Consider the following 144,179-nt stretch of genomic DNA (forward strand, 5'->3'; position numbering starts at 1 on the left):
AAATTATATATAGTTGGGTGCATTCACACAGAATCTTTTATGGCAATAAATGTAATTTCCATTCATCTTTAGCATAGAAATTTTGTAGACTTCTCTTAGAGATAGCTAATCTTGTTATGTTGTTAGTGGCTATAAAGTAAATTGTATTGGAGAAACCTCAGATAGCCTTGTGGATTTTCCCCAAGTGACCTAGTGAGCCACAGGCCTGGATCCCAAATCTTTTCCCTCTAGCTTGGTTTGCTTGTTTGTTAAGTCCTTTACATGACTCCCAAGATTGTATATAATCCAGACACCTTGAGTTTTTCCCCAAAGTCTGTAACAAAAACATGAAATGTCAGTTCTAGTCAGTCTCCCTTGAACATCTCCACGGCCCTGGGTGGTTTATTTCAGGAATGTTCAAAGTATATTATTTATTAAAAAACAAAAATAAACTGGAAAAGCTTTTATAAGGAGGTATTCTAGGTATTCGACTCAATGTTTCATAATTTTTGAGTTTGTGTGGGCAGCTCTTTCATGTCCATATTCAGAGGGCCCCGGGTGTGGGCTGAACTGTGCTCTGGCGACTGAAGGAGAGCAGGGAGGACTGAGTGCCCCACTCTCACCCCACCCGCCCCACGCGACCCCAGAGGAGCCCGTCGCCTTGTGTGTCTAAAGGGCCGGGATGCATGAATGGCCATTGGTTGCCATTGTTGGGGTGATTAATAATAGTAATACAAATAATTATAATTCTTGCTTTGCAAACCTTTCTTTTGAGAGGAATGGCACTTGCATGAAAGTCTTGGTAAATCAGGTAAATCAGTCGTTGTCAGGCTCTGGGTTTTGTGGGATTGAAGGGCTGCCGCCGCCGAAGCATCTGCTCTGCTGACCTTCTCTTTTGAGTTGGGCTTATCTAATTCCTGGGGTCAACTTGCTTTTCTCCTTTCACATTTTCTGATTCTCTCTTTTCCATATTTCTTTTGCCTTCCTTCCTTTCAACATTTTACTTTGTTTCTCGGTGTCCTGTTTGTTCTGTGACCTTTCTTACCTCTGACTCTTTCACCTTCCCATTCCCACTCCATTTATTCCAGAATATCTGAACTCTCCATTCATTTTGGTTTTCTCTTTCATCCTCTTGATCAAAAATCTATTATTTTCTATCCAGGGAAGTAAAAGCGAAGCACATTGAGAACTGATGTGTCCAGTTTTTGCTATCAGAAGGGAGAGTGACATTTACTGAGTGCCACTCTGCTTGCTCCAGGGGACAGAGGGCTCAGCAGGGAAGCTGAGCGTCAATTTCATGCCAGGGCCCATGCTTTCCCACCATACTACCCACACTGCCTCGATGACGAGGACATTTTCTGACCAGAGTCCATGGCCAAATGGGGTAAGAATGACTTTGTGACAGTCTGCTGGTGATGTGGCCATGGCCCCTCAGCACAGAGGTCTGGCTGTGGCACTGCCTCTGAGAAGCTCCTTGCAGTGTTCACAGTTGGGATGTAGATGGCAGGAGACCACCAGGTCCTTTTGCATTGTTACATCCCCTGTGGGAGAGCTTAGTGGTCAGAGGAGTCCCTGCTGGGGTGGTTACTAAAGTACCCATTCTGACTCTGCCTGCTGTGCAACCTCAGACAACTTATGAAACCTCTCTGAGGCTTCACAGCAGGATCAGGTGGTCATCACCTCCTGCTTGTCACTGGGATACTGTGTGACTCAGGGAAACTCTGTATTGTGGTGTGTTTTCAGATCATCTGAGGAAATCTCCATACAAATCACAGTTATTATAGTTACTATGAGGTTCAGTGTGATTAACTGTGAAGCATTTTTTTCATTGGAATGAGGCTTCTTAAAATACACTTCGGCCAATAATTGCAGAAATTTAAGACTTTCCACAAACACATTCATAATTATGAGTGACCTGGGGTATAAGATGGACTCCCAGACCCATGATGCATTTTTGCTCAGCTCAGTCAAGCTTTCATTGGAAAATGGAAAAAACCACAACAAACCTGAGAAAACTCTTGTTCTTTGTGTCTTGTAACAAGATAAATCCAGTGACTAAAGAATAGTTACATTTAACTGACTTTCCTTATATATTAAGACCTATTCCTGAAACTACGGTTGTTAAGGATTTTAAGTAAGACTCAAATTTTACTATGGGGTATGATTTTCTTTTTCATGGTTCAAACATATTGATGTAATTGTAGATCTCAGAGTAATTTTTATTTACACATATGTAATGTATAAATTTTTGACTCTTGAAAATTTTTAAAAGTATAGGTAAAATCTAAGACATCCCACTTTTCTCTCTTCACAGCGGTAACAACCATGATCAGTTGGGTGTTTTTCTTTCAGATCTTTTCTCTGCCTCTTCATTTTTATGGGTCTTTATATATTTCCCCTCTGGCTTAGCCTTGTCTCCTGAACTTGAATGTACACTTCTTGATCTGACTCCACTGCTCTCCACGCTGCTCCCAAGCCTGGAGAGGGGGAATGGCGAGGAACAGGTAACTAAAAACCTGTGGTTTGAGAGAACCAATTGTACAGCATGTTATTCAAGCAGAGTTAGTAACAAGGCTGGGAAGTGTTTTAGATCTGAGATTGAAAACCACCTCATCTTACCCAGTGGAAACCAGAATATTCTCTAATGGATTTTGGCAATACTTGGAACTCTAAGCTTCAAACAAGGAGATAAACATTTATTCAGATTCTCTTCAAAGAATTGAAACATTGCTGAGGAAGGACTCTTTCTGGTGTCTCTGCATCTGTCTCATGCCTCTCTGTCCATGCCTCTAGGATGTTCTCGTGAACTGCTTTCCCAGAAGCAGATGTGAGAGAAGATTCCCATCCTTCAGTTTCATGGACACCCCTTCAGTTGTGTCTAGTCAGCCACCCTCAGCATCGGCTCTGAAGTGTTCCTCACTGTCTCCTTCAGTGGCTTACAGAGGGCAGGGAAAATGTTTGCGATGCTTCCCTGGAGGTTTCCAGAACAGACTTAAAGTTCTCATGGCCCTAATAGCTCCTTCAGGCAGCATGTGCCCCCAGACACATATGGAAGCATTCTATCATTTCATCAAAGCATTCTATTTTCTTTCTGCCTTTTTACCTCTTTCCTCAAAATGGTGCCTGGGGTGGGGCCCATAGTGGGTCTCCACGGCAGGGACAGTGTTTGGGTTGCTACCCTATCCAAGTGCTTTCTGAAAAGCCCTGAGAAATAAGTTTTATTTATAGTTATTTATTTATTTATTTATTTATTTTCAGAGAGGGAAGGGAGGGAGAAAGAGAGAGAGAGAGAAACATCAATGTGGTTTGCTGGGAGCCGTGGCCTGCAACCCAGGCATGGGCCCTGACTGGGAATCGAACCTGTGATGCTTGTATTCGCAGCCTGTGCTCAATCCACTGAACTATGCCAGCCAGGGCTAGAAATAAGGTTTATTTATGGCTGTTTTTTTTGTCTGTTTGATTTTTTGTTTTGAGGCCCTACCACAGGCCCAGCCTCACCATTTAAGCTTCTCTCATGTTTGCCCCCATCTGGAGTCTGATTGACTTTACACCCTAGGCTGTCAGGGCACTGTGCCTTTCCTGGGCTCTTCCCTGCATCCAAGCCTTTGTTCACGGTGTTCCCTTTATCTCGAGAGGAACCAGTTGAATTTCCTCCTAGCTGAGCTTCATTTTCTTGAAGAGGCCTTCCCTGGTGGTTTGACTGAGTTTGCACTGTCTCTGGCCTCATCTTTTATCGTGCCTCTTTGCTGCTGTGCCTCTTCTGCTGTGTCATTGCTTGTTCCCACCACACTGCCCTCCTTTTTGCTCCTTGAACAGCCTAGACACGCCTGTCTCAGGGCCTTGGCTTGTGCTGCACCATCTGCTGGAATGATCTTCCTGTAGTAACCATCGCATGGCTCCCTTCTCCCTCCAGCAGCTCTCTGCTCACGTCATCTGACTGCCCATTCTTTTTCTTCCTCTCTCTCTTTTTTCATTGTTGTTCAAGTACAGTTGTCTCCCTTTTCCCTCCACCATTCCCTACCTCCCTAGCCATCCCCACCTCCCACCCTCAATCCTCCCTGCTTTGGCTTTCTTGCACTCGATCTTATCTGACCACCCTTTCTTAAATGGGAACACTCTTACTTCTCCTGACCCCCCCATTCTGCTTTTTACTCTCCCAAACATTGATTCCTATCTGACATAGTATATAATTGCTTATTTGTTTATTTTCTGTTTTCTCTACTAGAACTAGGCTCCATGGGCAGGGACTGCTCTTTTTCCAGGACCCAGAAAATGCCTACCAGGTGATAGGCACACAGCAAACATTTGTTAATGAATAAATCGGTGACTTCCCATAATCTTGCCCTACTTATTTACTTATTTATTGTTAATTTTTAAAGTTTATTTTTAGAGAGAGGGGATGGGAGGGAGAAGGACAGGGAGAAAAATCATCAATTGGCTATCTGAACCTGCAACCCACGTATGTACCCTGACCAGGAACTGAACCATTGACCTTTTGCCCCAAGGATGATGCCCAACCAGTTGAGCCACACCAGTCAGGGCCACAATCTTGCCCCTCTTGAAGGTTCTATACCTATTGTCTGTGCCACACCCAGCGAGGTCTGTACTGAGGCATGAGGCAAAGGTTCAGTGATAATGTCTTCATCACTTAATTGCATATTCTCCAATATTTTATTTTTTTTAAGTTTTTAAAAATGTATTTTATGGATTATGCTATTACCATTGTCCCATTTTTTTCCTCTTATTTATTCCCCTGTGCCCTGCACACCCCCTCCTACCAGCACTCCCCACTTTACTTCATGTCCATGGGTCGCACGTATAAGCTCTTTGGCTTTTCCATTTCCTACACTATTTTTAACCACTCCCTATCTATTTTGTACCTACCATTTATGCTTCTTATTTCCTCTACCTTTTTCCTCATTCTCTCCTGTCCCCTTCCCTACTGGTAACCCTCCATGTGATCTCTATTTCTGTGATTCTGTTCCTCTTCTAGTCGTTCACTTTGTTTTTGTTTTTGTTTTTAGGTTTGGTTGTTGATAGCTGTGAGTTTGTTGTCATTTTGCTGTTCATATTTTTGATCTTCCTTTTCTTAGATAAGTCCCTTTGACATTTCACATAATAAGGGTTTGGTGATGATGAACTCCTTTAACTTGACCTTATCTGAGAAGCACTCTATCTGTCATTTCATTCTAAATGATAGATTTGCTGGATAGAGTAATCTTGGATGTAGGCCCTTGTCTTTCATGACTTCAAATACTTTCTAGCCCCTTCTTACCTGCAAGGTTTCTTTTGAGAAATCAGCAGATAGTGTAATGGGAACTCTTTTGTAGGTAACTCTCCTTTTCTCGCTGCTTTTAAGATTCTCTCCTTTTCTTTAATCTAGGGTAATATAATTATGATGTGTCTTGGTGTGTGTCTCCTTAGGTCCAACTTCTTTGGGACTCTCTGAGCTTCCTGGACTTCTTGGAAGTCTATTTCTTTTGCCAGATTGGGGAGTTCTCCATTGTTTTTTCAAATAAATTTTCCATTTCTTGCTCTTCCTCTTCTGGCAACCCTATAATTTGGATGTTGGAACATTTAAAATTGTCTCGGAGGTTTCTAAGCCTGTCTTCATTTTTTAAAATTCTTGTTTCTTCATTCTGTTCTTGTTGAATGTTTATTTCTTCCTTTTGCTCCAAATTTTGAGTCCTAGTTTTCTTCCCTTCACTGTTGGTTCCTTGTATGTTTTCCTTTATTTCACTTTTCCTGGCCTTTACTTTTTCCTCTATTTTGCAACCATCCTCAACCATTTCTGTGAGTATCCTGATTACCAGTGTTTTGAACTCTGTACCTTATAGATTGGCTATCTCTTTATTGCTTAGTTCTATTTTTGGAGCTTTGATCAGTTCTTTCATTTGAGCCATATTTTTGTCTTAACACACCTGTCACACATGTTGTAAGGGGTGGAGCCTTAGGTATTTGCCGTGGTAGGGCAATCTGCTTTGCTGTGTTGTGGCACTGTTTGTGGGGGAGGGGTCTGAAAGGGAACAATTTGTCTTGCTCTGCTCTCACTGGTTTTTAGTCACTTCCCTCTCTGCCCACAAGTGAATTGGGCCCTTCTGGTACTGATTCCAAGGTGGGTGGGTTTTTGTACATTCTAGGACCCTGTGGGTCTCTCCAATGAACTCTCCTATGAAACTAGGAGTTTCTCCTGCTGCTGCACCCCCCAGAGATTTCTACTGTCAGAGGTTTTCAAGGCTTTATTTTCTCATGCTGGAACCCTGGGTTGTGTGGTCTGTTTTACTCCCCAGTTGTTCCTCCTGGTTTATCTGCATGCAAATATGTGACTGCCCAGTCCTTCAGCTGCTGCCTTGTGTCCTCTCTGCCCTAGCTGTCCATCTCTGCCTCTCCTACCAGTATGGATGAATGTTTCTTATTTAACTCCTTGGTTGTCAGAGTTCCATATAGTTCTATTTCCTGGCAGTTCTGGTTATTTTTTTGCTTTTAAATTTGTTATTGTCCTTCTTTTGGCTGTGCAAAGAGGCAAAGTATATCTACCTATACCTATGTCTTGGCTGGAATCTCCAATTGTTTCATGAGGATGCCTTGTCTCCTCAATTATATTGTGAGCTGCTTGGGTGCAGAGATCAAATTCTATTTTCCTTAAAACCTAACACTTGAAATGGTGCTGGGTTCCATTAGTCATTATTTATTTGTTTGTTTATCCATGCCCTATCACGTTGCCTAAAAGAATTAAAGGTTGCAAATGGTGTGGTCAGTAAATGCTTATTGGCTGGCTCATCAATGATGGCAGCTCCTGGCAGAGTCAAATTGACTCTAAGGACAGAATGGACTTGGCTGTTGGAAGCTCCATTTGGGTCATTTATGTGAAACTCAGGATCATGCTTGTAGGAGTGTGGCATCTCTGATGTCTCAACATCCATGGATCTCTAGATTATTCTAATCTAGACTCTGATAAACATATTCCCTCTTAATATGTTCTGATAAACATATAAGGAGTAAAACTAGAGCCCTGGCTGGTGTGGCTCAGTTGGTTGGAATGTCATTCCATACACTGAATGGTTGTGGGTTCGATATACCTTAGGTTGCAAGTTTAGTCCCTGGTTGGAGAGCATAGGTTGGGGTGCATGCAGAATGGAACTGATGTTTCTCTCTCTCCCCCTTCCTCTTTCTCTAAAAGTCAATTAAAAGAAGTTAAAGAGTAAAACTGGAAACACATATTACTGTATATAAACCAAAGTATGTCTTTTTTCACTGTTTATAATCTTTGAGAGGGATTGAAGACTTAGTTTCCCCCCTTTAATGTATTTAGTTATAGCCTTTTCACACAGATTTGAAGCTATTTACAGTAAAACACATGGATAATAAACTAGTAAAAAACATGAAATTAGAACTAGGAAAAAGGAAAATTCAAATACACCAACCATAAGGATCAACACACCTGCTATGATTACACCTCAAGCTTTCTGGCCACAGTCTCTCATGAAAGGAAAATAGGATGTCATTTTATTTTAAATGAGGAAAGAAAGCATTTCTTATAATTAAATTCTAAAACAAATGTCTTACATGGGACTTGATAAGTGTGGGCACCTCATAATGAAATGCACAAAATCCTGAACAGCATTTTGACAGCCAAACCAGTGGTGAATATCTCATGTCTGTTTTATGTAGTTTAGACAAAAATTGAGGGTGTGAATGGGGAGTTGTTATTTAATGGGTGTAAAAAACCTGGGTAAGTGACTTTAAAATGTTACTCAGTGAAGGTGGTTCTGAAGCGGAGATGAATGTGGTTCCTTTATGTGGCTTTCTCATGATTTTGCGTGGGCCAAGGATAGAATTTTGGCTACTGGAAGAGTAAGGGTTCATGCCTCGTATACAATATCTGTGAACACTGCTCCCCAAGCAGGAATGTGAGTTGGCCTCCTTGATGAGCACTGCATGCTGGTGCCCCCTCAGCTCTGTGGAGGAAGGTAGAACTTCAGACTCTACAAACCAGAAAAGTGGGTGTCAGGCAGGGTGACATTATGAAAACCAAGACATTGAAGCAATCTTTTCACCTGGATAGAAGATCACACATCTCTACATGGAGATTGGCCACAGTGGTGATCTTTCTCTTAATCAGGTTCCTAACCTACTGCATTCTGTGTAATGTGTCAGGAATGACTGAAGGCAGCCTGCACTTTCATGTGGATCACAGGTATTAGATTTAAGTACCAGGTGATTCTGATCGGCTTTGGGAAACTGGCCTCTACCTGCCCTTTTTGGAGGCTTTGATGGGGGCCACTACTCAGTGCATCGGCATCTTCAGTAGGTGTGTCATAGTCCTGACAGCACCCAGGGGCAGCCACTGACTCAGCATCATGTCTCTAGGGGTGAGGAAGCTAGGCTGGAAGGAAAGGTGAACTTTGTATAGCTTTTTTCTTTAGATTACTCCATCTTTTGGTTTGTATTCCATTTAGACTTATGGACCCAGAACCTGAATGTTCTCCTGGGAATCTAACAATGAAGTAAGCTGTTGTATCCTGTGCCTAGGGAGCCAACATTAGAGATCTAGAAAGAGCCAAGGTTGGGACCTCAAGGAGGCCAGTGGTCTAGCCCTGGCTCTGGCAGATGACATAAGGCCATTGGCCTGCGCGTACCCCTCTTGTGCCACAAAATGGATGACCCTGTCCCTGCCCCACTTGGGACAGAATAGCAGTGGACCAGGTACCATATGATGTTTATGCTTAAGCAGAATAGTGGAGTCCACACTGAGTCTGAATCAGAAAAAGATATTCCCACACAAGGTGCTAAGCCTGGCACAGGCTGTGTGGGCTCTTTAACTCTTAGTAAGAAAGTATTTCTAGGCCTAAGGTCCATTCCATGTAGCCGAGTATACTCACTTGTATGTCATAGACTGTGTACATGAGGTTGCCTTTCCCAACAAGGGCTAAATGACCTTGGGCAAGTCACATCCCCTTTCTGGGTCTCATGCATTCTTTCTGCAGACTATGAGTTGACCTTTTCTTCTGAAGTGGTTCCTGACCCAAGTCCAGGACTAGTCGATGAACTTCTGAGATTTTTATGCAACATTTTTAGCAGATACATAAACTGAAACACAGAGAGGTTAAGTAACTTGCCCAAGAATGCACTGTAAGTGAGTGGCAGAATCAGGGGTGTCCAACCTGTGGCCCATGGACCACATGCAGCCCAGGATGAATGAATGCAGCCCAAGGCAAAATCATAAATTTACTTAAAATATGAGACTTTTTTGTGATATCATGTCGCAATGTATTTAATGTGTAGCCTGAGACAATTCTTCTTCTGTTGTGGTGCAGAGATGCCAAAAGTTTGGGCACCCCTATAAACCTGGGCAAAGTCTGACTCCCAGGCCCATATTCTTAACTACTAATCTGTTATGTCTTTATTCGTCATTTCCTCACTTTTTAAAAAATCCTTATCCAAGGATATGTTCATTGATTTGAGAGAGAGAGAGAGAGAGGGAGAAACATCAATGTGAGATAGAAACATTGATCAGTTTCCTCTTGTACACGCCCTGACAGGGGATCAAGCCTGCAACCTTTTGGTGTATGAGTAGACATTCCAACCAACTGAGCCACCCAGGCAGGGCTCATTTCCTCACTTCTTAAATACTTCTCTCTTGGAATTTTGAGAACCAAATGTGAATTTTTATTCACCCTTGCCATGATAACTATTATGAGTAATACTCCCAGAATGACAGATACACATTCAAGTGTGTTGTAGGGCATTGATCTCCAAGGACTGACCCTCCCAGCTTTGCTGTCCTATTCATGAATTGATCATGACAACATGCCACTTTCTCAGGTTTCAATGACTCCTTAATTTAAATTAGGTCTCTCTGTTGTTTTTTTTTCTCATGGTATTTATCACAGTATGTAACTTTGCATTGTTTTAGTGTTAATTTTTTGAATGACTGTCTTCTTGCATCAGAATATATACTCTTTGAAATAAAAATTATGTCATTTTTGGTCATCACTATATATCCTGTATATGTAGTTATATTCAGTAGCTGACTGATTGTTGAATTAAAAGATAAATTGCCTCCTATGGATTTGGTAAGTAGTAAACACATATGTATAGAGCACTTATTATGCCAGGCAGTTTGCTGGGCACTTTCATGGATATTACTCTATTTATTCCTTTTAAACAAATTTTCTTATCGAGGTATAATCTCCAGATCATAAGTGTACAATCTGATGAATGATCACAAAATAGACACTCCCAATAAAAGCACCACCTGAATCAGGAAATAGGATACTAATCAGCGTCCAAGAAGTCCCTTTCTTGCCAATACTTTTCCTCTTCTCTACTTGTACCATTAGCCTGACTTCTAATAGCATAGATTTGGGTTTTTTTCTGTTTGAATTTTATGTAAGTGCAATCATTCCATATGAGTTCCATTGTGTGTAGCTTTATTTTGCTCAACATTATGCATATAAAGTTCTTCGACATTGCGGTGTACAGCTGTAGTTCTCATTGCTATAGTATAGTTCATCATGTGACTATAATATAAATTATTTGTTCATTTTTGGTTGATGGGCCTGTGAGCTATTTACCTTCAAAAGTTTCTATCAATATTTTTGACAATGCCTTTTGGTGCATTTCTATTGGGTTATATACCTGGAGTGGAACTACTTGGTCATAGGGTTTGTATATGATCAGCTTTCATAAATATTGACCTACAGTTATCCAAAATGATTACTATAGCAATTTATGCTCCTGCAATCAGTGTGAGAGTTCTACTTGCTCTCCTTCTGTGCACACTTGGTATTATCATTTTTAAATTTCAGACATTTAGTAGTTTCTCACTGTGGTTTAATTTGCATTTACCTAATATTTAATGAGATTGAGTACCTTTTCATTGGGTTTTTTGATATCCTCTTTTCTGAAGTGACTGTTCATGTCTTTTACTTTAAAATTTATTTTAGAAATAAAATTTATTTAGAAATGGATTTTTTTCCTCATTGACTTACAGGCATTCTTTGTATATTCTGTATACTAGTTCTATTTTTTATTCTTTATGATAGCCCTGTGGGTTATTATAATGACATTTCACACAGGCAGATGCTGAGGTCAGAGAGCTTAAGTTGGGGAAATAACACTCAAAGAACAATTAGTAGGTAGCACCAGCCAGCAAGAATTAGTATTAATCTGGGTGGTGCAGGCTATGGATGATATAGTAGTTAGAAGATCACTGAGCTTCTGGGAAGAGGTTATACTTAGTCTAGATTATAATTAGTCCAGGACTTTATGGACAGGGATGATTGAGAAAGTAGAGGAAGGAAACACATTTCAGGGAAGGTTAATCTCAAGTGCAGAGGCATGGAGGTGGAAGCAATAATATGATGAACACCTTGCCTTTGAATAGTTCTTTGCAGCACTCTACAGTTGTCTTATTCAGGACTGTAACTTTCATGGGGGCAGGGACCTGCCTATTTTATTCACTAGGGCCTGTTCAGTGTCCACCAGTGCCTGACACATAGCAAGTGCTTAATAAATATATTTAAATGAAATGATTGAATGAAATTGATCCCAACAATGTTCCTGTCAACTTAGTGAGACAAGATTTCAATGACCAAGGTGAGTGTTAAAAGACAATTAGATGACCAACCCAGTGCTCTTAGTAAGAGTTCTACATTTCTAAATCGCAATTAAAGGTCTATTATAGAGAGTTTGATCAGTTTACATTCAAAGTGGCAGGTAGGAAACTAGAGGTGTCACTGAGAGGTCTTATGCAGAGAAACAAAAACAACAATTTTCAAAATTCATGAGTGATTAAATGAGGAATGGACTGGAAGCAGGGGGACAGCTAAGAGGCTGTTCCAATGATATTGGTATTTGTTTACTTATTCAACAAACATTTATTGAACTCATAGTACACATCTGCTGCTAAGATCTATGCTAATGCAGACTAGCAAGATGTGCAAGTAGCAAGCCTTGTCATCAAGGAGCTTATAGTCTGAGAGGAGAGCTAAGACAAGCACGCGAATAACTGTAAGGGTGAACATTTAAAAAAAAAGATATATAAGTAAAAACTATGGAGTTAAGGGAGGACAACATTTGTTTTGCTGGAGGCAGCAGGAAAGGTTCAAGTAATATTCTATAGCAGCAAGTCTGCCTGCCTCTGCCTTCCTGCTCCCCTGGCCCTCACTACCATACTGGAATTGTCTTGTTTATTTATTGTAATTTTTTGTTGTTTGTCTCTCTTCTCCCTCATTAGAAAACAAACTCCAAGGCAAAGAGTACTTAATTTTCTTTGTTACTGTTCTATTTCTGGTGCTTCACCCAATATTTGGAACTAACATATTTTTAAATAAAATCTTGGAAGGAAGGAAGGAAGGAAGGAAGGAAGGAAGGAAGGAAGGAAGGAAGGAAGGAAGGGACATTGGAGTTGGATCCCATAGGATTAGGAGGATTTGGACATAAATCTATAGAGAGGAAAGAGAAACAGCATTTTAGGTGGAAGGAACCTGAAGTCATATAGGTAATGGAGAATGAAGGACGGATCTGTAAAATGAGTTTATGAAAGACCCTGTTGAGATCCTATAGTGAATTAGATAGGGAGAATAAGGGAGACAAAGCAAATGATGAGTTCAAAGTCTGTGCATTTGAAATTGGTTCGAATGGAGAAAGAAAGAATGACAGAATGAGGGAAACTGAGAAAAGCCAGGTTACTGGGGAGTGGTGGGCAATCTCAGGGGTGTTATCTTGTGAGCATTTGTGTAGGTTGGATTGAAGTGTACAGTCAAGTCTGAACAAGGTGAACTGAGACTCACTGGTGTAGAAGAGATAATAGTAACTTGAGCCAAAAAAAGGTTCTCAGAGGGCGAAAGTCTAGGAAAAGAAAAGCCCTTGGAAAGAGCCCACAGTCTTGGGGACTGGATGAGAAGGATCCATAGAGAGGTGGGGAAGAACCAGTGAAATGAGTGTTTTAGGAGGGGGCAGTCGCCAGTATCAGCTGCCACAAGAGGCAAAAACAAAACAAAACAAAACAAAACAAAACAAAACAAAACACAGAGGATAAATGTCTTTAGACTTGTCAGTAGGAGGGCAATGTGTTCTTCAAAGGAAGAATTTTTGTAGAATGGTGGGGAAAAATTGCCCTGTGTTAGGGATAGAATGGAGGCCAGAAAGAGGGGGAGAAAAATTGAATGTTAGAATGTGAAGAGAACATTGATAAGTTGTCATTATTTTTATTTATTTATTTTACTTTTTAAATTAGGAAATAAATAAACAACACCCAGTACAGAAAAATTTGAAAATATAGAAATTTAGAAAGAAGGAAAAAAATCACAATGTTCTATTACCAAGAGATGAAAATCGCAGATGGTTAGGTATATTTCCTCTCATATATATTTATAGTTGACCCTTGAACAAAGCAGAGGTTATGGGGGAGGTGACCACACTCACAGTCAAAAATGCATGTATAACTTTTGACTCCTCCAGAACTTAACTGTTGATTATAAACTTTACCAATAGCATGCTATAAACAGTTGATTAACACATATTTTGTATGTATGTTATATATTGCATATACTTACAATAAAGTAAGCTAGAGAAAATAAAATGTAATTAAGAAAATACATTTAAGGTACTGTATGTACTTATTGAAAAAATTCCATGTATAAGTGGACCTGTGTAATTCAAACCCATCATGCAAGAGTATATAAGTAATTTAAAAAATATTGTTGATAGTGTACTGTAAGCACAGAATGGTATCATGTATTTCCACATAAAGAGTTTTCCATGAGTGCTGATGCTTCATAACTGCACATTCTAGAGACTGTATAATAACCATCAAGGGCATATTGGGTAATTTTCATAACCTATTCCTCTATTAGAAATTTGATTTTCTGTACTTTTTATTACTATAAATGATGGTGTTGTGAACATTTTTGTGAAGATTTTTTTCTATTTTAGATTATTTCTTGAGGCTAGAGTTAAAAGTTATCAATTAGTTTCTAAAATAGCATTTATTTTTCTGATTGCAAATGTTATATTTTTATTATAAGAAATTGGAAAATGAAGAAAATCTCAAAATAGGACGTAAATATCATTTATAGTTGCCCTAGTTAAAGGTAACTATTGTTAAGGTTTTGGTCTCATATTCTGCCTACTTATGCATCTATTAATTTTTAAGTGAAATCATACTCTATATTATATTATTCAAAGCTTAGTATCTAGTGAATCCTTCCTCATTTAATTAAATATCTTCCCTCATAGTTTCTAATGGTTTTGGCATGCCTCAGTACCTAGTAACCATAGCTTAGTTAAAAATTCCTGTAATGATGTACAGTTAGGTTATTTTTGGGTTTTGCTATCTTTAATAGGCAATGACTAATATCTCTGTAGATGAATCTTTATACAAATTCCTGATTATTTCTTTATATTTAATATATTTTTATGCATATTATTATTGCCTTCTGGGAAGGTTGTACTCATATACATACCTATCAGCTGTATTTCACTTTCTGTTTGGTTATCAACCTTAGTATATAGTTATTAAAAACAAATTAATAAGCTTTACTAATTGATAAGTGAAAAAATATTTTAAATTCATATTTTCTTGAAGTCTAGTGAGGATTTCATATATTTATTATCAGTATAGCTTCTTTTTAAAAAAGATTTTATTTATTTACTTTTAGAGGGAGGAGAAGGGGAGGAGAAAGAGAGGGAGAGAAACAATGTGCTCCAGATAACATCAATCAGTTGCCTCTTGCACGCCCCCAAGCGGAATCCTGGCCCACAACCCAAGCATGTGCCCTGACCCTAACCAGATCAGTGACCCTTAACCTCGCAGGCTGGTGCTCAATCCACTGAGTTGATCCAACCAGAGCTGTATAGCTTCTTCTGTGAATTTATTATTTATGACCTTTGTCATTTTGCAGTCCTTAATATATATTGCTAAGTTACTTGCCAAAAGAGATGTTTAGTTTATGTTCTGGTATATATATATATATATATATATATATGAATTGTCTCATGTCTCTTGCTCATTTAAGAGAATTCTTTATTTAGATAGGAATATTCATTCATGTTTACAGGTAGAATGAGAAGATCTGAAAATGTGGAAGGGGAGGAAATAGAGAAGAATTTTAGATTCTGGAAAAGGTGTGAAATGAAGTGGAAGAAATTTGAGCCTCAAAGGAAGAATACCCAGGAGAGGGGGTATTCTGGCTTCAGGAAAAATTATGTGACAACTGTTTTATTCTTTTTCTATGTCATCTATAAGTTTTGAGAGCATCACCCTTTAATTGCGGTTCTTTTAAAACAGAAATCCCAGAGATTGTTTTTGTCTCTGATCGATGTCTTAAAGTCTAGATGGGAAATAAAAGGAAAAAAGTATACCAACAAAAAGTATTGATGATCAGGCTATTTAATTACTAATTTTAATACAATGACCTTAGCAAACCATATGGGTAGACCATATTTGTCTATGGTCTACAAACCATATTTGTAGACTTAGTTGATGGTTGGTTATAAGAACTTCTTAAGAAATCATGCATATTTTAGATTTGTATTCTGACTGCTTATTTGATCCAGAAACTATGAAAGGGCTGGGTAAGGAGTAGGATTTAACAAAGGTTTGTTAAATGAATAAATGAAAGAATGAATATATGGCATATATTGAGTTGCAACTGGACATGAATAAAGAGTAATGAATCTAGTTCAATTGGATGCTAGATGTCATAATTATTTTAGTTATAATGCTATCTGAGATTATTCTGAGAGATAAAATTTTGGGATAAACATGAAATCTGTATAGAAAATATTATGAAACATAATCATCTATGACTATGAATTAATGATATTTTATGATTATAAGGTAGTATTGTAGAGTCTCATAGTTCCTACTGCCACATCATAAAAAGTTAATGAATCAGTTGAAGAAATTGGCAACTATTAAAGACATGAAAGGGATTTTTCCATTTTTAGTGACAGTTAAGTTGTGATAAATTGTCCCTTGAGAAAGTCCATTTTAGCACTTGGTAGTAGCATCACATGGTAAGATGTTTGTTTGGTGTGACATTTCTTCGGAGGTAGTTCCCACTGCTGAATACTTTATTATTTGCTCTTGTAAAAATTTAGGAAGGGAATTGAAGGGATTATCATTCTGTATCTGAATGTGTACATGTGAGTACATACATGTGTACATGTTGAGGGTGGTCAAGAGGAAATAAGTTTGGGACATGTTGAGCTGTACTGAAGTTCTCCAGGGATAGCGATAAGGATTCATTGCTTTGTGGTGCTCCCCTTCCTTTGTGGTCTGGTTCCTGTGTTTGAGGGTGGCCTTGCTTATCTTCCAAAGCCTCGGAAGCTGATGTTTGCTGTGCATCAGCAGAATCCTTACCAGGCAGAAGTTCCTTGGTGTACTGTTGTAAAGCTTAGCTGTCATTGAAAAAGACAAGACAATCTGAGATCTCATTGCTGAACTGGTCATTGCAGAGCGCTGGACCTGACCTGATACCCTGGATGTCTGAGCTTGATTTTGATGCTCATTTTTGGTTGTGTGTGTTTGCTGCAGTATCTTCTCTTGCAGGTACTTGTAAAGTGGATTGGACTACACTGTACCTCTCTCTGCAGAACAGGGCTCTTTGCTCCTCTGATTCCTCTCTTCAAGGCCTGACTGGAAGATTGAAGAAGAATCATGTTCCTTCTTGGCTGGATTTTGTTGGTCATCAACTTCTCCCGCCAGCTTTTGAGGGCTTTTATCTTCTTCCTCCCATGTGACAAGTTTCTCTGTTTCAAGGTGTGTCTGTGCCTCTGGGTGTCCACTGTGCTCCACAGCTGGGCCTGGGCCTTTCGTTGCTGAGCCCTGAATCCTGTGCTCTTCTCCTTCAGGCTGTTCCTGTTCCTTGCTGAGCTGCTCATCCTCTCCTCCAGCTGCCTCCTGAGTTCTGTTTTTCTTACCCAATGCTACCTGTTTCTGAGTGTTTGGGTTATTATGGCAACTTCCTTGTGCAGACTCTCTGAGTGAGTCTACTTGACTCTGGGAATCCTCTTGCAGAAGAAGATCACTTGTCCCTGAGCTGCTGTCACCATCTTCTGGAGTCAGGCTGTTAGGGGTTTCAGAAGACCTTTTATCATTCTCTGTGACTGTTGGCTCAGGATCCTCCCCCTGGTTACCATCATCCTCCTTGACTGGCTTGTCATGAGTCTTGGTGACCCTCTTATTTTCCCCTCCAGACTGGTTCTCAAGCGATGACAACTGCCATATTCTTTCTCTTGCTCCTGGTGCCCTTTCTGCTGCAGGGGCATTTTTGTTGCTCACAAGTGTTTCTGCTGTCCCTTCATCTGCATGTCTTGCCTCTTTTCCTGAGGTGACCGCTCCTTCAATTTCAGGATGATTCTGATCTTCTGAGTGTAACTCTTCTGTCTTAGAACCTTCTTCAGCATCCCTTTCTTTTGATGATTCCTGGAGTTCCTGATACTTTCCATCCTGTGCTTCACCTTTCAGGGCTGGTAGCTGTGTCTTTCTCTCACTTTCTCCCTGCACTACTGTTCCATGGGCCTCCATGTCATCTGGCTTCTCTTCTGGGCTAGACACTTGTCTTGGTTCTGGATGCAGTAATGATTGTATGTCAAGATAATGGAGGTTCAACAAGTTGAAGATTGTAAGAACAAATTCGTTAAAACTGATGGTGCCATCATTGTTAAGAGCCAGAAGGTTCAAGTTTCTCTCCACATCGTGAATGACATGTGGCTGCATGAAAACACAGTGAGAAGTCAGCCTGTTTACAAGGGGACAAGTATCTTGACTGTCCCCCAAGAACACTCATTTTTTAACCCTATTCCTCAGGCATTGGTGAAATTTCCCCCAACAGTAGGATTTTTCCCTGGATGCCATTTTTCATGAGAAAGCAATGGGTAAGAAGGGGCATTTATATCACCTATGAGTTGCATTTAGATGCATACTGGCTCATGACTCCTCTCAAAAGCCTACTTTGCCGAAGTAATAGTCCCAGTAAGGAAAACTTCACTTTTCTCCATAAGGCTGGCTAAGCAATTGCACAGAGTAGGGAGCTGAGACTGAAAAAAAAATTGCTTAAAAGGCAGTGAGTGCCGAGAGCTGGGAGCCAGGTGCAAGACAGACAGGGATCGCAGACACCTGCCCTGCTTGGATTATGGAGAAAGGACAAGTGGAGAAGGATGTGCACAGCTCTGTGAGCACCTCACCTGAAGAATGTTCCCAAACTCGTTCTGGATGAGCCGTTTCAGCTCTCTGCAGGTCAGGGTCACTTCATCACCATCCTCCCTGGCATACTTGTGGAATGTCTCAATTACACAGAGGACATTTCTCAGGAGTCGAGGCATCTTGACAAACTCAGGAGACTGTGAGGAAGAACAAACAAAGCTCATTTCCCAGAATGGGTTCTTCAAGAAGGAGATAACAAGATGGTCCCTCTTTCTGATTTTCTCCCAGTTTTATTGCATCGTCTGCTCTATTCTGTATTTTAAATATTGTATTTGAACTTTAGGGGTGATTTAGTTCTGCACCAGATACTGTGGCAATATCAGATCTAGCAAAGGTAAGTATTAGAAGAGACACTTTGCATTATCCTTCGGAAAACGGGGACATCTGTATGTTCAGACAAAGCTTTATTGCAAAAAGAGGGTGGAAAATGAACTCAAATATAAATACTGAAATGCGCACATAAAGCCCACAGATTGGGACCAATCCTTTCAGCCTCATCTAACAATGCCCACCTGTTTTCCTCCCACCTGGGCTCAGTTTAACTCCTCTGCTTGGGAAAGTGTAACTTGAAGTTAGGAAAGTTTGTAGAGGGAAGAAAAGGCCAAGAAAATCACCTGCTATGCATGCAGGCTGAAGCAACTTTTTTTTTCCTCTAGGAAGACATGGCTCAGTGAACTTACTGGTAAAATAAATAGAGTTCTGACCCTTCAGTCAATACCCATCATTTAAATAATTCTGTATTTTTATACAGGTCTGAGCTATGTGTCTTGTTAAATAGTATTCATTCCTATGTCTTACAAACAGTTTATATTAAAAAAATGATTCACATTGCTTGGTAAAACAATAATCAAAGAAGTTCTGGAAGCAAGGGATGGTACATTTGGGTGGCTGGAGCTCCCAGTTTAGTATCTCAGTTAAAGGACAAAAAAGCCCCTTTCAGGACTTCTTAACCAGTGCCAGCTATCTCTCTTTCCTTCAGCCTGTCAGGCATAATTAACTGTCATCTTGGAACTGGAAAGATTGCTAAACGCATCCCCCATGCAGGTGTTTCAAAATTTATACAAACAGGACATACTGGAGCACACAGACCCTGAACCCAGAAATAACAACAAAACAAACTGAAGCCTGCATTATCAGCCGGAAACCTCCTGATTTACAACTGATTTGCCATGACTACTCAGCTACAACACCCTTGCCCTTTTTGATGCAAGAAAACCTCACAGTCCCTGCTCTTCAGGTCTGGTGCATTTCTCCGCACCTAGCCCTTACCCTGTCTTGGGAAAGTAAAAATAAAACTTGGCTCTCTGCATTTTCTTCTCTTTGTGAATTCTGTCACAGCCTGCATCACTGGCCACCCTAACAATTGGAAGTGGTTTACTTAAAGCGTTTCTTCTGAAAATCTTATGGAATTTCACAAGGAAGCAAAGCAGCCCCCACACCCTAAGTATGCTCAAGCAGATACTCATTGAGACTTACCTTGTTCACGAGTGAGAGCAAGTGTGAAGCAGGCAAGGCATTGTGAGCTGATGGCAGGTGCCAAAACCTTTTATTGGGTCTTTAATTGCACAGTTTGGAAGGAGACACCCTCTGGGTCTAAAGCCCTGATTCATCACCACCAAACCCAGCCTCCCCTCCTTCTCTACTGCCAGCTTGTCTTACTTTCATTTCCTTCTTTAGGCAGCTTCAGTTAAGTTGGCTTCAGACTCATCCAAAGGAAGGTGAAGAGGTATTTTTGTTCATTTACTGACTTTTGCACATTATAGTTTTGAGAGATCTTTGGGGTGGTGTTGTTTTTTTTCAAACCTAAGCACACAATTATATTTCTGTTTGACAAATCATAGGGCTGGCAGGAATCTCAGAAGTCATCTGATTCCTCTCTCTGTTCACAGGATGGACTGTATTTGACCCAGCCCAGACAGATGGGTGTCAGTCATGTGTTTAAAAATAGAGGCCCTATTTAGCCATGTGACTAAAGTGGAGATACCAGTTGATTTGGGTGTTTCAGTGCTCTGTTCTTCTTGCCTAGAGGCAGAGTTTGAAAAAGAAATCTCTTGCTGGGTGTGCAGAACTTTGCTTACCTAAGATGTGCTATTTTAAAAATGTGATTGACTTCTGCTCTTTAAAGGCACTTTGATAATCCAAGGAGCTTAGAAATGAGCATTTATATGATTGTTCTTTCTGTGAAGGGGAAAGGGAGACAGAAACCAACAAGCTGAGGACAGGCAGGAGTGAGCCTGAGATGCTAACTGGCAAATGTTACTTCCTCCTAGATCTGAGTCCCTCAGATCTAGAGAATATTTAGTTAACAGGAGAATTAGAATCACTTTTTTTAGATATTTATAAAGAGAATAGACTATGTTTTAAGACATTCTTGCCAGCTTGTAAAGGATGTAAGAAATAGATCCATGAAAACAAGTGTAAAAGACAAAGACCAAGATAATGGAAGGGTGGGGATGGGAGTAATTACATGAGAAGACTGAGACTGAAAAAGCGTTGATATTGACCAGAACCTTGTTCGATCTTGCTGATAATCAAGGGAAGTCCAAGGAAACTGAATGCTGAGCAGAGGAGTGGGTGGAATCCACATTGATAGTTTCTGCCCATAAAAAAGTTTCTCAGCATTCCTCTAAAAGGAAGACTTCTCCTGAGAATTGAAATTGGCATGTGAAGGTCATTTTAATTCTCATCAGTCAACATCCCCTGACTACCAACTGTTTCTTGACACTGTGTCAGGCCCTGGGGTATTTAAAGTTGAATAAGCTATGTCTCTCTGCCTGGCACTCACAGGCCAGTCTCTTGAGAAGTAATTAAAGAAAACTGAGCATGTTCAAGGCTGACTTGAAAGACTTAGGGAAGATGTAATGGCTGTTTTGAAATATTTGAAGGGTTTTCAGGAGGAAGAGAAATGGAATAGGAATAGAAAGGAACAAATGTTCACTCAGCACTTATGGCATACCAGAAACTTACAAGGGCTTTCTTATTTAATCCCTGAAGTCCCTTTTAGGTAGTTATCCTTTTTTAATGGATGAGGAAGACTCATGTATCCAGTAAATGGCAAAGTCAGGACTCAGAGTTGAAATGTCTCAAGAATGTTTCTGAGCCTGTGGTCCCTCCATTATCTCGTGTTCCTTATTCTGTGAAGTGTCAGAGGACAGAGCTAGAATTAATGGTTGCAGCTTTCTAAAAGCAAACTTTAGTTAGACAATGGTATAGTTTGCTCTTATAATAATGAGTTTCCTGTCACTAGCACTATTCAAAAAAGAGGCTGACTCACAATCTATTGGCTAGGTTATAACAGAAGTCCTGACACAGGAACGGATATGGCTGAAGGGGCTTACAGTAAAGGGCACAGAACTCTTCCAACTCTAAATGTCTATGGTCCTAGGTTATAGTTTCTATTTAGAGAGTCAGGGTTGAATCTTGCCTTGTCTTTGAACAACGTGTTGATGGGAGAGACCTGGTTCTTCTTGCTGATGCATGTAAACAATTATAGATCAGCAAATCTGTTAGTGTGCAATAAATTTATTAGTGATCCATTTCCATGGAAGAGAACAGGCCTAGCTAGAGTGTGGGGGTAGGGGTTGTGAAAAGCTAAGGTTCAGGACAAAGCAAGGTGGCAAAAGTAAGAGAGGCTGAAGACCAGGGCGGCCAGACCCCAGGTGGCCTGAGGCTAGGTGGCCAGAGAGCCAAGAGCGCCAAGCGCTCCCTGAGCACCTAGATACCCCTCTAAGCCCTTTGTTCTGAGGACTTACATAGTTGGTGGGATAGGAGTAAAAAAGTTACATATTGATAAATGGGTAAATGAGGTGCCAGCTTTCTTGGGGGGATGTGACTACCCAAATGTAGGTATGTGTGGGGGTCTGTCAGCCCAAATTCTTATCTTGCTCCAGACCCTATTTGTTCATCTTGTTGTAAAACATACATGATAGGAAGCAGTTAACTAAAGTTGGGGCAGTTACCCAAAGTTATTTATGGGCTCTTTCTGTAGACATTAGGGACTGCTTGTAAAACAGTGACCAGAGGCAGACAATTAAACAAGGCTGTTTTCTTGGCTGCTTCTTTGGGCACAGTGGGCCCTCTCCCACATTCCAGGCCATGGGATGAAAGCACAGTTTTAAGGCTTTTTTCTCTGGTAGTGGAAACACTACATAGAATTTCAAGGACTTCACTCCTCCCATGCTAACATAGTGTTTCTTGTGATGTTGGAGCACCTGGCAATATTATTGGACCAGGTCATGACTACTGAGTTAGTGGGTGAGACATGTCTCCCTCCTCCTCCCTGCATTGGTTTACTGTTCATTTGACCCAAGTGATAAGAGGCATTTCCTGGCAATCAGGATGCTAGATGCTGGTTAGTAACAGCAGTGCAGTCTCAGAGTTCTTCCTATGCTGTCTCCTGTTTCAAATGTAAGGCTGGTTTCTTGCCCTTTTATAGGCATTCCTATTTTCTTTCAGTGATTACTCAAGACTGTTTAATACCCACACTTCTTTTTTTTTAAAGATTTTATTTATTTATTTTTAGAGAGGGGAAGGGAGGGAGAGAAACATCAATGTGTGGTTGCCTCTTGTGTATCCCTCACTGGGGACCTGGCCTGCAACCCAGGCATGTGCCCTGACTGGGAATCGAACTGGAAACCCTTTGCTTCACAGTCCAGTGCTCAATCTGTTACAGAACAAAACAAGGGGGGGCCTGGGACAATATACTATTACTGAAAGAAGCCCCCAGGTCCATTATGTCCACCGCCAGAGGAAAGACGTCTCTGAATGCCAGAGATTCATGAAAAGGAAAGGAAATGTTTATTTAATGCTTTACAAACTTAAAGTAGTGACCTAATGTCTATATCGAAAAATCCTAAAATCTCTTAAAACACCCACAAACAGACACAGTCCTTCCTTTCCCCCTTTGCCCAGTCCAGAGTACCATATCTCAGGAAAGGAAATAGAAGTCCATGGCTCAGGCAGTCCTCTGGTTATTCCCAGTCAGTACTCTGTCTTGACTGGGAGACTGTTATAGGGTGCAGCCAAGAGGGGGGACCCCAAATAGGCATTTGAATTGGGGTCCAGAACTCAAGGTCCAGGAGATTTTAAGATGTCTTCACCCCTTCCCCCACAGGTGTGAGTTGGGGGAAGGGGCACACAGACCAAGAACATGCAGGGCAGCTTTGCAGCTAATCCGTGGCATGGTCATTTAACATACCTATAGCCTTTGGCTGGTCACTTAGATATGCTAAATAGCTATGGCCATGCTCTAGGCCAGGGGGATGGAAAGGGACCTCCCCCAAGATGTGACTGGGGGGCAGGTCCCCCAAGTTACAGCACCTGTGTGGGAGCTCAGAGAAGATTGGCTCCATGACATGGGGTCACACCTGCCCAGACCCACGATGGCGACCAGAAAAGCTGGAGAAGACAGCAGATTGAGGGCAAGTGTGCCCAAGTGTAGGAGCAGTCAGAAATGGGGGTGTAGAGGAAGATTGGCGTGGGGATTTAAACCCAGACATGGCAGCCAATGAAGGGAAAAGCACGCGGTTTTGGCTGAGTGGGGACTCCCATGGCCCTGGGAGAGAGGACCATGTGCCTTTGCCAGAGTGGGGACACCCGCAGCTTTAGAAGGGGGAACCACCACCTGGTTTTAACAGAGATCCTGGTGACTCAGCTAAGGGTGCCGGGAACCCAGGGAGGTCTCCCAGTCAAGACAGTACTAACAGGGAATAACTAGAGGAATGCCTGAGCCATGGACTTCTATTTCCTTTCCTGATATACGGTACTCTGGACTGGGCAAAGGGGGAAGGAAGGAAGGACTGTGTCTGTTTGTGGGTGTTTTAAGGGACTTTAGGATTTTTTGATAAAGATATTAGGTCACTACTTTAAGTTTGTAAAGCATTAAATAAACATTTGCTTTCCTTTTCATGAATCTCTGGCATCGAGAGATGTCTTTCCTCTGGTGGTGGACATAACGGACCTGGGGGCTTCTTTCAGTAATAGTATATTGTCCCAGGCCCCCCTTGTTTGTTCTGTAACAAGACCTCCCTGGGTTCCTGGCACCCTCAGCTGAGTCACTGGGATCTCTGCTAAAACCAGGTGGTGGTTCCCCTTTCTAAAGCTGTGGGGTTCCCCACTCTGGCAAAGGCACATGGTCCTCTCTCCCAGGGCCATGGGAGTCCCCACTCAGCCAAAACCGCGTGCTTCTCCCCAGTTGCTGTGGAGCGGTGGGGTTGGGGGGAGGGTGGTCGCCACTCTGCCAAAGCTGAGTGGCTGTTCTCATCTAAAGCCTCATGGTGATTCTCTCTTGCAGGGCTGCCGGAGTTCCCACTCTGCTAAAGACACGTGTTCTCTCTCTCAATGGCTGCCGCCTCTGGGTTTAAATCCCTGTGCCAATCTTTCTCTGCAGCCCCATTTCTGACTCCTCCCACACTCGGCTTCACATGCCAGAACTCATATCCTTACAGCTTTACTGGGCTGCCATCATGAATCTGGGCAGGTGTGACCCCATGTCATGGAGCCAATCTTCTCCAAGCTCCCACGCAGGTGCTGTAACATAGGGGGGACCTGCCCCCCAGTTACATCTTGGTGGGGTAGTTACTTCCATTCCCCTGGCTCAGGGCATGGCCACAGCTATTTAACATATCTAAGTGACCAGCCAAAGGCTATAGATATGTTAAATGACCACGCCAGAGGTTAGCTACAAGGCTGTTGCTATGCGAAACAGCTCCCAATGGCCCTGCTCAATTTGTTCCCTCCCCCAACCCACACCCTGGGGGTGGGATGGGGAGGACATCCTAAAATCTCCTGGACACCTTGAGTTCTGGACCCTATTCCAAATGCCCATTTGGGGTCCTTCCTCTTGGCTGCACCCTGTAACAAATCCACTGAGCCACACCAGCCAGGGCTAATACCCATACTTCTTAGTGGGCAGTGACTCAAGGAGATAGCAGAAGGAGGAATGGGATGGCTCTCTATCTAGTGTTTAAAAAATTATTTAGGCTGCTGTACAATAAATTCTACCATTAAAAATTCTACCAATTATTTAGGCTGCTGCCAATAACTCTACCATTAGAAAGAAAAGACCCTGATTGTCCTTTCTTCTTCCAAAAATACCTCCTTAGTGGTCCCTTCATGATGTTCTCTTCCTCCAATTTCATATAGGGATAGTGAAGACAAAGAGTAGTAAAGAGAAGTTGACTTATATGGAACTATGTTTAAGAGCCTCTTTTTCTTCAAGGTCAACTGAAGTCTTGAATGAAGGCTCCAGATAAAATCCATATGGTGGTTACTTTGGAAAAGGTGACTAATAAAATAATTAGCCATGTTTTCTATAATAATGGAAAATTTTCTATAATAATGGAAAATTTGATATGCAAAAAGTCTTTATTATCATGATTTCATTGCCTTTTTTACTTATCACAAAAGTAGTAGGAGTTTATTCAAGATGACTGATGGACTGAGCAACTCTATATTCTTAATGTCCCTCCTGAAATCCTCTAAATTAAAAATATACAAAAAGAAAAAAATACATTAGAATTATGAGAAGGCCTGGAGGAGAATCACAACTGAGTTTCAATAAATTTATCAAAGTTGATACCCAAGCAGTCTATAAATTCAACACAATTCCTATTGAAAAACTAATGGCACATTTCACAGATCTAGAACAAATATTTCAAAAGTTAATATGAAACCAATAAAGACCCCAAATAGCCTCAGCAATCTTGAGAGAGAAGAACAAAGTTAGAGGGATAACAATACCTGATATCAAACTACAAGGTTGCTGTAATCAAAACAGACTGGTACTGGTATAAAAACAGACATACCCATCAATGGAACAGAACAGAGAGCCCAGAATTAAACCCAGATGTTTATGGTCAATTACTATTTGACAAAGGAGGCAATAGCATGCAATGGAGTAAAGACAGTCTCTTCAACAAATGGTGATGGGAAAACTGGACAGGTACATGCAAAAAATGAAACTAGACCACAAACTTATACCATAAACCAGAAAAAAACTCAAAATGGGTAAAAGATTTAAACATTAGCTGTGATACAATAAAAATGCTAGAGGAAAACATAGGCAGTAAAATGTCAGATATTCCACGCAGCAATATTTTCACCAGTATATCCCCTAAGGCAAGGGATATAAAAGAAAGAATAAACAAAGGGGACTAAAACAAATTAAAAAGCTTCTGCACAGCTAAAGAAACCATCAAAATAAAAATGGAACCCATTGTATGGGAGATCAAATTTGCCAATTACACATCAGGTAAGGATTTAATTTTCAAAATATATAAAGAATTTAAACAATTCAACACCAGGAAGAAAAATAATCCCATTAAAAAATGGGCAAAGGACCTAAACAGACACTTCTCCAAGAAGGACATACAGAGGGCCCACAGACAAATTAAAAAATGCTCAATGTCACTCAATGTCATCAGAGAAATGCAAAATAAAACTACATGAGATGTCACCTCATACCTGCCAAAACAGCTATCGTTAATAAATCAACAAACAAGTGCTGGCGAGGATGTGGAGGAAATGGAACCCTAGTGCACTGTTGGTAGGAATGTAGGCTAGTGCAGCCGCTATGGAAAACAGTATGGAGTTTCCTCAAAAAACTAAAAATCTTGACCCAGTGATTCCACTTCTGGGAATATATCCTAAGAATCCAAAAACACTAATTCAAAAGAACATATGCACCCCTGTGTCCATAGCAGTGTTACTTAACAATAATCAAGATCTGGAAACAGCCTAAGTGCCCATCAGTAGATGTGTGGATAAAAAAACTATGGTACACTTGCACAATGGAATATTATGCAGCAGTAAAAAACCCTCTTATCTTTTGTGACAGCATGGATAGACCTGGAGACTATTATGCTAAGTGAAATAAACCTGTCAATGAAAGACAAATACCATATGATCTCACTTATATGTGGAATCTAATGAACAAAATAAACTAATGTGTAAAGTAGAATCAAAGGCATAGAAACAGGGTGCAGACTAACAGCTATAATGGGGGAGGTGGGAAGTTGAGACTGGTTGAAAAAAGATGAGGGGATTAGTCAAAGAACATATATGAATGACCCATGGGCAAGGACAACTGTGTGGGAATTGACTATGGTAGTGGGGGAGCTGGGTGGAGGGGGAGCAAAGAGGGAAAAATTGGGACAACTGTAATAACATAAACAATAAAAAGTAAAATATTTACAGAAGTTGAAAAGGAATGGTAGAATGTTTATGATAGAAACTAGAGGAGAAAGACCCAGCCCAGAATGTGTTATGAGGGAGTGGCAGAGGTTCCCATCTGGCCATCAGAATCTGGAGAAGCTCTGGACTCAGATTTTGCAGGTATGATGGAGGTGGGAGTGAGAAGTGGGGCATTAAACAAGGAGGCCAGTTGAAAGTTTATGTAAGGAACTTCTGTCTCAGTGGTCATTTCCGTCTCCCTCTTCCACTTTAGAGCACAGAGCATAGGTATCTGTGTATATATTGCCCAATCTTCCTAGTAAAATTCCAATATCTTTTCCCTGAAGGATATGAACTTTAAAAAAATATTTGTTTACTTTTAGAGAGAGGGGAAGGGAAGGAGAAAAACATCAGTGTGAGATAAAGACATATTGGTTGCCTCTTTCACGTGCCCCAAGGGGGGACCGAATCTGCAATCCAGGCATATGCTCTAAACAGGAATTGAATCAGCGGCCTTTCACTTTTGCAGGATGATGCCCAACCAACTGAGCCACACTGGTTAGGGCTGAACAAACTTTCTATAAATGCTAAATTAAACTTATTGAGGGCAGGACTCTGTATCTTATTTCTACTTTATCCTCAAAAGCTGCAAGAGTATCTGGATTATAATAGGTGCTCTGTCAGTATTATTTGACTAATGAGGCATCTGGTACAGATATTAATACTCCAGGAAAACCCTCTTCATATGGGGGGTTGTTTGGGGAGATAGCAGGTCTGCAGCCTGACAGCCATTCCCTTGCTAATTGATAGGCTTCTCAATCCTGCCACAAATTCCCACTCAGGGAAGAGAGCTGGTGTGAAAGCAGACCTGCTTATGCAGATCAGAAAAAAAAACCCCTCATCTTTTTAACTGATGTAAAGGAGACAACTAAGAATATTTAGGCATATGAGTAAATCAGCAGCATGAAAGACAAAGAACAAGATAAACAGACAAACTGACCCCAGAAGAAATAAATATAATCCAGGAAGCAGAAGAAAAGTTAAAAAACTCTAACTGGCATACTCCAAAACAAGGCCAGAGTTCTCTAAAGAGCTATCAGAAAACAAGAATCAGAGAATAAAAAAGTATTTTTAGATTAAAAAAACCCCTGAAATAAAAAAAAGAATTAAAAGTCAAACAAACAAACAAAACCAAGTTGACAAAATATACAAAGCCAATAAGTGGTAAACTCAGTTTTCACTCTCAGGCAATCTTGCTTCCAGGTCTGTGTGCTCAATATAACAATATAGACATTCACTGGTTTCCAAGTGTTAGAATCCATCTATGTAAAAAGCGTGGTTTATCTGGTTGTGATTGGAAATGTAAAAGTGCAACTGACACTGTCAAAAGTTGATGGAAAACAAAAACTAAGTATATTAGGTTAATTATACTTATTTAATATACTTAATATAAATATACTTCAGAGTAAATTTAAAGACATAACTGGGTTTATTAAACAATTTGTAAACTGGGCTGCATCTCATTCAAGAAGCAGAAAGATACTCTGAGTAGTTATACAAAATGGGAGGCTGTTTAAAATAAAGGTGGAGGCAAGGAAGTCATTAGCAAAAGAAAAATGAAAATTCATTGGGGGAAAGTAAGAGTTCAAAGTGACAACAGCTTTCAATTGGCTGAGCTGTGGTGTTTTCCATTGGCTGGGCTTGTTGCTGGACAAGAAGAAAATTTTCCTTCTTTCTGATGGGGTGGTACAGTAAGATACACATTCCAGCTGGAGATACAAGGTAGCCTCTTCCTGTTTGACAATAAGTGGTAGGGTATGAGAGCTCTTTCTACATGCTTTTCTAACTTCAATTTTAGCTGAGGTTTTCTTTATTAATTTTAGAATTAGAAAGGTAACAGATTAGAATAATGGAAATATTAAACATAACATTGAGAATGGAAAAAGAAGAAACATGATTTAAACCCTGTCTTGTCAGAGTGGAGTATCACTTAAAATTGATAAATTTTACTACCAAAGGTTACTAGCAAAAGAAAAAATATTTTTAAAGAGAGTTTTTTTCTCTGAGAAATGAGACTAGGGTTAAAAATATGTGAGGCAGAACACTTGATTATTTTAAAATTAAATTTATTTTGGGTAACTGGATAATAACATTACATATATTTCAAGTATATAATTCTATAATACTTCGTCTGTAATTGCATTGTGTTCTCACCACTGTAATCACATTGTGTGCTCATCACACAATGCAATTCATAGTCTAGCTCCCTCCATCACCATATATTTGACCACCTTTGCCTCCTTCATCCTTCCTGCATTCCTCTTCCCTTTGGTAATCTTCATCCTGTTGTCTTTGTCTATAAATTCATTTTGTTTATTCATTTGTTGCTTTCTGTTTTATATCCCACACATGAGTAAAGTCATATGGCTCTTGTCCTTTTCCATCTGACTTATTTTGTTTAGTATGATATTCTCAACATCCATCCATGGTGTCACAAATGTTAATATTTCATTCTCTCTTATGGCTGAGTAGTATTCCACTACATATATGTACCTCTCTTTATCCAGTCAATTTTCAAAGGAGAATTAGGTTGTTTCCATGTCTTGGCTACAATGAATAATGCTGCAATGAACATGGGGGTACATATATCTTTAAGAATACATGTCTTCAATTTTTTTGGTAGATACCCAGACATATGGAGTGTTTAAGGTTTTCTATATACAATGTCATGTCATCTGTGAACAATGACAGTTTTACTTCCTCCTTTCCAATTTTGATGCCTTTTATTTCTTCTTCTTGTCTCATTGCTGTGGCTAGGACTTCCAGTACTATGTTGAATAGGAAAGGTGAGAGTGGGCATCCTTGTCTTATTCTTGATCTTAGTGGAAAAGCTTTCAGTGTCTCACCACTGAGTATAATATTAGCTGAGGGTTTGTCATATATTGACTTTATATACTGAGGCGCTTTTCTTCTATACCCATTTTATTGAGTGTTTTAATCATAAATGGATGTTGTATCTTGTCAAATGCTTTTTCTTCATCTATTGGTGTGATCATATGGTTTTATTCTTAATTTTATTAATGTGGTATATCACATTGGTTGATTTGCATAGGTTGAGCCATCCTTGCAACACTGGAATGTAGCCTGCTTGATTGTAGCATATTATCTTTTCAATGTATTATTGTATTTGATTTGCTAGTATTAGGTTTAGGATTTTTGAATCTATATTTATAAGAAGTATTAGTCTTTAATATTCTTTATTTGTGTTGGCCTTTGCCGGGTTTTAGTATCTGGGTAATGTTGGCCTCATAAAATGAGTTAGGAAGTATTGCATTTTCTTCATTTTTTTTTGAAGCATTTGAGAAAGATAGGTATTAAGTCTTTGAATCTTTGGTAGCATTCACTAGTGAAGCCATCTGATCCTAAATTTTTGTTCTGGGGGAAGGTTTCACTTTCCTACTGTTAATTGATCTATTTATATTTGCCAGTTCTCCCTGATTTTGTCTAGGAAGGTTATATATTTCTAAAAACATATCCAGACATGTTGCCTTTCATAGTTATATTTTCTATAGTCATTTTTGTGGTGTTCATTGAAAGTTTTCTTTCATTTCTGATTTTGTTTGAGTCTTTTCTCTTCTTGCTTAGTGAATCTGGCCAGAGGTTTGCCACTTTTATGTATTTTTTTCAGAGAACCAGCTCTTGTTGCATTAATTTTTAAATTGCTTTTGTTTTCCATTTCATTTACTTCTGCTCTAATTTTTTATTATTTCTTCTTTTTCTACTGATTTGGGGCTTTATTTCTTCTTTTCCCAGTTCTTTAAGGTATATTTTAGATATTTTTTTGAGGTGGGCCTATCATGCCATAAACTTCCCTCTTATTACTGCTTTTGCTACATCCCCCAAACTTTTATTCTGTGTGTGTTCTCATTATCATTTGTCTCTAGGGATATTTTGGTCTCTTCTTTTATTCCTTCTTTGACCCAGTGGTGTTCAGTACCATGTTGTTTAATCTCCACATATCTGTGGTTTCCATCTTTCTTTTTGCAGCTGATTTCTAGTTTCAAAGTGTTGTGGTTGGAAAATATGTTTGGTATGATTTCAGTCTTCTTAAATTTGTCAAGGCTAGGGTTTTTTTGCCTTAATATATGATCTATCTGTGAGAATATTCTAGTGCATGTGCATGCCCTAGAGAGGACTGTATCTTTTGGTTCTGGAGTACAAAGCTTTGTAATGTTGATTATGTCCATTTGAATTAGTGTCATTTAAGGTTGGTATTTCCTTATTGATTTTCTGTTTGGATGATCTACCCATTGCTGTTGAAGGGGTGTTTAAATCCCTTACTATTATTGTCAAGAAAGAAAGAATTTTCAAGGAAGCCAGGGAAAAGAAGATGGTAACTTATAAAGGAAATGCCATTATATTATCTTCAGATTTTTCAGCAGAAATCCTGAAAGATAGGAGAGAGTAGAAGCAAATGTTTAAAACATTAAAAGAGCAAAATAACAGCCAGGAGTAATATATCCAGAAAAGTTATCTTTTAGATATGAAGGAGAAATAAAGGCTTTTCCAGACAAACACAAGCTGAGAATTTACTACTGCAAGACCTGCATTACAAGAAATGCTTTAAAATGCTCTTCTATCTGAAAGAAAAACAGATACAAAACTGTGAATAAGATGACTAACAGGCAGACAGAATAGGAAACTGTAATGCTTGTTCAGAATAAGATATTAAACACTGAAACATAACATAAGGGTTAAAGGAGGGAAAAGCCTAGACAATAGCTACTGCAATTTGGAAATAAGTGCACAGCATGAAATTGGATAATTGTATAAAAAGGGAGGGAGGAAAGGACTGAAATTGCACAGATGAGTGGAGTGGAGATAAGGTGCAATCAAAAGAAAAAGGACTATTGTATATATGAAACTTTCTTGCACAAACCTAATGGCAACCACAAAACAAAAATCCAGAACTGAGACACAAAGCATTAAAAAAAGAGAAAATGAAGGAAAAAATTATAGAACACCACTAAACTAAAACAATGGATAGAAACACAAGGGAAAAGAAACAATGGAGGCACAGAAGCTACCAGAAAACCATATATAAAATGATTATTTAATAATTTATCATAAGCTAGTCTTATACTGAACTTCTGACAAAGATGGAGCTGTAGGTAGATATGCTTCACTTCCTCACACAACCAAAGGAGGATAACAGCCAAATTAAAAACAAAAAACAACCAGAACTGCCAGAAAATTGAACTGTATGGAAGCCCAACAACCAAGGAGTTAAAGAAGAAATATTCATCCAGACTAGTAGTAGGGGTGGAGATGACCAGCTGAGGTGGAGAGGATGCAGGGCAAGGTGGCAGCTGGTGGACTGGGTGGGTGAGGCAGAAACAACTGGGGAGCAAGACAGATGACAAAACCCAGGGTTCCAGAACCAGGATAAAGCCTCAAAACTTCTGGCTGTAAAAACCTGTGGGGGTTGTGGCAGCTGAGAAGCTGCCAATCTCACAGGAGAGTCCATTGGAGGGGCCCATGGGGTCCTAGAACATACACAAGCCCACCCATTCAGGAATCAACACTAGAGCAACGCCTACAAGGGTGCAATTCACTTGTGACAAGTGGGGAAACTGACTGAAAGTGGGGTGAGAGTCAAGCAAGTGGTATTGTTCCCTCTCTAACCCCTCCCCCACATACAGTGCCACAATGCAGTGAAATGGGTTGCTCTGCCCTGGTGAATACCTAAGGCTCTGCCTGTTACAACATAACAGGTGCACCGAGACAAAGAAATATGGCCCAAATGAAAGAACAGATCAAAACTCCAGAAAAAGAACTAAACAATGAGGAGCTAGCCAACCTATCAGCTGCAGAGTTCAAAACACTGGTAATCAATATGCTCAAAGACATGATTGAGTATGGCCACAAAATAAAGGAAGAAATGAAAGCTATACAAAGTGAAATAAAGCAAAACATAGAAGGAACCAATAGTGAAGGGAAGGAAACCAGAACACAAATCAATGGTTTGGACCAGGAGGAAGAATAAACATTCAACCAGAACAGAATGAAGAAACAACAATTCAAAAAAATGAGGAGAGGCTTAGGAACCTCCAGGACAACTTTGTTCCAACATCCAGATCATAGGGGTGCCAGAAAGAGAAGAACAAGAGCAAGAAGTTGAAAACTTATCTGAACAAATAATGAAGGAGAACTTCCCCAATCTGGTGAAGGAAATAGACATACAACTCCAAAAAGCTCAGAGAATCCCAAACAACTTGGACACAAAGAGGAACGCAACAAGGCACATCATAATTAAATTGCCAGAGATCAAAGATAAGGAGAGAATCTTAAAAGCAGCCAGAGAAAGGGAGACAGTTACCTATAAAGGAGTTCCCATAAGACTGTCAGATGATTTCTCAGAAGAAACCTTACAGGCAAGAAGGGGCTGGGAAGACATATTTCAAGTCATGAAGGGCAAGGACCTACATTCAAGATGACTCTGTCCAGCAAAGTTATCATTTAGAATGGAAGGGCAGATAAAGTTTTTCCCAGTTAAGGTCAAGTTAAAGGAGTTCATCATCACCAAGCCCTTATTATATGAAATGTTGAAGGGACTTATCTAAGAAAAAGAAGATGATCAAAAATATGAACAGTAAAATGACAACAAACTCATAACTATCAACAGGTGAATCTGAAAAAAAGCAAAAACAAACTAAACAAGTAACTAGAACAGGAACAGAATCAGAGAAATGGAGATCACATGGAGGCTTATTAGCAGGGAAGGGGAAGGAGGAGAATGGGAGAAAGGGTACAGGGAATAAGAAGCATAATTGGTAGGTACAAAATAGACAGGGGTAGGTTAAAAATGGTATAGAAAATGGAGGAGCTGAAGAACTTATATCTATGAGCCATGGACATGAACTAAGGGGGTGGGAATGTTGGAGGGAATGGGGGTTTGGGTGGAGGGGGATAAAGGGAAGCAAAAGTGGGACAATTGTAAAAACATAATCAATACAATGTACTTAAAAATAATAAAAATTTATCATAAACTTTTCTATACTATTTGATTATGTTATCATTTATGTTTTGAAATTACTTTAATAAATAATTTTTAATGTTAGACATTTTAATTATAGAATATTTATAGGAGATATTAGCAATGTCAACTGTTCTTACTTAGTAACCTTTTTATGTGTATAAAACTTATCTTCCCAAGTACATTTTAATTACCTAAAGTGAGAGACTATGAATTATATATTCTTTTTTGTATCTCTTATAAAAGGAATATAGTAGAAAAAAATAACCACTTAAGTTATAATTAGACAAGCTGGGTTCAAAACCCACTAGTGTTTAACACATTTTCATCTATACATATTTTTTCTAGTTTTCTTTTAAATTGTTTTTACAAAACTGAAATTATTCAGTCCATGCCATTTGAAATTTGTTTTCTATTTTATAATGAACAGCTTTCCAGTTCAGTAAAGATTTTTCTATACCATATATTGATATGTGCATAGCATTCCATTGTATGAATGTACCACAGTATATTTAATCATTCCTTTCTTGGATATTTTAATTGTGTACAGTTTTTTTATTATTATATCCCATGGTGTGTGTGGTGTGATGAATATCTTGTGGCTAAATGGTCGTACTTTTAGAGTCATATGCCCCTTCATATGATCCCTTTGAGCCCTCATGACTGGCAGAATTTGATAAATGAAATGATTTCTCATTTGTTATAGGTAGTGCATCATTTGTGTTTAAGTAGAAAAATGTTTTTTTTTTAAGATTTTATTTATTTATTTTTAGAGATGGAAGGGAGGGAGAAAGAGAGAGAGAGAGAAACATCAATGTGCGGTTGCTGGGGCCCATGGCCTGCAACCCAGGCATGTGCCCTGACTGGGAATCGAAACTGTGATGCTTTGGTTCACAGCCCGCACTCAATCCACTGAGCTATGCCAGCCAGGGCTAGAAAAATGTTTTTATGTGTTATGCATGCATTTTATAGTGTATTGAGGCCCTTTTATAATCAACATGTACAGTATATTTATGCTCATGTTACATTATTTTCTTACACTGTGAGCAGATAACCAAGAAATAACTGTTAAATAAACAAGTGAGAAAGGCCATGAGTTCAGTTCTGAACTTCAGTAGTGATTAGGCCTTAGGCACATTAGAAACTATTCTGTTTCATTTCCTTATTTGGAGATGGGAAAAGAGGAGCAATATTGTCTAGAAATTACAGAATTGCTGTTAATTAAATCAAGTGAAAAGTAAAAACAGCAAAAACATTTGGCTTATAGTGCACTCTGCTCTGAGAAGGCCAGGACCATGTGTGACTTAATCATTTATGTAGCCAACCCAGCACAGTACTTGGAACACAGTAGGTACTCAATAAATATTTTTTCAGTGAACAAAATTGAAAGAAGTGTTCTCAGATGAAAGAGTCCTGACCTGGAATTAAAAGAACTGGACTGATTCCAGTCCTATCTCTGGCTCTGTAACTTTGGATCTTTTATCCCTATAGATTGACTACCCTCATGAAAACTGAAAGGTATGCACTAGAAAATAATAATATTCATTTATTGAGTCCTCAGCTTATATTTTGCACACATTATTTCTACTTTTCACAACAATCCTGCAAGGTAGGAACTATTATCCTAATTTCAGTCAAAGAAATATAATCTTGAAGAGATTATGTACCTTTTTACGTTAGACAGCTAAGTCTTAGGCAAGTTCCTAAACCATGGAAACCTAGGTTTTCATGAGAACTCCAAAATCTGAGTTCTTTATGTACATTAGGCTGCCTCCCTGCTAATATTCAGAATACTCTTCAAGCTTTAATAACTCATGAATCTGTTCTATTCTACACTGGCCACAAATATATTTGGTGGTCCAATCAGTATTTTTAACTTCTAGAACAATGGTAGGAAAAAATAGGTCTAACTATTTTATAGAGATGTATTATTTTCTTATATATTACCTTGGAACTTATTATCACTTGGAACCACCCTGCCCCTGGAATAATAAATTCAGTCTTCACAGTCTCTGTCCCTGGCCACCTCTCCTTATATCTCTCCCATTCATTGATTCCCAAGATATTGGATTTTCTTTCTCATTTGAACCCCAAGTTCACATACCTATGTCTCTTAGTCCCTGCTTGTACTCACTAGTTTTCCTCTCCTCCTCAGATTCTGCAACAGTTAATTTTATGTGCCAACTTGACAGAGCTATGGTGGCCAGATACGTGGTCAAACATTATTCTGGATGCTTTCATGAGGGTGTTTTTGGACGAGATTTTCATATAAACTGGCGATCTTTGAGTAAAGCAGATTATCCTCCTTAATGTGGTTGGGCCTCACTCATGCAGTCAGTTGAAAAAGTTCTTAATAGAACAAAGAATGACCTTCCCTGAACAAGAGGAAATTTGCCAGCAGATTTTCAAGACCTTCAGACTTGAATTGCAACATTGGCTCTTCCTTGAGCCTCTAGATTGCTGGCCCACCCTGCAGATTTTGGACTTGCCAGCCTCCATTATCATGTGAGCTGATTCCTTAAAATCTCTCTTTCTCTGTCTCTCCCATTTTATCAAATCCTCTTCTCCTCAACTTCATAGTTAGTATTCTTTTTTTTTTTTTTTTCTTTTTTTTAAAGCCTACAGCACCCGGTATTCCCAGGCGGTCTCCCATCCAAGTACTAACCAGGCCCGACCCTGCTTAGCTTCCGAGATCAGACGAGATCAGGCGCGTTCAGGATGGTATGGCCGTAGACCATAGTTAGTATTCTTGAAAGCCTTATCTTATATTTCTGCTTTCCTTGAATTCTTAAGTCAAATCCATTGAGACATATGAGATCATTACTGACCACCATATCACCAAATCACCAGGCATTTTTGGTAATTAATTTGCTTGGCTTTTCTGAAATATTTGATAACTGCTTCCTTTTTCTTGCAGCATGTTCTTGCCTACTTTTTGTGATACCACATATTCCTGGTTTTCTTCCTATCACTCTGACTGCTTTTTAAAATTCTCCTTTTTAGTATTTTTCTTTTGCATTTCCTTTAAATGTTGCTGTTTCTCAGTGTTCTGTCTTAGCCCAGTTTTTCTTCTTCCTCTCTCGATGTCCTGAATAATCTTATCTACTCTTATTGCTTCTATTATTACTGATAGACTGATACTCCCCTTTGTATATCAAATCCAAACTTCTCACCTGAGCTCTAGACTCACATGACCAGCTGCCAACTAGGTAATGTTTTCTGGAAACCTCAAATACATCTCCAATTCAATGTAAGTAGACTGAACTTGTCATTTCCCCCTCACTACAAACCTGAGGTTCCCTTATGCTTCTGTCTCAATAATGATACCACTATACACCCAGTTTCTCCAGCTAGAAATCTAATATTATCTTTATTTCCTTCTCTTCATCATCTTTTCAATATAGCACCAGATCCTACCAATTCTAATTCTCAAGATATTTTGTATGTGTCCATTTTCTTTATCCCTGCCCATTATCTTAGTTCAGGCTATCATTTTCTTTCCCGGGGATCATTGTAATATCTTCCTAATGTTCTCTCTGCTTCCATGTTGACCGTCTCCAACCCATCCTTCCCATTACAGCCAGAGTGATCCCTGTGAACTATCAATCTAGTTAATTACCCCCCTCTTTAAAATAACAATAACTCCTTGTCGTGTTGACTGGAGTTTACAAGAGGAATTGCCTTCAGAATGTGGAGAGCCTTAAATTCCAAACTGAAGACCTTGGACTTTTTCTTGCAGAAAATACAACACAATTTTCTTTTTACAAAGGCAGAATAATAACAAAAAGAAATCAGATTTTAAAATGTTTTTTAATTTGAATGCCTGTCATGGATGTCCTGAGGGTTCAGAAAATAATCACCTATTCAGAAATCTATTTTTGGTATATTTCAGATTATTGCATGTGACTGTCAGCTCTTTACTAACAAGAGAAACATGTGTTTATTACATATTATATAAATTATAATCATCAGAAGATTACAGTTCCAGTATACTTGCTAAACAAATGTAATTACTATAACTGAATGAAAATATTAACAATGTGTAATTAGTGCAGAAGATGGATTCATGCTTAACAAGTGGCCATGGACTTTCAGTTTGAGTGGAACCAACTCCAGGAATTTGTTTTCTTCTCAGAAAAGAATGGGAGTAATTAAATGCATATGTGAAGTTTATACATTGGGTCAATGATCTTCTATAGTATTAGGGTCACAGAAAATGAGGTTGGTAGGGGTCTTTTCCTCCAGTGAATACATCTGGGATGATAGAAAGACACTCTGGAGAGGCATTTGGGAGACAGATGGAGGGAAAGTCAGGTATGATTGGATAGAAAAGGAAGATCTTTGAAGCTGGAACAAGGCTCTGATGACTACCTTCATCGGTTAATTTTCTCCCCTATTTTCTGTTAGCTAAAGGTAGAATTGGGATGAGGGATTATTTGAGCTGCTTTGAGAACTTTATTTGAACAAACTGAATGTTAGAATTAAAGTAATTATTTTTCAGTCCTGTGAATAATCTTGGGTGATAGCTATTCTAGTCTCATAGTTTGAAATACAAAACAATGGAAGCCCAGAAAGCGTAAGTGGCTTGCACAAGGACACAGATAGTAAAGTGAAAGAACAGGCTAGAATGACTACTTCACCAGTGTATGCATATTGCCCCAAGCTTCTTATTCATTGTAGCATTCTTTCCACTGCACCATAGAAACTATGACAGATTTAATTTAAAAAGAGGGTCTTTGAGCAACCAGGACAGGCTTATATAATGTCAAAGGATAAAGATCATTACAATACAGATAGATTTCCCTAGCAACATAACCACACCTTACATGGTATATTAGTTTGCTAGTGCTATCATAATAGCCCCAGACTGAGTAGCTTAACCAATAGAAATTTATTTTCTCAGAATTCTGGAGGCCAGAAGTCTAAGATCAAGGTGTTGGTAGGGTTGTTTTTTTTTCTGAAGGTTATGAGGGCAGGATCTGTTCCAGGCCTCTGTCCTTGCTTATAGATGGCCATCTTCTTCCTGTGTCTTTACATCATCTTTCCTTCATCATGTGAGCCCAAACTTTCTCTACTTATAAGGACACTATTCATTTTGAATTAGTCCCCATCTAATGATCTCACTTAAGTACAATTACTTATTTAAATACAATATCTTCTATATTCTACTATATTCTAAGGTGCTGGGAGTTAAAACTTCCACATATGAACTTTTAGGGAGGACATAATCCAGCCCATAATACATAGATACCAGCTTTACCATCACAGAGCATTTTAAATCTTCAACCTCATTCTTTAGCGGCAACTAAGGTAATGTTAATAGAGCTCCCTCCCAGTTTATACTTAGGCAGTCAATTGCCTAACAGCCTCAAGCTTCTGCCCATGAATGTACACTGTCTAGGTGGAGCACAACTGTTAGCCTGCCAGCATATTCTCCTGTCAGCATGCTAAAAGAGGACCCATAGGGCATGGACTGGCTGACACACTTTTATTTAACAACATATTATAACTGTCATGAAACAATACTTTCTTCTTTGGAAATGGCTCTTTATTTTGTAAAGTGCTATAAGTCTGAGGGCTTTGATTGTTTTTGCAGTATTTTTTATTGTTGAACTGTAACTTAGATGATGAATATATATTTCAGGAGCATCCTGGGGCTGACATTTTTAAAGAGGTTCTGAAATGAGTTCCTATTGAAATGATCCTGGAGAAAGTCAGTGGGGCTCTTCCATGGTTTCTGTAAAAATCCTTAAGTAAGGAAAAGCATAACTTATCTTAAGAGAAAAATAGTTTTGTAGCTAGAAATTATTTGAAAGAGGTGATGTCCACGGTAGTGTGTCAGGGGATTCCCAGGTTTTGTCTTTTGTGGGTGTCTGCTATTTATGTTAAAGCAAGGGAGAGGCTGGTGATTCTTGCAGAAAAATGCTGTATTGCTCTATCAGAATGATACTCAGGAGTTTAGTTTTCCTGCCTCCACAACTCACCAAAATGTTAGTGTCTATAACTTAGGATGTCTTCTCATCCATGATGCTCACAATTTAGAAATGATACTATTCTGCATCAGGGCCTTCTTGGACTTATTCCTAGTACCAAGGTGTGAATACCAAATATAGACTCCAGCAGGTGGCATGGGGTGTTTGGATCATTAGATAATACATGTTATTTTTGGCATTACTATTAAACTCCTTCTGACTGGGTCACCTGATGGACTGTGTTGCTTAAACCAACAGTTCATCTATAATTCTTATAATGCTGAGCTGAACTTTCAGACTATTTTCTACTCTTGGTTCACTAGACATTAGAAACAAAGAAGCTGCTATATATTCTTGGAAGGAAATATTAGCAGACACTGGGAACATCATTATTTGTCATGACCTGTGAGTCATAGCAAAAAAGGACACAGAAAGCTGTGAAGTCAAGAATATAAACACAGATAAAGAATTCTAGCTTGGGGATGGATATACAAATAATATAGGGTTCACCCTAACAGGGAAAAATGGTTGAGGAAAAACAGAGGTGTTTGGTTTCTTTCCTTTTTCATAGTTAGAACATGGATAATTGTAACCAAATACCCTTAAGCAATGAGAACTTTTTTTCCAGTTCCTAGACCAGTAGATACTGAGTTATGATTTGATGCATAATTAAAACAGACAAAAATAATTATTTGCCAAAAATTTATTATTAATTTTTTATACAGTGCAATTATTTCAACAAGAATGCCTTCAACATAGTATCAATAGGCCTCAAAGGATTATAGGCTGATGGGTCTTCTGTTTATAAATTTTTCCCTTTCCCTCCCGCAAATGCTCTCTGTGATCTCTTATTGGTCCTAGAGCAAGACAGACGTTTACAGAATCCTGAACAGGTTCCCTCTCAGCTAAAATTAACTAAGGCAGCAATATTCTGAAATTCACCAAAGACTGGAGGAAGAGAACTGAGCACTATAGACTATGGCAGACAGTTTTAAAATTTGAGCTCTGGAGTTGTTTGAGAAACACCTTACTTTTGCTCTATGAGATTTTAAATGTTTATGAAGTTGAGTGTAAAAAATTCCAATTCAAATTCTAAATCTTAAAGCTAAACCTTATTCTTAACAGATATTCCTTCCAGTTATGGGCTGATTTCACAGGGAGTTTTTCTGTAGAAGTCAGTTTCCTTACACTATTCAAAAGTTGTAAATATTCAGTCCCCTTGCAGAATCTGTGCTAATTATGCCACAAAAGATGAGAAACTATTTGGAGATAAATATTAACGTAATCTAGGCCCAAGAAGATATGTCAACTTTAACACTAAAATTAACTAAATTCTCTACAAGATATATCAACCACTAAAAAAAAACCAAAAAAAACAACGGACCCAAGTCTTTTGAATGTCACATTATTATATTATTCTTTTTACTTTTGAAAGCAATAAATTAACATGTCCCCAAACAAAACTCCTTAAACAAATTAAATGATTTGTTTTTTAAAATGGTCACCACATCTGCACCAAAGATATCCTGCAGTAAAGAACTACTTGAGGGAGAATAAAAGGTAGAAGTACAAAGTACATGGAATGAGTATAGTTTAAGATTTTGGATTAAAGACATATTCTAACATCTGAGTTTTCCCACAACCAAAATCATTTCAGTCATTTGGTACCCAGTGCTTCCCATTTCCCTTTGCTGAAGCTTTGGCCAAGTGTTGGAATAGGGCATTTCTTAAGGGCGGTGTTGGGATCTCTGCTCTTGGATGTACTCATAGAGAGGGCTGGAGCGCACAGGGGCACTGGCAAACTGACCCTTGCCAGATTCCAGAATCTGCTGACGGCCCTTTTCTTTTTCCTCCCGGACTTGGCCACGCCTCTGCACCTCCTCAAGCTGGCGGCGGAGCTTCTCTTCCCGGAGTTTCCTTTCCGGCTCTTGGCGGCGTCTCTGCTCTTCTTGCCGCAGTTTCTGTTCCTGAAGACGTCTCTTCTCCCGAGCAAATGGCTCCTCTTCTCGGTACTGCTGTTTTAGCACCTGCCGGCGCCCCAGTTCTCGTTCCTCCCGCTGCTGCTGCTGCTCTTCTCGGCGACGCAGCTGCTGTTCTTCTCGTTCCTGGACCAGCTGTTGCTCGCGTTCCTGGCGGCGCAGCTGTTGTTCCTCCTCAGGTAGATACCTGTCGCGCTCTTGGCGACGCCGCTGCTGTTCTTCCCTTTCCTGGAGGAACTGTTCACCCTCACGAAATTTCCTGTCGCGTTCCTGGCGGCGCAACTGTTCTCTTTCTTGGAGAAACTGTTCCTCCTTCTGAAATTCTCTTTCTTGCTGTTGCTCCCGTTCCTGGCGGCGCAGTTGCTGTACCTCCTCTCGGAGCTTTCTGTCGCTCTCTTGGCGACGCAGCTGCTGGTCTTCTCGTTCCCGGAGAAGCTGTTCCCCCTCACGGAATTTTCTTTCACGTTCCTGGCGGCGCAGTTGTTCTTCCCTTTTTTGGAGAAGCTGTTCCTCCTCACCGGATTCTCTGTCCTGCTCCTGGCGAAGCTGTTGCTCTCGTTCCTGGCGGCGCAGTTGCTGTCCCTTCTCGCGTAGATATCTGTCGCGCTCTTGGCTACGCAGCTGCTGTTCTCCCCTTTCCTGAAGGAGCTGTTCCTCCTCCCGTAGATACCTGTCACGCTCTTGGCGATGCAGCTGTTCTCCCCTTTCCTGAAGGAGCTGTTCCTCCTCACGGAATTTTCTGTCGCGTTCCTGGCGTCGCAGCTGTTGTTCTCCCCTTTCCTGAAGGAGCTGTTCCTCCTCACGGAATTTTCTGTCGCTCTCTTGGCGACGCAGTTGCTGTTCTCCCCTTTCCTGAAGGAGCTGTTCCTCCTCCCGTAGATACCTGTCACGCTCTTGGCGACGCAGCTGTTCTCCCCTTTCCTGAAGGAGCTGTTCCTCCTCACGGATTTTTCTGTCGCGTTCCTGGCGACGCAGCTGCTGTTCTCCCCTTTCCTGAAGGAGCTGTTCCTCCTCACGGACTTTTCTGTCGCGTTCCTGGCGTCGCAGCTGTTCTCCCCTTTCCTGAAGGAGCTGTTCCTCCTCACGGAATTTTCTGTCGCGTTCCTGGCGACGCAGCTGCTGTTCTCCCCTTTCCTGAAGGAGCTGTTCCTCCTCACGGAATTTTCTGTCGCGTTCCTGGCGACGCAGTTGTTCTCCCCTTTCCTCTAGAAGCTGTTCTTCCTCACGGAATTTTCTGTCACGTTCCTGGCGACGCAGCTGTTCTTCCCTTTCCTGAAGGAGCTGTTGCTCCTCGCGTAGATTTCTGTCGCGCTCTTGACGACGCAGTTGTCCTCCCCTTTCCTGAAGGAGCTGTTCCTCCTCACGGACTTTTCTGTCGCGTTCCCGGCGACTCAGCTGTTCTCCACTTTCCTGAAGGAGCTGTTCCTCCTCACGGAATTTTCTGTCGTGCTCTTGGCGACGCAGCTGCTGTTCTCCTCTTTCCTGAAGGAGCTGTTCCTCCTCCCGTAGATATCTGTCGCGTTCCTGGCGACGCAGCTGTTCTCCCCTTTCCTGAAGGAGCTGTTCCTCCTCACGGAATTTTCTGTCGCGTTCCTGGCGACGCAGCTGTTCTCCCCTTTCCTGAAGGAGCTGTTCCTCCTCACGGAATTTTCTGTCGCGTTCCTGGCGACGCAGCTCTTCTCCCCTTTCCTGAAGGAGCTGTTCCTCCTCACGGAATTTTCTGTCGCGCTCTTGGCGAAGCAGCTGTTCTTCCCTCTCCCGGAGAAACTGTTTCTCCTCACGATATTTTCTGTCGCGCTGCTGACGAAGCTGTTGCTCGCGTTCCTGGCGGCGGAGTTGCTGCACCTCCTGGTGGAGCTTTCTGTCGCTCTCTTGGAGAAGCAGCTGCCTTTCTTCCCGTTCCTGCAGGAGCTGTTCCTCCTCACGGAATTTTCCGTCGCGTTCCTGGTGGCGCAGCTGTTCTTCCCTTTCTCGGAGAAGCTGTTCCTCCTCACGGAACTTTCTGTCTTCTTCCTGAAGGCGTTGCTCCTCTCTTTCCTCCTTTAGCAGCTGCTCTTCCTCCCGATACTGTCTCTCCCGTTCCTGAAACCTCTTCTCCCGTTGCTGCCGCTCTTCCTCCCCCTGCAGCTGTTCGCGTTCAGCTGGCTTGGTGTATTGAGTGAGGCGGCGTCTCTGGCTGTCCTCTTCTAGTGGCCACCTCGATTTTTGGTCGCGGCGTAGCTGCTGGCCCCGCTCCCTCTCCTGATCCTCTTGGAGGTACTCCTCCTGGAGCTGCTCCTCCTCGCGGAACTGCAGCTCCTGCTCCCTCTTGAGTCGTTGTCTGCGCAGCTCCTCCTCTTGGAGCAGTTGTCCAGGCTCCTGGCGTTGCTCCGCCTTCAGCTGCCGGTCCCGCTGCTCCCGCTCTTGCAATGGGGGCCTGGCCGACAGCCTCTGGCTGCGCCTCTCACTTTCTTGCTCAGCCTGCCACTGCCACTTGAGGTTCCGGAGCTGCTCTTCTTCCTCCTGGCGCAGCTGCCTCTCGCGCTCCTCTCGGGGGGTACGCCTTGGCCACTGGGCATCCTCTTCCCGCTCTTGCAGTCCCAGCTCGCGCTCCTGGAGCCGCCTCTCCTCTTCCTCTTGCTCCTGGTGGCGCCTCTGCGGCTCCTGCCTGCGGGGCCTCGAGTAGACTTTGCTCTGTCGGGCGTCGGCCTCACTTTCCAGCTGCCGCTGCCACCTCAAAGTGTGGCTCTCGTCCTGCTCACTGGCCTCTTCCTGTTGTACCTCTTCCTCAGCCAGCTGCTGCTCACGCCTCATTTGCTCCAAGAGCGGCTCCTGCTCGCGCCTCAGCTCTTGCTTGCGCCTCAGCTCCTGCTGATGCCTCTCCTCCTGCTCGCGCTTCAGCTGCTCCAAGACCGGCTCCTGTTCACGCCTTTCTTCCTGTTCCCGCCTCAGCTCCTGCTGGCGCCTCAGCTTCTGTTCCAAGCGTGGTTCCTGCTCACGCCTGAGCTCTTGCTCTCGCCTGAGCTGCTGCTGGCGCCTCTCCTGCTCCAAACGCTCCCGGCGCTCACGCCTCTGCCTTTGAAGCTGCTCTTCTTTCTCCAGGTGCTCCCTCCTCAGCTCCTGCCCTTCCCGCCGGGGTAGTTGCTCCTCTTCCTGGCGCTCTCGCTGCTCCTGCCTTTCTCGCCTCCTCTCTTGGACAGGAAACTCCTCAGGCACCAGTCTCTTGCACCTGTGCAGCGGCTCTTCCTCCTCAAGGCGCGCTTCCCATTCTTGCCTTTGCAGCCCTTGCTCATGTCTCTCTTCCTTCTCCCTCTGCTCCGCTTCTTCGGTGAACTCCCTCTCTTGTTGTTGCCTCTTCTGCCTGCGTTCTTCTTCCAACTGTCTCTCCCGGGGCTCAAACCTCCTTTGGCCTTCTTGCCTGCGATCTTGTAATGGGTTCCCCTTTCCCTCACACTTGTCTCCCTTCTCCACTAGCCCTGAGGCCTCCGCGAGGGCATAATAACAAGCTTGAGCCACCTTGAAAATGAACAGGAGGAACTCATTGAAATCTATAAGCCCGTTACAGTCGCGATCCAGAAGTTCTAGGACCAGATCTACCGTTTCAGGATCATGTGGTCTCTGAAAAAAGATGAAAACAAAATTTTTTATAATAGACCATTTACTAGTAGTAAACTTTCACACACAATGTATATTTTATGATATGCTGACACTTCAAAAGACATTAAGAGCAATTAGAAAAGTTGCAGTGTGTGTGGTAGAGTTTTATTGTCCCTATGTAAAATGTAAATACCTCATTTTATAACATATTTGTTGAAAATTTTTGCATCTTGTAATTTAATGCTGACTAGAAGATCACAAGTTCTCTTTAGCTGGGTGAATAATGAACTCATCCTCAAGAGAAAACTACAATAGAAATTTATGAAGATTTGCAGCAGCCATTTCTGTGTGAAATAGCTAGTTCTTCTGATTTGATTTTTATTCCACGTTTGAAACAGAACAAAACATTTATGGTAACACAATTTTACTAGTGAACAGTATGAGTTTGATTATTGAAATTTGGAAATAATTTTAAGTTCCTTCCAAGTGTAGTTTGATCTGACATCTTTGCTAATAACTTCCCATGACAACCAGTTAATTCACATCGACATTGCCATCAAGTACAGAAATAATTGTTTGTAACTTCTTTAGTATCCAGACTGCAATGACAGTTAAGTACCTTCTGGCTCAGAAATGAATGAGGGATGTAGTATAGAGCTGACATGGGGTAAATGAATATAAAGTCACCATTCTTTGCTTTGGTCACTCCTGAGAAAAAATTTCATAGCCTCAAATCAATAGAGAAATTTCCTTTTCTTCTTATTTCTTACCTGAAGGACAGCTCCAAATTCTCTTTCAAGGAGATTCTTCAGGTCTTTCTTGCATAGTGCTGCTCCATCACAATTATGTGAGGCATATTGATTGAAAACTTCAGTGATATCAAAGATGCTTCTCAGAAGTGGAGACATTTTTCCCCCTAAATTCAAGTAAACCTAAAACAATAAAATAGGATTAAGAATCAAAACTGTGTTTCTGATCTTGGGGAGGTTTTAGCCATACTGTTTTGGACAGATGCCTAAATAATTTGACTTAACAGCAGTAGTTATTTTTAACCCAGGCTTTCAAAGCATTTTATCTTTGAATATTGTACTTAGAAAATGGAAGAGAGATCTTTAGAAACTTAGAGCCAGGGAGTTATCTTTAGGCTGTCCTGCCAGCAGCTTTTAGATTGTTTACCCAATCTGGATTATCCATCTCATTCTCTTCTCTCTCTTTCTGCTCCCTAACATATTTCAGATCAGATAATGTAGAGAATAATATAGGAATTTAAATTTGATATGTTGCTTCTCATTGCATCTTCCTCTACAATTGAACAGAGAATAGGTGAAAGCCAAAAAGGTGAAGGAAGATCTGAAAGTATCTTAAAGTGGATAGAAACCACATACACATAATTGTGGCAGCAAAACATTTGATGGTAACTAGTACATTAAAAGGGGAATGTGGATTATTTCCCAACATTATAACCCATAAGAGATCTAAGGACCTAATTCATAGTTTACCTGTTCTCAGATTAAGCATTACTTCTTCCTAGTCAAAGGTGGCATTGTACAATAATGTTCAGATATACCACTGAGGAAAACGGAGAGTGCATGTTATCTGCCTTAACTAAGATATGTTACAGATATTCAGTTATTGAAAGCTTCTAAGAGGTACTTCCAGAGTTAATGGGTCAAACTGAACCTGGACGACACTGAGTAATATTGGTCTTATGGTTCACTTTCGTTAAACTCAAACCATTTGAATCTTGGCATTATTTAAAAAAAGGGGAGGGACTTAGCCAAAAGGAAATCAATATTAAAATAATACATGGAAAGTTTCACTGGCTGGGCTTCATTAATTACTTCTCAACTCCAACACCACAGATGCCATAACTACATGAAGATGGCCCATATTGGGTAAAACCAATATAAAAAGAGAACTGAGGGGCCCTGGTCGGGTTGCTCAGTTGGTTGGGGCATCATTCTGTACACTAAAAGGTTTCCAGTTCAATCCCTGGTTGGGGCATGTACTGCAGGCAACCATCAATGTTTTTCTCTCTCTCTCTCTTACCCTTTCTTTCTCTCTCAAATCAATAAACATATCCTCAGGTGAGGATTTAAAAAAAAGAGAGAACCAAGTGTTGGAAAACCTTTGAGATGGCAGTTTTTAGAATGATGAACCCCATCAGAGTCACACATAACCAACTTCCAACCCCTGACAGGTAAACACACTTATAGAGTTCAGAGGCTTGGGAGAAGGGCCATGTCTCTATTTGGGCAATAGCTCCAATAATAAGAAAATGGCATGGAGTTAGACATCCCTGTAAGATACTGATATCTTCTGGCACAGTAGGTCCCTGGTGCCCCCTCTCACCAACATCTACAACAACTAGAAAATGGATACTCATACAGAATAACATGATCCCACTGAATAGAACTTACCCACTTCACCAGAGGGAGAAGTCAAGTGCTCGCTGACACCACTGGCAACTGTACTGGGAAGTTAGTAGCTGGGCCTTTTATAGTGGTTTTAATTGTGCCCTGAAGACCTACTTGGGAAGGAGACACCCACTCTGTGAGATGGTCTGATTCATCCCTAACCAAGCCCAGCTCCACCTCTGTCTCCACAAATGGTTATCTCTCTGTTTGCGCACATACCATTTGGCATGAGGTTTACAGACCTTGCCTACTGACAGGGTACTGGCCCCACCTAACATGAAAGGATAGAATATTTGGCAGAATCTCTAATTTTTAATTGTTAAAATTAAATAAAACAACAAAACAAAGAATTTAATGTTCAGAATCTTAATTAATTATGGGTTTATTATGAACTTAATTATGGTTTTATTACTCTGAGCCACTTACTTTATAAAATATGTAATTTCTAGGTTGGGGTCAAACAGAAACTTTGACATAAACTAATGAGAACTAATTCTTTTTTTTCCCTGGAATGTGACAATCCATGGGGAGTTGCTTAATAGCCCTGCTTGAAGCAGTTCTAGGACAATGAGAGGGGTATAAAGAATTGCTTTTAGTTTCTTCTCTAAAAATGCTGGTGGGGAAAATAATTGCATTTGTATTCTTGGGTCTTAAGATGATTTTCCTATAGATAAGGGATTGCCTCCTTAGTAAACAATTTTGGGTGGTACTTTAAAAATATGTTTCATTAAATTGTTTATAAGAGAACTTGAAATCTTTCAAATATTATTTTTAGGGGTGTTACATCTAAATGAAGTTTACTCTTTCTTTTCTCATTAACATATTGATGCCCCTAGAGAAAAAGAGCTGGTGTAATCTGTTTTTGTAGATATAATCATCCTGCTCAGCCCAAGTCACTAATGATTATGACACTGAAACACTTGACTCTGCTTCTCCTGGAAGTGCATTTAGGTAATTGGTCATTCTAGCCCATTATGTCTGTCAGGGTTTTCTCAACCCTGGTGATCACTTGCAAATCTCTGTGCTGTTATATTGTAAAAAACTGAATTTTATACCTGATTGTCAGTGACTCTCAACCCTGGCAATAGTTTGCAAATCTCTGTGCTGTTTTATTATAAGGAACTGGATTTTATCCTTGCTTGACAGCGATTTCCATCCTTACATTTCAGACTAGATGAAACTTTGGCTCACAGTAGGTTTCTGGAGACTATTAAATGATTCAGTGGCTTTTGGCATTTTGGTCTCCTCCTTTGTCCAATAGAAGCAAGTATTGGTTTTCTGAATTTTGAGGAGATTCTGTAGGATCCTTCAGTGAAATATAATTTGGAACCTAAATCTTGATGGCTATTCATTCCTTTATGTGCAGGTCTAAATAATGGTGGAGTAGAATTCTATTTGACTCCTCATTTGCTGCCATCTTAGAGGTGGGGTGAGAGGAAAGGAGAAATGATAGGTAATGGGAAAGCAACTGTAAGCCTGGTTCACTTCTGTGATCTGGGATTTCTCCTAAAACTCACTCTTTCTTGGGATCAATTAGCAAACTTGATGGGGCAGCTTCTTAGTAAAGAGTGAAGATTTATCTTTTCCCCCTTCTATTTAGGCTTTTATACAGTTATTTTAATCTTTGAATTTTAAGATAAAACCGTCATGAGCACTGTAACCACAAACTTCATGGAACCTCTATCTTTCACAGGAGATACTAGCATTTTTAATGAGTGTTCTTCAAGGAATTCTCTGGACAAACCCTCCCTTATGTCTGATTCTGTTTTTGCCCATCTGTGTGTGGTCTGTGGGGAACCTCAACCCAGGTGGTGGGATGCATTTGTGTGATTCCATCAACTCTCTATAGTCAGTGCACTCAAAGGGGGACTACATATTTATTAGCTTCTTTGAGAATAAAGGAAAAAATTAGTCATTTAAAAATTATGTTTGATCAAGCAAAACAAATATAGAGGCAAGCCCAAAAAGGAAAATGCTTCTAAACAGCCTTGGGAAAATGGTTGAAACTGCACTCATGGTAACAGAAAAACTTCTTTCTCAGTCTGAATGAAATTAGATCTTAAATTCAGTGATGGCTGTCTTACTCAATCTTGGTGAAAGTCAGTATACCATAAGGAAAAGTATTTAAAAGCCTGAACAAACCTAAAAGAATTAGCCTCTCTTAGTCCATCATTAGAAAGATTGTAAGTAGATTCAAATGCTAAATTCTAAAATCAGGTTTGATATTCTGAAATGAAGAGGCTCTCATTTCTATATAAGTTCTTTTATTTAACAGTATCATTATTTAAATATATCATTTTAAAAGCTCCTGACACATGTTTGGACAGGGAAATAATTTTCATTGCTTTTTAGTTCCTTAAAAGGTTGGTAAATGCCAGAGAATATAGAAAATCAAGTACTGACACATTGGTTCAGTCTATTTCTTTTTAAGGCCAACTGAAAATCCATGAAATGTGGCAGTGTTCACTGATTGTGGTTCATCAAAAGAGAATAGTAGTTTTTATAATCTGAGGATCTATCTTCTTTAAAGACAAAAAGTCTCATTATCTTTCTTTTATAGGACCAGAGACTGAGACACTGAAAGGTCAGAGAATGTTTCTGACTGGCTCAGGAATAATGACCCAAGTACCCCTGCTCTATTCTATAAGAATATCCTTCTTTATCAAGGATTAATGCTAGTGGGTTCAGAATATAACTGCAGTATTATACTGTTGCTTGGCTTTGAGAAGTGAGCTCTTTATTACAGAGGAATTAAAAAGAGAAAATAAAACATTATTCACAAGCTCTAATATTATGTCAATCATGAAGCCTCATCTATGCTGAAATCTTTGGGAGTGGAGCTCTGCTGGGTTAAAAAACAGAGAACTAACAAAGTACTAGTTTTCCTGGTCTTTATCTCATTCGAAATGTTCTTTTCCCATTTTCTGTCAGAATCCAGACAAAGTGATAACAAATTTGACATTCTGTGGTATTTCACCAGGACCAAGCCCTGTCATGGCCCAGTTGTGAAAATTTAGATAAAGCAGAGAAGGTACCAGCATAATTCTCAGCCTAATGGGCTTCTCCAAAACCCACTATGAGCCACGATGTGTAACTGTAGGAAAATGTCCAAGTAGGATGCTTTAAGATGGCTTTTTAAAAAGTAAGATTCTTTGGTAATCTCTTTAAACACCTCTCTAATGAAGATCTTTTCTTTAAAATTATGTGTTAAACCTTTTAAGTTATTCTATTGTTTCTTCGTATTTGTCCATCTATGCCCGGGATACCACCTCTGCCAGTCCAAAACCTAATATATTTTCTTTGAGGCCCCGCACAAGTTCCATTTGTTCTCCAAAACCTTCCTTGACCTTTACATATAACAATCTGACAATTAAAAAATTTCTTTCCACAGCATGCATAGTATCATAAAATCTAGCACTAGTTAATGTGTAATTTCCATGTTTTCCTCTAATTTAATAGGTGCTTGTTTTGTCTTCTTGATTAGGTTTTAAGTACCTTGGAAGCCATGCTATATCTTTTATTTCTACCAGGTGTTTAGTAAAATCCTCACTGATATGATGTAATTTTATTGCATGCACTGCAGCAGTTTAAATAACCAAGTGTGAATGAGATGAGTTGTCTGATCTGGGATGGAGTTCTGTGGTTTTGGGTGATGGCCTGGGGATGAGTGCACATACCATCATGGGAGTCAGCTCTTCTGGGGCCTCTTTCTAGTTTTGCTACTTAAAGGACAGATGACAGAAGAAGCATTACTCCACCCCTGTATGTCTCCCCATGCCCATCACTTCACCCCTCTGTTAAGTGAGGAGCTGTAAGATATGAATCCCTTCCTCAGAGGGGAGCTGTGATAATTACAGCTTGTAAAGCATTTTGTGACTCTTAGATATAAAAGGGCTAATTACTATGATCATTAATAATTCTTAATTTTTATCTTCTTCAAGGTAAATCATCCTTACTTTAATTATACCCCCACCCTAGTGGTAATTATACCTTTGAGAGTCAGCAGATGCTTTTTCATCTTACATCATGTCATACAGGATGACTGGGCACAGGTGAACACAGGAGAGCACTTCCACCTTCTGCCCACCCTGCTGTCACTCAGATTAGCAGGGAGCTCCTGGCTTACTTTGCCATTAAAGTGGTCATACTTTCAAGTGATTTATTTTTTCCATTCTATAACTGTATCTTTATCCCAACCAATAGCTCCTCAGTTTCACAGAGCTTTGGGATTTGTCAAAAGACACACTGAATGGGAAAAATGGATTTAATTTTTGCATTTTGGTGAAGTCTCTGAATGAAGGAAGCAGGCATTTTTGACTGGGCTGTGGAGATTTTGTGGTATCTCTGATAAAAATGTTCACAGTAGCCATATGGGAGAAGGGCCATAGCTCCTGAAAGGTAGAGGTGTTGTGTGATATTTTCAGTTCTTCTTCGATTTAGATCTGTTTCTAGTTGAATGGTTAAGTCACTCTTTGGGATAAGATTTGGGGATTTGTATCTAAAGAACCAAAAATCCATTTCTGAGAGAAGTTTTGCTTTTGATAATAAGACATAACATAAAGGAGGTTGGAAACTAAGGCTTCACACTCAATAGATGCTTTAGGTTGTGCAGGTAAAAGCATGGCCTCCCAAACGTGGAAAGAGCACTTTTAGCACAAGCAGGCATGTGCCAGTCTGGCTTGGGATGTTCTCATCAGGCCCAGATGTTCAATAATCACCTGTGTCATGGAACAATTTCTGAGTCCTAATCTTGAGTGTTTCAGCACCCTGAATTCCACTCTGTGCTGGAAGTAAGTATGGAAGTGAAACAGATTATGTTTGTCAATGTCCAGAATTTTCCGTGGCTTTCATTCTGACCCTTCCCTTTCAGATAAGCACATGTTTCTCTGGAGTCTGCACCCCTGCCCTTCTACACAGCATCTTTCAGTTGCCTCCCTGTCTTCATTTCTTCTTCTTTTATACGTAAGAAAATCCCCTTTTCTCATCCCATCCTCAAAACCACTTGAAATAGGATAGGGGTTGAAGGGACTTTGGGGGGCCAGTCAAAATTTTGGTCCCTTTGCCTCAAGAAGGATCTGACCAAGTTCATAGTATCAGTGGAGAAGCACAAGACAGGCTGTGCATTTCTCCTTTCTTCCCACAGTAGTCTCTTTGGGTTCACAAGCATTTACTGAGATCTGCATTCTACACCAGACATGATTCAAAGCATGGGACCTCTTACCTGAAGACATTCCAACCCTACCCTCCTGATGATTTGGAGGGGAAGATATTGTGATAAGAAAGATTTAATTTAAAAAATAAGGCTGTGCTAAGGTATTTTTCTAATAACACACAGAAAAAAAACCTAACAGTGGTTACCATTAGGGAGAGGGATGGGAAAGCACCTTTTTACCATATACTTTCTTATACTTTTTGGTATTTGAACCATGTGAATGTGTTAACTATTCAAAAATTAAATACATTAAATTCTAAAAAGAAAAGTTTAATTCTTAGAGAAATAAGGTAAAATAAAAAGAAGGTAAATATTAGCATATCATCAGGAATTAAAAATTTCATTCTAAGATGTAAAAGAGCAAAAAAAAAAAAGGAGAATTTCTAGGAGTCAATGCTTCTAGAAGACAAGAATGCATTTTACTTTATGTTGCACCTGGCAGGGTAATTTTTAAGTGTGATGAAGTTAAATAGCCCTTAAAACTTTTAAACCTTAAAACTCACTAAACATGTTGCACAATAAACATTTGCTTTAGCTTTTTTGCTATTCTGTCAAATGTCAAATTAGAAATATATATGTGTATATATATATATAATCTTGAGGCTTTTCCTTATCTGCAGATGAAGAGTGCTGTGAATGTAGCTTCTCTGGGTGTCTGACCTAGCTCTGGGCTCTTAGCTGGCTTTCTGTCAGATGTGGGCAGAAGGCGCACCATTAAAGGCTCATCTAGAACCACATCATTTGAAAGCATTTCCCAAATTACATGAACAAGTACTTTCAGCAGCACAAACTGGGGCTTTGAAGTAAACCACATCTCCATAGGTGTTACAGATGGAGAATGATTACAAATTCTTATAGGGCAAAAAGTCAGTTTTTCTGACATTAATGTAATCCCTTCATTCAGCAACAATGTGCAGAGTGAAGCAAAAGTAGATTTATAATTGTTCCTATGTAAAACAAGATAATAATTAGTAAATAATAATACAAGAATAAACTCTGTGTTTCACATACATCTGTAAACCCACATATTTTTTCATGTATAGTGTGCACCCATGTTTTTCATCCAAACTTTCAGGAAAAAAATCTTTTATTTTAATTAAATTTTTATTTATTTATATTTAGAAACAAAACCAATGATCATATTCCAGGGTATTATTCTGCCTATGGATATTGTTATTGCTTTCTAGAGTTATACTTTTAATGCATAAGCATAAATAAAAGAATTAAAAACATTTATACAGATGTGGAATTAGTGCCACTCATGTATAATGCATATCCTTATTTTTCCCTCAAAAATTTGGGCAAAAGATGCACATTATACATGGCATAATAAGGTACTTTGCCCCACTCTGTATTTTAAGATCAGATTTTGGGGGTTCCTTTTGTTACACTATTCAAAGTGCAAAACTCTTTGAAAGTCTCTGAATACAAGCCTTAGAATAGTGATTTACATACTGTTCTTGTCCTGTGAACACCTAGAGTGCTTTGCTACTCAGCTAATGAAAATTTTTCACTATTAAAACCTATTAAATGGAAAGTACTGCACTAGGTGAAAGGGACTAGAACGCTGTTGAAAGACACCACTTCAGGAATTCAGAGAGTATGATATAATTGTGAAGTCTGATTGTAATTCCCAAGTACTTTACAGGTTCATGAGGGAAGACACCATTGTTGGCTAAAGTAGTTTGGGAGCACTTCAGGGAGGAGATGGGGCTTGTTCTGGGTAGGATGAGTGGATTTCAGGTAGGCCAAGTGGACTAGGGAGGCATTGCAGGTAATGACAAGAAAGCTGGGGAGTAGGAATGGACAAAGTATACTTTGAGAAAAGATACTTGACTAGTCAGACTATAGTGGAGATTTTATCACTCTTTGCTAAAGGGTTGTATCTCCTTTTAAGAGTTGACTGTACAGAAGAGATGTTGGTTTCAACCATCCATCTATTCATTTAGGAAGGAATTGAGTGCAGTAAGATATAGGTTCCATGAAAGCAGGTTCCATATCTGTTTTGTTTGCTGCTGAATTCCCAGTGCCTGCCATAGAACAGGCAGTCAGGAAACATTTGTAAGTTGAAAAAATGAATGAATTGCATTTATGTGTCATATATATAAGACCATATATAGGTGCTTGACCAGAAAGTAGCCCTGTAAGAGTTCAGAAAAGTTGCTTTCTGGTGGGAGATTAGGAGGGAGAGAAGAGATAGAAGAGAAACACGTGACAGAAGTCACAATGAAACATAAGTTAGGAGAGAGGGCACAATTTTATTTTTTTTAAATCTTACTGGGAGTATGAAATGGGTGATAGATTCTGTGGCTGGAATGGTGATTAGGATGCAGGAGATGGGAGTGAGGATGAGAAGGGCAAGAGTAATGATATTAAAACTAATATCCTAGTTCTCTCTACACTGGCCTGGTAAGTGCTTTCTTTTGGAGATTAAAAACAAATTTTTGGGAAAAGAAATTATTTTCTCTAAAAGGCTGGTTTCATATTTGTATCTTAAAAACAATTCTAAGAGTATCACCTGAACCAGCCCGAGCTGCCTCTGCTCTTATTATTCAAATAAAGACTTGAATAAACAGAATTTGTGTCAGTGAGGGAAACTACTTGGGGCAACAGCCTAGATGAGGCTAAGTGGACTGGTTTTGCTCACTTTTAAACAATGGTTTATGAAGGAGGCTTCATCTTTCCCATCCTAGCATCTGCCATATTTCAGCCTAATCCTCTGCACTCAGCATCGTATAATCTACTTAGTGTAATCAAATTTACTGAGCACTGGCCCAGGTACTGAGAATGCAAGCATGGACAAAATAGACCTCTGTCCAGTTTAGTGGAGAGAGTTTTGCCTATATGACATGGTGATGGGAAGTCTATTTTTGTTTTTGTGATCAGCATTATCATCACCATCATCAGCACTATAAGCCAAAAATGGCAGTAAACTGTTACCCCATTTAATTCTTAATCAATTTTGTAGAGTAAGCATGATTATTCCCATTTTCTAGATAGGAAAACTGAGAATTGGAGATATTAAGTGACTTACCTAAGGTCAAAGAAGTTGGCAAGTGGCAGAGCTTGGATCTGAATCCAGATTTATCTGACTTTAAAACCCAAACTTTTGACCATCATTCAATACTACTCTAAATCTGTTGCCTGTGTGGGCATCACAATAGTTTGATATGAAAAGTACCCATTAAAAGACCTTTCTTTACCCTCCATCATAGTTCAGGTAATGCTTTTGCCCCCTCTGATGTGGTTAGAACAAACACATGCTGTACGGTGGGTGGCAATCTGCAGCAAGTGTCAGTTTCATGAAGGTGTCCCCTTATCCAGCCACAGGTATACAGCAGTTCCTGATCTTTGTTAGGAATTCTGGGAGGATCTTGTCTCCAATAAGGAATGGTGATGATTAGATTAAGATGACTTGACTTCAGCAATGTTTTTCCCGAAACTTTGCGTGAAGGAACCAGACTTGGTCAAGACCAGTTTGTGCAGCTTATGGAAACACTGGGGCTGAGAGCATCCTGTTATCAGATACCAGTGTGGTGACTGGTGAATGTCATGTGCAGACCTTGCAGACTTCTAGTCACAGCTTGATTATAATCATTAAGCTTTTATAGGACAATGAATGTATTGCAAAGGATTTTACGATCTTCTTTTCCCCATCCTGGCTAGTCTGATGAAAGGGCTGCCGCCTCTGCTTTCCAAATATGGAAACAGGTCCACTGTGAGCTTACTGTCAGAGGTCACCCAGTAGTTGAGCTGGGATTCTGACTTGCTGGATTGGCCAGAGGTGTTCTTTTCATTTTAGGCCAATCATTTATGTGGGACCCATGGAAACTTGAAGCTAATGAAATAACATGTTGAGATCTGAAAGGTAGTAGGACATGTTGTTTGAAATTTGTGTTTTGCCTTCCAGTGAGAATTTTTTTTGATTTATTAGAATTTGATGAATCAAATGTAGAAGAACAGAGTCATACTGTTCCCCTTCTATAGTCCTCTCCTTTTCTTTTAAATTAACATTAAATAATATTAAAGTATAGTTGACATACAATATCATATAAATTTCAGGTGTACAGCATAGTTATTTATATATTTTGTATATTAACTCCTATGGATATATCATTTGTGAGTATCTTCTCCCACTCAGTTAGTTGCTTTTCCATTTGGTTGATGGTTTCCTTTGATGTGGAAAAACTTTTTAGTTTTATGTAATCACATTATTTTTGCTTTTGTTTTCCTTGCCTGGGAATACATAGACCCCCCTCCCCCCAACAAATCTGAGATAGATATCTAACAGTTTCCAACCCATGTTTTCTCCTAGGAGTTTTATGGTTCTGTTCTCATATTTAAATCTATAATCCATTTTGAGTTTATTTTTTGTGTATGCTATAAGGAATTGGTTCACATTCTTTTTTCTTTTGTATGTGTTTATTCTGTTTTCTCAACACCATTTATTGAAGAGACTATCTTTTTTCCCCTTGTATATTCTTGCCTCCTTTGTTGTAGATTAATTGATTATATAAGCATGGGTTTATTTCTGGGGTCTGTATTCTGTTCCATTGATTTATGTGTCTGTTTTTGTACCTGTCCTATACTGTTTTGATTACTATTGTTTCATAATATAGTTTGAAATCAAGAAGTGTGATACCTCAAATGTTGTTCTTTTTTTGGTTCTCCCTTTTTTATGAGCCATCTTTTTCTCTACTCTCTAGAAGAAGCTGGTCTTGAATGAGTGATTCCAAGTTCCAGTCATTTAAAGAAGCACCAAGTGGTGGGTGGTTTTCACCAAGCTGATTGAAGACAACATGTGAAGCTTAAGATAGCTCTCTTTTGTTTAGAGATGGCATTATGATATCCTCTTATTCTCCCTATAGGGTTTCTAGTTAAAACACTACTTTCATGGAGTCTTCCTAGGTATTCAGTTACTTCAGGCTCTAATGTTAAATCAATTTGAGAACTCGGGATTAAGCAAATTTAAATGTTATTTATTTATTTATTTATTATTATTCTTGTATACTAGGACTTCTCAAAGCTTCATGTGTGTTGTGAGTTTCTAAGGGGGGCACTCTGGTGTAAACCATATCTGAAACTTGTGGACCACAAACTCTATTTTTCTCCTTGTGCTATCTTCTGACAGTGACATTCCATATAATTATCTAGAGGAAATTTGATCTGAGAGATTCTCAAGCATGTCTCATTCAGACAGGCAGCACACAGTCCCCTTGCTTCTTTCTGTGGCTCCTCATGGGCTTCATTTGTCCCGTGGAGTCATGGGAATGGAGAATATGCTTCCTCAAAATCCCCATGGGAAGCAAGTTTCGGGTGAAATATCTTTATTGAACAAACATGCTAGATGTGAGCTTGTACCCAAGGCTAGGAAATGAGCCAGATATCTTCTAAACTGAGTTTTGTTTGCCCTGTCCAAATGATCCCAACTATAATATATTAAGTACATTTTTACAATATATTTTATTGATTATGCTATTACAGTAGTCCCAGTTTTTCCCTCTTTGCCCCCCTCCATCTGGTAACCCCCTTCCCACCAGCAATACCCCCTCCCCCCTGCTTAGTTCATGTCCATGTGTTGTACATACAAATTCTTTGGCTTCTCCATTTCTTATACTGTTCTTAACATCCCCCCATTTTGTAGCTACCCCATTATGCTTCTAAATCCCTAAATTCCTTCCTTCTTCCTCTTCCCCCTCCCAGCTGATGACCTTCCAAATGATCTCCATATCTATGATTCTGTCCCTGTTCGAGTTCTTTGCTTAGTTTTTTTTTTTTTAGATTCAGTTGATAGTTGTGAGTTTGTTGTCATTTTAATGTTCATAGTTTTGACCTCTTCTTTTTCTTAAATAAGATCCTTTAACATTTCATATAATGAGGACTTGGTCATGATGAAGTCCTTTAGCTTTACCTTATCTGGGAAGCACTTTATCTGCCCTTCCATTCTCAATGACAGCTTTGTTGGATAGAGTCATCTTGGATGTAAGTCCTTGTCTTTTATGACTTACTTCTTTCAAGGTTTCTTTTGAGAAATCAGCTGATAGTCTTATGGGAACTCCTTTGGGGGTAACTGTTTCTTTTTCTCTTGATGCTTTTAAGATTCTCTCTTTATCTTTAATATTGGCTAATGTAATGATGTGCCTTTGTGTGTGCTTCCTTGGGTCCAACTTCTTTGGGACTCTGAGCTTCCTGGATTTTCTGGAAGCCTATTTCCTTTACTAGATTGGGGAAGTTCTCCTTCACTACTTTTTCAAATAAGTTTTCCATTTCTTGCTCTTTTTCTTCTCCTTCTGGCACTCCTATTATTCAGACGTTGAAATGTTTAAAGTGTTCTGGAGGTTCCTAAGCCTCTCCTCATTTTTTTGAATTGTTGTTTCTTCATTCTGTTCTGGTTGATTGTTTATTTCTTCCTCCTGGTCCAAATCATTGATTTGAATTCTGGTTTCCTTCCCTTCACTATTGGTTCCTTGTGCATTTTCCTTTATTTTACTTGTCATAGGCTTCACTTTTTCATCTATTTTGTGACCATACTCAAGCAATCCTGTGAGCATCTTGATTACCAATGTTTAGAATTGTGCATCTGGTAGGTTGGCTATCTCTTCATCACTTAGTTATATTTTTTTCTGGAGTTTTGATCTGTTCTTTCATTTGGGTCATTTTTTTTTGTCTCAGCCAGCGTGTTACATAGTAAGGGGCAGAACCTTAGGTATTTTCTAGGGCAGGGAAACCCACTTGGCTGCATTGTGGTGCTGTGTGTGAAGGAGGGGTCCAAGACAGAACAATGCTGCTTATTCAGCTCTCTGCTGGCTTTCAGTCACTTCCTCCACTACTCACAAGCAAATTGGGCCTTTCTGGTGCTATTTCCAGGTGGGTGGTTGTGTGTATGTTCCAGGAACCTGTGGGTCTCTCCAAGGAACTCTCCTGTGAATCTGGAAGTTTCTCCCACTGCCTCAACCCCCACAAGTTTTTTCAGTCAGAGGTTTTGAGGCTTTATTTTCCCTCACTGGAAGGCTGGGTGCACAGTCTGTCTCGTTCCCCAGTTGTTCCTCCTGACTTATTTGTACACAAATGTGGGACCACCAGCTCCATCAGCCACTGCCTTGCCTACCCCACTCCTCTAGCCACTGCCTGGTTGCACGTCTTCTCCACTCAGCTGCCCATCTCTGCCCCTCCTACCAGTCTGGATGAATGCTTTCATTTCTTGGTTGTCAGACTTCCATACAGTTCAATTTTCTGTCAGTTCTGGTTGTTTTTGTTTTTAAATTTGTTGTTGTCCTTCTTTTGGTTGTGTGAGGAGGCATGGTGTATCTACCTACACCTCCATAGTGGCCAGAAGTCCCTATCCCAGAGTCTTTTTAGACTCTCTTTGTTTTTTTTTTTTAATTCTTGTTTCTTTATTTTGTTCTGGTTGAATATTTATTTCTTCCTTATGTTCCAAATCATTGATTTGAATCCTGGCTTCCTTCCCTTCCCTGTTGGTTTCCTGTGGCTTTTTCTTTATTTTACTTAGTATAGCCTTATTTCTTCCCTTATACTTTTGCCATATTCAGTGAGATCTCTGAACATTCTGATCACCAATATTTTTGAACTCTGCATCTGATAGGTTGGCTATCTCTGCAGCACTTAGTTTCTTTTTATCTAGGGTTCTGTTCTGTTCCTTCATTTGGGCCAGATTTCCTTGTCTCCTCAATTTGGAAGCCTCCCTGTGTCTGTGCACTAGGTAGAGCCACTTTGATTACCTGTCTTAGTGCACCTGTTAGGTTGTGTGGGGCAGGGCCTTGGATATTTGCCAGGGCAGGCAGCCTGCTCCACCCCTTGTGACTGCTTGTGGGTGAGGGACGGGTTGAAGAGGGAACAATGCCACTGCTGGCTAACTTCTAGGGGCTTGCTTGGCATTCACCCCATTTCCAGTCACTTCACCCACTTTCTGTATATCACTGGCACCCCTCCAGCTGCTGCCCTGTTTATGGTTCTCACAGTAGGTGGGTTTGCTTACATTCTGGGCTCTCCTGAGAAACTGGCAGTTTCTTTCATCCCCACAATCTCCACAGATTTTTACAGCCAGAACTTATAAGGCTTTATTTTCCTAGTGTTGGAACCCTGGCCTGCAAGATCTGGCGCAGAGCTGAGATTGCTTACTCACAAGGTGTTTCCCTGGTTTTAATCCACCACACATGAATGTAGGACTGCCCGTTCAGCTGGCTGTTGCTGCTGCCATACCACATCCTCTCCTGGCTCCCTATCTCTGCCCCTTCTGGATGTAGTCCTGGATCTCTATCCATCTGGATGAATATAGCTTCTTTAAATCCTTGGTTGTTGGGCTCCCATACAATTCAATTTTCTGGCAGTTCTGGGTTCTTCATTTTGAAATTAGTTGTGATCCTTCTTACAGTTGTACAAGGAGGCAAAGCATGTCTACCTATGCCTCCATCTTGACTGGAAGATCTAATAAGTAAGTTTTAATTATAGAATATGTATTGGGGTATAAGTTACTATAGAGGTCTAAGTAGTATAGATCCAGTAAGTTATATTATAAATAACATCTTGAAATCATTTGTACCAATAATTTTTCAACATAATTATAATGACCATTTGCTGGCCCCACCAAACTTCTTCTCAGAACTGGGCACTTGGATTTTTTTATACACAGTAGTATCAGGGGTAAGAGTGTGTCTTCTTTAGGAATTATTAATTTTTAAATAGATTTCTGGCTGGTCATGTGGTAAAGTGGGAGCTGGGGCAGGGGGTGGTGGGGTCCCAGCTGTGGGCTCAGCTTAGATACTGGTATTCTCTATGACTTTAGGTGAGTCACTTAAACTCTCTGGACCTGGTGTCTATCTATGAAATTAGGATAATGACTGCTGCTTCCTCCTTCCCTCGTGAGGGTGGGGGGTGGGGGAAATGAGATAATAAAATGTAAAGTGCTTTCAGCTTGTAGGGAAAAAAGCAAGAAGAAAAAATTTAAGGTTCCCTATACTGTTTTCCTTCTCTTGACGTCTAAATGCAGAATTCTGGAGACAATACTTGAAGAGTGAAGCAAGGTCTGGACAAGATTTCTGTGTGTGGAACTGCCCAGTGGCCTTTGTAAGAATCCAGCTTTCACAAAGTGTGGAATATGACCCTCCTTGAAAGTATGTGAATTTTGTGAGATTTGTGCTCTATGTCCTTTATCTGTCAGTCAATAATCAGTTTCTGTTATCGTGGGATGTTCAGTCTGATTATTTTATAGTTCTGCTTTAAATCTTATTCTTACTATATGTCAGAATTCAGGCAAAATCTCTTCATTAAACCTGGCCAAACAACCACTTGCTGAAATTCAGACATGTTTGCCAGATACTTGTCCTTCCACTGGCCTTTTCTTACTTTGTGCACAGGAAATCTAGGACTGTTGATGTAAGCTAGTCTTTATCTCAGATTATCAGGATCTGTCATTTTAGTAACTTTTTGCTCTCAAGAGGCCAAATATTTCAGGTTTTTTTGCTATGCTTATATTATCATGATGTTCATTTTCTTAAGGATGAGATGGAGGCAGAGGTTGGGAAGACTTGCCTGCAGCCACAGAGTGACTCACAAACACAAGGGGAGAGGGGTATGAGAGAGGGAATTCTTCCCTGACCTCACTCTCAGACTACGCCTTCCAGCCCATTTCCTCCACTGGACTTGCCTGCTTAGAAATCATGTTCTAGAGCTGTTTTGTTGCCTCCTCCCATCCATAGTTAATCTTTGATGTAATTCATTTATCTAAGACATCATTTAGCCCATTATCTCCTTGTGGTTCTCACTTGGTTGCAGAGTTTCCCACCTCTTGTTTTATTAGTTCAAGTCTCTGTAAGTGCACCTCTACCCTTACATTCCTTTTCTCTGGACTCTAGTCCTTGTCAGAGGCTTGGGATAATATCTCACAGGGAGAAGTGCAGAGTGGTTGCCCAGGAAAGAAGGAAAACTATAATTTATTGAAGGCCTTCCATTTGCCATGCTTTATAGTAGATACAAAAATAAGACAATAAACCTACAACTGTAGTATTCATATTTTGCGGATGGAGAAAAGGAGGCATAGAGAGGCCAAGCAACCTGACCGAGGTTACATGACAGTGAAGGGGTGAAGCTGACATTCAACCCACACTCTTTTCAACTATGACTTACTGCTTTGGGTTTTACCAAACACTTTTTTGTAGCCACAGTTTTTGTTATTTATGTAATTATACTTTCTAACATTTGTGTATTTGTAACCAGAAAAGACATCCGTGTTTGGGCTACCTGTCACCACCAAATCCAATAAGCAATGACAGGGATTGAATCTTTATGGGCACTTTATTCAGGTGGCTGGCAATCTGAGAAGATGGTGGGTTCATACCCTAACAAACCATCTTCCCTTCTCTTTCCTGACCAGAATTTTTATAAGGTGGGGGTGAGTGGATAAACAAGGAGAGGGAAGGGCTTTGAAATTCAGGTAGGATTAGTTGAGCAAAGCTTCAGCATTCCTCTTTTGGGCAGTTAGCTGTTTCCAGGGGAGGGTGGTCATCTGCTCTTCCTAGAACACAAAAGGTCCGGTGTCCCCAGGTGGTAATCTTCTATCAGTGCCCCAGGGGGCTGGCTGTTTTCCCAGGAGCCAGGATGGGCCTTATCTGTAGTTTCTGAAACAAAATCTTTAACATACACATTACTTGTTAGACTTGTAAATTTTTACCTTAAGCTAAAAATTTTCCAAGTCTTGAGTCCCCTATCATAGTGATTTATGGCTTCATAAAGTTTTCACAAATTTGATTTTATTTTATGCCTGCAACAACCTTATTAAATAGGCACCATGTGTAAAAATGTTCCTTTTTTTGATGAAAAAGCTGATGTTTTTGAAGTTTAGTAATTTGCCCAATGTCCCACTAACTGGTGACCAATCTATACCGTAATCTATTATCAAAAATTCTTTCTCCTAAAATAAAAAAAAATAAAATAAAAAAAATAAAAAATAAAAAAAATAAAATTCTTTCTCAAGTACTATTTTCATTATGACATTCTTCTGATTAAGTGACAACCTATTCCTAAATATACAATTGTTGATTGGTTGCTCAATTCTCTTTACCTGCTGACCTTTTCCATTCATTCATTCAACAAACTTTAATTAAACACTTGTGATGTATGAAGAACTGGGGATACAAAGAGGAATGATACATGGTCCCAGCCCTTGAGGAGATTATAGTGTGGTCAGAGAGTCATGCAAGTAAACTAATTATTTTAATCCAGGATAACAAAGGCTATGATAGAGGGAGTCATGGGAGCACTTTGAAGGGGTGCCTCACCTAGGCAGTGGGCTCAAGGAGGGCAGCTTAGCAAAAGTGGTACTTGTACTGAATTGTGTGGGATAAGTTGAGTGTAGGGTGTGAGACAGGGAGGGATAGGGGTGAGGTTGGGAAAACTAAACAAGGGAGATCATGGAGGAGTTTGTGGGCAAAAGGAATTTAGAGTTTATCCCATATACTATAGAGAGTCATTATAGGATTTAGGCAGGAGTTGACATGATGACACTATTAGAGAGAACACTATGGCAGAGCATTGAGAATAGATGGGAGGATGAAGGCCAGATAGGAGATAGCAGTCACTTAGGTATTCATTGCAGTAAAACATGTGGGAAATGGAGGCCTGAACTAAGATATTTAAAGTTGGGCTGGAGAAAACCATTTGAATGAGAAAGATTTTAAGTAGAAATCCATTAGGTTTGCTGACATGTTGGATATTGAAGGTGGGTAAGAAGGAATCAGGAGGAGATCTGGGCTTCTGGCTTGAGCAGCTAGACAGACAGTGAAGTTATTTATAGAGAAAGGGACACAAAAGGAGGAGTTTCAGTGTGAAAATGTTCAGTGTCAGGTGCCTGTGAGATACAGGTCTGGAACTCGGGGGAGATGTCTGGGCTAGAGATAAAGATTTGGAAGCCATCGGCAGGAGTAAAGTGAGTGCACGTCAAGAGGCGATGAGACAGAGCAGGAAGGTGTAGTACACTGTGGTTCTCGCCCTTAGCTGTGCATTAGAGCCACTCAGGGGAACTTCTTTTTAAAAAAGATTTTATTTATTTATTTTTAGAGAGGGGAAGGGAGGAAGAAAGAGAGGGAGAGAAACATCAATGTGTGGTTGCTTCTCATATGCCCCACACTGGGATGCAACCCAGGCATATGCCCTGAGTGGGAATTAACCTGGCGACCCTTTGGTTCTTAGGCAGGCACTCAATCCACTGAGCCACAGGAGCCAGTGCCTAGGGAAACTTTTAAGAAGCCAGGTAGCTTGGGTCACACCACAGACCTATAAAATTAGAATTTTTGGGAATAGGATCCAGGCATCAGTGTTTTTTAGAACTCTCCAAAAGTGGCAGCCAAGGTAGATAGCCTTTGGTAGACAGAAAGAAGAGTAGGAAAAGCCTCATAAAAAGTGATAAATAGGGAGGAGAAGCTTAGGAAGGAGCCCAAGAAGAAGCTTCCTGAGGATAAGAGAACCTGGAGAGGAAGGGGATTATGGATGCTCTGGGTGTGAGAAGTCAAGAAGAAAGGAGTGAAGCCACCCTCTATATACGTAATCTTCAGTCACTTCCTAAAATGACCCCTTTCCTTCAGGTGCCTAATCTGTTTGATATTTCCTGCATTTAATTTGGTAGACACTCATCTGCGTCTCTACTGAAGTTACTCCCATGCCCAGGATCCCTGCCCTTTTTCAGGATGCCAGTCCACATCCATTTCATATTTAAGACTTGGCTCAAAGCTCCTCCTCCCAAGACTAGATGGTTAATTTTACCAGATTCTGATTACTCCTTATGCATTCACTGTATTTTGCCATATATAATGTGTACTTTTTGCTCTGTATAAGCTAATTAGCTGGACCCTGTTGGGGAAGTCATTAAAGCAGATAATTTTCTGTAAGGCATTTGTAGCTGTAACTACTTTGAAGTGTTGATATAAGATTTGCATGTGACAATATGAAAAAGTATGTGTGCGGTATAGTATAGAGTGGTGTTATTAAATTTTATATTTGCCCATAGGTTGCTTCGCAATCACTCCAAAGTGTGTGTGTGTTTAACTGAATTATAAACTTCTTGAAGACAGAAACTGTTTTGTTTGTTTTCTGACCACCCTTTTGCTTTGTGGGCTGCGGTGACGCTTAGGCAGCTGCACATTTGCGGGCTCGCAGGGTTAACCAAATGTAGCATCCTTAAGGATATTGCTCCCAAGTGACAGGAATTCTGGAGCTTTGAGCAGAACTGAGAGTCAGATGACAGCCTGCACACCCAAGTCATTTGAGTCAGTATCATCTAGTCCAGATCTGTAGGCTGCATACACATAGGGGAAAATCCTAGGTGTGTGCAGGAAATGGAAAAGGATTGAGGCAAAACCATCTGATGGCTCTTCAGACTGCTCTGAGGAAAATCCAAAATCCTCAACCCTACTAGGCCCTGCAGAATTGTGGATCTGCAAAGTGAACCCTCTGATCTCATCTCCTGTGACTCACCCCCTTGCTCATTTGTATCCACTTGTCTGTTATGATTTCCTGAATGTACCTGACACACCACTGCCTTAGAGCCCTTGTAGCTGCTGTTCCCTCTTCCTAGAATGCTCTTCCTCAGATATTCATTGAATTCTTTCCCTTACTCAGGAGACTTGCCCTGACAGCCCTATTTCACTTTTGTGACACTCAACGTTTATCTTCCTTCATTGCTTTTTTTCCCTGCAGCATGTGTCATTGTCTGATATGCATTTTACTTATTTAGCCCCTCATGTCTTCCTATTGGATGTTAAACTCTACAAGGTCCATGTTTTTTGTCTATATTTTTTAAAGCTGCTCTATCCCTGGTGCCTAGATAGTTCTTGAAACATAGTCCATTCTCAATATTTGTTAATAAATGGAAAAATGTGTAAATGAATAAATGAATAAAATTTATTTATCAATGGCCAAGGTATTTTGAACTGGTAGAGACCCAGTAAGTTAAGGAATCTGACTCCTTTTCTTATTCTAGTTTTTTATTTAATCAAATTGGGGTGAAAATTTGTATTAATTTCTGTGAGGCAATAATTCTTTAGCTTCTTGGCTTTTTTGGTTTTCTCTCAGAGGGGAAAAATCTTAAATAGGAGAGGGCTCTTAAAGTTTAAGGAATCTTACTTTAATCTCTCTCCTGTTATATCTTCTGAAAATTCCTACCTTTCTTTGGAGAGAATTTTCTAAAAATGGGGAATTCTTCTTTGAACTTTAAAAACAAATGGAGAGAAAAAGTAGGACATTTTGGTTTGTAAATATGAGGCCTGTCCAGAACATATCCAGCCAGGTAATATGAAAAATAGAGACATCTATTGAAGAAGATATAAGATACAAAAAACATTGTACATAGGACAATGATACCTCAGTCCCTTTCAAAGTAGGCACCTTGGGACCTCACACAGTTCTCCCAGTTGCCATCAGCTGCCCCATTGTATTTTCATGAATCTCATAAACAGTCTGAAATCCCTTCCCTTTCAAAGGTGATTTTAGTTTTGGGAAAAGCCAGAAGTTGCTGGGCACCACATCTGGGCTGTAGGGGGGCTGAGTCACCTGGGTGGTTTGATGTTTCACCAAAAAACTCTGCACGGGACATTATGTGTGAGCAGGCACAGTGTCATGATGAATCTGCCAGTCACCAGTTGCCCATAGCTGTGGCCTTGTGAATCATCTGAATAGTTTCCATGGAGGAATGTTCAAGCTTAACGCTAAATTTGATGCAGACTTGTTGCTCTACTTGCTCATTTTGAATGTGATGGCCACACAGTACACATCCTCACTCAAGGGCATCTACTGCCCCACTGGCTAGTACAGTGAAGTCATCATTGTTCATGCATGCACGTTCCAGTCCACTTTCCTCAGCTGCCAGGTTACATGGATGCTGTGCAAACTGTTCTCGTTATGTTAATAGTGGCTGGACTTTTTCTGGACAGACCTGGTAATATGGGATTAACTCTCTGATGAGATCGGTAGTGCTGGAAGTGCAGGTGTTTTCCAAAAGCCTTTGGATGTTTTGCAGAAGCTAAACTGCAATGGGCTGCTTGTGGGGCATCCCTAATGTGTGTGGACACCCTAATGCATGTGGACACTACTCTTATCCTCTGCTTTTTTCAGATGGAGATACAAACAATAGCTACATGGACCATTGGTTCTACCCAGGAGAGCAGTTGTGGTGTGATTCACAAGCTCCTCAGGTTTCTGCTCAGACACATGGAGAAATTAAATATGAAATATGGCTTCTTTTATTTTTCATCTGACTGACCACAACTCATCACAATATACTGTAGGTGAGAATAAAGCAAATGAATGAAAACATCCCAGGGCTTTACTGTTTTAAAATGAGGTTCTGACAGAAGCTGGGAAACTATTTGGCAAGGATGCCAAGGCAGAGCTTTCTGGGTTGTGTGAGTGGTTGCACTAGATTATCCCTTTACACCATAGAATCATAGAGTTGGATCATCTAGGTCAATTTAGAAATCATGTAACTCAAGTTCTGTCAACTGTCAAAGCCCCTCTGCAGTAATCCTAACTGTGGGCACACAGTCTCTCTTTAGGTGGGGTTAGTGATGTGAAGATCACTACTTCCAAAAACCATGGACTCTGGGGAATGTTGTAAATATAAGAAAATTTCTCCTTACATTGGGTAAAATCACCTTACTTTTAACTTGTACCTATTGGCTCTAGTTCTATTCTGTCAAACAAGGTAGACTTGCTCCTTATTCTATGTGACAATCTTTACATATTGGCAGATGCCTCTAACATCGTTAAATCTTCTTGAGGAGAGAAGTTCTCATCACGCTCCTTTGCAATGCCTCTCCTGATGTCTGGACTGAGCAGTGCAGGGAAGAAAGCTCTTTTTTCTTCTCATCTGTACACTACTTCTATTCACTTAACCTAAGGTTGCTATTGGCTTTTATTTTTTCACTAAAATTAAAAAAAATTAAATTGTGTGAAATACACATAAGAAAAAATTTCCATCTTAATAATTTTAAGTATTCATTAGTGCTAAGTACATTCACATTGCAGTCAGCCAATCTTCAATACTCTTCATATCTTTAAAATGAAACTCTGTACCCATTAAACAGTAATTCTCCTCGCCCCCTCCCCCTGGCAACCACCACTCTCCTTTTTGTATCTATGAATTAATTTCACTACTCTAGGTACTTCATATGATCGCAGTCAAGTAGAATTTGTCTTTCTATTGACTGGCCTATTTCACTTAGCATAATTTCTTCAAGGTACATCCACGTTATAGCATGTATCAGAATTTTCTTTTCTAAGGCTGAATAATATTCCACTTTATCTATTTTGTTTATTCATTCATCCATCAATGGACACTTGGATTATTTTCATGTTTTGGATATTCTAAATGAGCATACAATGATCTCATCAAGACTCTACTTTCAATTTTTTTTTGGTTATATAACCAGAGGTGCAATTGCTGGATCATATAGTAATTCTATTTTTAATTCTTTGAGGACCTGCCTTACTGTTTTCCATAATGGCTGCATACTTTTGCTTACCCACAAGGGTTCCAATTTCTCCACATTCTTGCCAGTATTTATTATTTTCTGTTTTGTTAATTAGAATTAAAATTTTATTTTTTATAGTAGCCATTCTAATAGGTGTGAGGTGGTATCTCATTGTGCTTTTGATTTGCATTTCCCTAATGATTAGTGATGTTGAACATCTTTTCATGTGCTTTTGGCTATTTGTATACCTTCTTTGGAGAAATGACTCTTTAAGTCCTTTGACACTTTTTAATTGGGATTGTTAGGGTTTCTTCTGTTGTTGAGTTTTAGGAGTTATTTATATATATTCTGGGTAGAAATCTTTTTTCAGATATACAATTTTCAAATATTTTCTCCCATTCTGTGTATTGTCTTTTTACTCTGTTGACTGTACTTTGATGACAGAACTTTGTCTTTTAAATCTTCACCTGAGAATATGTTTATTGATTTGGAGGGAGAGAATGGGGGGGTGGAGAGAGAGAAACAATGATGTGAGAGAGAAACAGGGATTGAACCCACAACCAAGTACGTGTCCTGACTGGGGACCAAACCAGTAACTCTTTGGTGTATGGGATGGTGCTCCAACCAACTGAGCCACCCGGTCAGGGCTACTGACAGAAGCTTTTATTTTCATGTGGTCCAGTTTGTCTATTTTTACTTTTGTTGCCTCTGCTTTTGGTGTCATGCTTTAGGCTGTTTTTATTTTTATCTTAAAGTAATCACAGATTGCTGTGCTCCTATTACAATCAATTAAAAGCCCTACTCAAATCTGCCATGCTTAATGCTGTTAAGCCTAGTGACCTTCATTCTATCTCCTTATCCATATTTACTTCTCTCGAGCCTACTTATCCTTAAAGGCCCAGACCAGATGCTTCTTGTAATAAGAATTCCACTAGCATTTCCCAATTAGACATAATTTTTTCTTCCCCTCGTCCTTGTGCTTGATTATAGGCCTTCATAGTATTTTTTGAATTAAATGTATTGATTTATGTGTACCATATTACTCAGTAGACTGTGAGGTCCTTGAGGGCAGGGGCATGTTGATTCATGTTTGTTTCCTCCACAGTACCTAGCATGTGTCTTGTGTGTATCTGTTCTAGTAAAGGCAGGCTGCCTTGGCAGTTACATACCAGATTCTGCGCCACAAATTATAGTCTCTATTGGATAGACACTTTTCATTGGCTGGGGAGGCCAATGAAGTGATTTAAAAACATCGACCCTAGTAGTACCTGGATTTGAATTCTATTCTTGCCACTTTCAAGATATGTAACTTTGAGTGAGTTATTTAATTTCTTGATACCTCAGCCTTCTCAGCTGTAAAATGGAGATGACAAAAAAAAACCCACCTAACTTCCGAGGATTCATGAGAGGATTCTGTAGAGTAAGTGGTGTGAGCACTCAGCATTATGCCTGGCACACACTAAGTGCTCAAGGAAAGTTAGTAATGGCTATTTTTTACTTGTATGTGCAAACAGTTGTTCTTTTGTACTCATCACATGGAATTGTGGTTGTTTTCTGCCCAATAGATTGTAATTTCTTCATGGCAAACACCTGGCCTATGTACACCCTCCAATGCTCAGCAGAACATCCAAGAAATTGTAGTCATCAGTGTTTGCTGGATGAATGAATCAATGAATCTGAGACTTTTGAACTACAGCCCCAATATTATACATATATCAGATGCTTCTGTTATTAATAGGCATTGTACTGTAGGGCTTTATAAATAAATAAGATCAGTGATTAACCTGGCTTTAGAGAAAGGTAGATGTGTAAATTGGGGACTTTAACATAAGCAGGATAAATTAGACTGCCATACTATAGAATTGGGAATAGTAGGACAGACATAGAGTAAAAAAATGGATGACAAAAGTAGGGGTAGGAGATGGCTTTATGGAGGTGAAATGTGAAGTAAGGCTTTAAATGTGTACAATGTTAATTGAAGAAATTCACCTGCCTACTTAAAACCTAATTGTTCATTAAAGTCTGGGAGAGATACTTTCTTTACTATGAAGACATTCATCTTGCCTCACCTGCGTATAATCTGTTCCTTCTTTGAGCCTCCACATTGCTTTCTTTATCATCTTACCACTTTGTTACAGACTTTGGTGTGAATGAGATAATCAACAAATGTTGTGTATAGAATCACAATTACTCACATGCATAGCTTAGCACTTGCCTCTACTCCTGACTTATTGTAAGCTCTTTGAGGGCATGAACAGTGTCTTTACAGTTCTCTGGTGCCTAGAATGTGCCAGCTACCTCACCAGGCACTCCACAGATTCTTACAGCTACCCTATGAAGATGTTGTTATCTAAATTTTAAAATGAGGAAACTGAGGCTCAAGTTACATAGAAAGTGGGTGAGCCAAGATTGAAACTCACTTATATTGGACTCCCAAACTGCTGTTCCTAATTCCATGGCACACTACACAATGCATGTACACCACACAGTTAGGGACAACAGCTGCTGTAGTAGAAACTGGTGACTAGTCCATGTGACAAAATCTCACTTGTTCACTGGGCAAAGAGCACCATACTGTGACTTTTCCCTTCTCAACAGCCTTATCATTTTCTAGAATCTAAAGACATGGTGAATCCAGTGATCAGTAGGTGGTGCTAGAACTCCATGATATTTTTCTCCAGTTGCCTTCTTAGTGCTTTTCAGTCTCTGGAATATTTACTTTTCGGCTTGGCTGATCCATCTAGGCATTTAGTTATGAAACCATAGCATTATGACTTGAAGGAGACATTAGATTGTATTGTGCCACTCCATGTTTTAAGAATGAGAAAACTGGAGCACAGCAATGGTACAAAAATTACCCCAAATCACAAGTGGCATTAGTAGCAGTGCCAGGACTAGAAGTCAAGTTTTCTGACCCCCAGTTCAACGCTCTGTCTCTTAAGACTGTTGCTATCTGTTTAATGGTGTTCTTAGAACCCTTTCTTCTCAAGAATGCAAGTTGCTTGTAGGCAAAATGCAATAAGAGGTTGTATTTGACAGTAAATATTAAGTCAATAAATATTCATTTCAAATTAGTCTCCAATTGCTTGAGTAAGTCTCCTGGTAAATTAGCCAACAACGATGGCTGCAAGTCCATTTGTGCTAGGTTCTCAAAGGAATGAGACTCATCAGCCTTCTATTTTTTATTTTTATTGTTTTAAAGTTAAACATTTTTTATTGTTTATGCTATTACAATTGTCCCAATTTCCCCCTTTGTCCCCCCTCCCCCCAGCCTGCTCCCCATTCCCACAGTCAATCCCCATATCATTATTCATGTCCATGGGTCATGCATATGTGTTATTTGCTTATCAGATTCTTTTTTTAAAAATATATATTTTATTGATTATGCTATTACAGTTGTCCCATTTTCCCACCTTTATTCCCTTCTACCCTGCACACCCCCTCCCACCTGCGTTCCCCCCCTTTAGTTCATGTCCATGGATCATACATATAAGTTCTTTGGCTTCTACATTCCCTATACTATTCTTAACCTCTTCCTGTCTATTTTCTATCTACCATCTATGCTACTTATTCTCTGTACCTTTCCCCCCTCCCACTCCCCTGCTGATAACCCTCCATGTGATCTCCATTTCCGTGATTCTCTTCCTGTTCTAGTTGTTTGCCTAATTCATGTTTTGTTTTTGTTTTAGGTTTGTTTGTTAATAACTGAGTTTGTTGTCATTTTACTGTTCATATTTTTTATCTTCTTTTTCCTGAATAAGTCCCTTTAACATTTCATATAATAAGGGCTTGATGATGATGAACTCCTTTAACTTGACCTTATCTTGGAAGCACTTTATCTGTCCTTCCATTCTAAATGATAGGTTTGCTGGATAGAATAATTTTGGATGTAGGTCCTTGCCTCTCATGACTTCAAATATTTCTTTCTAGCCCCTTCTTGCCTGCAAAGTTTCTTCTGAGAAATCAGCTGACAGTCTTATGGGCATACCTATATAGGTAACTGTCTCCTTTCCTTTTGCTGCTTTTAATATTCTCTCCTTATCTTTAATCTTGGGTAACTTAATGATGATGTGCTTTGGTGTGTGCTTCCTTGGGTCCAACTTCTTTGTGACTCTGTGAGATTCCTGGACTTCCTGGAAGTCTACTTCCTTTGCCAGATTAGGGAAGTTCTCCTTCATTTTGTTTTCAAATAAGTTTTCAATTTCTTGCTCTTCCTCTTCTCTTCTGGTACCCATATGATTTGGATGTTGGAACATTTAAAGATATCATGGAGGTTCCTCAGGCTCATTTTTTTTTTGAATTCTTGTCTCTTCATTTTGTTCTGGTTGAATGTTTCTTTCTTCCTTCTGGTCCAAACTGTTGATTTGAGTCCCAGTTTCATTCCCATCACTGTTGTTTCCTTGTACATTTTCCTTTATTTCACTTAGCATAGACTTCATTTTTTCCCCTCTAATTTGCGACCATATTCAACCAATTCTGTGAGCATCCTGATTACCAGTGTTTTGAACTGTGTATCTGAAAGTTTGGCTATCTCTTCATCACTTAGTTGTATGTTTTCTGGAGTTTTGATCTGTATTTTCATTTGGGCCATTTTTTTTTGTTTTGGTGCACCTGTTACTAGTAAGGGGCAGAGCCCTAGGTGTTCACCAAGGTGGGGCAACCCATGTCACTGTGTTGTGATGCTGTATGTGGGGGAGGGGTCCAAGAGAGAACAGTGCTGCCTGCTCTGCTGTATACCAGTTTTCAGTCACTTCCCTTACTACCCACAATCAAATTGGGCCCTTCTGGTACTGATTCCCAGGTGGGTGGGTTTGTGTGTGTTCTGGGGCCCTGTGCATCTCTCCAATGAACTCTCCTGTGAGGCTGGGAGTTTCTCTTCCTGCCTCCTCAACCCCCTCAGGTATTTTCAGCCAGAGGCTTTGAGGCTTTCAGTCAGAGGTTTTGAGGCTTTATTTCCCCACACCGGAACCCTGGATTGCTTTGTCTGTCTTGCTTCCCAGTTGTTCCCCCAGTTTATCTGCACATGAATGTGGGACCACCCAGCCTGCAATTTGCCACCTTGCTGGTCTGCCAGCTGCCGCCTTGCCTTGAGTCCTTTCCACCCAGCTGCGCATCTCTGCCTCTCCCACTGGTCTGGATGAATGCTTCTTCTTTAACTCCTGGTTGTCAGACTTTGATACAGTTCAATTTTCTGTCAGTTCTGGTTGTTTTTTTGTTTTTAAATTTGTTGTCCTTCTTTTGGTTGTGCAAGGAGGTACAGTGTGTCTACCTACACCTCCATCTTGGTCAGAAGTCCAGATATCTTACTTATCAGGTTCTTAATGACCTTATAGCTTCTGTGAAAAGGATCAATGGTAAGAAGCAGCAGGAGAACATTTGTATATGCCACTATCAGAAGGCTGAATGCACACAGGGAAACCTGAGTATATGGAAATCAACAAAGCACTGAGGGAGGATTAAAGGATGTAAGTTTGGAACCAGCCTTTCAAGGAGTTGAGGGATAGGAATTGTTGGGTTTGAATTCAGAGAGGAAGGTGAAGCAAGAAGTAATAATGTAAAATGGCTACAATCAGGGCCTGCAAATCATGAAAAGTGCTGGTGGAGTTCTATTTGAATAGGGTCTTGTTGGGGAGGGGCACAGGAAGTCAGCGAGAGAAAGGTTGGGTCCTGGGTTGTGGGAGAGGCAGGCATGAAAGCCATGTAATAGTGGAACAGGACCGTGGCCACAGAATGGTGGTGCCAGGCTTGGAGGAGAGAGTCGTGATGTAATGAAGAGAGTTTGTTCAGTTGAATTTGACTCAACAAGCACCTGCCAAATACTTATTCTGAGAGATAACAATGATGTGGAGATTAAGGTGTGGACCTTTATCTGAAGGACACTGTAATGCAGTCAGGGAGTGAGGAACATTCTCTGCTACCTATAGTAATGCAGACTGGGATGATGGTTGCAGAAGTTTTCAAAGACATTGTTTGCAGACAAATGAGTGGTTACTGTTGTCTGGGAAGAAGAGGGATCAAGGAAGGCTTCTTGGAGGAGCTGGCATGTAAACTGGGATTTTCAATATTATGTTGAGCATTTATTAATCTTCTATTGAAATCATACCAAAGGGGAAACGACAATAAACACCAACCAAATAAACAAGAAGATATCAGATTATTAATTACTTTGTATATGCTATCTCAATTTATTTTGAAGTAACTATTGGAATTTTAAACTTCACTTTACAGATAAAGAAACTAAGATTTAAAGAGATAAAATATTTTATGATCAGAACATTAGCAAGTGGTAGAGCTATGTCTCAAATACAGGTCTTCTTTATTTTAAATCCCAGTCTCTTTCTTTATAATTGGCCAGTCATTATGCTTGGTGCTGAAGAGAAGATTGTGACTAAGATGTAGTTTCTGTCTTCTAGGACCTCACAGCATGGTGTGGGAAACAGATGGGTTTAAAATGGACTTCAGTGCAATGTGGTAAGCTCTGTACTGTTGATAGGTCCAGAAGCTGTTGCTGATTAGTAGAATGGATGACATTTTGAGGCATGAAGATTAGGAAAGTGTTTAAGTGGAAGAAATGGTTTAAGCAGAAATATGGAGGTTGAAGAGATGTGTGGTTAAGTTGGAGTTTAGACTTTTGACTCCTTTTTATCTGTTTCCTATTGATTTTTTTTTCATTGATCAGGAGCTCAAAGAACAAAGAGATCTTGGAAGGCGAGAAATGAGGTATTGTTCTTGGAAAATGGCCCACAGGTGAAGATAGCACAGCTCCACAGTGAAGAAAGGAAAGAGTCATCGAGGTCATTGCTCACCAATCATTTATTGGGTATTTTAATACAATTCCATAGATTTTCTTGTGAAGAGTTTTCAGGCCCCAGGAGCTATGCAGCAACAGTTTTGGCTCCCTAGTATCTGAAAACAGATGACATATATTTTCTCTCCATTTAATATGATCAGAAACTGGAAAGACATTGAACTAAAACCAGTCTAGTCAGCTGTAGTGATAGTTGCTCAGTGGACAGTCCCTATCTGGTGAAGGGTAGGAGCCTGGGTGCTGGAGGTGTTGTGGATCCGAGATGCCCTCTGTGTTCTCTGGCTCTCCTAGAAGCCTCTCACTGTGTTTCATTTTAGTGCAGACTATGAGGCTTGCAATTCCTGATGTTTCATCCACGGGAGTCAGGAAACCAAAGCCCACCAAAGTTCACCGAAGCCCAGATGTCCTCATCTTAGTTTGTAACATGTATCTTCAGAATACCTTTCCTGTTTCCGAACTTTCAGGAGAAGTTTTTACCTTTCAGTGATACAATCATGTCCTGTCTACATAGATGGAAAACCAGGAAATGATTTAAATCTCCAAACTAATCAAAATTGAGATCTGATTATTTCACCCAATTTACTAAGATTTCACCCAACCAGAACACCCTAGAGTTGCTGCTCAAAGAACTGAAATGCCCTAGAAGTGAATGTTAATCCTCAACAGCATCCTTGTAAATAGGTAAAAGTAGAGGAAAGAAGGAACACATACATTTTCAATCTTTTAAACAGAAGTAAATATGACCTTGGCATGTAGATTTCTTCCTCAGCTGTAGCTCTGGTGTGCCCAAGGCCTAGTGCTTATGAGCTTTCTGCTCTTGTAGATAGTCATAGAGGGGGTTGGGAGCAAGAGCTGCCTTGGTATGGTGACTTTCACCCTCTTCTCTTTTTGGGGGCCTCCCACCACTCTGGGTTGGATAGAAGGCTTTGTCCTTGTGCCTTCCCTGGGAGCCTTGGCTCTGGACATCCTCATTTATGAGGAATTTTTCTCTGTTAGCACAGCCTTGCTGGGTTCCATGAGAATGCTGATTCTGGGACCCTTGATATCTTTCTTTCTTCTTATGGGTTTGCTTATTCTGTTGTTGCTGGCCATTTTGATCCTCTTCATGGGTTTGCCTGTTTTGTCTTTGATGGTTTTGCTTATCTTCATGGGTTTGCCTGTCCTCTTCCTCACATGGAGTTTCCTGACTCTTACAACCATGTCTACCCTGGATTTGGTGGCCCTGCTCTTCCTCTGCCTGGTGGCTCTGCCCCTCACCACAACTCTCCCTGGTCTGGGCCTGGCTGTGGCCCTGCTCACTACTGCACAATTGCCCACTACTCTCTTTGTGACAATGTGGCTTTTCTTGCCAGATTTGTGCTACAAGTTTGTGTTGGTGGTGTTGTCTATCTTCTTCAGGCTCTGATGCCTCATGGCTGTTCTTCTGCCCTTCCCTAGATTGAAATCTCTGTCCTTGATCTCGGCTCACATTCTGTCCTTGAGTCTGTTGAGTTGGTCTCCCTGACCTTCCTGATTGCTCAACATATGAACCTCTGCTTACTCTCTCACGTCTATGGGAGCACCTATTCTGTCCGGTCTCCCCAGTCTCTGACTGACTATATTGAGAGCTCTGACCTTGTCTGTCTGTCTGACCATACTGATAACTCTGGCCTTGTCTGTCTGAATGACCATAATGATAAGTCTGGTCTTGTTTGCCTGTCTGGTCATACTGAGAGCTCAGACCTTGACTGTCTGTTTGACTATCATGAAAACTCTGGCCTTGTCTGTCTGTCTGACCATGGTGGGAACCCTGGCCTTGTCTGTCTGTCTGACCATAGTGGGAACCCTGGCCTTGTCTGTCTGTCTGACCATAGTGGGAACCCTGGTCTTGTCTGTCTGTCTGACCATAGTGGGAACCCTGGCCTTGTCTGTCTGTCTGACCATGGTGGGAACCCTGGCCTTGTCTGTCTGTCTGACCATGGTGGGAACTTTGGTCTTGTCTGTCTGTCTGACCATAGTGGGAACCCTGGCCTTGTCTGTCTGTCTGACCATAGTGGGAACTATGGCCTTGTCTGTCTGTCTGACCATGGTGGGAACCCTGGCCTTGTCTGTCTGTCTGACCATAGTGGGAACCCTGGCCTTGTCTGTCTGTCTGACCATAGTGGGAACCCTGGCCTTGTCTGTCTGTCTGACCATGGTGGGAACTCTGGCCTTGTCTGTCTGTCTGACCATAGTGGGAACTCTGGCCTTGTCTGTCTGTCTGACCATAGTGGGAACCCTGGCCTTGTCTGTCTGTCTGACCATAGTGGGAACCCTGGCCTTGTCTGTCTGTCTGACCATAGTGGGAACCCTGGCCTTGTCTGTCTGTCTGACCATAGTGGGAACTCTGGCCTTGTCTGTCTGTCTGACCATGGTGGGAACTCTGGCCTTGTCTGTCTGTCTGACCATAGTGGGAACCCTGGCCTTGTCTGTCTGTCTGACCATAGTGGGAACCCTGGCCTTGTCTGTCTGTCTGACCATGGTGGGAACTTTGGTCTTGTCTGTCTGTCTGACCATAGTGGGAACTCTGGCCTTGTCTGTCTGTCTGACCATGGTGGGAACTTTGGTCTTGTCTGTCTGTCTGACCATAGTGGGAACCCTGGCCTTGTCTGTCTGTCTGACCATGGTGGGAACTCTGGCCTTGTCTGTCTGTCTGACCATAGTGGGAACCCTGGCCTTGTCTGTCTGTCTGACCATGGTGGGAACTCTGGCCTTGTCTGTCTGTCTGACCATGGTGGGAACTCTGGCCTTGTCTGTCTGTCTGACCATGGTGGGAACTTTGGTCTTGTCTGTCTGTCTGACCATAGTGGGAACCCTGGCCTTGTCTGTCTGTCTGACCATAGTGGGAACTATGGCCTTGTCTGTCTGTCTGACCATGGTGGGAACTCTGGCCTTGTCTGTCTGTCTGACCATGGTGGGAACTCTGGCCTTGTCTGTCTGTCTGACCATGGTGGGAACTCTGGCCTTGTCTGTGTATCTGGCCATATTGAGAATCCAGTTCTTGCCTGTCTCCCTGACGACAGCCTGATTCTTGACCCAGCCTCACAGAATATCCATAATAAGAGCCTGATTCCTGCTGGTTGGTTTGGCTAGAACAAGAGTCCTCTCCAAGTCTTCCAGGCTGGTGATAGCTTGCTTGTTGTCTAAGCCTTTCGGACTGAACTTGTCTCTCACACGGATTTAGGGCAAAGATATATCCTTGTCTTCCAGGATGGCCGCTGCTAGATTTATGACTCAGTCTTTGATCAGAGCTGGAGTCCTGACCTTGCCTCTCAGAATGATCATAGGAGTTCCTATCTGTTGTTTCAGACTGACCATGGTGGGAGTCCTGATCCTGTTTCTCAGACTGACCGTAGTGGGAATCTCTATCTTGTCTCTCAGTTTGATCCTGGCGGATGTCCTGGTTTTGTCCATCAGATTGACTGTGGTGAAAGTCCTGCCTTTCTCCCTCATGCCTCTGCCTGTGTTGTCTGCCTGCAGTTCCTGGAAACTTATGGTCTTGTGTTCCCTCCTGCTCTCCTTCTTGCTGGGAAGTTTTATTTCCATGTGACTCATTTTCCAGCTTATGATAGCAAGCTTGGGCCAACTGGAACACCAACAAGAGATATTCTTGAAAATCAACATGTCCATTTCTGTCTTTATCCAAGTGGCTCAAGATGGTTTCCACAGTCTCTGGGTCATTTGGTCTCTGTGAGAAGAAAAACAAAGAGAAAAATCAATTTTCTTCCTGTGGATACTTAGATGTGTGCCCATGTCCAAACTCCAGTCCATTTAGTTTGTATGAGTCTTCCTTGGTTGAGAAACCATTAATCTGAAGTGGCTTAGGCTTGGTTCTAGTCTTTGATCAGCTGGTTCTCAGAGCTCATCCCTTGCTGACCAATGGGAAGCAGCCGGATTATAGGGAGTAGATACACTTATTTAAAATCACCTCCATCAATAATTAATTTGAGTCATAATTAATTTGAGTCATTTGAGGAAGCTGTCCCACCCCATCACATGCTATATTGTAATTATCTGTTTACCAACTTCTTTCCAACCATGCTGTGAGATACTGGAGGGAGGGGAAGCTGGCTTTATCTATATTTCTATCCTCAGTGGCTAGTATGATACTGTTATGGAGTAGGTGCTTAATAATGCTTCATTGAATGAATGAATGAATGAATGAGAAGATGGGTAGACAACACTAAAATATAAAAATTAAGATATGAATTTAGATAGCTTTTGAGAAGTGATTTCTAGTTCAAAGTTGTACTTCCTCCTGTTCCAACTCAGATACAAAAAGGTGTATGTGTGTGTGTGCATGTGTGTGTAAGCATGCCTATACACACATGTCTGTGTGCTGGGAGTTAACTATTAATGAGCTGCCTAAACTCTTTTAGTTATAGGGTAGAGCATGACCAAATGAAATAAAAATCAAGCCCTGGCTGCAGGTGTCAGAGTCACTCACACTTGACTCCATGGGGCCCAGAGTCTATGCATCTTACCCGGAGGATGTTTCCAAACTCAGCCAAGAGCAGTTGCTTCAACTCCTTCTTGCACAGTAAGGCACAGTCCCCATCCTCTTTAGCATATTTCTGGAATATCTTGATCACGGTGAATATACTGTTCAGGAGTTGAGCCATTTTGGCAAAGACAAGTGAACCTAAAAGATGAAACAAGATTTTGTTTAGAAGGAAGCCCAGAAGACAGCATTTTCAGAAGAAAAGTGGTCCCTCTTGGTCAGAGCAGAAGCATAAGAAATGACATAGTCCCTTCCTTAGCCATACCCCTCACCCCTTTGACCCACACAATCTGGCTCTAAGTGTCACATACTACAGTGGGAGGTGAGTGAAGAATATGGGTCCCCTGCTAGAAAAAAATGGCTATTTCCTAAAAGCCAAAAAATATATGGTAGGTGCTCCATCCTCTACCCCAGGTGGGACTTGCTTGATTGAAACTCTCACATTAGAACAAAAAAGAAAATAGTCAGGAAGCCCACAGAGACAGCACCAAGGCCAGCGTAGTGCAGTGTAACTTTCTATCAATGACTAGTACAATGAACAGGGCACTACACAGAGCCCACTGAATAGGCCACAGTCTTCTAATGAACCTTGCTCAAGTGGGGAAGAAGGCTACAGGTCTCTTGCCATGAACCAAGGAAACTTTCTGGGAGACTAAATTCCAGCAAGTTCTTCTGACCTGGATGGTCACTTTGGGGTATGATTATTAAATAGAATCAGTGAATACAAAACTGTTACAGAAAAAAAAATAGCAAGCCAAATTAACTGCATAGATGATAGGAAGTAGGATATAATAAGCTAAGTTTACACTGGCCATGCTAGGAGGCTAGGGTCTTCGGGAATCTGGATCTCCATGATATTTCTTCTTGTGGTATGAAAGCCCAGTTACTAGGTTTAGAGGCCTCCAAACTGAAACCCTAACTGTAATTCACATTGGATTTCCAAAAGCATGCAGTGATGCCTGTACAGATAAGTTGCAAATAATGAATTTTATGGACTAACTGAGGTGTTAGTGGCAAGTCATTGTAATGAGACTTGACTATTACATGGTTCCATGGTCCAGGGCCTTGCCCCTAGGGAGCTCTAAACTCTTGAGTCTTGCCTTTCACAAAAGGCAAACGCTCCACTATGGGAGACTAAGCTTTCCACCAATAGTTCTAGCCCTTGATTTTGTAATGCCTAGATACACTGAAACAAAAGCATGTATATTTTATAGCCTCAAAAATAAGCAACCTCAGCTATAATCATATTCTCAGATAAAGCCAAGAAAAGGAAGCAGGAGGGAACCTGAGGCTGTCACCCTCAGGGAGTAGTCTCCAGACATCTCCAGCCCAGCATATCACAGCCACCATGCTGAGCCTTGTGGATAATGCCATTGCTCCCCAACACATATCTTACCTGTGTAAGGAGGAATGAGCAGAAGATTGAGAAGTTGAAGAGGATACTGGAGCCCTGAAAACCCATCCTATTTATATGGGTTTTAATTGTCTTATTAGGCCATCCCAGGAGACACTCATACTGTGGCAGGGCCTGAATCACCCTGGACCCAGCCCAGCTTGGCCCAGCTTGTCTTCTCTCTCTACAAACCTTTTGGTTTATTTACTTCCCCCATTTGTTCACAAACCTGTTTGTCATTAGATTAGGTGACACTGTTCAGTCCCAACCCCATTTAATTAGGATAATGTGTGTGTGCATGAATGTTGTGGGGGTCCCAAAAGACAGAGGTATTCTTCCTTAATACATGTCACTTACCAGCACTAATGGAGGACCACATCATATCATACCAAAGTAGATGATCAATATGATCATTTTACAAAAATCTGTCAAAGTAGGGACTAACAATTTTAGGTGTATGGCCAGGATGTAGTTCCTGGAAGAGATTTGTCTTAGGCTAATGTCTTGCTTATGTGTATTTTATGTGTATTTTAATCTATTGACCTATTTTGAATTTTTTTAGAATTCAGGAACATTTAACAGCTCTGCTGGCTGGAGGGGGGTGTAGATACATGACTAATTGGTGGGAGGAGGTATGATGATGGTGTTGTTATCACCATGTGAGCCTTTTAAAGTCTTACTAAAAGTAAGTTTAGAGTTTAGGAACGACGTGAGAGCTTATGCTCTTTGTGAGTAGAAATGCTGTCAGAGACCTGTGTCTCCATTTATGTTCCATCACTGCACCTATGACATGCCACCAGTGTCTTAAGCATAGGAGAGTCACAGTAAATCTTGGTGGAGTAATTAAATTATTGATTATGAAAGCATTTGGAAATTCTATGTAAAATGCAAAAATTTCTAGATTTCCTTTACTTTCTATTTTTACCTTTGGTTGTATTTTTTTTCTATGTATCTATCCATCAATCAATTATTGGTAGTGCTTGGGATTCTGCAAGGGAATCACAAAAGTGCAGAGAGATTTTAGTCTGGTTGGAATAAAGAAGTTTCACATAGAAAAAAAGATCTTGAATACCAGGAACAGAACATACAAAGTGCTGAGTGTTAGAAAACCTGTGTATGTATGGAGTCTTCAGGGACTGAGCCCAGAAGGTGAGAGTTGTGTTGTCCCCTAAAGGAGTCAGGTGGGCTGATGAGAAGAGAAATTCTGATGAGGAGAAGGGAAAGACCAAAGATAGAGGTAAGGATTTACACAGTTTGGATTAGGGTGAGTTGGTAAGTCTGGCTGGAGCAGAGACTATATAGGAGAATAGAATTAGAAAATTTTGGAGCTGGAAAGGAAATCTAGTCTTAGTCTCCTAATTTTACAGATGTGGAAACTGAGACCCAGCTAGATTGAGTGACATGCCAAGGGTCCCACAGGGCTATGGCTAACGCCATGCCTAGAACCCGTGTCCCTGTACCCCAGCCCGGCAACACACTTTCTTACACATTCTTTGAGGCAGATTTGTGGTCTGCTTTAGGGTTTATTTTAATGAGAGATGAGAAACAGGGAACATTTTGGTCAGGAAAGTTACATGACAAAAACATTATTTGGGGGAAGATTTTGATATGACTGTAGTGAGGTGACTGTCTCCGCTGGGACTGAGGAGCTTCCCCAGAGATGAGACTTTCAGTGATAACACTGGCAGAGTTCTGGGCAACTTGGGGCAAGTAGGTCTCCCTGGGCTGTGGAGCATAGGATAAACTGGAAAGAGCAGTGTCTGCATAGGCAGGCCTGCTAGGAGTCTCTTGTACAGCTGTGTGACAAGTGACCTGGATGCAGCAGTTCATAACTATAGAAAGGTGGCTGGGTGATAGAGGGAAAGAAAGGATGGGGTTTGGAGATGGATTAAATGAGGAGAAGGGAGGGGGAGAAGTCAGGAGAGACTACACGGCTTCAGGTCTAGAAAAGTAGGAGAGCTTTGGTATACTGAAGAAATATGACTTTTGAGGGGATTCCTTGGGATCTAAGAGTCAGTACCCCTAACCAGCATACCACAGGTTTTCTGCCTTTGGGATCTTGTCACCTTTCTGCCAGCTCCCACCCTCTGCTGTTTGGGGTCTCCCAGCACTGGTCAGGACTTGCTTAGATGTGTTTATAAATCTTAAGAGCTGGGTCATGCTGAGGTTCTCTTTCTGCTTTTCTATGTTGACTTTACAAGAGCTATTTAGTTATATCTCTTTTTACCCATTGGAACCAAAAACCAAGAGAAGGTTTGTTAATTTCAGTGGCAAATAAGGGGAGTGGGGGTGAGCTGAGTAGGGGTGAAGACAACATCCATTGTGATAGAGTGCAGTAAAGCTGGGGACCCCATCCTGTGGGCATCTTTCAGGGCTCCCTAGCAACTCTTTCTTTGGGTTAGTCAGGCAGGCAGTTCTCTGCCTGATGCTGCAGTGGAGAGAGAAGGATCATGTTCTTAGTAGGAGGGTCTGTTGTGTACACATTCATTAAACATTTAGTAAGTTCCTGTCGGGGGAACAGAACTTTGTATTGCTCCCTTAGTGGGGATTCATGAGTGCAAGGAATGCCATTTTGTAGGCACTGACATAAAAGACACTGTCCTTGTGCTTAGGGGCTTCATCCTCATGGAAGGAGGGATACTCAGGATCCTTCTCTATAGTTCAAATTACTGCTGACATTGCTAGGATATTGAGAGGGATTGATTAGAGGGAAGAAGGGAAGGGTCCAGGGGGCTAGAAATAACACATTTAAGGAAAGCATGGAACATACTGGGTAATTTTGAGCAGATCACTTAGCCTCTTGGCTTTGAGTTTCTTCATCTATAAAAGGAGAGGGTTGGACTGATCTCTAAGCTTTTTATTTTTTTTAAATTTTTATTTTCATGTTTTGGCATTAACATGCTAAGATGCTGGGGTTCCAATCTGAGGATTAGCAGGGGCTTTAGTGGTTACATTGTAATTGCTCTATTCATGAATTTGATGAAGGCCTCAGAATTTAGTGCTCCTCAGTCTTCCTCTGTGGAAACAAGGAGGACAATAATGGGTGTCTTGTTACTTAGCATTTGTAAACTGCATGAGGCGCTAGGCTGCTTTTGTTCACTCTTTTTCAATGTGTTTTGCTGCTTTTATTTGCATTCATGTTGGAATGTGGCTTCTGGTCTTAGAGGCCAGATGTTTTTATAATGTATTGATCTTACTATGTGGGGTAGGCTCTATGTTAAGCGTCTTACATATGTTACCTTATTTAATTCCCACAACAACTTCATGAGGCAGGCAATATTATTGCCAGTTTTCGAACAAGGAATCTGAGGTTCGGAGAAAGAGAAATAACTTGCTCAAAGTCATGCAGCTTGGACTGGCTGGGCTGGGGTTTGAACATACAACTTCCTGATTCCAAAGCCCTAATTTGCAACGCATATGTTACACTGTCCCTTCTGAAAGAGGACTGGGGATTGCCTACTCCCCAATGAGAGAAATAGCTTTCCACAAAAGCTGACATGAGTAAGGAGGAAATAACTTCCCAATGACAGGCTATGAAGGAATCCGGCCATGAAATGAGAACCTCCTGGTATATAACCCCTCAAATATTTATTATCTTCCTGTGCTTCTCTAGTATCTGAATGGATCCAGCATGGAAGGAGCTTGTAATCTCTTTGGAGAGACAAGGCAGATGCTTGTACTTATATATTAAAACAAACAAACAAGAATCAACCTACATGGAAAAAGCACCCTCTGTCTTTACAATGGACAGAATGCGATCAAAGTTCTCTTGTTGCCTATTTTCTTTGGTTCTTGATGCTTGCAAGCCTTTCCAATTCATTTCCCATGGGTGCAGATATGCCTATTGGTTATGGCAGCTATTATTTTGAACTAATGGAGTTTTCAGGGAGTCTCCTTGTCAAATTGTGACCAAATCATGAAGGATAATGATGATGGAGCTCTTAGATTTCCTTTTCCGCTCAGTAGAGATGTTGGGTGGCTGGCTATTCAGTGAGGTGAAACCCACAGGACCCAGAGGATGGCTGAGTGTTTGTGTTACAAGGGAGGTTCTGTGTAACCCTGGGCGGGCTCTTCACTCCTGCTTGGCCCCCTGGCATGAAACAGGTAGATAAGCTACAGATGTAGCAAATGAACACCTTTCCTTGGAGAGGAGTGGGACTAATTAATAGACATAAAACTCTTTGAGATTTTTTGATATTGAAAGGTCATTTATTATCCTCTACATAAGTGAGTTCTCATTTAAAAATCTGTCCTTACAGATAACTTACCCTCCTGTTAATTAGAGGCCATTTTTCTGTAATAACACCTGTGCGAGTCAGTGGATTTTTGAAGGTAACACTGGCCCCAGTGATATTTTAACCTTGCCAGAAGATGTGTTCTCAGTCCAAGAAGGGAGATCCAGGGTTCTTGGGGTCTAGTGCACAGGTTTTTGTCCTGAGCTGGGCTCCTCATAGCCCACTTGTAGCCCAGCCATTTCTTCTATTAAAGGCTTTTCTTTTTGGCTGTAAGACCCCATCATCCTTCCCCTTCCAATATCTCAGGCCATAGTCTCCTTTTCTCCCCTAATTAAATGAATTAGATAGTGTCAAAAGTCAATGCTGAGCATAGACCATGGAATTTTAGGTAATTCCTAGAATATGGTTAATAATGACCAAAATGGACGTCTTCAAAGTTGGACAGATCTGGCAGAATTTGGATCATTCAGGTCAGGTTTCTGAGGTTTCTTTTTCTTTTTGTTGAAAAGCTTCATTGAAATGTAATTCACATACCACACAATTTACTCATTTAAAGTGTACAATTCAATGTTTTTTACTATTGCACAACCACCAATAAAATCTAGATTAAGAACATACCTCCCTTCCCCCAAGAAACCCTGTGCCCTTCTCCATTCCACAGCAATCATTAATCTACTTTCTGTCTCTACAGATTTACTTGCCTATTCTGGAAATTTCATACAAATGGAATAATATATTTATTGATTGGCTTCTTTAGTATAGTGTTTTCAAGGTTCACCCATGTTATAAAATGTATCAGCATTTCATTTTTTAAGGCTAAATTATATTCCATTGATGGATAGACCACATTTTGCTTACCTGTTCATCCACTGATAGGCATTTGGGTGGACAATGACTATGAAAAATGTTACTCTCAATATTTGTGTATAAGTTTTTGTGGGAACCCATGTTTTCAGTTCTTTTGGGCACCAAGGAGTAGAGTTTCTGGGTCACATGATTACTCTGTGTTTAACTTATTGAGGGACTGCCACACACACATTTTGAATTGTTTTTAAGAAACTTTCTGGAGAGGAATGGTTGGTTTAAAAGGCCCTGGCTTGAAGATACCAACAGGCTAAACCAGCCTGGCTGAGATGCAGCTCAGCAGAGGCAGGGCACATGAGTTACCGCTGTGGCTCTGAGTCTTCCTGGTTTTGCACAACCTTGCAACCCGGCAGCCACCAAGGAACCCACAATAGTAGGCACCCAATACACATTTGTTGACCAAAAGAATGAATGTGTCCTGAGGTAAAGTGGGAGTGGAGGAAATGGGGTGAGGAAGTAGGTAAATATGCTTTGTAGTCTGTGAAATTTTAATCATATTTTATACATTATTAGCAATTCATTAGTGTTTTCAGCTCTTTGCCCCCACCCTCCCACCCCTAGACTCAACTCCATCAGGAAGGGCAGAGGTGAATCTGGGAATCTGGGCCTGTGGACCTCAGTGCTCAGGCGGGCAATCACCTGTTCCCCTTTAAGAGTGTTCAGATCTCCAGCTTCTCCCTGCAACTCTTCCTGGCCCCTCACCTTGGTGCTCCAAAGAGCCTGAGAATTGGAAGCCCTGGGATCTCGTTAGGGCCCAGCTATCACTTTCATTGTGACTTTAGAAATGACATTGCTACTTTGTGACTCAGTTTCCCTCCTTATCTATAAACAAGGGAGGGGTTTGAAGTGATGACTGGATGAACAAGATGGCTTTCCACCTCTGCAAGCCTGAGATCATTGGGCATTCTGAGTTTCTCTTCTCTCTCTCTGCCTCTCCTTCTCTCTTGCTATATAGCTCAGGAGAGGAACTTAATGCTGTTTGCTAGGACTGCATGTAGCTATCAGGTCATCTCCCTGCCACCAATGTTCCTTTCTAATTTATTTCATACTATCTCTAGAATAACTTTCTCTTCTCAGAAAGGGTTATCATTTTCCCTTGAGAATCAAGTTAAAAAAATCTTAGCATGCTCTTCAAGGCATCCCATAGCAAGTGGTCTCATTGCGAAGTGGTCTTCCTTCTTCCCAGCCACAGCGGACTTAGTGTTCTCTAACTAAACCCTTCACTGCTTCTTCCCCCGGATACCTTTCTCTCTATTTATATCTATCAAAATTCTACTTGCTTTAAACACATTTCCATACTTACCTTTTCTATAAAAACATTTCCAAGCCTTCCTTCTCAGAACCCTCCTCTCTTTCCTTTGTTAGCCTAACTCTACAGCCTTTCACAGAGTCTGTAATATTCTTGTTGATGTTCTGTGGATGGCTGCACACATATCTATCTCATTGGTCTTTGAGCTGTATGAGGGAAAAGACGGTCTCTCCTCTGCCTGTCACAGGATTGTGTCTTAAAAAAAAGATTTTATTTATTTATTTTTAGAAAGAGGGGAAGGGAGAGAGAAAGAGAGGGAGAGAAACATCAATAGTGACAGATACATTGATTGGTTGCCTCTTGCACACTCTCAACTGGGGACCTGGCCTGCAACCCAAGCATGTGCCCTGACTGGGAATTGAACCAGTGACCTTTTGGTTCATAGACCAACACTCAATCCACTGAGCCATGCCAGTCAGGGCAGAATTGTGTCTTTTAAGTGTGAGATCAGGTGGCTTTCTGTAGCTCCCAGGTCCCTGGTAGAATGGGATTTTAAAATAAACAGTTTAGCTCTGAATTCCTGCAGTCTTTTGTACATTCTGCTGTTTCCTATGTATGTATAATTCTTCCCTGCGAATCAGAGGACACATTCAGGGTGAGATCTTGACTTTCCTTCCTCTGATCCCTGCAGGTATCCTGCCACAGTGCTGGGCCCCTGTGGATGGCTGAACTGGATGACTTTCCACCTCTGCAATGCTATTGGATCTGTGCTCCATGAGGAGCTATGATTTGGAATTTAGAGCTTGTTTCTGACTTTGTAACAGTGGGGAGTTGTAATTCACCCCACCAGTCTTTTGACATTTTTTCTGTAAGTGCTGACTCTGACTAATATGTACCTTATAGATTATTAGCATATTTGTATTAGAATCCTAGGAAATAACTTCAAAAGATACAAACTCAAAGATACAAAAGATGACAAACCTTCAGTCATTTCAGCCTGGGAGATTTGCTGACCTTCAACTGTAAAACCAGGATGACGTAAAACCAGGATGACACCAGACCATCACTTGACCAGTTGCAATGTCCTTATCACGATGGACTGTGCTGGTTTGCACCTAGGGAACCTTTAAAAATTTTTTTTAAAATTTTTATTGTTGTTCAAGTACAGTTTTCTTTTCTGCCTCCCCCACCCCCAACTCCTGGCCCAACGCCCCAGCCCCACTACCTCCCTTCCCTGTTTCCACCACCCTACCATTATTGTCCATGTGTTCTTTATAATTGTTCCTGGAAACCCTTCACCCTTTCCCCCTGAAATTCTCTCCCCTCTCCCCTCGGGTCATTGTCAGCCTGTTCTCAATTTCAGTGTCTTTTGTTATATTTTGCTTGTTTGTTTGTTTTATTGTTTAGATTCTTATTAAAGGTGAGATCATATGGTATTTGTCTTTTACCACCTGGAGTATTTCGCTTAGCATAATGCTTTCCAGTTCCATCCATGCTGTCACAAAGGGTAGGAGCACCTTCTTTCTTTCTGCTGCATAGAATTCCATTGTGTAAATGTACCATAGTTTTTTGATCCATTCATTTACTGATGGGTACCTAGGTTGCTTCCAGCACTTGGCTATTGTAAATTGTGCTGTTATGAACATTGGAGTGCATAGGATCTTTTGGATTGGTGTTTCAGGGTTCTTAGGATAAAACCCTAGCAGTGGAATTGCTGAGTAAAAAGGCAGTTACATTTTTAGTTTTCTGGGGAAATTCTATACTGTTTTCCATAGTGGTTGCACCAGTCTGCAATCCCACCAACAGTGCACTAGGGTTCCCTTTTCTCCATACCCTCTTCAACACTTGTTGTTTGTTGCTTTGTTTATGATGGCCATTCTAACTGGTGTGAGGTGGTATCTCATTGTGGTTTTAAATTGCATCTCTCTGATAGCTAGCGATACTGAGCATCTTTTCACATGTCTCTGGACCCTCTGTATGTCCTCCTTGGAGAAGTGTCTGTTCAAATCCTTTGCCCATTTTCTAATTGGGTTGCTTGTCTTCTTAGAGTGGAGTCATGTGAGTTCTTTATATATTTTGGAGATTAAACACTTGTCTGAGGTATCATTGGCAAATATGTTTTCCCATATGGTTGGTTCTCTTTTTATTTTAATACTGTTTTCTTTAGCCATGCAGAAGCTTTTTATTTTGATGAGATCCTATTTGTTTATTCTTTCCTTTATGTCCCTTGCTTTAGGAGACATATCTGTGGAGGCGTTGCTGCATGAAATATCTGAGATTTTCCTGCCTATGTTCTCCTCTAGGACTTTAATGGTGTCACAGCTTATATTTAAATCTTTTATCCACCTTGAATTTATTTTTGTGTATTGTGTAAGTTGGTGCTTGAGTTTCATTGTTTTGCATGTAGCTGTCCAGCTCTCCCAACACCATTTGTTGAAGAGGCTATTTTACTCCATTTTATACTGCTGCCCCCTTTGCCAAAAATTAATTGACCATAGAGACTTGGGTTTATTTCTGGGCTCTCTGTTCTGTTCCATTGGTCTATCTGTCTTTTTTTTTCCCCCCAGTACCAGGCTGTTTTGGTTACACTGGCCTTATAATACAGTTTGGTATCAGGTATTGTGATCCCTCATGCACATAGAGAACTTTTCAACCCTTTCCCCTTGATCTCTTTGTTCTGTTTTTCCTCTCCCTCCTTATAAAAATCTCTGCCTGCACTGAGGTGTTCAGATGGTTTTTGAAGCTTGAACCTGCCATCTTCTCAGGTTGCCAGCACCTGAAATAAAACCACTTTTCTTCTCAACAGCATCTGGCTCACAAGTTTGGCTTTCGTGGTGGCAGGTAGGCCTGTGGGGTTGTTTTTCCCTGTTTTAACTTGACTCTTGGGAATAAAGAGAATACCTTGTGAAAATTATAGCTCCTTACAGAGTATGGGGCAGAAAGACAGGTTTGGAAGTTGGAACAGTGTTGGGCTATGATAACTTCAGGAGGCCTGGGGAGTGGCTGCTGGCAGCCTGAAGTGTTTACACAGGGAAGGAACACAGGCAGTGCTTTAATTTCCCTAGAAGTAGCTGGATACTATGGTTCCCAGGTGCAGTTGAGAAGCTGGGATCTGAGGCACAGCCCAGGAGCCACAGCTCTCAGCAGTCACACACCAGAATGTGTCTGTGACACTGGCCACGTGCATGGGCCATTCTGGAGCAGGAAAGCCAAAAACAGTGTTGGGTGACAGTCAGGCCTCTGGAGGTCATCATGCCCTGCCTGTGCCCTGGGGGTGGGTCACTGAACAGGCCTTCCTTGGCAGGTGTCAATTCTAACACTCCCCAGAGGAGCAGAGTTCCCACCATCCCCAAGAAGCTCACATCTGTGTCTCATTTCCTCAACAGTCAGGCATAGCAGGATGCTGGATCCAGTGTCCTGAGACAGAAGGGAAAGAAAAGTAAGAATCATGGGAAACTATTGCAAAAGCTTCAGTAGGGGACATAATCCTGCCGAAGCCTTTGCCAGCACAGCACAGCAGCATGGCCGGTCACTAGTGCATAGCCCAGGGGCCTTGGTGGAGATGATCTGGGAGTGCGGAGAGGTGCTGTCCCCAATCCTCTGTGATTTATAGTCTTGTCCCCAAAAATGAGGTAAGTTGACTCAAATAATATATATACCTGTCATGTCCACTTAACAAATTCTTGGCATAATCAGGAAACAAGAAAGAATGATTGAGGGGCTGGAGGCCAAGCCAAAGTTTTCTTCTTGGATTGGCTGGTTTATTCATTCATTCATTCATTCATTTTTCATTGATCCTCTTGACAAATGTTAAGTGAGGAAGATAGACCCATTAACAGTGAAAAGGGTCCTAAGAGAGGTTATGGCCAGGGTTGGGGGAAGAGCAAACTTTCATCAGCATTAATTCTCCCCCTAGAGTGGGACTAGCCTGGGCAAGCACTCTCTTCCCTTGGCTCTTATCCCCCAATGCCTACGCCTCAGCAGGTTCACACCCTTCAGTGTGCTTCAGCTATGACTTAGCTCAATTACCACACCACTTTGCTGTGGTAGGTCTGCCTACTCATCCTTCTCTAATCTCCAACTCTTTGTTGTGGTCACAAATATTCCACGTGGCTCCAGTCACCCTGCAGGAAAGAAATCATTAGTTTCTTGCAGGATCCAGAAACAGCAGCACCTTCCCATCATAGGACAAGGTAACAACAGTTCAGGGATTAGGAGAAGAAAAGTGGCAGCTGAGGGAAGGGCCTGGGCAGGATTATTTTGTGACATGTTGACTGGGCTGTTCAAAGTCAGTAGGAGCCTGGCTGCTGCCTATCTGAGCATCTCACCTGAGAGTTCTTGTGTACAGTGTGCCAGCCTCTTCTGCTGGCATGTAAGAGGAGGGGCTGGGAGTCCCCTCAGCAGGGTGTTCTGGAGCCTGACTTTGTGAGTGCAGGGAGCTTCCCTGCCACCTGGAAGAAAGGACAGAAGCCCCTGCACATTAAACCTCTCAGGCCCCACAAAACAAGGAGCTTCAACTACTCAGAGTCTTCCTGCCTATTAAAAGGGAAAAATTAAGGCCCAGGAGAGAGGATATAATTTTTTTACAAGGTCACACAGGGTCCTACAAGAAGTCAATAGTAAAGCTACAGTTAGAATCCAAATGTTTCCACACAGCTGCATGACATGGCATCTTTCTTGTCTTGACACGCTAGGTTCTGATCTTTTTTCTCAAGTCACATTGACTGACCCAGCAGAAAGAACCAGGGCCTGAGGGTCAGGCAGGTCTGCTTAGGATTGTTGTAGGAATTAAATAAACTTGAATGGGAGAGTTCTTGCCTAGGGCCTGGCACAGAGGAGGGGCAGTCGGCTGGCACTCTCCTTCACTTCTCTGAGCTGGCTTGGCCGTTATCATCTTTCTGGAAACACACAGGGCACCAGAGGTCCTGGCCTCTCTGGGCATACTTGGGCCTCCATTTATAGCATGTGTCGGGAGCTCAAGTACTTTATGGGCACAGATTAAATGCTGTCATGATTTGACATATTAGCCACTCACAGTGGTGAGATGCTTCTCTGAGAAGCAATGGGGGGACTTTGTGAGGCTAATAAGATCTATGCCATTAATTTGCATCTTGAGGGTTTGGACTGTGGAAAGTAGGTCGTTTAAACAATCTTTTTTAAGCTATGCTCTCCCCTTTGCCATAACCTGGCCTTTCACAATACAGTCCCACAGCTACCTAACATCTCTGGTAAAGCTCTCTTCAAATGCTCCTGAGACAGCCCTGTGTCTTGCAGAAGAGAAGGTGGAGGTGGGCAACTTCACAATGGAAGGATCGTGAGTGGGGGAGGGGAGGACAGAGAGGCGCAGGGGCCATTTCCTCATTCATTCAGTGATGATTGTGATTTCCAGCGACCATCTCATTGATCCAGAAAGGGGGCAGGAAAGTGACGTGAATTTAATTAGTGGGCAAATGCAAAACAAGACATTTAGTGAAAAATGTTTGAGGTGTGGAGCCTTGGACCTGCACCATAGTGGAGAGAAGCTGGACCTGGAGTCAGGGAAACTGCTTCCATTCTGGGTGTGCAAACTCTCAGCTGTTGAGCACCATTCAACTGGAAAGGGTTCATTTGAAACTGAGAAGGGAGGAGGGGTGTCAGTGCTGCAGACATCATACACTAAAGTAGACATGTGCTGACTCTGCAAAACACATCTGAACCAGATGTGACTGAAGTTAGTTACTTACTGGTTACACCCACGTTTCCCCATCACCAGGTCATGCCACACTGTGTAGGAGGCCCAGGCTTGGATACTACATGAAGGGGGCTTTTGTGCTATCAGCTGCTTCCTCTTCATGTGGGGATCCTTGCTTTGGAAAGCCAGCTTTTGCTTGACACTGTTATTAATTCTTGGTTTATGTCAATGTCCCTTTGCCACAGTCTTCCCTGAATGCGTGAGCTTGTCCATAGTGGCAGTCCAGCATTTTTGTTCTAGGCTCATCTCACCGGGCCCAGTAGCCACCTTTTCTCTTCCTATCACTCTGTAGATGTCCAGCTTTAGACTGTGAACATACAGATGCTGGGCTTTGTAGTGCCACCAACCCCTGTCACAGCACAGAATTGTAGTGAAGACGAAGTGCTTAGAACTCTGCTGGGACATAGCAGGCATTTGAGAAGTGCTTGTTGTTTTCAGTATTATTTTTCTGTATGTAAAAGGCTTAGTGTGATACTTGCTACATGATCAACTTAACACTAGTAGCTATTATTACAATTATTATTCCTAAAACCAAACCACTTTATCCATAGGGAGCGGTGGGTTCTGAGCTGTCCATGTGACCCAGGAAGGGGGCAGGAATCGCTGCACTGCATCTCGAGGACCTGCCTCAGTGTGCAGAGGTTCGGAAGCCTCCTCTTCCTGCAGTGTGTCACCAGCACTGTGTGACCAGCACTGTGTCACTGCCTCTGCTGTGCTCAGCCTCAGGGCTGCACTCCTGCTGTCAGCTCGCCTCTCCTGCCTGCTGAACCTGGGCCTCCTGAGGGCTCCATCTGCAGCTTTTCCATCCCAGTGTCCCTTGTTGGCAGCATAATGCCCAGCACAAAGCATGTTCTCAGGATGAATAAACTGAAAAAGAGACTCAAGTGAAGGAAGCCACTGAAATGTGCACTACAGATGAACCAGGAACACTCTCAGCTCCCTGGCTCCCGAGGCAGGAGGCCTGGGTTTGAATGCTGGCTCTGGTGCCCGTGAGCTGAGTGAAACTGGCAGGACTGGCACTCGATACATGTAAGGGGTGATTATTTTTACCATCATTATTATTAAGAGTCTTCAGTGGACCAGTCCCTGAGATAGTGAGTACAATTTTGTTCTCTATACCATAAGTGAGAAATAACTAGAAAATTTCAGTAAAATGTAACTAGGTGGCAATGACAAAGAAATCCTACCTCAAGGCCTCTGTGCTTGCTGTTCCCTCTGCCTGGAATGCTGTTTCCTTAGGTAGTCACATGGCTTAAGGCCTCATTTTGTTCAAGTCTTTGCTCAATGTCATGTCATCAAAAAAGCCTTCTTAGCTGCCCTGTAGAAAATAGCAACCTGCCCTGAGTAGTCATCTTCTCCTCTCTGTTCCCTTACTCTGCTTTATTTTTATCTTAGTACCTATCACCACCACCTGATTCAGTATATATCTGCTCGTTCTCTCTCCCCCTGAGTAGCAAGTAAGCACCTTGCCGCACCAGTGCTTAGAACAGTGCCTGGCACCTGGTGACTGCTTTGTAAATGTCTGTCGACATTATTGAATGGCAACATTAAGACCATATAGAGAGGATAACCCCAGGGAAGGAGTTAAATGAAAGACCATAAGATCAAGAAGGGTGAGTATTGTATGTATATCATCATGACCACACACCTAAAGTAGAATAAGGAAGTCCCCATCTCTGTGAAGCTTTTGAAAGGTAAGTGGAAGGCAAAGAAAAGAAGGTTCTACTTTATACAACAGCCATAATTTTGGGGAAATCTTTGCTCCAAGAAATGATACTACCTGAAAAATAAGACCCTAGTCATAGATTTCCAAAAGCTCTGGGCACCCTCTCTAGCCATCTGACACTGGAGGGTGGGGGTCCATAGCTTTCCTGTATAGCACCCCTAGTGCCTCTGTTATAGGTGGGCTTTTGGGCAAATGTGCACAAGGATGGCTTCCAGCTGGCTATTTGAGATTATTCTATGTACTAGTGTAGTGAGAGGGAGAAGTGACAGGGTGAGGGGTAAGTGTGGTTGAGAGCAAAGAGGAGAGATGGAGGTTTAGAGAGGGATGGAGTGAGGAACAAGAGCTCTACCTTTCCCATGGTCTTAGGGAGTTGGAGATACAGGGAAGAATTCCTGAAGGAAGAGTTTGGGGGACTACCATAAACCTTGTGTTGGAGACCCAGCCATACATTCAGTGGTTCATTTATGGAACAAACGTAACTTGATAACCTACCATGTACCAGACACTGTTCTAGAAATGGGGGCTACAGCAGTGAACTCCTGCTCTCATACAGCTTTTACATTCTAGGATGGGGAGACATAAGTATACAAGTAACATATGTAGTATGTCAGTTTGTGCCAAGTACTATGGAGTAAATAAACAGGGGAGGGAATAGGACATGCTGAGATGGTGGCATGGGGTGGTGGGGGTTGGGAGAAGGGACAGGTTGTGCTTTGGTTGGCTGGGGAAGGCTCCTCTGAGAAGGTAGATTTGATAATGACCCGGAGGAGGTGGAAGTTTTGTGTCTTGCCCCAACCAGAGGCCTAGTCAGTTCTCAGCAGCCTGGTTATTTACATTTAGCCATGTGTTTCTGAGACTCCTTTCCTTTGTGCACCATCTGCCCGAGTTTCCTTCCCCATCCCATGCCATCTGGTTTACTCAGTAAATGATGGGCACTGGGGGCACACCGAACAGGTCAGACAGGATCCATGCCTTTGCAGACCTTTCAATGTGAAAAAGGACACAAGTAAATGGTTACCCGACAGTGTGTGGGTATCACATTAGGACATTTCCAGGGTGTGTGGCAGCACAGAGCATTGTGCCATCCTGCCTTGGGGAGGCGGTCAGAGAGGACTTCCCAGCTGAGATTTGGAGTTTGTTATCCATTGCCAGTCTTCTATCTTTGCTGTCTGTTCACTCCTTTGTTTGTAGAATGTCTCCCCACATTTCCAGTTCTTCCCCATCTCATATTTCTTGCTGTTTTAGGCACCATGACTGATTTTTCTCACAGCCCAGTTAAATGGATATAATAGCTTTTGCCACCTTATGCTCATAAAAATGCAGGCGTGTTACAGGGAATTAGTGGCATTTTAGGATTAAGGACACAAGGTAGTTTAACGGCTTTTGGCCCCTCCTAAATTAGGAGACTTACCTTACACAATGCATTACTAAGCCTCATGGATTTTCCTGTGGCAATACTTCTGTCTCTCTCTGGTCCCCACACTGGCTACTGTTTGGGAAATCTGGGGACAATTGCTTTGGGTGTTGAGTCCCTGTCTTTTGGACCCCACCCCTCTTCCTTATAGGGCCTGTGACAACAGAGCTCAGGTATGCGGCACCTGATGAATTTGCAAGGGATGTGGCAGGTATCAGGGAAGTTTGTGATGGTCACTTACAGCCACGGTGGGACACAGTGTAGACGCCTCAATAGCTCCCTTGTCCTCTTGATAGGGGACTCAAGACTTGGAAAATTTTAACTTAAGGTAAAAAATTATAAGTTTAGCAAGTAATGTGTATGTTGAAGCTTTTGTTTCAGGAACTACAGATAAGGCCCATGCTGGCTCCTGGGAAAATAGCTGACCTCCTGGGGCACTGCTAGAGATTACCACCTGGGGACAAGTGGAGGCATCGAGCCTTTGTGTTCCAGGGAGAGCAGATGACCACCCTCTCCTGGGAACAGCTAACTGCCTAGGACAAGAACGTTGCAGCAGCTTCTCAAAGCCCTCACCACACCTTGTTTATCTCCTTCCCCCACCCTTATAAAAGGTCTGGCCTGGAAAGAAAAGACAAGATGGTCTGTTAGGGTATGAACCCACCATCTTCTCAGATCACTGGCCATCTGAATAAAGTGCTCATAAAGATTCAATGGCTGTCATTGCTTATTGGGTTTGGTAGTGACAGGCAGCCCGAATGCCAGTGTATTTTCTGGTTATACTCTGAGGCACAGGCCTCACCAATGGGGTGGGCACCAGGGGCCTTGCAACAGGACACCTTTCTTTGGGTCTTTCTAACCTGATCCAGCTCCCATTTCTGACTCCATCTCCCCTTCACAACTCCCCAGCGCTAGTTTAAATGGTGTCTTTCCAGAGCCCTGGGCCCATCTCCACACCTTACCTCAGGGGGGTAAGTCCTCTCTGACATGTGTTTTCTTGTCCTCCCACTCATTTAAGTCTACCTCCTCACCAGCCCCTCATTCAAACAGTCCTTGAGCTCTTCTTTGATCTCTCCCTGAACTGCGCTTCAGGGCACATCTTATCTAGCACAGCACTTTGGTTTGGAGCAAACAGCTACCACCAAAGAGTCAGAACAGATCAGCACTGCATAGCCCTAACCCAGTGGTTTTCAAACTGTGTTCCTGTCAGGGGCTGAGGTGAGGGGCTTGGTGGGAAGGACTCTGTCACTCATGCCCATTCAAATAACTGCTTTTATCTTTAAAACATCATAAGCTTTTCTTTGAGGAAGGGATTATGCAGTCAAAACAGTTTGAAAACTATAGGATCAGATTTGACTGGTTTATAAAGTAGAAGTAGAGATCCACAGAGTCCACAATGACACACAGCTAGGCAGGGCTGGGACCAGAATCCTGGGCCCTATGGTCAAAAAGCATTCTAGAGGTGTGGCATGCTCCACTGCATTATCTAATATAAGCTATAATCTCTCTGAAATCATACAAGTCTTACACCTCCATGTTCCCTGGCACCATGCCCTGCACATAGATGCCCAGTGAACACTGGCTGCTGTTGGTGGTGGTGACAACAACGACATACACGTCTCTCGAGCCTTGGAGAGGCACTTGCTGGCTTCCCTGGCTCTGGCCCCTCCAGGGCTGTAACTATGGCAGTGTTTGGGCCTTAAATCCAGGCAAAGCCATTATTTTGGGGGAATAATCTCAGAGGCATCCTAATTGCTCGCCAAACTTGATTTTGATTATTTTGTAAGGTTACTATGAACCAACTCTGCCCTGATTCCTCACCCTTTCAGCATTGGCCTTAAAGCTAACTTCCCAGGCAGTCTGAAGGCTCCCAAATGCTCCCTGGCAAACCCAGCTTCCAACCTGTGTCCTTGCTCCCCTGGCTAAACTCACCCTCTCCTCTTCTGTACATATGTTCTTTTAACACTCACTTCCTCTGTGAAGCCTGCTCTAATTACTCAGGCTCCCAATAATCTTTTCTTCTTCATAATAATACTTTTAACTATTATTATTTTGGTTTTCAGCTTTATTGTGGTATAATTGACTAGTTGTGAGATATTTCAAGTATACCTTGTGATAATTTCATACACTATACATCCTGAAAGGATTCCTCCCATTCAACTAATGAACTCATCTATCACCTCACATCTTTATCTTTTTTTTGTGTGTGTGAGAATTTTAAATTTTCCTCTCTCAGGAAATTCCCATTGTACTCACAGTGTTATCAAACATAGTGTATGTTATTTTGAGCTCTCCAGGCTTTATGTTAAATGCTTTGCAACCATGATCTTCTTTGATGCTCATCACAAGCTTATGAGATAGGTAATATTACTACTCTCATTTTAGAGATGGGAAAATAAGACTAAAAGTTGTCCAATAATTTGTCTCATGACAGAGGGATAGTGAATAGTAGCAGCAAGAGTGGAGTCCATGTAGTCAGACCCCAGAACTTATGAGCTTAATTGTGCATCCATACTGAGCTCCTGTTAGGTTTAGAAATAGCCATGTTATGCATCATTTGCTCAGGGATTCCTTCGTTGAATATTTGTTAGGCACCGTATACTCAAGAGCCCTTAAACAATGTGAAGAGCATGTGTTAAACTGCTTCATCCTCTCAGCATTTCCACATGTCTCACCTTCCCAACTTGACTGCCACCCCTTTGAGAGCAGCTTCTTTGTTTCCTTCCTCTTTCATCCCCTGTCTTCCTCCCTACCCCATTCAAATACCTCGAAGACAGCTGGGCCAGGCCCTCACCCCACTGATTAAACTGATTGCATTAGAGCACCCATAGCCTGTGATACATGCCACAAAGTCTCAGATTGATGGCAAGATTCGAAGGTATCTGGTCCATTTCCCTGGCTCCAAGTAGCCTTAACTACAACTATACCCTTCAAGGAAATACAATCAATCATCTAATTTGGGGGTTGGCAAACTATGGCTGCAGGCCGAATCATGCCTGCTGACTGTTTTTGAAGTCCCTCAAGCCAAGAATGGTTTTTATATTTTTAACTAATTGAAAAAAATTAAAAGAAGAACATGATTTTTTGACCCATAAAATCATATGAAATTTGAATTTTAATGCCCATAAATAGTTTTATTGGAATACCACAATGCTCATTTGTAACATGTTGTCTGGCAGCTTCACTCGGCTGCTGGGTGTGTTATAAATTGCAGTGGTGCCGTTCAAACTTGACAGCATTTCCAGAGCCACATGTATCACTGTACTGTAACCCTTCCTTCCTTCCTTCCTTCCTTCCTTCCTTCCTTCCTTCCTTCCTTCCCAGTGCTCATCTACCATGTTGAAGAAGAAGAACAACAACAACAAGAACAAGAAAAGTAGACTTCAAATTTTGTCACACTTTTTAAAAAAGATTTTATTTATTTATTTTTTTAGAGAGGGAAAGGAGGGAGAAAGAGAGAGAGAAACATCAATGTGTGGTTGCTGGGGGCCGTGGCCTGCAACCCAGGCATGTGCCCTGACTGGGAATCGAATCTGCGATGCTTTGGTTTGCAGCCCACACTCATTCCACTGAGCTACACCAGCCAGGGGCTTTGTCACACTTTTAAGACACAGTGGAGTATAGCTTTTTTTTGGTCATTATGGAATCAGAGGGCAAATCTTCACATTTATTATGCAGTGACACTACAGCTGTGTTAAAATAAAATATGTTGATGTTTTCAGACTAAGCACTCATCACCGTGTTACCAACTCACAGGAAGCAATAGAAAAATTAGGAAATTTTAAATGAAACTTCTAATCACAGCACTTTCTTTAATAAAAGAATGAAAATGAAACTTCAACCAAAGATAAGTCTCTGAGTGACTCCTCTGTTAGCTAAGCAAGAAATGGTGAGTAATTAATCACATTTGATGGCAGTAGCTGAAGAAGCGTGTCCAGAGAAAATAAGCTTGCTTAAGACTACCTTTGTTTTGGCAAAGAGTGAAGGCACTGGGAACAACATCACTAGTCAGTAAAAATAATTTTGAAGATTTTCTTTGTGTTTTGATGGGTTGACAGGTCTTTCTGATACTGCTCAGTTGTTTATTCGAGTAGTTAATGTTGAGCTTGAAGTGACTAAATAATTAGTCTCTGTGATAGCTTATGGGACAACTACCTGCAAAGATATTTTCAAAGTAGAGAAAATATTAATTTCCAAAGTGGAATCTGCTGAGATATGTTACAACTAATGATAAAAATACATGTGGAGAGGAAAAGGGCTGAGCTGAAAAAATTTTCAAAGCTCATGACAATTAGTGTTTAAAGCCTATGATTAATCATTGCTATTTATCTGCAGGTACTTTGTGGCAGGTTTGATAATGTTTCTTAATAAATTCAACCTAAAGTTACAAGGCAAAAACATCCCTTAAATGTGAAATGTACACTGTGGTAGAGTTGTTTCAAAGACAACTAGCACTGTTTGAATCCAACTAACATCAAACTGATTTATACAGTTCCTTTGTTGTCAAAAGTTAAAATAAGAAGTGGAGGTCTTTATTGTCACACAAATTTGTGGCAGCTGTATTTTATGAGCTCAGACTACAGTTCTAGCAAAAAAAATTGGAGTGGGGGGAACCTCAATGCAACTGCAAAAGAAATTTCCATATTTCAAAATCCAATGAACTATGCAATTGAAGAGCTTTCCCCTTAAACTTCAGTGAGTGTAATGCCATGTTATGAGGCAACTGTCCAGAGATGAATCTAGCAGAATTCTATAAATACCTTCCAAGTGATGAATATGCTCAATTAAAATCATGTTTGTGGATTGCTATCAGTATTTGGCAATATCCTCCTATGTGAAAAGATATTTTTAAAGGTGGAATATGTAAAATCTCTTATACATCAGCATTAGCAGATGAACACTTGCAAGAGACTTTGATGATAGGGAAGGGTTACTTTGAACCTCAATTAAATGAAATATTACTCCTTAAGAAAAGAAGTACATTTTCTCCCCATTGGTAGATCTGTATTAAAAAAATTGTACTCAATTATTATCATTGTATTTTGAGTTTTACCAATTAAAAAACCGTAGAAACTTATTTTTTCTCTTGTTATATGTAAGTACCACAAATGCCTAAAATATTTATTATCAGGCCCTTTCTGGGAAAAGTTTGCTCACCCGTGATTTAGTCAGTACTGGAACTGCCCAGGGACAGGACAAACAGGCAGATAGACAGTGATCAAACGATCTCTTCCTTTACAGTTTGTTTCTTGTCAGAAAATACATTCTTGAATCTCAGTTAAATCCCTAGTCCTGCAGCTTAGTGATTTCTTTTTGTACTGTCATATCTTCAGTGAAGAGTGAGGTCATTGCGTCATTGTGGAAATCACAATGCAAAAGAATAGTGAAGTCCTTTATTTGCAATAAAGAAACCCAAGGTCTTAGTTGCCTGAATAGGTTAAGCTGGTTTTTCATTTAAGGAAACCATCTCCCTTTACACCATCCCTTTTAATGCTGGTTGGGATGGAAAGGGTGGAGGTCGAGGACAGCTTCTGGAGTGTTTGAAGTGGTTGTACAAGGGAGCAAGTTCAAGGGCCTTGGGCATGCCTGGGATGATGGAGTGAGAACAGAGGAGCCTGCTGTGCCAGGAGGGAAAAATAGGGTCATGGCCTAGACCTTGGCTCAGTCCTCCCCCTGGGCCTGGACTTCCTATTTCTCCTCCTGCCACCACTCCTTTCTGTGTCCTTTTGTGTATTTGTGTTTAAGATGGGCACAGTAACACCATTTTTACAGAGGAGGAAAATGAGGCTCAGAGAAGCTAAGTAATTAACCAAGACCATATAGCAGTATAAAGTGGAGCTAGGACTTCAACCTAAGACTTCTAGCTCCCAATCCAGTGCCCATCCTGCCTGCCTAGCACCATGCTGGACTTGGGGTAGGTTTCAAGCTCTTGTTGGCTGACTGATTGGAGGGTGCCCAGAAGACTTTCCCATTCATGCTATTGTGCTACAGACCCATCATTAGATTTGCCTATTGCTTTCTTGAGGCACCCTCTTTCAAGATGTGAACTAGACATTAGCACTCTTAAGTGAGGTTTCCTCTTCATTTACTTGCATTCAAGGCCAGAATCTCAGTGTTAGGAGTTTGGCACGTAGAGAATAAGGGTTTTGAAAAGGTGAGGGATGCTGAAGTCAGAGTTTCCCTCTTTCATAATTTTGCTCAGGGCTCACAGGACTCCTGTCACAAGAAAACTTGTCCTTCTGTTCTCTTGGGGCACGAGAGAAATGAATATGGAATATTCCAGATAATCTCAGTGGTTGACCTGCTGCCTGAACATGCCACAAGGTGCTGGGCTGTCCCTGTGCCACTCCCTGTGGTGGAATCCAGTCTCTGCTTGGCCGTTCCCTCCTATGGAGGAAGCTCTCCCTAGAAGGCAGCCTGTCCCCCACCTGGGTAGTTCTAGCCACGGGGAATATTTGTCTGCTTGGAGATACGATCTTCCTGGTCCTCTGCTCCTTGGTTCCCATTCTGCCTCTACAACAATGTTAAATCAGTGCTCATTGAATTCTTCCCCATATGACATCAGAACACAATTGGCCAGGCTCCCTGTTATGTCTCTTCTTCTCTGTCTTTGTTTCTTCTGTTCTTTTAAGCTTTTCTCACATGATGAGGTCTCCAGAACATGTACAATGCTGGCTGCCATCTCTGGATGTGTTACAGTTTGTCAATTCCTCTCATAGAACTTGGCACTCAGAATGGATTGGTACATATTCATTCATGTTTATTCAACAAAAATTCGTGTGTGCTTGTTCTACACCAAACTCTGGGCAAGTGTCTGGGGGATATAAGATCGGATTCAGTTCTTGACTGTGTGGTGCTTTGCTTGATTAATTTAATAACCGCATAATGATATACAGAAAATGACAAGTTGGGATACGTACAGTGAAGAAGTGCAGTGCATTTGGGAGAGGTTTTTAGCCTCTGAAGGCAGCATGAAGGATGCCCCTGGTGACTCTGTCCTGTGGGGGCAGAATCCAGAGCTCAGCAGGCCCCAGGGGAGATTCAGGATGCCAAGTCCTGGGCTTTCACGGAGGACCTGGAGCACCCTTCTGACCACTCATCTCAAAATAGTGAGGAGTTTCAGATAGCTTCAGATCTGGTGGTTTACAGCCAGATTCATTCTCTCATCTCCAGTCTCTCTCACCCCTTTTCTCTTTCTCTTTTGGGGAAGACTCAGGCAGAGACATGCCAAAGTTTCACAAAGAGAGTCTTGGGGAAGGCTCTGGAAGAGTTTTGAGACATGGATTGCTAGGCTCAGCCAGTTCTGGGTTATGTCTGGGTGGCCTTCATTTTTTACAGAACAGACTTCAAGGGCTGCTCCTCAGCTGAGGCAAACCTGTGGTTCCTGCTATCATCTTTCCGGGCCCTGGAACACCAGTTTGAGCCAAGGTGCCTCAGCTGTCTGAGGCTGGCCTGCTGGCTGTGTCTAAGAGCTCTGGATGTCCACTGTGGCTGGGAGAATGCTGGGGTGAGGCGGCTCCTTATGCCATGTTCGGTGTGGTGACAGCCTGAGCACAGACTGCATGGCACACAGCAGAGAAGTCAGGCCCTGCTCTGTAGAAACCTGGTCTCTCCTTGGCTCATAAATGACAAGAGACCACATGGTAACTAGTATTATTGTTACTCTTGTTGCTCACTGTTATTACTGTGCACTGATTGTTCTAATCACTGCAAAATCTAAAGAGGAGTTTGATCTCACCCAGATGCCCTGGGATCTGGTGGCTCATCCAGGCCAGAAATAGCTGGAAGGCATTATGAAAGGCCCATCAGGAAGAGTAAGGCCTCTGTTAGGTGACAGCGCTGGAGCCATGTGGTGGCGGGCTCTGACCTTGCACATAGTGAGGCACATTGTGATGGGAAGGCTGAACGGTTTTGGTTGTGGAGTTGAAAATGGCCTTGGTCTCAGGCCAGGGAGCTGAAAGCTGCCACAAATTCACTGTTACCTTTGGCATTTGTAGTTTCTTGTAATGGAAATTGGTCTTCGAATGAGAGTCAGAAAAACTGTGCTCGCATTCTAGCTGTTTCATTGATCAGCCATAGCCCATTGGCCAGGTCACTGCCTCTGTGCTCCTGCAGAAAACAGCTGAGTGTGGGGAGAAGAAAAGAGAGTATCGGCCCCTTTCAACTTTGTCGGACACCTGGTTCTCAGATGCCGGGGCATGGTCTTGGCGGTACATCAGGAGCCAAGGGGAATCCTCCACCTCCATCAGCAGCCCAAGGAGTTGCTCTGGAGGCTGGCATTTCCAGTGTGCTTCACTATGGACTTTTCCCCTGTGGTCTCCTTTTCTGCCATTTTTCATCTCCTATAATCATGACCAGAAATGTACATGAAAACATAGTTGCCCACTAGGTCCTGAAGAGACCTCTTTGCAGGAGTGCATGAGATAATGTGTTCCTCAGATCAGGGCCTGGCCTATGAAGGAGGTGGGTGGGAGGATCCCCTGGGTAGCAGCGAGGCAGCGCGGCAGGCCGCTGGCACAGCTGCCCTCAGGTTAATTGGATCCCCGGAATGGACAGGATGTGTTTAAGTTGACTTTCAGTTCAGATCCAGCCTGGAAAGCAGTTCAGCATCTTGCTCAGAGCAGATGCTCAGTAAAGAAGTGCTGAGTGGAGATCAGGAGCAGGGAACTGGCACGGCTGTGAAAGGACAAGGGCAGAAGCTGAGTCAGTCTGTTACCAGTCGGAGGGGTTCATCCTGGGAGGGGTTCATCCTGGGAAGACAGTCCTGTTTTCTAAGTCGGGTTTGTCTAGAAATGTGTCTTGTTGCTGGCCCAGGTGTTCCCCAGACATGAGCCTGCTTCAGGGTTGCACGTTTGCTTCTCTCTGACTGAGGATGAAGCTGCTGTACTGCCATCATCCCTGGGGAGGGGGCACTGATTGGTTGGCTCCTAAAGTGGGCCTGGGGTCTGATGGCTTCTGACAACCCTCTGAGTAAACTGGGGGGTCCCAGGTGGACTGGCCTGCAAGTGGGCTCCCATGGAACACGATGGGATTGGCCCTACTCTGAGGGGTTTAGTGAAAGGACAATGGCAGCCAGCATCTGGGGGACAAGCGACTGTGAATAAACAACACATGTGAACAAGGCCAGACCGAGGTACAGAAGTGAAGTGTCCTCCACAGGAGTCCTTGCAGGTGCAGGCTCCACTAGGCCAGATGACTCCAAATGCCACTGCATTAGAGTTGCGTTTGAGCTGGTCTTTGGAGCCCTTTTAGCCAGGGACCCAAGTCTTAGGAATGGAGCTCTGGTTTTGTTCATGTAATGCTGGGAGATGGAAAAGAAGAAGGGGAAACACGAGGGAAAGTATGGTGAGAAGAGGGAAAAGGGAAGGAAGAGGAAAGAATATAAAGGGCAGTGAAGGGAAGAACAAAGAGGTGAGGCTGGTTAGAAAGGCGGGAGGGAAAGAGAGAGGAAGAGATGAGATGAGATGAGAATGGTGGGAAGAACAGCTGTAGGGAGTCAGGGGATGTTCAGGCCATGGAGTGTGTGTGCCCATGTCCCTGGCCTCCTCAGATTGGTTCAGCCTGAGCCTCGCCCCAGCACCCTAAGGTCCCATGTAATGCATCAGTCCACCCACAGGGGCCTTCAAACAGAGCCGATGTTGCCGTTCTCCAGGCCAGCATTGCCCTAGGGTAGAGAGGCAATAATCCAATGTGGACATAAAATCTCACATCTAGAATTCACACAAACCTCTCAAGTTTGTCACCATTGGGGTCAACTCAACAAGCACTCATTGAGCATCTACTACATGTAAGTTACAGTGTGTGGTGCTGTGAGGAAGAGAAAGCCAGAGTCCCTGTCCTCAGGGAACTTTCTCTCCAGTAGTGGTGGTCACGTGCACTTGTGTAAGCAAGATGAAGGCCTAAGTAGCTGTAGTTCAAGTCTGAATGTGCTTGGTGGCTAATGATGGCCCCTGAGCTACAAGTGCCAGGAGTTTACACAGAACAACAATATGTCTATCCATGTCCAGGTTCGTCAATAGCTAGACTTAAAGGGGGCAGAGCATTGGAAGTTTGCACTTGGAGACCCCTGCTTTGCGCTGGACAATACTCTGTGCTCATGGGAGACAGGCATTAAAGGCACAAGGAAGAGAATGCATCTGGCCTGCTGGCGCAAGCTGGACATTTTTGTTCTGACACCAAAGGCAGAGCCAAGAGTAACCTCTCAGCTGTGAAAAGTGTCAGACCCTGGGGTGTAGGCTTCAGGAGACAAAGGGGAGATTTAAGTCCACTTTCCAGTGGACTAGAGGATTCTTCTTTGGCTGGGATGACTTAAGCACTATGCTATGAAGAGAAAAAGGAGATAGGTGACATGCTAGAGTCTCAGGCTCCTCCTGGGCCTATGATTCTTTCTCTGAAATCTGTTTCTCCTCTTACCACTGGGGCACCTGGGAGCCAGCGCTGAACACTCACCAGACACCCAAACCTGGGTTCTAGTGCAGAGTCCACCCTGACAAACTGTGTGCCCTTGGGGTTAGTTAATTGCTTCTCTGTTTCAGCTTCCACATTTGTTGACTCCAGAGCCAAGGAGGGGAAGTGTGAGTGTTTGTAGGCACCTGGTGGAGGTTTAGAGGAATTAAAGTCAGTGTTGTCTTAGGGCCCCCAAAGTGTGTCCTGGGTTTGGAAGCTGAGTTAGGCTGTTACCAGTTGGAGGGGTGCATCTTGGGAAGGTAGTCCTGTTTTCTAAGTTGGGTTTGTCTAGAAATGTATCTTATTGCTGGCCCAAATGTTCACATTTGGTTTAATTTTACTATTCCTATAAACTTGACAATCATTTCTTTTTTGGGGGAGGAGGTTCCATAGATTTTCTTCTAGAGGTAAAATACTTGTGGATCTAGGACTACCACAATATCTGGAACATAATAGAAGTTTTATGGTGCTTACAAGTATATTTCAAACTTCTACTATTATCCCCATGTTATGGATGAAAACACTGAGATATGGAAAGCTTAATAACCTACCTAAGGTCACGTAGCTAGTCAAGAAAATAGACAGGATTTGAACCCAGATGGTCTAACTCCATAATCTCTACTTTTAACTTTCAATAAACAATGGTTGATTGGTTGACAGACATGTTTATTACTTGTCTTACTCCAAGTCTTACTCCAAACTATACTATCCGTCAGGGGAGTGGAGTTATATAATATTATCATCAAACATTGCCCTTTCTTAGGTTTCTTCTAGTGTTATATATGGTGTAGATATCCTTTGAAAGTTTACAGTAACTCATCAGTGTGAATTTATTTATTAGATGTTTTTACTATCTTATTGAATGAAAGTGCTAGAAGGGTTAGAAGGAATTGTTGGGTTCTTCAAAGAAAACACAATAAACACCTATTTTCCTGCACTTTTTCTAAACAGGGCTGAAAAATTAAACAAAAAGAAAATATGGTAGCCTAAATGCCACATTTTTACTGACAGTGGTTAAATTATAAACAGTGGTTCTGGGTCTGTTAGCCAGGACTTGCTCATACTAGACCCAAGAATCAGGCAGATTAACCAGTCCAATGGCAGCCTCAGGCTGGGCAGGCCCCTGCACAGGTGTTGGTCCTCATTATGGCATGGAGGATCTCTGCAGTCTCCAAGTAGAAGCAGGGCTGACCTGAGCCAATTATTCTTACAAAATCTGCCCATCAGTTAAGTCCTACTATCTCAAGGGCAAAGAGAGGAAAGGGGTAGAAAGAGGCCAGGAGTGGGGGAAAAGTGCCCCCATCCAGCAGAGACCTTAACCATCATCTACTTGGGTCCCCTCATCATACAGACACAATAGGATTCCAGGAAGCAGAAAGGACTTGGATAAGCAAGTATTGCAAGATCATGAAGGAGATGGACCAGGACACTAGACATCCTGACTCGAGCCCAGAGCTCCATCTACATTGTGCATTGTTCTCCAGGAAGAGTGGACAGTGGGAGTTCTGTAGGACCTGGTGGGAAGGGGGAGGAGGACAGAAGTAGTAAAGCCAGGATAATTGTGCCTAGTGACTAGGGCATGGGATGATCCTCCTCAGCATGTCAGAGCATCATGTATTGGAGTCAAGCCCTCTCTCCCCTGCTGTCCTCCTCACAGCCCCACCTAGTGTCAGAGCTGGAAGGACTTGAGATCACCCACTTTATTAGCTAGGGTTTTCCAAAGGGAAAGAACGAATAGGATGTATGTTATGTGTGTGTGTGTGTGTGTGTGTGTGTGTGTAAAACACTGGATTGGCTTACATGATTATGGAGGCTGGCAAGTCCAAAATCCTGCACGTAGACCAGCATGCTGAAGACCTAGGTGAGCCAATGGTGCAGATAAAGCCCAAAGGCATTCTGCTGGAGAATTTCATCTTCCTCAAGGAGGTGGGTCTTTTTATTCTCTTTAGATCTTCAACTGATTGGGCATGACCCACCCACATTATGGTGGATAATTTGCCTTACTCAAAGTTCACTGATTTAAATGTTAATCTCATCCAAAAGCACACCTTACAAGTTGACACATACAATGGACCATCATAGTTACCTATCTCCTTAATTGTTGTGACACTGGAACTTTTCCACGTTAGTCATTTGAATACCACTTTTATGATATTTTGCAGTATCTGTGTATTTATTTAATATTTTCTTTAAACCAATGTTAACACACCTAAACTAAGCCTTATATACTAGATATTCGAGATAAAAGGGGTTTGTTGTAATAGGTGTATTTTTTTTAACATACATAAGAATAATTAACATTTTAAAAGTGTGTGGTACCAACTTGTAGGTGCCTGCGGCTACAAGTGGCCACCAGGGGGCGCAGTGGTCCGTCGACCCGAGAATCCCCACTTCGGGGATGAGGTGGGGGTGGGAGTTGGGGGCAGAGGGCCGGGTTTTTCAGGCCCACCTGGCGCAAGGCAGAGAGGAGAGCCCTGGGCCCTATCCAGCCAAAGGGCCCCCTCCACGGCACTGAGCCCCGGGGAGTGGCGGCCGAGAGCGCCCATGATCCAGGCTTTCGGAGGCCCAGAGCCGAGTCCTGCAGAGTCCAAGCCCCCCGTCAGTGTGAGAGCCCGAGGGGAGGTAAGGCACCGAGACAGGCGCAGCCATCTTCCCAGAGCCCGGAGGACTCTCGGAGCCGAGGTGTGAGGACCTTGCAGTGGAAGGGCGGTCTCTTCCAGCGGCAGCGGAATTGGAAACTGCCGGAGGCACCGCCTCCGTTTGGCCCTCAGGTAAGAGGCGGGCGAGCACCGCCGCCGCGCCGGAGGGAGCCGGGAGAGCTGCTTCCCGGGAAGAAAGGTCGAGGGGAGCCGCCAAGTCAGCTACGAAGGGCTGTTGTGAGCCACGGGCCCGAAGGCGTCCCCTGCACAGAGCTCGACCACGGCTTGTGGCGGAGGGTGCCGCGTCCTTATGCCAAGATGATCCAACAGGAATGTTGTGGCATATCAGTACCCTCTCCCCGCCCCCCCCCCCCAAGCATCATGGGCACACCATTGCTTGATTTCTCGTATTAATATTTTAATGTAAATGGTTTCACTGCTTTACTTAAATGAAAACAGTTATACTAAAAAGAAGCTTTCGTCTATAAAATGGTCTTAATGGTTAACTGCATCACCGAATTTATTTGCGAATTAAATGAAATAATATATGAAAGTGCTTAAAACAGTGCCTGAAGCCTACACGGCTCTTACTGTTTTAGGGAAAATGAGTTCTGGGGAACACTGGGACAATGGGGCATATGGGCCTTCAGAGAAGGTTTTAACTTTTCCGGGAGCTTTTGAAAACTTTTGACGTCAGTCTAGCCTCCTTCCTCCTGTTTAGTGTATAGTCTGATTGTCCTCCCTGGCTAAAGGGAGATAACTCCTCCGCAACTCCATTCGCTCCTGGGAATTCCTGTCAGTTTTAATGGCTTAGTTAACTACTAAGTAGGGTGGCCAGCAGGTAGCGCTAGAGCACCGTGGGTGTGTTTGTCCTTCTGTGAGTCATAACTTTTTAAGGGTTTACCGAACAGCTGTTCGGTACCCGTCCCCTTCCCCCAGTGGTTCAAGGTATGGGGTATAGGGATGTTGGAGTGTGTAGGCAGGAGACCTTGGCTTCAGGGATAACATTAATGATTTATTATTCTAATCTTTTTTATAAGTTTTGGCTTTTATTTAATTCATACTCATATATTCATCAACAATATTAATTAGATGCCTACTTTGTTTCAGATACTATTCAGAGATTTGATATATATTAGGGCACTTGAACAAAGATTCTTGCCCTCATAGAGCTTACATTCTGGCAGGCAGCAATAAAGATAATAAATTGTGTAGTATGTTAGAAGTGTTAAGAAAAAGTGTGAACTAGAATGTGTGGCGATGGGGTTGTTGGGAGGGGCGGGTTGCGGTATTGAACAATGTGGCTAGGCGAGGCCTCATTAGGAAGGGAAGATCTGAGCAAAGATTAAAAAGAAATGAAGTTAGCCGAGCAGTGATCTTGGGGGAGGAGTGTTCTAGATACCATAAAAAATATGGAGGTTACACTTACCCTTTTATTGATAAGATAATCAAGACTCAGAGTAGTGAAATGACTTATTTAAGGTCTTATAGAGGTTGCTGGCAAAGTTGGTGTAGTTTTACCTCCTCATTTCTAGCCTCATGTTTATTCACCAGATCATATTACCATTCTGTTTGCCAAGATGACGGAACCTTCTTGTAAACCTGTGCCATACATAACTTGCTTAAGTGGTGACTCACATTATCTTTGCATATTTTCCCATTAGGTAATGCCTGCGATCTTTCTTTTTAAGTAATCAATAAAATATTGATTTTGCTAAGTGCTGTGGAGGATAGAAATGAGGTGCGGCCACTGCACCTAAGGGACTAATGATCTGTCCATAAACATTTTTGGCTTTTGTGTCCTCTCCTTCATCTACTTTCCCTTCTTTCCCCCAAACAAGTTCACGGATGATGTCTACCTAAAGCTTAGAATTAAGGCAAGTTCTCAAACTTGGTTTGTAGGTTCCTGAATTTCCCTCTGGATTCCTTTTGCTGCCAGTTGATCCATGGTGCCCCTGGTGATGCCTAGGTCACTGGTTTCCACTCCCTCTACCCAGTGTTGGATCAGCCCATCACAGCAGGCTTATGCTTTCTCTCTCTTCTAGGCTTTGGAGAGGTGCTCCACCTGGATCCTTAGTTCTCCTCCAGAGCTGTCTTCTTGCCACCTGTATTTGACAGTTGTCAAGTTCTGTCTGTCCCCTTGATTAGAGACTTTGTGTCCTCCCATTTGGAAATGTGCTCCCCAGATGGTGTGCTTGGTTTCCTTCAGTAGCCTCTCTGAGCCTGAGTCAGTTCACTCAGCCTCTGGCCTGAAAACTCTGGCTGTGAGCTGAGTCCTTCCTGCCTACATTTACTAGGAGGAGACTGTGGTGCCATGTGTTAAAGTCTTGCATTATGGCACTTGTGAAGCATCAGTGAAGAACAGAAGGCTGCATTTTTAGGTAATTAATTTTCTGAGAACTAATAGTTTGGTAAGCCTGTTGTGGATAAGAATGTGGCAAAGAAGGACAGGTGGAATGAGAGCGTGGTCTCAAAGCATGGCTGGAATTTACAGGTGCAGGGAAAAGGACAGGGTGGGGGTGAACTGGAGGCATTGTGGCCCAATGAGAGATTAGCCTTAAGGGAAGAGGGGGTGTGTTTGGGAGTGATGGTGGGAAGAGGACTGGTAGGCAGGGCGAGAGGAGCAGGGCCTGGAGCACCAGGCCAGGGAGTTTGCTTTACAGCATCATAAACTATTTTTAAATAAGGAAGTTCCCAGGAAGGTGGCTTAAAGCCATGATGACAGGTCACTAGGACCTATATAGCCATCTGCCTGTCTTTGAGCATCTCAAATTTACTATGTTCCTGAATGTCCCATATAAAAGAGGTTCCTTTGGTTATTATGCCATGGCATCCCGTTTCTTACTTACTGTTCACTTGTTTATTCTCAGTCTCCTCTTGTGCATCTTAGGTGAATGCTGCCATGCGGCCAGGACTCTGATTCCTTATTGTAGCCCCAGAATCCAGCACAGTATCAGATACTCAACACTCTAAACATATTTGTTGACTGAATTAATACCTTAAACTAAACATCTGTTTCTCCAAACCTGCTCTACCTTTTGAATGCTTGAGTTCTGTTAATGCTAATATCATCTATCTTGTCGGTGAAGTTAAGTGTGGTTAAGAGTATGGGCTCTGGAGTCAGATTGCTTGGGCTTGGATCCTGACACTGCCACTTAGTAGCTGTGTGTCTTTGGAAATGGTGCTCTACCTGTCTGTGGCTCAGTTTTCTCATCTGTAAAACATGGGTAAGAATACTACCTCACAGAGTAATTTTGATTAAGTTCTTAGAGCAGTACTAGCACATACAGTGCATAACAAGTGTTTGCCATTAGTAGCTGTTAATATTCAGTGAGTCATTGAGACAGCATATATTCTGTTGCCATTTGGGCTGCTGTTTTGAGACAAGAGGGCGTGATAGTGCAGGGAAGTTAGAATTTGTTGAATGAGGACCGAGATCCCGTGGGAGATGGCTGTGGACACAGCGGGAGGTACCAGGTCTAGATGGGATTATTTCTGGTAAAATGTGCCTGTGAATTCCTTGACACACTCAGGAAGTGTTACCACTTAGCTATCTCTGTGAGGGGCTGTACAGACAACTAAAAGAACTCTGCACCTACCGTGTTTTTCTTTGTAGGAAGAGAAGAAAGCCAAACCTGAAGCCAGGCAAATTATGAGTGTGGTTGTTAGTACAACATTGAAGTTCTCCTCCACCTCCCCATCCTCTCTTTTCTGACTATGACTCTCCCACCCTCGGCGAAAACAACTGAACATTTCATTCCAAGAGCTGGACCAAGAGGTTTGGTGATTTTACCAAATTGATTAATCATAAAAAGTTACTTTTCACCTCTGGGTCCCTGTGACCTACCATTTCAGGCACTTAGCATTCTCACTGACAAGTAGTAAAGATGGATTAGATCCAAGTTATTTTATACTTTGGAGTGATGTTATTTTGCTGAATGTTGAGATATTTGGAAGTGAGACATTTCAGAGCTATAGAAACAACTGTGGCTAGTTATATGCAGTACCAATGAGGTCTTTCCCAGACCCTCTGTGGGGCTTCACACACACATACTCTGAGGGGCCCTCAGTGAGGCCCCTGAGAACGAAGACATCAACATTCTTTTCTTCTGGATGCAAAAGGCAAGGTGCAGGTGTGAGACATTAAAGTTTGAAAAAAGATGCTATTGGACAGAATATTTATCTTTTTTTACACTTCTATCAAAAAAAAAAAAAAAAGAAAAAGGACCATCTACACAAGGGAAGAGGAGTTTGGAGAAAAAAAGAGTAGGATGTAGCATGTGGGCCTGTGCTCTTCTCTTACCTGAGACTGAGTATGAGGTCAGTTATTATTGTTATTATTTATTTTTTACAGAAAAGCATAGGTGTGTTTTCTGAATAAGGCCTAATCAGGGTAATCAATTGTCTTTGTGGCACATTCTAAAAATAAAGGAGTTTCTTTAACAGTTCCAGTATCAACAAACAGCTCACTCTCTTTAAGTGTGAGAATCCCAGAGCTGAGAGGACATGTGCTTCCCTCTCTAAGTGTTGCCAAGGTGACTGCAAGCCTGGCAGAGAGACCCTTCATTGCTGTGGAGTAGAAAATGTGTTGGCAGGAGTGCTGGAGAGGCTCAGTGGCGTGAGAGGACGTCTGGAAGTACCAATTATTCCTGTTCCTTTCCTGACTTTTTGACTCTCTTCCTCTTCACTCTTTTGATCTAGTCAGTTTTCTAATTCTATCTTTAAGAGGATTTAAGTCTCAGGATATTATTTTTTCCCTGTCATGTGGGTCCATCTATTACTCTAAACTTCAAGTCTTTTGTTATGTGGGCTGCTCCCTCCATTTGTTTCTTGATACTTTCCTGAACCATAGTCATCACTTTATTTATGGTGTTGTGAGAGTTCTCTGTCTGTTCTCTCAGGTTATTTCATTCGTTTAGTGCCAACTTGATTTCCCAAGACTGAATATTTTACTGAGTGTTTGGCCTTGGCTTTGTGTTAATTTCCTTCAGCATTCTGTCCTCCTTGATGCAGTTGGCAGCTTTATTTCCATTCTGAGAGATCCCCAGTTCTTTGCTGGTAAAACCTGCCACTCCCATCTTCTTGAACATATACTTTTGGATCATTGAATTGCACAGTTAGAGTTTCAGTAGGATTTTTGAGGAAACTACCTTCTCACCTTTCCTGGAACCAGGCTTTTGCTGAATGACACTACTTTTCAGCAGTTCCAGTGCAGGGTATGGATTTTTCCCTCCACTGTGTTGTGGCCTAGAGATGGGCTGAGCTTGTTTTTTGCTTGCAACTGTGGCTTCTTTCAACAGCCACTCCTCCACTGCTGCACATATACTCCGCCCTCTTCCATCCTCATTTTTAGCTTGACTAATCTCCTTGCCCTATAACCATATTTAATGAGGACTTTGCCATCTGTCTCTTTCCACTCTGGCATTTGTCATCATTCTAGAAAACTTCCACCATCATGTTGGTGACACATCTGGAGCCTTAATTTCTTATACTCCATTCATTTCCACCTCCACTCCATTTAAGCCGCATTCAAATGGCCACACCTGGACCTTGTCATCATCTCTAATTGCTCCACCTCTGAAGCCACAAACCCTGAAATTCCACGTATTGATCATACAGCATAGCTTCTAACTCTCCTACTTGCAGATTCCTACTAAACCTGTTCCTAACAAAATACTCTTTATTTTTATTTTGAGTAATTACCTGCCACCCAGGATTGATAATAATAAGCACTGTGTTATGCTGAGTTTAAGTATTATTAAAATTCATAAAACATTACAGGTAATTTAAGTCTCCTGTGCTTTCCCCCTCATTCTAATCTCATCTCCCCTCCTTAGAGGCAACCCCCATCATGACTTTGGTGGATGGTGAATGTGTGTGTGTGTATGTATATAAAATGTAATACTGTTGTGTTTTAAAATTTACATAGTGTACTCTCTATAATTAGATTTTTAAGTTGCGACTTTTCACTCAATGTTTTAAAAATCCATGTATGTAATAGTTCATTCTTTCTAAGTGCTCCTTAGCATTCCAATATGATAATATAGTACAATTTATTTATTCATTTTCCACATTCATCATAGTGCAAACAGTGTTGCACTAAACACCCTTGCAAATGTCTTCTCACAAAAAAACAGATGGTGTAGTGCTGTGGCTAAGGTAGGACCACAGCTAGACACTGTGGTGCCTTTGTGTGAATTAGAAATGCTTCTTTGCATGCACCTAGTCCTCTGAACACATAGCTTGACAAATGAAAGGCAGGTGTCTGAGCAAAGATAAAAGCACTCAGATGGGTGTAGCTTTGTGTGAGGGGTGCATGGATTGTTAAGTGGAGGTAGACTGGGTTTCTTGCACTTGCTCCTGGTGGGCAGCCCTGGATAGAGGGCAAATTGCAGTGCCATATTTGGAACATTGGGTTCAGAATGAAGACTTTAGAGTTGCTCTCTTGTTTCAAATGCTGGATACTGAGGCCATCACAAATGACTTAATCTCTGTACCCTACTCTCCTCATCAGTAAAATAGGAATATGGAATTATCTCTCTTATGGGGTAATTGAGAGGGTTGTAAATATTAATATTTGACATATAGTTAGTTTTATGTAAATGTTAGATAATATTATTGTCACATATGTAAATTCCCTTAAAGTATGAGACTGGAAGTACAGTTCCTGGTTGGTAGGGCATGCAATTTTTAAATAACTCTGTTCTGTTCTTTATCCCATCTCTATTTCTTTAGTCTGTCAGCCCTCTTTTTACCTTCTTTTGTATCTATACTGGACTTTCTAATCACCCTTCTGAAATTGTGAGACTTGATGTTATAATATAGTGATTTCAACCTTTTTCATCTCATGGCACACAAACTAATTACTGAAATTCTGTGGCACACCATAAATTCTATTATATTCTTTGCTGATCTGACAAAAAATAGATATATTTTTAATTTGTTCACACTGAATGGCTATTGTTGTGTTGGCTGTTGTCAGTTTTTTTATTTGACAATCGAATGGAAAAGAGGTCAGTGTCCCTGACTAAATAGTAGAGTGTTGCATGATTTAAAATTCTTGAGCCACACTGGTTGAAAATTACTGTTATAATGCATTTAATATTTGTCAACAATGGGTAAGTATCTCAAAGAGGAGCAAACCTAGACACCCTGATTGCTTCCTAATGCGGGCAGAAAGAAAGGAGGGGGTAAAGGGTGCAATTAGAGTCACCTCCTTCTGGTAGGTGTGATGACTGTCCTTATGTAGAGAAGGCCTCCACCTCTTTGGAGAGAAGTCACATGTGACAGTGAGTGGGCTAATTTTACATTTTCTTCCTCGCACTTCCTTGTCCACCCTGATCTCTCCTCCACCCACACATCCCCTATGTACAGACCCCTTCAACCAGCATTCTGATGATTTATAGCTATTTACTACATGTTATTTGCTTTCCTCATTAAAAAACAAAAATTCAACTGAGTAAAATTTAAGATCTACTTGACATTATTGAATGATTCATGAATCCTCCAGCATCCTATCTAGCAAATGGAGAGGGGCTCTGAGAAGTTGTACAAAATGGAAGGTTTTTATAAGCAGAAACTGAGCGAGATAAGAAAGTTATTAGCAAAGGGAAAGAAAGTATTGTTTCAGGCAGAATCACCTTTCTTTGGAGGAATGGTGACAGGGGTCTTATCAAGTGTTTATAGGCTGATTGGTTTAAAATTCCACTCCTGTTACTTGTAGCTTAACAGGTTGCCAAGGGCTAGTCACAGGTAGTGTCTTACATTGGACTGCACCAGAGTCCCTCCCCCAAGGCCCAGAACCAACACACCCAGTGGCCAGCTTCAGACAACATCAGAGCAGGATCCCTTAAGCTTCACAAGCAGCATATCTAAAGGGAGATTTCAGCAGGCACCATATCTGCAGCAGCAAATTCTGCTTTATGTGGTTAGCACCTACACAGCAGCTTACACACCATGGTTTAGGTTGAGCCTCACAGCAACTCAGCCTCAGGGTCTATCCCATGCACAACCTGGCTGATAGCAATCAAGATTCAATTGTAACAGGAGCACGCACATATCCCACATAAGGGACATGCCTGGAGCACCCAGCTCAGGTGATCAAGGAGATTGTACCTCTGGACCCCAAAGGACACCTACTACATAAGGTCACCCCACAAAATCTGGGAGTCATAGCAGAACTATCTAATACATAGAAACAAACACAAAGAGGCAGCCAAAAGCCGGGGGGTAGGGTGGGGAGAAGCAGACCCCAAATGAAATAACAGGAGAAGTCTCCAGAAAAAGAGCTAAGTGAAATGGAGGCAATCACTTCATCAGACAGGGTGTTAGAAGTAATGGTTATAAGGATGCACGATGGCATAAGAAAAGGACATAGAAGCCTTAAAAAAGACCAGTAAGAAAGGAAGATTACAGTGTCTGAGATGAAGAATACACTGAAGGGAATAAATAGATTGGAAGAAGCAGAGAACTGAAGCAGTGATTTGGAAGACAAGCTAAGAAAAAACACCCCATCAGACCAGCAAATAGAAAAAAGAATTGTAAAAAATGAGGATAGTTTAAGGGGCCTTTGGGATTACCTGAAGTGTAACAACACTTGCATTATGGGGTTACCAGAGGAGAAGACAGAGAGCAAGGGGTTGAGTATGTATTTGAAGAAATAATGACCAAAAACTTCCCTAACCTAACATAGTAAAAGACACAAAGCCCAGGAAGTGCAGGTAATCCAAAACAAGGTGAACCCAAAGAAGCCCAAACCAAGACACGTCATGATTAAAATGGCAAAGTTTAAAGACAAAGAGAGGATGTTAAAAGCTACAAGGGGAAGATAGTTACATAAAAGGGAGCTCCCATAAAACGGTCAGCTGATTTCTCAGCAGAAACATTTCAGGCCAGAGCAGATTGGTATGAAATATTCAAAATGATGAAAAGCAAGCACCTACAATCAAAACTACTATAATCCAGCAAGGATATCATTTAAAATTGAAGGAGAAATAAAGAACATCTCAGAGAATGAAAAGCTAAAGGAGTTTTTAAATCACCAAACCAGTATTACAAAAAATATTAAAGGGCCTACTAGGAGAAGGAAGAAAAGGCAGAGAAACATAGTTAAAATAATAAAATGGCAATAAATACATACCTACCAATAACCACTTTAGATGTAAATAGCTTAAATGCTCCAATCAAAAGACCAAAAGACCAAAGGACATAGGGTAGCTGAATAGATAAGAAAACAAGATATATATATATATATATATATATATATATATATATATATATATATATATATATATACACACACACATATATATGCTATATATGCTGTCTGTAAGACACACACTTCAGAACAAAAGATACACACAGACTAGAAGAAAAGGGATAGAAAAAGATATACTATGAAAATGGAAAGGAAAAACAAAAGGTTGGGTAGCAATACTTGTATCTGGTAAAATAGACTTTAAACCAAGGCTATAGTAAGAGACAGAGAAGGACACTGCATAATGATAAAGGGAGAAATCCAACAAGAGGATATAATCCTTCTAACATTTATGTACCCAACATAGAAGCACCTAAATATGTAAAGGAAATCTTGATGGACATAAAAGGAGAGACTGATAGTAATACAGTCATAGTAGGGGACCCTGTTGACATCAGTAGGTAGATCTTCCAGACAGAAAGTCAACAAGGAAACAGTAGCCTTAAATGACACACTAGATCAGATGAATTTAATGTATATCTACAGAGCATCATCCTAAAGCAGCAGAGTATACTTTCTTTTTAAGTGCATATAAAACATTTTCTAGTATACATCATATGTTAGGACACAAAGCAAGTCTCAAAAAATTTAAGATTAAAATCATATCAAACATCTCCTCTGACCATAATGATATGAAACTAGAAATCAACCACAAGAAAAAAAACTAAAAACAAGCAAATATGTGGAAGTTAAGTACTGTGTTATTAAACAATGAATAGGTTAACAATGAGATCAAAGACGTAATCAAAAGATACCTTGAAACAAATCAAAATGAGAATCTAACAACCCAAACTCTATGGGACACAGGGAAAGCAGTCCTAATAGGAAAATTCATAGTATTATAGGCTTGCCTCAAGAAACAAGAAAAGTCTCAAATAAACAATATACTTTACAGTTAAAGAAACATGAAAGAGAACAACAAACAAAGCCCAAAGTGAGTAGAAGGAAGGAAATCATAAAGATAAAAGCAGAAATAAATGAAGTAGATCTAAAAAATACAAAAGATCAATAAAACCAAGAGCTGGTTCCTTGAAAAGATATGCAATATTGACAAACCTTTAACCAGACTGATTAAGAAAAAAAGAGAGCACACCCAAATAAATAAAATCAGAAATGAAGGAGGAGAAGTAACAACTGACAGCAAAGAAATACAAAGGATTATAAAAAATATTATGAACAACTGTATGCCAACAAGTTGGACAATCTGGAAGAGATGTGTAAATTCCTAGAAACATACAATCTTTCAAATGGAATCAGAAAGAATCAGAGCCTCTGAACAGACAGATTACAACTAGTGAAATTGAAGCAGAAATCAAAAACTGTGGAACTGTAGATCAATGGAACAGAATAGAGAGCCCAGAAGTAAGCCTGCACCTTTATAGTCAATTAATATTTGACAAAGGAGGCAAAAATATACAATGAGGTAAAGGTAGTTTATTCAATAAATGGTGTTGGATAATTGGACTGATTTATACAAAAAAAATGAAACTAGACTAGCTTTCAAAACAGATTAAAGACTTAAATGTAAGACTTGAAACCATAAAAATCTTAGAAAAAACCTAGACAGTAAAATCTCAGACATTTCTTGCAACAATATTTTTTCCTGATATATCTCCTCAAGCAAGAGAAATAAAAGAAAAACTAAACAAGTAGGACTACATTAAACAAAAAAGTTTTTGCACATCAAAGGAAACCATCACCAAAATGAAAGACAACCTCCTGAATGGGAGAACATATTCACTGATACATCTGATGAGGGGTTAATGTCTAAAATTTATAAGAATTTATAAAACTCAACACCAAAGAAACAAACAATCCAATTAAAAAATGGACAGAGGACCTGAATAGACATTTCTCCAAAGAGGACATACAGATGACCCATAGACATATGAAAATATGTCAACATCACTAATCATGAGAGAAATTCAAATTAAAACCATAATGAGATATCACCTCACACTGTCAGAATGGCTATCATCAATAAATCAACAAAATGCAAGTGTTGGCAAGGATGAGAAGAAAAAGGAACCCTCATGCATTGTTGGTGGGAATTCAGATTGATGCAGCCACTGTGGATAACAGTATTGAGTTTACTTAAAATATTTAAAATAAAACTGCCTAATGACCTAGTGGTTCCAGTTCTGGGAATTTATTTGAAGAAACCTAAAACACTAATTTGAGAGAATATATGCACCCCTATGTTGATTGCAATGTTATTTACAAATAGCCAAGATTTAAAAGCTTAAGTGTCCATCAGTACATGAGTAGATAAAAAAGCTGTGGTACTATTACACAATGGAATATACTTGGCTATAAAAAAGAAGACCTTACCTTTTGTGACAGCATGGATGGACCTGGAGATTATTATGCTAAGTGAAATAAGCCAGTCAGAGAAAGACAAATATCACATGATCTCACTTATATGTGGAATCTAATGAACAAAATAAACTAATGAGCAAAATGGACAGACTCTTAGAGAGAAGGCTGACAGCTTTCAGAGAGTGAATTGGGTGTGCTGGGTGGGGGATTTGAGGGATTGAGCAAAAAAAAAAATGAGAGAAAAAACTAATGGACCCAGACAACAGTGTGATTGTTGGGGAGGTAAGGGCTGGAGGAGGTGGCGTAGGGTAGGGTATAAATGGTGATGAATGGAGACTTGACTTGGGGTGGTTAGCACACAAAACAGTGTACAGATGATATTTTACAGAACTGTGCCCCTGAATCCTGTATAATTTTGTTAACCAGTGCCACCCCAATAAATTCAATGAAAAATAAATAAATAAATAATTAAGAATAAAAATAAATAAAATAAAACAAAATTTCACTCCTGGGATAAGCTGAAATTAATTAGGTTAGGGATTAAATCTTGATGGGGCTTAATATAAGTCACTCTATTTAGGGCCTGCTGTTTTTATTAAACCTCCCCCACCTCCTTTTTTAATCAAACTTTCAGCCTGACTGAGATGTGATAAAAATTTAAGGCATGAGGACCACTCTCATCTACCACTCTGCAGTTCTCACAGCTTTGTTGATTCTCTTTGTGTTTTTCACAGGTCATGATATTTTTGCTTAATCTGTAATACTGAAAGTCACAGCTTCCAGCTCACAGTCTTTTAGTTTGTCTGTCATTCTCTGTTTCTTTTCTGACATTCCAGTCTTAGGGAGATTATTTGCTTGGTTAGTGGCTGTGAACATGCATTTAAAGCTTACGAGGGCATAGAACATGCTAGGGAAATTGTTATGATGACTATAAGCAGGGTAATTTTTAATGTTTGTTGTGCACTTCAGACCTATAGTCCCCAGGAGGCAAACCAATCAAAATCAAGTAAGTCAGAGAAAGACCCTGCAGAGGAGTCACCTTTTTAAGCTAAATGGCTTGCTCATGTATCTTACATAATTGAGTTTCTGCTTCCGTAGAAGTGTTAATTGAGATGCAGCAGGTTGTGTTGGCTTCAGAATAGACACCTCATTGCTCAGCTAAAAGATAATCAAGGGCCATCCTATTATCAAGAACAACCTTGACAAGAAAGTCCAAGGATTTTTGTTGAGCAACTACTGCTCTAACAGCAGGTTCTGCAATGTGAGTTAAGGAGAAGTTCCTGATCGTAGCTTCATTCACATTTACTCCTAACCAGAGAAACAGGGCCCTGCCAGAGGAAGAGAATACTGAATCATGAACGCTGCCTGGTAATTTCTTTCTGGCTCAATGATATAAATTCAGGGGAGTCAACGAATGAGGTATCCTAGTTCTTTTGTGGAAAGTTAGGGGCACAATTAACTGAAGAGGCATTGCCTGCCTGACTGCACCAGCTATCTAACCATTCACAGGTTCAAGGAGAATGAAAACCTCCAAGAAAAAGACAAAAACCCTTTTGGGCATAAACTGTTCTTATTAAGGAAGTATTGTTAGTGGATTCACTCACAGGAATTGCTGCATATACTTTAGTGAGGTTTTCTCGTAGCCTGAATTAAAAAGTTCTTCTAAATTTCAGAGGTTACCCCCACTTAGCAATGGCCTGGGGGATATGGATGATGTTATCTTTCCAGGCAAATGCAGTAGTAAAGGAAAGAAAGAAAAGAAAGAATGATTTCCCATTTAGCTAAAGAAGGTTTTATCCAGCTTCTTGGGTGGGAGTAATACACATTGATGTCAGCTACTTCTCTTTCTCATTGATTTGATTTGAACGGTGTACAGCATCTGTACAGGATAGAAGTCAGGTGGAGTCTTCATTAGTTATGAGATATGCACCCAAGGTTCAAGTCCCTGAAGTGTGGCTTCCATCTGGATAGTGAGGAGAACCTGGTATAAGTCCTTCCAAGGAGACTCGAAAGCAGTCTTTGTTCTACTGATTCCAAATTGGAAGGGTGGGGGAAAATAGGAAATGTTAGTTTGGAGAGTCATAGTCATATATTTGAGTCAACTAGTAGAATTCAGGATCTAGTCCAAGAAAACTTTGTCCTTTTAGCAGATGAAAGAAAATTAAGTTTCAATTTTATATTTGTACACTACTGATATTAAAACTTAATTTTAAAAAAACCCTTGTAACAATTCAATTTTTAGGCAAGTTTCATCCTAATTTTCTATTTAATTTGTCCTTTATTCCCCACTTTCCCTTTTTGAAATAACCAGTTTTACTTTGGGAAAAAAATAGTGTATTTTCCCTCAACAAAATACATTTCCCTTCTTCATACCTTCTTAAAACACACATCCCACTCCTTGCATAGAGATGTTTCCCTTATTTTTGTAGCTTTAATTACATCTATTAATTTGAATGATTAACCCTTAGAAATCTTTAATTTCTATTTAAAGCTAAGAAGTAGCAATTGTGTACTGTGCTAGCATTTTGTGCTTTGGCAAATTTATAGATACTTTTTTCTAGAAACATGTTGCTTTCTCATAGTGAGACAGGCTAGTAAGCCAGGATAAGTGGAATAGGGAAACTGAGAAAGATAGTTAAATGGCCAAGCAGTTTAGAGCCATCCAGTAAATTGCAAAATACTATCTTCCCTAACCAAGGATACAAAAGTGAATGGTTTATACTTCTCCCCAGCCAGAGGGTAAAAAGCTTAAATCACCCTATTCAGGGAGATAGCAGACTAGTGGCATTTGTGCTGACCACACCCAAGGACAGATGAAGTTAAGGAAATAAATCTCATTTTGACACATCAACCAAAAGCTGATGAATATTCTATTGAGAACTCCTAGCTTTTTTTTTAAGGATTTTATTTATTTATTTTTAGAAAGGGAAGGGAGGGAGAGAGAGAGAGAGAGAGAGAGAGAGGGAGAGAAACATCAATGCGTGGTTGCTGGGGGCCATGGCCTGCAACCCAGGCATGTGCCCTGACTGGGAATTGAGCCTGCGACACTTTGGTTTGCAGCCGGAGCTCAATCCACTGAGCTACGCCAGCCAGGCCTGAGAACTCCTAGCTTTTAAAACCCTGGAGATGCAGGATCCAGTGTGCGCTCTCCCTTGGGAGCATGCTTGTACTTTTCTTCCCTCCCCGGTGTGCAGCTGTCCTTTTCTCTCCTAAGCTCTAAGGGTCCCCATGAGACTTGCAACCAGGGGAGCATCAGATAGTGGCAGCCTGTCTCAGGCCAACCCACTGAACCTGTCTCCAAGGTCCCCTTTTTTCTGACTTTTCAGTGAACTGACAGTAACCTTGCCTTGGCTCACTTCTTTTTTGTGGCTTTTCTAGAGAGCCAAAATAGCCCCACCTAGTCTTTCTTCTGTTACTTCCATCACTTTCTTGTTTCACTGTTCCCTGCTTTAATATACATGCTCTCAAAATCACCTGGACTTGTGCTGTGAAACCTTTCCTGTATGAAGTCAAGGGCCACACACTACAGGCCAGTCTGAGGCAGACTGCTCCAGGCCAGTTCCTGTCTGGTAAAAATAACACATTTCTCAGCATGGCACAAGACATGTTTACTAACAGACCCAAATATTTTTAGTTACTTTGTAAACAGCAGCCAAAAGTGGAAAACCTATGTCCAGTAGGCTGATGTTTCAGTATTTTATAAATGATCTGGATGTTTAATACGTTTCATCATTTAGCTTGATCTTAGCAAAACTTTAAGGTATCAAGTTATCAAAAAGATTTGGAAAAATTATTTTGAAAGTTCCTAGAAACTTTCATCTCATATTTATTTAATCTTCTTGTTTCAAAACTTAGGTTTAGATTACTTATTAACATTTTATACCAACTTATTTTTCTTGTTGACAAATTTTGTAACATGATCTTACTTGACTAATAAATCCCAGTAGAATAAAAGTTGTAAGATTACATTATATTCAGTGTTGATAACTCTAAAGACATGGCTGTTTTTAGTAAACCAACCACCTTAAACTAGCTTCCCCCCCCCATTTTATTTAAAATTAAATGTATTGGGATGATGTTAGTCAATAAAATTATATAGGATTCAAATATACAATTCTATGATACATCATCTATATATTGCATTATGTGCTAACCACCCAAAATATTTACTAAAGATTAGCCTTAGACCATGTGGACTTGAAAAGCATTTGGATAAGTTTCTATTATATTTCTTTTTTAATTTTTATGTTTCAATTACACTTGATATTCAATATTATATTAGTTTCAGGTTGTATATCATAGTTGTTAGACATTTGTATAATTTACAAAGTGATCCCCCCCATAAGTCTAGTACTCACTTGACACCATACATAGTTATTATAGTATTATTGATCATATTCCTTGTGCTGTATTTTAAATTCCTGTGACTACTTTATAATTGTCAATTTCTATATTTCATATTAAGTACTTGTTTTCTTAAACTAATAAAACAAAGAGTTCTTTTCCACATTAATTTTAGCAATATCATGTGGAGGTAGAAAATGCCACACATCTATGACATGTATATTTTTTGTGCCATTTTACATTTTATATACATGTTATAGATGTGTGGCATTTCTACATGTATGATATAAATATATACACATTTACATATTTATATAAATACACACATATATTAAATATATGTTTACATACGTCAGTGCATATTTACATTATATACACATTATATATTTATGTTATATACACATTACATTATACATCTATATATACATTATATATATTTATATATTTATATATTTACATTTGCTTAGTACTTTTTCTGGGGTTTTGGTCTGTTCTTTCATTTGGGCCATATTTCTTCATCTCAGTGCATCTATTATGTTATAAGGGTCGGAGCCTTAGGTATTCACCAGGGTGGGGCAACCCACTTTGCTGCCTTGTGGTGCTGTATGTGGGGGAGGAGTCAGAAGGGAAGGATGCTGCTTGCTCAACTCTTGCCCTGCTTTCAGAGTCACTTCCCCTTCTTACCACAAGTGAATTATGTCCTTATAGGTGCTGCCTTGGTGCTGATCCCAGGTGGGTGGGCTTGTGGGAACCTCTCAAGTGTATTCTCCTGTGAGACTGGGAGTTTCTTCCACTACCACAACCCCCACAGGTTTTTATAGCCAAAGGTTTTGAGGCTTTATTTTCCCATGTTGGAACCCTGGGTTATATGGTCTGTCTCACTACCCAGTTCTCAGTTTATCTGCACATTAATGTGGGACCTCTTGGTCTGCCAGGTGCCACCTTGCTGCATGTCCTCTCTGCCCTGGCTGCCCATCTCCACTCCTCCTACCAGTCTGGACGGATGTTTTTTCTTTAACTCCTTGGTTGTTGGACTTCCATCCTGTTTAGTTTTCTGGCCGTTTTTTGTTTGTTTGTTTGTTTGTTTTTAAATTGGTTATTATCCTTCTTTTGCTTTTGTGAGAAAGCAAAGCTTATCTACCTACACCTCCATCTTGGCCTGAAGGACTTTGGTTTCTTAAGGCCAATATTTATAAGCCTTTTGAGATGAATAGGGGAGGTTCTGGGATTGGTAAATGATTGGTGGATTTTGAACTGTTTCTGGAGCCACACAGCTCTGGTCACGTAAAGACTAGATTTGTAAAACCAGGGCAGCTGTTTTTTTTTTTTTTAATCCTTACCGGAGGATATGCTTATTGATTTTAGAGAGAGGGGAAGGGAGGGAGAGAGATTGGGAGAGAAACATTGATATGAGAGAAAAACATCAATCAATTGCCTCTTGCTTGCGCCCTGACTAGGACCAAACCTGCAACCCCAGCATGTGCCATGACCAGGAATTGAACCCACTGTCTTTCAGTTTATGGGATGACACTTCAACCAACTGAGCTACCCTGGCCAGCTAGGATAACTGTTTTTAGTTCTTCAAAGAACTGGCTTACCACTTAGATATCAAAGGACTGACACATCCATCTACCTATGTTGGAATTAAAAAAAAAATTCTCACCTGAGAACATATTTTCATTGCTTTTTAGAGAGAGGGAGGGCATGGGAGGGAAGGAAAGAGGGAGTGAGAGAGCATTTATTTGAAATTTCTTTGTTTTCTCTACTTAGAATAATTTTCTTTAACCTGAACTTTTGAAATTTGGAAGAGGCAAAGAATAAGGTTGAGATATTGCCTGGAAAAATGGCAATATCAGTCAGGGTTTGGTCCTCATCCTTGTAGATTCAGATAGCCACTCATGTCATTGTCCTGGAATTGATTTGATTCAGAAAAGCTGTTTTCATTGTAACTAAATCACCAGGGACTGAGGTATTAAAACTATAATGCCAGGTTACTAATGTACAGTCAGAAATGCAGTGTCAGAAGCTAGGTGTCTGTATTAATCTGGGAAAGTTATAGAAAGCCAAAATTTTTAGAAGGCTTTCTGATGAATTTCAATTCTGAGCCAAACAGTTGGTTAGATGATTCAGATGATGAATATTATCAGGCACTGATGTGCTGATACATTTATTTCAACAACTGGGATGTGCTGGACCATATATGCCAGTGGACTAGCTTGTCACAACACGTTCTTCCTTGTGGAATCCTCGATGACATTCTAACATTGATCTTTGTGTCCCCCTCTTTCTTGTGAAGTAGTTGGAGGTTTATAAATAAGTCTAAGGAATAATATAATAAACATTGTCTTATTTAAGAAAACCTTTGGCCTTGTTTATTCTTTCAATCTCATTCCCCCCAATCCCTCTACAGAGGTAACTACTATTCTGAATTTAGTGTTTAACATTCCTATAAATATGTTAACTACAAATAGTATATGGTATTATTATGTTTAAGACTCTATATTATGCTATACATACATGTTTTACAACTTTTTACTCAATATTATATTTGGGGATTTGTCTATTTTGAGACTTAGCTAAGTCACTTTTCATAGTGTTTCTCTTTGAGGCAGGAAAGAGTAGGGAAGAAAGGCTTCAAGTCTACCCCTCCCCTTTTCTATCTTGGCTGGAACATCACAGATGTGACCTTCACTGACCCCTGTTCTCCCCACACTTTGCCTTCCCCTCCTCAGTTTCCTGTAATTAAGACAAAACCAGCCTCAACCAGATTTGGTAGTCATACTGACCTAAAAGTGATCAACGGGACCATTATCTCTTTACAATAAATTTGCATTATGGCCCTGGCCAGGTAGCTCAGTTGGTTAGAGCATTGTGCTGATGAGCCAAGGTTGCAGGTTCTATCCCTGGTCAGGGCACATACAAGAATCATCCAATGAATGCTTAAATAAATGGAAAAACAGTTGATGTTTCTCTCTCTCTTTCTCTCCCGCTTCCTCTCCCTCTCTAAAAATCAACAAATTAAAAATAATTTAAAATTTTCATTGTGGTTTTGGGACCTCGCCCCCAAATGGTCATGAGAGTTCGCAGAAGACCAAAAAGGAAATCACTCTCCGGAGATAAGGGACAAGGAGGAGCTGCGTTGGCAGTTACCCCACCAGCATCAGAAGCCAAGGACCACCCTATCCCCACCTTGTCCACATTTAATAAAAACCTTCCCCCAAGACCCTTGGGATATCTTATTCTCCAAGGTTGCTCACTCTCACTTCTCCAGTGCATACTATCACTTTAATAAATTTACTGTGCTTTGCTAAATCTTTCTGTCATGCACTTGAGTTCTTTCTTGTTCCATAACAACAACCTGGACCCTGGTATCTGGTTGAAGTCTCCCTTGACCTTCCTGGTTGCCCTCTCCTTCCACATTGTCTTCTTCTTGTTATGATTCCAGAATCTAAGAACCATAGTGTTGCAGCTAAAAGAGAAGAATAAGGGGTAGGCTGTATGTTTCAATCAATATTATATTTTGGGGACTTATCCATGTTGAGGGGTATATATCTATATATCTATATATCTATATAGACACAGATACAGATATATAGATATTTATGTCTATATCATCTATATCTAATCTTCCTCTATCTCATTAATTTTACTGCTTAATAGCATTATAGTTTATGGATATGTTACAGTTCATTCATTCTTCTGTTGAACTTCTAAGTTGTTTGTAGCATTTTTGCTAACTCTTGTATGTTTGTAAAATTGCTTCCTAAGTGGTTACCAGTTTAGAACTTCATTGCTCCTTATCCTTCCCAACACTGAATATTGCTAGAATTTAGTTTTTCTTATCTGATGAGTGTGAAATGGTATTTCATTGTGTTTTCGTTTTCTGTTTCCCTGAGCATTGTTTTAAAAATGCCAGTTGCCCATTCAGATTTCTATTTGTGTGAATTTTCTTTTTATACATTTTGCTGTTTTTTCCTAATTTGATATTTATCAGTTCTTTGTATAATCAGGCTATTAATCAGTTGTTTATAACCTCTGCATAAGTTTTATCCTAGCATGTGGCTTGTCTTTTTAACTTTTTGAGAGTGTCTTTTGACTTACACACATTTAGATTTAGTGGTGGTAAAAATTTATGAATCTTTTCTTCATGGTTTTTATATTTCTTGTCTAAGAAATTCATTATTTAAAGTCATAAAGATATTCTTCTTTATTTTCTTTAAATTTTTTTAAAAATTGGCTTATCACACTTAAGTCTTTACCTTACTTAGAGTTGATTTTGTATGTGATATGAAGTGGAGATATAATTTTTTTAAATTATAAAAAAATTTTGGAGGGGAAAAGATGGCGGCTTTTCTCTAGGCAGCGTGTTTCTCGGCTTCTGTGAAGAGGAGGGAAACTCGAGGATCGGTGGAGAAACAGAACAAGTGGCCTAGGTTACCGAAACATTTTTGAAAACAGGACATCAAAAATTATTGTGATCTTTGAAAAACCAGACGGTAAGGAGACTGCTTCAGGACAAAAGGGACCCAGGGATCAGCTCGGGGACCAGGGGGGTTGCAGTTCCGAGGCCCGGTGCTCCCGGGTCTGCCTCAGGGCTCCCGGGAGAGTGGAGTCGCTGCTCCCTCCCCAGACTACGGGGGTTGAGCAACACCAGAGGAGACCTTGTGGCTTGAAGGCACAGAGAGGGGAGTTGGACTGGGAGACAATCGCCCAGGGGCTGCGAGCACCCACCCATAGCCCTGGGAGAAATGAGGGCCTCCAGCCAGCATGACCAGGGGCAGCCTGGAAGTGCGCCACACCCCCAGCTCAGTGGGAGTGTGGATTGGTGGAAAACCCAGACATTGCAGCCCCGATCCAGGAAAGGGCACGGGCGTTCTCAGGTTTCTGGAGCCTGCGGTGCTAAACTGTGGAAGTGCGCACCCCCTCGTGAATCCTGACTCTCGAGCTGTGAACCCGGAAGGGACGTGGCGCTTAGTGCATTCCTAGAGCCCGAAACTCAAAAATTTGGTGGATGGGTGCGCCCTTTTATGATTCCCAGAGAGGGCACGGTGAATCCCAAAACGTCGTCGGTGCTTCCTGAGATCATAGAGCTGGAACCCTGTGGGGACCCGGAGCCTGGGAGACCGCGGCAGTGAGCTCCAGAGAGCAAGCATGCTCGGGAGCGCCCAGGGTCCTGTAGGGGAAAGTCAGATTGGCCCTGGGGAGGGTACCTGAAAGACTTACTGAGATTTGGCTGGGAAGAGTGATAAGCATTTCAAAGGTCCCTCAGCCAGCTGAAGCCAGTAAGATCAGAAAAACTGGCCTGGCCAGTTAGAAACCAACAAGAGTTTTTTTTGTTTTGTTTTGTTTTGTTTTTGTGGCTGTTGTTGGTTGATTGATTTTATCTTGTGTTTTAAGTGACATTTTATTTTTCAATTCTTATTATTTTTATATCTCTCAATCCCTTATGTTTCTCTTCCATTCATCCTAGTATTATTCCTTCCACTCCAAATTTATCTCTCCTGCACTCCATCTTCTGCTTTTTTTCCCTTTTTTTGAGCTTGCAAGTTACTGTAAATTTGTATTATCTTTTTCTCACTTTTCTGACATTTTTTATTTTAATAGTATTTTTGTTATTCTTTTTTCTTTCTGTATAATCTTCTTTGCTTGGCTGGTTATACTGTCATTTGATAGGTTCCCCCTGGTACCTCGGTCACAGTGTGTTGATAATTTACTATCCTTCATCTGTGTTCCATTAATACACCTCTCAAGGTTCTATACTCTTTATTCTTGTTATCTAGATCTCATAGATTCTGCCACAAGACTGTTGCTTTACTATTACTGTTAATAAGACCTAGTTCATACAATTGTAAATACTACTCAATACCCCTACCTGCTCTCAGCCCACTTTGTAATTTCCTGAACTATACTATTGTGGGGGTTGTCTCTATTCTTTTACACACTACTCCTATTTACTAATCTTTATTCCAACCCTACCTTAGAATCCGACCTCCCACAGCCTCACAGCATTCTAGATCCAACTAACAATCCTTTCGTCCCCAGTAAGAGCCTCACCTTCTTTCCATCCTTTCTAAAACGTGGATAGTGGGGTGGAGGATCACGGTTAACACTATAAGGAGCCAAAGGATAACCCATCTCTTCTCTACTGGCTGCTAATGTAAATATCATAGTATACTGTCTTGCTGTCTTAAACCATTTTGCCTTATTCCTCCAACTGATCACAAAAAAGAGTAGTGGGAAGTTGTGAACACCAGGATACACGAAGGAGACTGCACCACTGAATCTCACAAGTATTCTACCACAGAAGTTCACACCATAAATACAGGGAACCAGAACAGATCAATTTAAGAAACAGAGGCTAACAAGAAGAATCCCACCAACAATGAGAAAAAAAAGAAACAACCCCCAATTGAAGGGAAAGGAGGAAGCCTCAGGAAAAATGCTAAATGAAATACAGGGAACTCAACTATCAGATAGTGAGTTCAAAACAATGATTATCAGGAAGTTCAATGAACTCACAATGAGCTATCAGAAACTAGAGGGGAGCTACAACAATCTCACTGCAAACTATATAAACATGAAAAAGGAAATAGAAACTCTCAACAAAGGCCAAGAGGAAATAAAGAATACCATTTCTGAACTGAAGAACACAGTAGAAGGAATGAAAAGCAGGATTGATGAAGCAGAAGATCGGATTAGCCATCTACAGGACACAGTAGAAAACAACATCCAGAAAGAGCAAGAAAAGGAAAAGAGGCTCAGAAAGAATGAAGAGGGATTAAGAGAAATGCAAGACAATATGAAACATAATAATATCCATATAATAGGGATACCAGAAGGAGAAGAAGAAGAGCAAGGGATCGAAAACCTATTTGAAAAAGTAATGAAGGAAAACTTCCCTAATATGATGAGAGAAAAAGTCACACAAATCCAGGGAACACAGAGAGTCCCAATCAAGAGGAACCCAAAGAGGCCCACCTCAAGACACATCATATTAACATGGCAAAATTTCAAGACAAAGAGAGAATCTTAAAGGCAGCAAGGGAGAAACAGGAAGTAACATACAAGGGAGCCCCAATAAGGCTAACAGCTGACTTCTCAATGGAAACACTTCAAGCCAGAAGAGAATGGCAAGAAATACTCCAAGTAATGAGAACCAGAGGTCTGCAACCAAGGCTACTTTCTCCAGCAAGGCTCTCAATCAAGACAGAAGGCCAAATAAGAAGCTTCCCAGACAAAAGAAGTCTAAAAGAATACACCTCCACCAAACCAGCTCTGCAAGAGATTCTAAAGGGACTGCTTTAAGGAAGGGAAGGAAAAGAGAGAGAGAGAGGAACATACGTACATAAAAGACAATGAATAAGTACCTATCAATAATAACCTTAAATGTAAATGGATTAAATGCTCCAATCAAAAGACATAGAATAGCTGAATGGATGAGAAAAAATGACCCACATATATGCTGCCTACAAGAGACTCGCCTCAGGATAAAAGACCTGCACAGGCTGAAAGTGAAGGGCTGGAAACAAATCTTCCAAGCAAATGGTCAGGAAAAAAAAGCCGGGGTAGCAATACTGATACCAGACAAAATAGATTTCCAAAAAAGGTCCATAAAGAGAGACCCAGAAGGTCACTTCATAATACTCAAGGGAAGAATCCACCAAGAAGACATAAATATTGTAAATATATATGCACCCAACATAGGAGCACCCAAATACATAAAGAAAATCTTAGAGGACTTCAAGAAAGATATGGACAGCAACACAATTATTGTGGGGGATTTTAACATCCCACTATCAAAAATGGACAGATCTTCCAAACAAAATATCAACAAAGATATTGTGGCATTGAACAATACCCTTGAGGAAATGGACTTTACTGATATATACAGAGCCCTCCATCCAAAAGAAGCTAAATATACATTCTTTTCAAATGTACATGGAACATTTTCAAAGACTGACCATATGATAGGACACAAAACAAGCCTCAAGAATTTCAAGAAAATTGAAATCATACCAAGCATTTTCTCAGACCACATGGGACTGAAGTTAGAAACCAACCCCAAGGAAAAACCCAAAACACTCAAAATCATGGAGATTAAATAGCATGCTATTAAACAATGAATGGGTCAAGAATGATATTAGGGAAGAAATCAAAATGTTTCTGGGAAAAAATGAAAATGAACTCAGAACAACCCAAAACTTATGGGACACAGCCAAAGCAGTCCTGAGAGGGAAGTTCATAGCAATGCAGGCCCACCTAAAAAAGTTAGAAACATTCCAAACAAACAACCTAACCCTACGTGTACAAGAACTCGAGGAACAACAACAAAGATGGCGCAGAGCAAGTAGAAGGAAGGAAATAACCAAGATCAGAGCAGAATTAAATGACATAGAGACTAAAAGCACAATTCTAAGGATCAATGAATCCAGGAGCTGGTTCTTTGAAAAGATAAACAAAATCGACAAGCCTTTAAGCAGACTCATCAAGAAAAAAAGAGAGAAGACCCAAATAAACACAATCAGAAATGAAAGAGGAGAGATTACAACAGATACCACAGAAATACAAAGGATTATAAGAAATTACTAGGAAGAACTGTATGCCAAGAAATTTGAAAACCTAGATGAAATGGACAAATTTCTAGAAAAATATAATCTTCCAAAACTCAATGAAAAAGAAGTAGAAAGCCTGAACAGACCAATAACAGCAAAAGAAATTGAAGCAGTCATGAAAACACTCCCAACACACAAAAGCCCTGGGCCAGATGGTTTCACAGGAGAATTCTACAAAGCACTTATGGAAGAGCTAACCCCTATCCTTCAGAGACTATTCCAAAAAATCCAAAAAGATGGGAAACTCCCAAACTCTTTTTATGAGGCCAACATCATCCTAATTCCAAAACCAGATAAAGACATAACAAAGAAAGAAAACTTCAGGCCAATATCACTGATGAACATTGACGCTAAAATCCTCAACAAAATACTGGCAAACCGCATCCAACAATACATTAAAAAGATACATACACCATAATCAAGTGAGATTCATTCCAGGGATGCAAGGATGGTACAATATTCGCAAATCAGTAAATGTAATACATCACATAAACAAAAGCAAAGACAAAAAACACATGATCATATTAATAGATGCAGAAAAAGCATTTGATAAGGTACAGCACCCATTCATGATAAAAACACTCGGCAAAGTGGGAATAGAGGGAGCATTCCTCAACATAATAAAGACCATATATGAGAGACCTACAGCCAACATCATACTCAATGGGCAAAAATTAAAATCTTTTCCACTAAGATCAGGAACAAGACAAGACTGTCCACTTTCACCACTTCTATTCAATATAGTACTGGAAGTTTTAGCCACAGCAGTCAGACAAGAAAAAGAAATAAAAGGCATCCAAATCAGAAAGGAGGAAAGAAAACTGTCACTGTTTGCCGATGACATGTTAGTGTACACAGAAAATCCTATAGACTCCACCAAAAAACTGCTTGTCCTAATAAATGAATTTGGCAAAACAGCGGGATACAAAGTCAATATCCAGAAATCAAAGGCATTTCTGTACACCAACAATGAAACAGCAGAAGCAGAGATCAAGGAAAAATCCCATTTGAAATCGCAAAAAGAAAAATAAAATACCTAGGAATAATCCTAACCAAAGAGGTAAAAGACCTGTATTCAGAAAACTACATAACACTGAGGAGAGAAATCAAGGAAGACACAAACAAATGGAAACATATACTGTGTTCATGAATTGGAAGAATGAATATCATCAAAATGTCCATATTACCCAAAGCAATTTACACATTCAATGCAATTCCTATTAAAGTACCAATGGCATATTTCACAGGCATAGAACAAACAGTTCAAGAATTTATATGGAATCATAAACGACCCCGAATAGCTGCTGCAATTTTGAGAAAGAAGAGTAAAGTAGGAGGGATCACAATACCTGACACTAAACTATACTACAAGGCCACTGTAATCAAAATAGCCTGGTACTGGCATAAAAACAGGCACATAGACCAATGGAACAGAACAGAGAGCCCAGAAATAAGCCCAAGTCTCTATGGTCAATTAATATTTGACAAAGGGGGCAGCAACATAAAATGGAATAAAAATAGCCTCTTCAACAAATGGTGTTGGGAGAACTGGACAGCCACGTGCAAAGAAATGAAACTCGAGCACCAACTTACACCATATACAAAAATAAATTCAAGGTGGATAAAAGACTTAAATATAAAACGTGACACCATTAAAGTCCTAGAGGAGAACATAGGTAGGAAAATCTCAGATATTTCATGCAGAAACTTTTTTACTGACTTGTCCCCTAGAGCAAGGGACATAAAGGAAAGAATAAACAAATGGGACCTCATCAAACTAAAAAGCTTCTGCATGGCTAAAGAAAACAGTATCAAAATTAAAAGAGAACCAACTGTATGGGAAAACATATTTGCCAATGATATCTCAGACAAGGGTTTAATCTCCAAAATATATAAAGAACTTACATGACTGCACTCTAAGAAGACAAGGAATCCAATTAAAAAAATGGGCAAAGGACTTGAACAGACACTTCTCCAAGGAGGACATACAGAAAATCCAAAGACACATGAAACGATGTTCAATATCGCTAGCTATCAGAGAGATGCAAATTAAAACCACAATGAGATACCACTTCACACCAGTCAGAATGGCCATCATAAACAAAGCAACAAACAACAAGTGTTGAAGAGGTTGTGGAGAAAAGGGGTCCCTTGTGCACTGTTGGTGGGACTGCAGACTGGCACAACCACTATGGAAAGCAGTATGGAACTTCCTCAGAAAACTAAAAATGGATCTGCCTTTTGACCCAGCAATTCCTCTGCTGGGACTCTATCCTAAGAATACTAAAACACCAATCCAAAAGAACCTATGCATCCCAATGTTCATAGCAGCACAATGTAGAATAGCTAGATGCTGGAAGCAACCAAGATGCCCATCAGTAAATGAATGTTTTGAAAAACTATGGTACATTTACACAATGGAATTCTATGCAGCAGAAAGAAAGAAGGAGCTCCTACCCTTTGCAATAGCTTGGATGGAGCTGGAAAACATTATGCTAAGCGAAACAAGCCAGGCAGTGAAAGACAAATACCATATGATCTCACCTTTAACAGGAACCTAAACAACAAAACAAAGAAACAAGCAAAATATAACCAAAGACACTGAAATAGAGGACAGGCTGACAGTGACCACAGGGGAGAGAAGAGGGAATTTCAGGGGACAATGGGAAGGGTTCACGGGAACAAATTTAAAGGACACATGGACAAAAGCTAGGGGGATGGTGGTAATGGGAGGGAAGTGGGGGGGTGGTTGGGAGGGGGGCTGGATTGGGAGTAAAGGAGAAAACTATACTTGAACAATGATTAAAATAAAATTTAAAAAATTTTGGAAAAAAAATGGAAAACCAATTATCTTGGCACACTTTATTGAAAGGTTTGTCTTTCATTGATAAGCAGAGCCATTACTGTGAGAAAACACGTATGCATGGGTCTGTTTCTGGATGTTTTATTGCTCTATATGTCTGTCATTACAAGAATTCCACAGTGTCTTAAATAATGTAACTTTGTCATATATTTTGATACCTGATAAAGTGACTTTTCTCCTCCTTATTTATCTTACAAATTGTCCTGGCCATTTTTGAATCTTAGCTCTTCTATATAATTTTAAAATTGGTGTGTCAAGTTTTATAAAAATCCTTGTAGGAACTTCAAATAAAATTGACTTTATTGAGGTCTTTATTGAGGTATAACTTAACTACATATGATAAAATACAACAATTTTAAGTATACAATTTCATGAGTTTTGAAAAAATATATCTCTGTTTAGAGTAATTCCATCAATCTTGACTGGGTAGCTCAGTTGCTTAGAGCAGGGGTTCCCAGACCCCGGGCTTCGGGCCAGTACCAATCCTTGGCCTGTTAGGAACTGGGCTGCAAGGGAAGCTCCTACCTCCTATCCTCCCATCCCCCAACCCCCTCATCCCCTGTGGAAAAATTGGTCCCAGGTGCCAAAAAGGTTGGGGACTGCTGGGTTAGAGCATTGTCCCAATATGCCAAAGAACTCATGTAACTGAATATCAAAAAGACAATCTGATTAAAAAATAGAGAGCATGAACAGACCTTTTCCCAAAGAAGACATACAGATGGCCAACAAATACATAATGAGATGCTCAGCATAATTAATCATGAGGGAAATGCAAATCAAAACCACAGTTGGATGCTACCTCACACCTGTCAGAATGGCTATTACGGAAAAGACAAAAACTAACAAGTGTTGGTGAGGATGAGGAGAAAAGGGAAGTCTCGTGCACTGTTGGTGGAAATGGAAAGTGGTGCAGCCACTATGAAAATCAGTATGGAGGTTTCTCAAAAAATTAAAAATAGAACTACTGTACAACCCAGCATTCCACTTCTGGGTATTTACCCAAAGAAAACAAAAACAGTAATTCAAAAAGATACATGCACCCCTATGTTCCTTGAAGCATTATTTACAATAGCCAAGATGTGGAAACAACCTAAGTGTCCACTGATAGATGAATGGCTAAAGAAGATGTGATATTCTCTTTCTCTGTCTCTCTGTCTCTCTGTCTCTCTCTCTCTCTCACACACACACACACACACATTATATAATATTAGCAATAAAGAATAAAATCTTGCCATTTGTGACAACATGGATGAATCTAGAGGGTCTTATGCTAAGTGAAACAAGTCAGACAGAGAGCCAAATATATGATTTCACTTATATGTGAATCTAGAAAACAAAACAAATGAACAAACAAAACAAAACAGAAACAGACTCATAGATACAGAGAAGAAATGTGTTTGCCAGAGAGACAGGAGTAGGGAGATAGGCAAAATAGGTGAAAGGGATAAAAGGGTACGAACTTCTAGCTGTAAAATGAGTAAGTCACAGGGAAGTAATGAATAGCATAGAGAATATAGTTAGTAAGAGAATATAGTTAATATAGAAGGTAACTAGACTTATGGTGATCACTTATTATGTATATAAATATCGAATCACTAGGTTATATACCTGAAACTAATGTAATATTCTAAGTCAATTATACTTCAATTAAAAATTAAAGTATGAAACCTGCATGGTTTATTAACCAATGTCACCCCAATAATTTTTTTAAAATAAGTAAAATAAAATGGGAAACCTAAAATAAATTAAAAATGAAAAGTTAAGCATGCCACCTTCCAGCATATCTGCTTAAGAACTATGGTCCAGGAAGCTATATTTACAAAAATGGCAAAAATCTTGTGTTCTGAGAACTTGGCTTTGTAACCATCGCCCCAGAAGCCATTTGCAGCTAGGGTGCTACCAAACTGCTGCCGGTCTTCAGGGAGATTACAACCACTGGAAGGAATATTCCAAACAGATAAGGAGTTTATGTAAAATCAAGGGCTCCCAAATCAAACAAGCAGAATGACATACCTATTTTAATCAGCGTGAAGAACCTGCAAAAGGCTTAATAATTCAAATAGCTTCATTGAAAGATTTATTGCAAAGACTAATGAAAAATTAAAGATATTAGAGGTGTGTAAAGCCCTGAGCTACCCTGAGCAGGGTAGCTCAGTTGTTTAGAGTCATTCCAATACGCCAAGGTTGCGGGTTTGATCTCCAATCAGGGCATGTATAAGACTCAACCAATGAGTGCATAAATAAGTGGAATAACAATTTGATGTTTCTCTTTCTCTCTCTCCCCCTCTCTAAAAATATTAATAAGTAAAAACTAAAAGAAATTTAAAAAGAATAATTCCATCAACATAGACTGTTCCCTTATGTTTTTCTTTCCAGCCAATTCATAAGTTAATAACTTCTACCCCTAACTCGTGTCAACCACTGATCTACATTCTATTTTTATATTTGTCTTTAGTAAGTTTCATATAAATAGAATTACATAGTGTGTATCCTTTTGGGTCAGGATCTTTTGATCAGTATAATGTTTTTGAGGTTCATCCATGTCATGTGTATTGTCTTTTTGTTGTTATTGTTGTTGTTGTTAAATAGTATTTCATTTTAATATTATACCACAATTTGTTTATCCATTCATAGGTTAGTGGTCATTTGGTTGTATCAAGTTTTGGGTTACTATTATTGAAGCTGCTATGAACACTTATGTAAAAAGCTTTATGTGGATATATGTTTTCATTTCATTTAGGAATAAAATCACTGGGTCATATAGTCAAGTATATTTAACTTAATAAGGAATTGCCACACTATTTCCAAAATGATTGTGTAATTTCACTTTCTTACTAGTAATACCAACACTTGGTGTTGCCACTATTTTTAATTTCGGCCATTCTAATGGGTGGGTAATCAGATCTCATTATATTTTAATTTGCATTTCTCTGATAACTAAAACATTGAGCATCTTTTCTTGTGCCTATTGGCCATTTGTACATCTTTTTTGGTGAAGCATCCATTCAAATATTTTGCTCATTTTTAAATCAAGTTATTTTTCTTATTATTGAGTTTTAAAAATTTCTTATAAAATCTGGGTTGTTTGTGAAAGATAGGGCCTTGGAAAATTGCTATTTGAGTGTGGGGAAGCTTTGTCCAGCAAAGCCCCTCTGCTGCTGCCGATGAGTGTAAGTCCAAGACGTGATCTGCTTAGGGAGAGAAGGCTGACCAGTCTCTCAGAGGGGAAAGACATTTAGCACCTCTTTCCCTGTGTATTTATTGAGTTCAGCTCACACAGAGATACATAGAATGCACATAAAGCTCATCAATCAATGTCCAAAAAGCTACAGTCAGGAAAAACTGGCATCGTTTACAGATAATAATTGAAGAAACACAGGGATTGTCTCTGGTCAGGGTCAGTGAGATATACCAATGCCAGAAGGTTATTGAGGCATGCATCATGAGGTAGGGAGTTTCACTCCCTACGCTTTGAGCTCAAATGTTTAGTTTATAGCACAATGGGGCAGAGCAAGCCTCAAAGGAAACAATGTACATTCTTTCTAAGGCCAGATTTGCTCACCCCCCAGGGGTCATCCATTCCAGTAAGGCAGTAAGGCCACAGCTGCCTCTGGCATTGTTTTCGGGCTGAGTCAGGCAGAGGGAGCAAAGCAGTGAAGAGATTAGGAGACTTCTTATGGATAGAATGAGGACTCAGGCTATGACAAAGCTGAGGGGTGAGGGTCTTTCTGCCTCTTCTTTGTAGTCCCCTAAGCCCTTCCCTGATGGTCCTTTCATGACTCTGCCTGTCTTAGGTTCTTCCTCCCTTGAGGAATCTTACCTGTCATTGGCTAACCAGTGATCTGCCCAGGCCAAGCAGGGGAATATGAGGGAGGGGACAGGTTTTTTATCTCCTGAGTGGCTTATGTCCCTAAGGCCTTTTCACTCAGTCTAGCCTAAGGGCCCTTTAGTCCGTTAATGAGGCTACAGTCCCTGAAACCAAGCAGGACGGCTCCCAACATTTGAGTTAGTTTCAAGTCTGACCGTCTGTGTGTGAGAGTGAAATGAAGCAGAAATGACAGAACCTCAATGTTTGATCATTATTATTTATTGTTCATCTTAATGCAATCCAGTTATTTGAAATAAATATGTTATAGTCAAACCAAGAAACTATATAGCAGTAGCAGATAATATTTCTTTCCCTCTGAGTATAAAAGGATATTTTCCTATGTGGAAAGGCTAATGAACCATAGAAATAGGTTGGAGCCATTGTATTTTCATGCTTTTGCTCTTCCAAAGTTTTTTTTTTAAACCTGGAGCAAGTTCTTAGGAGTAGGGGGCAACATCTTTCTTGCTAAAACAAAGTTAGAGCCCTCATTTGGATCTGTTAATGCTGAACTTGTCCATCCCATCCATTTAAGACATAATGCTCTCTCTCACTGGCTAGGGAGAAAGAAGCATCTGATGTCATTTTTTGGTGCCTCTGTAGTTTACTGGTTAAAGATGTACCCAAGAATAAGGGCTTGGTGGTTTAATAAACTAAGAAATGTCCAAGATTACATCTTTGCTTTTAGGGTCTTCTTTCTGTTACCATTCGATGTGGGACACACCAAAAATTATACTCCACATTGCTATAGGAGAAGCTTTAGCTCCAGAACTGGTAATCCATTTCTAATTTTTTGCTTTTTAGAGATGAAGGTTTAGTGTGGCATAAATCATAAATAAGGAGCTCTTAAAAAGACACCTCCACTAAACCCCAATCTCCATAAGTGCTTTTTATTATTCTTCCAAATTTAGTCCCATACATTATTTATTCAACTCAGTATTTCCTAACAGTGTCACCCACATACTCTACATTCTTTGGAAGGAACCCAGTCACAAGGAATACAGTTAAATGAAAAAGATAGGAACAAGTACATCCACTTTTAGAAAGAAGCTTTAAAATAAATTGCTTGTCTATTACAGTTACTTATTTTTTAAATTGCTACTTGAGTTAATTTTACTTCTATTTATTATTCACCATCAGAATTAATACCTCTGTTGTTGGACATATTCATAGAGTGGAGTGCTGCTACGGAAACTGCGTGAACTTGAGTTGGTGCTTCCACCTCCACGGTTACCTCCTTCTCTTTGATAATAATAGCCATCTTGTCTACTGTCCTCCTTGCAAATTAATAATGTATTGGTTGTGTTGGATCTAGACTGTCCATAGGAGGGTGTAAATTGTCTAATGCCACAATTTGATGAGCTTTGTACTTGTGTTTGTCCATGAATACTCTCATATCTATCAGACTTACTACTATTTTCTTTTTGGTTGTACCCTGTCCATTCCTGGCTATTTCTTCTTGATTGATTTGGGGTAGAGCCTGTTTTGGGTTTACTATACTCATCAGAAGTACCACTTGAAATTGACCCACATCTCCCTTGTGATTCAGGTTGCCTGTAGCTAGAACAACCAGAGCCAAAACCACATTGTCCAGAGCTAGGTGAGTAACATGAGCCAGACCCATATTGTTCAGTGCCAGAATACTGACCAGAGCCAAAACCACATTGTCCAGAGCTAGGTGAGTAACATGAGCCAGACCCATATTGTTCAGTGCCAGAATACTGACCAGAGCCAAAACCACATTGTCCAGAGCTAGGTGAGTAACATGAGCCAGACCCATATTGTTCAGTGCCAGAATACTGACCAGATCCCAAACCACACTGTCCAGAGCTAGAACACTGACCTGAGCCAGACCCATATTG

General features: G+C 40.8%; 3 protein-coding genes and 1 non-coding gene across 5 annotated transcripts in view; all 4 read right to left on the reverse strand.

The window, feature by feature from the left end:
* Positions 1–15,444: 15,444 nt before the first annotated feature.
* On the reverse strand, positions 15,445–19,809 carry TCHHL1 (trichohyalin like 1). Its single transcript, XM_045817054.1, is given in 5 exon segments — positions 15,445–16,271; positions 16,274–16,460; positions 16,463–17,704; positions 18,178–18,333; positions 19,673–19,809. Coding segments are annotated over 4 exon segments (1,605 nt in total). The 5' UTR covers positions 18,316–18,333; positions 19,673–19,809; the 3' UTR covers positions 15,445–16,233.
* A 17,210-nt stretch (positions 19,810–37,019) lies between these two features.
* Positions 37,020–37,138, reverse strand: LOC123804861. The gene has a single exon (XR_006783214.1). It is a non-coding gene; the product is annotated as a 5S ribosomal RNA (ribosomal RNA).
* Positions 37,139–41,060: 3,922 nt separating this feature from the next.
* Positions 41,061–82,799, reverse strand: LOC123804590 (trichohyalin-like). Its single transcript, XM_045816949.1, has 7 exons — positions 82,761–82,799; positions 81,348–81,505; positions 79,885–80,551; positions 78,856–79,719; positions 77,642–78,495; positions 46,701–46,862; positions 41,061–45,951 (listed from the first exon to the last, which is right to left on the reverse strand). The coding sequence occupies exons 2-7, from the start codon at positions 81,483–81,485 to the stop codon at positions 42,103–42,105; spliced, it is 6,534 nt and encodes a 2,177-aa protein (XP_045672905.1). The 5' UTR covers positions 81,486–81,505; positions 82,761–82,799; the 3' UTR covers positions 41,061–42,102.
* A 60,394-nt stretch (positions 82,800–143,193) lies between these two features.
* Positions 143,194–144,179, reverse strand: part of HRNR (hornerin) — a 7,844-nt gene continuing 6,858 nt past the window's right edge. For both annotated transcript variants that reach the window (XM_045861765.1, XM_045861764.1), the window contains exon 4: positions 143,194–144,179. This exon is cut by the window's right edge. In XM_045861765.1, coding sequence (XP_045717721.1) covers positions 143,460–144,179 — 720 coding nt within the window. In that variant the 3' untranslated portion in view covers positions 143,194–143,459.

Source organism: Phyllostomus hastatus, unplaced genomic scaffold (assembly GCF_019186645.2).
Source record: "Phyllostomus hastatus isolate PE091 unplaced genomic scaffold, TTU_PhHast_1.1 phas_scaffold_216, whole genome shotgun sequence".
Classification (NCBI taxonomy): Eukaryota; Metazoa; Chordata; class Mammalia; order Chiroptera; family Phyllostomidae; genus Phyllostomus; species Phyllostomus hastatus.

Excerpts from the sequence above, each read along its gene's own strand:
- LOC123804590 (XM_045816949.1), bottom strand. The coding sequence starts at position 81,485 with ATGGCTCAACTCCTGAACAGTATATTCACCGTGATCAAGATATTCCAG. Across the intron at positions 80,552-81,347 it reads AGTTTGGAAACATCCTCCGG|AGACCAAATGACCCAGAGAC; the intron begins GTAAGATGCATA and ends TTCTTCTCACAG. Across the intron at positions 78,496-78,855 it reads TGGTCAGACAGACAGACAAG|GCCAGAGTTATCAGTATGGT; the intron begins GCCAGGGTTCCC and ends CAGACAGACAAG.